The 144,179-nt window shown below is 36.7% G+C and overlaps 1 protein-coding gene across 1 annotated transcript; it reads right to left on the reverse strand.

The window, feature by feature from the left end:
• Positions 1 to 1,011: 1,011 nt before the first annotated feature.
• AHR (aryl hydrocarbon receptor) lies at positions 1,012 to 57,161 on the reverse strand. The gene is made up of 11 exons (XM_064575194.1): positions 56,460 to 57,161; positions 44,796 to 44,983; positions 28,617 to 28,720; positions 25,628 to 25,717; positions 22,399 to 22,522; positions 21,516 to 21,646; positions 19,913 to 20,115; positions 19,084 to 19,193; positions 18,520 to 18,661; positions 8,731 to 9,958; positions 1,012 to 5,751 (listed from the first exon to the last, which is right to left on the reverse strand). Exons 1-11 carry the CDS (start codon positions 56,522 to 56,524, stop codon positions 5,605 to 5,607), a joined length of 2,532 nt encoding a protein of 843 aa, XP_064431264.1. The 5' UTR covers positions 56,525 to 57,161; the 3' UTR covers positions 1,012 to 5,604.
• Positions 57,162 to 144,179: the final 87,018 nt, after the last annotated feature.

Consider the following 144,179-nt stretch of genomic DNA (forward strand, 5'->3'; position numbering starts at 1 on the left):
TTGGTGTCATGTGCAAGATTTATCTCCAACTGAGAAGAGATTCTTTAGCTATCACAGGGAAAGGAATGGCAGGTATTTATTGAGTACTTACCATGTGGCAATCAACAAACCGTGTGTGTGTGTGTGTGTGTGTGTTTAATAGGAAAATGATTTTTAAATCAAGTATTTTGGAACAATTTTAGATTTACATTAGAGATGCAAAAATCCAGAGTTCCTTTATTCCCTTCATCCCAACCTGAATGTCTCTAACACTAATGTCTCCCGCCACCACGGGACATTGGTGAAACTAGGAAATTAGTTCATAGTTGTGTACCACTGTTAAACTTTATTGGGATTTCTGTCTGCAGTTGTTGCCTTTTTTTGTGCAGTTGGGCCCTTGTTTGCAGCTTTGTCCTTTTGCTGGGGCAGGATGCAGTCCCAGACGCCATACTGTATTTAGTTGCCATGCCTCCTTAAGTCTCCTTTGGTCTGTGACGGTGTCTCCATCTCTGCTTTTTTGACCTTTACATTTTAAAGAATACTCCAAGGAGTCTTGTGGAATGTCTCTCAGTTTGCGTCTTTTCTGATATTCTCTCACAATTAGACTGGGATTATGTGTTTCTGAAGATACCATAGAGCGGGAGTGTGCTTGTCATAGCATCATTTAGGAAGAACAGGCTACAATGACTTACCATTGGTGACATCAACCTCCATCACTATGTTAAAGCAGTGCTTGCCAGATTTCTATAAACTCATTATCCACCCCCCTTCCTACTCTGTTCTTGGGGAGCAAGTTGCTGAGTTTAGCCCCTACTCAGCAGGAGGAGGTATTAAACTCCATCGACTGGAAAGTATAATATCTACAAATACTTGTGCTTCTTCATGAGGAAGATTTACCCCTTCTTGCTCATTTATGTATTTAATCACTTATATATAATAAGAGGATGGACTCATGGATGTTTATTCTTTGGGTTTTAACCCAATGCTATTATTTATTTTGTTGCTCAAATTGTTCCAGTTTTGGCCATTGGCAACTAAATACTTTTACATAAATTATTTATTGAATCCTCCAACAATCCAGTGAGGCAGGTATTACCATTACCCTTATTTTGTAGAAACTCTGACTCAGAGAGTAACAAACCTTCCCAGTGATTCCTATCACACATGTGGAAAGCCAGGAATGAGAGTCCAGGGTCTGTGTGCTTAGCTTTGCTACATTTTCAGAGGAAAAGGATGTTCCACAAATGTCAATCAGTAATGAGGTGTCTTTTTATCTCACCCCCTTTTTTAGAGGTGAGATAACAGACTTTGAAGCAATTCATAAAGGCAGGAGTAGCAGAATGGATGTGCTTCCAAAGGTATAGTATATAGAGAAAAAAAAAATCACAAATGGTCAGAACTAAGCCTGTTGCCAGATGGGAAGGGGGGAGAGTAGCTAACAAAGGAAAGAGCGGGAGTGATAGGAGGTTGCAGGAGAATTAATAACACGGAAACTAAGGGAGGAAAAAAGTGCATTGAGGGTTGAACTTGGCTGCGGGGCCACAGCAAATCAGCTTACAGCAAGGAGGGAATTAAGTGAACTTCCACAAAGCAGTGTAATGGAAGGGTGGAAAATAAAACCAAATTTCAGATCAAAAATTGTTTTAGAGAAAGGAGATAAAGAATTTAATAATAAAAGGTGGCAGGGCCAAGTGATTATTTCCAGGATGGAGGGAGAACCTGCACCCAGGGAAGTTTATGGAGAGGGGGAGACAAGACTGGACGGGGAAATGTGCACAAGACTTGGAAAGGAAGGGCATTCTTCTTGGAGTTAGGGGAACCTCTCCTCACATACTAGAGGTGAACCTCAGAGATCAAGGACAGTGATGTGTTTGAGCTGAAGGTGCGGACATCTTGAGGATGTGTTAGGGTGTTTGATGATTTCAATTTTATTAGTAAAACTGCCAGCAAAGTCATCTGCAGACACTGGGGGAAAAATTAGTGACGTATTTATTATCCCGTGAGTAGCTAACACTACTGGGTCCGTGTCTGGTAGGCTTGGTGAAAGAGGGCAAGTTGAAGTCATTCCTGCTAGTAGAAGCCATTTGAGTGAAAGCAAAGATCAGAAATATGATTATCTGGATTTGTACTGGATGTTTTCCAGTCAAATGGTTAAAATTCAGTATTTTATGTAACTCTTAGGTAACAGACTCAGTCTTTCTAAAGTGTTCAGAATTAAGTATGGCACTAAATTGTTAGATTTAGGTATCGAGATGTTGACAAAAATCCCTAATAATTATAAAGGCTGAACATAAGACTAATATAAGAAAAATGTTATTAGAATGAAAACTTCATTTTTCGGGACACCTGGGTGGCTCAGTCGGTTAAGCATCTGCCTTCAGCTCAGGTCATGATCCCAGGGTCCTGGGATCGAGTCCCACATCGGGCTCCCGGCTCAGTGGGAGCCTGCTTCTCTCTCTCCTCCCTGCTCATGCTCTCTTCTCACTATCTCTGTCTCGCTCTCAAATAAATAAATAAAATCTTTAAAAAAAAAAAAAAGAAAACTTCATTTTTCTCAGACTTTTTTCTTCAAATAATTCTAACTGCAGAATTCTTGGTGAATGTTTTAATAGTCAGGAATTTGACACCGAAGGCTTATCATTTGTATCTGTTAGAGGATATAGGCTTGAGCCATACTTATTCTAATCTAAGCACATGATGAGTTGTTTTATTTATTTTTATTTTTTTAAAAGATTTTATTTATTTATTTGAGAGAGAGAGAGAGAGAGAGAGAGCACATGAGAGGGAGGAGGGTCGCAGGGAGCCTGATGCGGGACTCGATCCTGGGACTCCAGGATCATGACCTGAGCCGAAGGCAGTCGCTTAACCAAATGAGCCACCCAGGCACCCACATGATGAGTTGTTTTAAAAATTTGTCAAATATTCTTGAAATATTAAAATGGAATTTTAAAATTTAATCTGAGATATTAACACCATTACATCTATAACACTAATACAAAATTTAAAAGAACATTCTATTTCAGAAGCACTTTATGAAGTTATTTGAAGGGTGTTTTTATAAAAAATATAAATTCAGGTAAAGGCTAAAATATCCAGGGGCAGAACTTTATAAGAAGTTTATGAATTACTGTTTAATGTGTCCTTAAATATTATAGATTGCCTTCATCTAACACAGTTATAATACTATACTAAACATGTTCATTTCCTCTATACGGACCAGAAAGAATTTACATTAAAACATATTATTTACACTTAGTGATTATTTTATTACCATATATTATTGTATACAATTTTGATAAGGATAAATCATATTTTAAACAAAAATGTATGCATGGCATAATAGGTAAGCAGTAACATTTTGAAGAAAAGAGAAAAGCCATGAAAACATCTACCTAAGATTTGGTAATACTGAGAAACACGAGATGGTACAGCATAGTGATGACTGAAAGGTTCCTACTACATTGAAACACTGGTAAATCTTCAGACACGAGAAGAACAAACTGGTATAGAAGTTCAAATTAGACACATCCATATCCTCAGAAGTGCACATCATGTAAAAATGAATCCCTCGTTACAGCGGGGACACACACAGCATCCTTTGGCCCTTAGCAATACAGACAAATGTATATTTGGTTTAATGTGATTTTGTTGTTATTAGATACATTTTAGTTATTTTATATAGATAAAAATATACAGTATTGCTTTAAAATTTTGTAACTGTATAAGTGCATAACTGTCATCCTATTCACAATGTAAAATAAGCCTATTTATCTGCTAAATAATTCACTCAAAAACGTGGAAAAAGACTAACAAAAATGGTTACATGAAGACTTTTAATGAAAGGCTTAAATGTAAAAAAATGGAATATTAATGCAGACCCTGCTCTAAATCTTCAGTGTTACCTCGTGCTGAAAACAAATTATGAAATGGTTTAGATGAATCTATTTTTTCAACATTTAAATTGATGCTACAGATTGAAAATTTTGACTGAAAATGCATATAACTGACATATTTTGTCTGAAGCCTTTTATATACATTGATTTACTAAAAAATGAAAAATATTGTATTTTAATACTACATCTCTGTTTGAGATTCCATCATGTTTTTATATACTACATGCAATCTGTGTCTGCCCTTCAGATGTCACATTTAAGTAAAAGGGTTTTTTTTTTTTTAAATCACCCGAGGATGGTAAACTTAGTAGAGTGATTAATTTGCTGTACTGATAATAAAGGTCATTATATCATATAAACAACATAATGTTTGAAGTTAAGAGAACTGCATGGTTGTCTTAATACCAAGGTAAAAGCAGTTGCATTCATTGTATGATTTCTTAAAAAGATGCACTGATAAAATATGTAAGACCCAAATTAGGTGCATATATAGGGTATAGACTTTTTAAATGAAAGATTGAAAATATTTTACAAATAATTTTGTTCATTATAAACTATAATTGCACCATTCATTTCACTCATAACAATACTTCGCATCAAACATTGCTATATTCCATCTTAACACTCCTCAAATATGAGAAAAATAGTTTCCACTGTATTAAGAAGTGAAATTTATAAAGTCAACACATTATACCTTAAAGCTCATTCTAGATCTAAAATAGTTTTTAAAGAATTTATACACATTGAAATGGGTGATTAAAGAGCTAGAAATAAAGCTACTTCTCCTCATTGCAAGTTAATAAACATGGTTGCATTCAAGCAGATTTTTCCACATTGCAACATTCAGTGATCACGGAGATTTTAGTAAAGGTAAATGGTAGTATCTCTCTTTCTTCTGAAAACACTGTTGAAATTTTAGTGCTGTGGTCTTAATGTTTATATGATGATCAAAAAATAATTCAGAAACACATTTTACTCTCAAAATTTTTCAACATAAGGCACAGAGCAACATTTAGAGTCTAGAAGCAACTGGATTATATAATAAATATCTTCTCAATCATTATTTGCCCTTTTCCTGAAGAGAGTGGGTGAGTAGTGCAGTTAAAACATGCTTGGAATAATAAAAATGACTGAATTTAAGAAATACAAATAATATTTGTGCGTAGAATGTTATTAATTAAAAAAGGTATATTTTCTATCAAATATACATCCTACAGTGTTAGAGGTATAAAAAATTGTGAGGCACTTATATTAACAATGAAGGAGGAAAGCACTGAGATTATCTTTTATAAAAGCACCACACCACTTATTTTAATATCGGAGATAAAAGCCGAAGCCAAAAATAAAAGGAGTTTAATTCTGTATTTGGCGTATTGACAATGTAGAAGTTTAAAACTCAAAAGTATTTTTTTTTTTTTCGGACAGAAATTTAAAAGTGTCCTAAAGTTCCCCTAAATAAGTTTTGTATATTCCCTGGTACTCAGAATCACGTGAAATAGAGATGGACTCTCACCCTCTGGGGCGGCACATTTTCTATTTTAATGATTTTAGGATATGTTATTTTTGATAATTTTTTTTAACTCTTAAAAACATTGGTTTGGAGAAATAGCACAAACAACAACACACAACAATGCCTCCATGGAAACTTGCTGATGACCAACACTGACAGTTTTTATTCTGTAATCTTCTGCAAACTCATCCGAAAACCAAGGTGCATAAAACGGGGTTGGAATTATAGGAATCCACTGGATGTCAAATCAGGGAAAGGTCTGGCTTCTGATGGGTGATGAAGGGCCTGAAGATGTGTGGTAGTCTGAGTGTTATCTATATTATTTAATTCAGCAGGATAGGTTTCATTTAAAACTCCTCCATTCTGAAACTGCAAACAAAATAGCAATGTGATTAATTAGATCTTTCAAGTATCTTAAGCCACTAAATGATATATTAAAATGCAGTTTTAAAATATTTGCCTTCATATTGTTAAACTTCAAATTCTTTACTGTTGCTACATTTTAAATGTTCCATGAAGACCCACTGAGCACATATTGTGTGTTATATTTATAACCTTTGGTTTCTCCATTAGATGGTACATCTAATGTGTGATACATTGGTCTCAGCTCAGATTTGGCACTCCATACATTAGAAGAGTATTTGATGAACAAATTGCCTTTGGTTTGGATAGGAACTGATGTCTCAGAGAGTACCAGCTATGAATCACAGTTATATTTATCCATCATAGGTTTGCTTTGGCCAGATTTCATCTCAGTCAAGTTCTGGGTACCAATGAAGTGACTGCATTCAAAATTAACACGCTGGACTACAGACCTAGGACTTTTCCATAAGAGGTCAGTTCTGATAGAGATGTCTTAATATTCCTAAAATATTACAGAGATGGACAGGATTTCCTAAATGATTTTTTTGTTATATGCTTTTAATCTGTAATTGGGACCATTTTAATAGTACTTGAGTTACCAAATATCCTCTTACAATAAAATTAGTCTAAGTAGTCTGTAATGCTGCTAAAAAAAAAGGCAGATACACAGTTCTGTAGGGCTTTATAGATTATAGAACCTTTGCATTTTAGTATATAGTGAAAGTTGTGGAAACTTTCAAATAGGTTGAAATCATACCTTCAGTTGCTTCAAATAAAACCAATGTAACGTTAGACTTAATGTTAACATTAGACTTAAAAGATCCTCCAAAACACATATTAAATATATAGTAAAAGTCACATAATCTAGGGCTTCAATGAACGGCAGCCACATGGAGTCTTCAAGTGGAAGTTGGTGTTACTCAGAGAATGGTAGGCTTTGACCAAATGATGCCTATCAGTCATAACATGACGCATGCCAGCAATTCTCTTTAAATATATTGTCAAAAGAATGCTGTACGATGGAAATATAATGTGAACCACATAGGAAATTTTAAATACTTCCCTCGGGGAATATATAGATAGGTCTACAGACTTCCTATTACCTTACTATTCATAAAGAAGTAATCCAAAGTAAAGGGGGAAAATGAAGAACTTGTGGTAATGCAATTTTAAACTATGATTAACTAAATTTTAAACTCAATGATTAACTTGTCAACAGTTTACTCAAGTTACCTATCTATGCCACATCACAGCAATGTTTTGAGGTAGACTGTCACTGAAAACTAAATTTCGAGATAGTTGAAGAATGTTGGGAATGAGGATAGACTGGATATATATCAGAGGAAAAACTTCCACTGCTATTTCCTGCCGCAAAGCTCATCTACAGACAAACCAAATGTATGAAAAATGTCATAAAAAACAATTACAAATATGAACTTGAACCGTTTTTGCTAATCTATAACTTTAATATACAGTAAATAGAGACCAATGAACTTAATTTAGATCAGGATTTTCTTCAAAAGCCTACTTAATTATACTTTAAAGTGAACTAAATACTTTCTAATGAAAAGCACGAATGTAAACATACATTCCCAAGGAGCCATAGAGAGCAGCTATCACCCTTGTTAACTTTTTTTTTAAGTGATTACTTTTAGATTTAAAGTGTGGTTGCTGGTAGAAAGATTTTGATGACCTATTTAAAAAACAAAAATACAGAGGTGTCTGGGTGGCTGAGTCAGTAGAGTATGTGACTCTTGATCTTGGTGTTGTGAGGTCAAGCCCCATGTTGGGTATGGAGCTTACTTAAAAAATAAGTAAAAATTTAAAAAACAAAATACAGTGTCAAGTTTGACCACATGAAAGAAAACCAGTAAGTCAGGCTTTTTAAAAATGTGCCAGAAGAAAAAAGGATAAACTGAGGATCTGGCAGATAACATGGGGGTATTGCCAGAGAATACTGAGGAAACTAGCACTGAATTCAGGGATCACCAAGGACAAAAGTCATTTGGAGAAAGCACAACCATATTGACTATAACCCATATAAAAAGACTGAATCTCAGGAAACAAACTGAGGGTTGCTGGAGTGGTGGGGGGTGGGAGGGATGGGGTGGCTGGGTGATGGATACTGGGGAGGGTATGTGCTATGGTGAGTGCTGTGAATTGTGTAAGACTGTTGAATCACAGACCTGTACCTCTGAAATAAATAATACGTTATATGTTTAAAAAAAAAAAAGATAGCAGGAGGGAAGAATGAAGGGGGAAATTGAAGGGGAAGGTGACCATGAGAGACTATGGACTCTGAGAAACAAACTGAGGGTTCTAGAGGGGAGGGGGGTGGGGGGATTGGTTAGCCTGGTGATGGGTATTAGGGAGGGCATGTTCTGCATGGAGAACTGGGTGTTACGCACAAACAATGAATCATGGAACACTACATCAAAAACTAGTGATGTAATGTATAGTGATTAACATAACATAATAAAATTTAAAAAATCTCAAAAAAAGAATTCAGGTTTTTTTTTTTGTTTGTTTGTTTTTTAAGAGAGAGAGAGAAAGAATCTTAAGCAGGCTCCACACCCAGCATGGAGCCCAACGCCAGGCTCAGTCTCAAGACCTGAGATCATGACCTGAGTCAAAATCAAGAGTTGGAACTGGGTCACCCAGGTACCCCTAAAGAAATTACTTTTCAAAATGCAAATATATTTTGGAACTCTGAATTTTTTAGAGAAACCCAAGGATCTATTCTAAACAATGTACTTTTCACTAATTTCACCTGGTAACTTATGGACAGACTCGTGTTGCCTTAGCCCTTGACTTGTTTCTCCTTTACAACTCAAGTAAAAAAAATCTATTAGTAACATACTAATACTAGAAAAGTCCTGGCTTATAAAAAAGTAGTCACAGACATAAAAAGTTTATAACTCATGTATATTTATAATGTGAGAAGATTCACTGCAACGTTTATTCAGAGTCCGATAAAACCCTTACCTTGTTTAAAAATGCCTGTGGTGCTGTCGCTGGATCGTAGGGCATGGGGGCCACACTGCTGGGCGGTGGCTCCGGCTGGCACTGGTACAGGGACATGGCCCTGGCATAACAGGCCTGAGGACTTACTGTGGTTGACTCTGGAGTCAGTCCATGGGTTTGGTTTTCAGGAACTTGTAAACATGTGACAAAATCTTCTAAATTATTCGTAGGGTATGGGGATGGTTCAAAATTCCCTATGGGAAAGCCTAACTGTGTCCCGTTGGAATGCTGTGGTAACACAGGCTGATGACAGGGAATAAAGGTCTGTGTGTATGGCACAGGATTGCTCTCAGGTGTGTAGGGAAACGCTTCGCTGGTGCCAGGGACGTCTGAAAAGACACTATACTGCTGCAGATCTTGCTGAGGACAACTCCGAGGTACGGATGGGTGAGGGTTCCAGTTGGCAAACATGCTGTTAACTTGCATGTGCTGCATTTTCTGACACAGCTGTGCCCGCTCCACGGCCCCGTGCTCTGGGCGGTGCTGCGGCTGTTCGAACTGCAGGGGCTCCTGCACCACACAGCTCGAGGCCAGAGCCAGGGACTGTGGCTGCGGGTAGTCTGAACACCCGACGGTGGGCTTGCTTAAGGAACCTTGGACGTAGGTCAGGATTTCATCTGTTAGGTCAATATCTCGGAAGTCATCCTCAACCGAAAAGTCAGTTCTGAAAAATTCCTCATTCTGTTGCATGTGTTTGATATCTTCAAAATCAATGCCTAGCTGTTTCATAATGCCATACAAGTCACTATTTCTGTTGTCTGGAAAGAGCCCTGTTGGACCTCCAGAGAGTGTTGGGTTCATTTCCCGAGAATGATCTATTTCCTCATGTTTCAGGATACCGTCACTTCCCATTGGTGCGATATTGTCTTGCCAATTACTGCATTCATTCACAGGTTCATTAAAAAGATTTCTTTCAAACGGGGTGCTACCTGAGGCGGGATAGAGATAAATAGATTCATCCTGTTGCATGATGGCAGCCAGGAGGGAACTGGGATTGAGAGAATCCTTATTGAGAGCTGATTTGGTAGCAGAATCTATCCCACTTGTACCATTTTTAGTCCTTATTGGTAAGGGATCCATCACGGGAGGAAAAGGACTGGTTATCTCATATAACACAGCTTCTCCAGTAGTAAACATAAATGGCAACTTCATATTTCGCTTTCGTAAATGTTCTGTTCCTTCTTCATCTCTAAAATTGGGGACAAAAAAGTTTGCATATGTTAGGAAGAGTTGTAGCATAAACATTTTAAAAGAAAAAATTTAAAAGAAAAACAGCAAGCAAAAGACATTGTAATTGAGTTTGATAGAGAGCACAAACTTAATTTTGACATTTTCCTAATGACAAATGCTATAAAATTTTTTAGACAAATTGAGGTGATTTAGAATTTGCCCCAAAACTTAGTACAATCATTATCCATTCATCCATCGATGGACATCTTGGCTCTTTCCACAGTTTGGCTATTGTGGACATTGCTGCTATAAACATCGGGGTGCACATACCCCTTCAGATCCCTACATTTGTATCGTTGGGGTAAATACCCAGTAGTGCAATTGCTGGATCGTATGGTAGCTCTAGTTTCAACTTTTTGAGGAACCTCCACACTGTTTTCCAGAGTGGCTGCACCAGCTTGCATTCCCACCAACAGTGTAGGAGGGTTCCCCTTTCTCCACATCCCCGCCAACATCTGTCATTTCCTGACTTGTTACTTTTAGCCATTCTGACTGCTGTGAGGTGGTATCTCATTGAGGTTTTGATTTGGATTTCCTTGATGCCGAGTGATGCTGAGCACTTTTTCATGTGTCTGTTGGCCATTTGGATGTCTGGAAAAATATCTGTTCATGTCTTCTGCCCATTTGTTGATTGGATTCTTTGTTCTTTGGGTGTTGAGTTTGATAAGTTCTTTATAGATTTTGGATACTAGCCCTTTATCTGATATGTCATTTGCAAATATCTTCTCCCATTCTGTCGGTTGTCTTTTGGTTTTGTGGACTGTTTCTTTTGTTGTGCAAAAGCTTTTTATCTTGATGAGGTCCCAATAGTTCATTTTTGCCCTTGCTTCCCTTGCCTTTGGCGATGTGTCTAGGAAGAAGTTGCTGCGGCTGAGGTCGAAGAGGTTGCTGCCTGTGTTCTCCTTTAGGATTTTGATGGACTCCTGTCTCACATTGAGGTCTTTCAACCATTTGGAGTCTATTTTTGTGTGTGGTGTAAGGAAATGGTCCAGTTTCATTCTGCTGCATGTGGCTGTCCAATTTCCCCAACACCATTTGTTGAAGAGACTGTCTTTTTTCCATTGGACATTGTTTCCTGTTTTGTCGAAGATGAGTTGACCATAGAGTTGAGGGTCCATTTCTGGGCTCTCTATTCTGTTCCCTTGATCTATGTGTCTGTTTTTGTGCCAGTACCATACTGTCTTGATGATGACAGCTTTGTAATAGAGCTGGAAGTCTGGAATTGTGATGCCACCAGCTTTGCTTTTTTAACATTCCTCTGGCTATTTGGGGGTCTTTTCTGGTTCCACACAAATTTTAGGATGATTTGTTCCATTTCTTTGAAAAAAGTGGATGGTATTTTGATAGGGATTGCATTGAATGTGTAGATTGCTCTAGGTAGCATTGACATCTTCACAATATTTGTTCTTGTGGTATATATATATGATGGAATATTATGCAGCCATCAAAAGGAATGAGATCTTGCCATTTGCAATGATGTGGATGGAACTGGAGGGTGTTATGCTGAGCGAAATAAGTCAATCAGAGAAAGACATACATCATATGACCTCACTGATATAAGGAATTCTTAATCTCAGTAACAAACTGAGGGTTGCTGGAGTAGTGGTAGGGGGAGGGATGGGGTGGCTGGGTGATAGACATTGGGGAGGGTATGTGCTATGGTGAGCTCTGTGATTAAGACTGAATCACAGACCTGTACCTCTGAAACAAGTAATACATATGTTAAAAAAAAGAAGAAGGTGGGGAAGATGAACCATGAGAGACTATGGATTCTGAAAAACAAACTGAGGGTTCTGGGGGGATGGGTTAACCTGGTGATGGGTATTGAGGGCACGTTCTGCATGGAGCACTGGGTGTTATATGCAAAGAATGAATTATGGAACACTACATCAAAAACTAATGATGTAATGTATGGTGATTAACATAATAAAAAATTAAAAAACCAAAAAACCTTTTATTTGGATCTTTATTCCACTCAGATCCAAATATTTTTCCTGCAGGATGTCAGGGATGTAAACTGAGTGTGGAAATGATGACTGTACTAAGAATTTAGGAATTAACCATCCCAGCCAGGGTGCCCCCCCCACCCCCATGCAGAGCAAGCCAGGATTCTGTGCCCACTTCAGCAGCAGTCACTCTGCAAAAGGTGCCAGAGACATGCAGTCTACACAGGAGATGTTCCTACAGGTTATTCCTTCACAATTGGGCAAGGTAGCTGTTTACCTAATTAGAAAGTCAAAAATGAGAAGACAGAGGAATATGCTCAAATAAAAAGTAGGGCAGGGCACCTGGGTGGCTCAGTTGGTTAAGCGACTGCCTTCGGCTTGGGTCATGATCCCAGGGTCCTGGGATCGAGTCCCATGTCAGGCTCCCGGCTCAGTGGGGAGCCTGCTTCTCCCTCTGACCCTCTCCTCTCTCATGCTGTTTCTCTCTCGCTTGCTCTCTAATAAATAAATAAATAAAATCTTTAAAAAAAAATAAAAAATAAAAAAAAAAAAGTAGGGCAAAACCAAACTAAATAGTCTACCTGATAAAGACTTCAAAGTAATGCTCACCAGACTTGGGAGAAGAATGGACGAACTCAGTGAGAAGTTCAACAAAGAGATAAGAGTCGAATACAATAACTAAAATGAAAAATAGAGATCAGCAACAGAAGATGGGGAAGAATAGATCACAGATTTGGAAGACAGGGCAATGGAAAGCACCCAAATCGAACAGCAAAAAAGAAAAAGAGGATAAATTAAGGGCCTTCTGTGACCACATCAAGCACACAAATGTTCACATTATAGGGATCCCAGTAGGAGAAGAGAGAGAGGGAAAGGGGCAGAAAACATATATGAAGAAATAATAGCTGAAAAATTCCCTAAACTGGGGGAGGAAACAGGCATTAAGGAGAGTCTCAAATACAATGAACCCAAGGAGCTCCACACCAAGACACATCAAAGTTAAAAGCAGCAAGAGTAGCAGCAGCAACTTATATACAAAGGAAACCCCATAAAGGCTGTCAGCTGCTTTTTCAGCACAAACTCTGCAGGCCAGAAGGGAGCATCATGAGCTATTCAAAATGCCTAAAGGAAAAAACCTACAACCAAGAATACTCTACTCAAAATTGGAGAGGAAGAGTTTCCCAATCAAAAGTTAAGGAGAATTCATCATGACTAAGCAAGCCTTACAAGAAATGTTAAAGGGAGTGCTTTAAGCAAAAGAAAACAGAGCATAACCAGAAGAAAATTATGAAAGGAAAAAATTTCACTGACAAACCTATAGTAGAGGTTGATCAATCAATCGTTTGTAAATGACTGATTTAACTTTGTTGATTTTACTATTGTTTTTTATCTATAAAATTAGGGAATCAAAAGATGTAAAATATATCAAATACATTAGAGATGGAAGGGATAGTAAAAACAGTGCTTAGACAACGTGTTCAAACTTAAGCAACCATCAACTTAATATAGACTGCTATACACTCGGGATGTTATATATGAACCTGAAGGTCACCACAAACTAAAAATGTATAATAGATACACATACACAAAAAAAAGAGAAAGGAATCCAAGTGTAACACTAAAGAAAGCAATCAAGGGAAGAGAACAAGAAAATAAGGAACAGGGAATAACTACAGAAACAATCAGAAAACAATGAACAAATGGCAGTAACTACATCCCTATTGATAACTGAATGGCCTAGATACTCCAGTCAAAAGATACAGGGTGACTGAAGGGATAAAAAAACAAGATCCTTCAATGTGCTGCCTACAGGAGATTAGCTTCAGACCTAAAGACAAATTCAGACTAAAAGTGAAGGGATGGAAAAACAAAAACCAAAAAACAAACAGCTGGGGTAACAATACTTATCAGACAAAACAGATTTTAAAACAAAGACTATAACAAGAGATAAGGAAGGGCATTACATAATGATAAAGGGATCAATCCAACAAATAGATATAATAATTGTGAACATCTATGCACCTAGCATAAGAGCACTAAATTATATAAAGTAAATACTGATAGATCTACAGGGAGAAATTGTCAATAATACAATAGTAGTAGGACTTTATTTTTTTTTCAAAGATTTTTATTTATTTTTTGACAGAGAGAGAGAGAGACAGCGAGAGAGGGAACACAAGCAGGGGGAGTGGAAGAGGGAGAAGCAGGCTTCCCCGCCGAGCAAGGAACCCGATGCGGGACTCGATCCCAGGACCCTGGGATCATGACCTGAGCCGAAGGCAGACGCTAAACGGCTGAGCCACCCAGGCGCCCCAGTAGTAGGACTTTAGCACTGTACTTACATCAGTGGATAGATCAAGCAGAAAATCAATGAGGAAACTGTGGCTTTGTATGATATCTTAGACCAGATGGACTTATTATATACACACAGCATTCCATCCAAAAGAAGCAGAATACAAACATGAAACATTCTCTAAGATCATGTTAGGTCACAAAACAAGTTTCAATAAATTTAAGACTGAAATCAAGCATTTTTTTTTCTTTATAAATCTAGAAATCAACTATAAGGAAAAAACTAGAAAAAAGCCACAAACACAGGGAGGCTAAACACCATGGTATTAAACAACCAGTGGGTCAACAAAGAAATCAAAAAGGAAATGGGAAATTACCGGGAGACAAATGAAAATGGAAACACATTGGTGTACAATTTGGGACATAGCAAAAGTAGTTCTAAGAAGTTTATGCTGATATAGGCCTATCTCAAGAAACCAGTCTCAATCTAACCTTTCACTTAAAGCAACTAGAAAAAGAACCAATGAAACCCCAAGTTAGTAGAAGGAAGGAAATTAATAGAGTTTAGAGCAGACATAAATGAAATAGAGATTATAAAAATAACAAGAAGGATCATTGAAAATTGATAAACCTTTAGCCAGGAAGAAGAAACAAAGTCAGAAATAAGAGTAACAGCCAACACTACAGAAATACATATGATTTAAGAGACTAGTAAGAAAAATTAGATGCCAACAAATTAGAAAACAAAAGCAAAAATGAACTATTGGGACTACACCAAAACAAAAAGCTTTTGCACAGTGAAGAAAACCACCAACAAAAGGAAAAGGCAGCCTACTGAATTCGAGAAGATATTTGCAAATGATATATCCAATAAGGGGTTAATATTCAAAATATATAAAGAATTCATACAACTCAACATCAGAAACAACCTGATTAAAAAGAGGACATGAACAGACATTTTCCTAAGGAAAATTTACAGATGGCTAATAGACACATGAAAAGATTATCAACATAACTCATCATCAGGGAAATGCAAATCAAAACTACAATGACATATCACCTCACACCTGTCAGAATGGCTAAAATCAACAACACCAGAAATAACAAGTGTTGAGGCTGTGGAAAAAAGGGAACCCTTGTGTACTGTTGATGGGACTGTAAACTGATACAGCCACTGTGGAAAACAGTATGGAGGTGCCTCAGAAAATTAAAAACAGAAGTATCATACAACTCAGTAATTCCACTGCTGGGTATTTACCCAAAGAAAATGAAAACACTAATTTGAAAGATACATGCCCCCCGATTTTTACTGCAGCATTATTTGTAATAACCAAATTCTGGAAGCAACCTAGTGTGCATCAATAGATGAAAGGATAAGGAAGATACGGTATATTGCTCAGCCATAAAAAAGAATGAAATTTTGCCATTTGTGACAACATGGATGGACCTAGAGGGTATTATGCTAAGTGAAATAAGTCAGAGAAAGATAAATGTATGAGTTCACTTATGTGGAGTCTAGAAAACAAAACACACACACACAGATACAGACTCAAATACAGAGAATAAACTGGTAGTTGCCAGAGGGAAAGGGGTAGGAGGATGGGTGAAATAGATGAATGGGATTAAAAGGTATAAACTCCCAGGTATAATAAATCATGGAGATGAAAAGTACAACATAGGGAATATAGTCAATAATACTGTAATAACTTTATATGCTGTCAGGTGGTAACTACACTTACAGTGAGCATTGCACAATGCATATCATTGTTGAATCACTATGTTGTACACCTGAAACTAACATAACATTGTATGTTAATTATACTTAAAAAATTTTTAGAAATCTGAGTGGGAAGGGTCATAAAAACCCCCAGAATCTCTAAAGGAAAATAGTGGCATAACTGACATAAAAATTTAAAAGCTTGCATGGCAAAAGAATTCACAAATCAAGTCAAGGCATGGAGAAAATATGTCGTATTTATAATTTCATATATATACTACTATAGTGTGTGTATAAATATATACAATATCCATATTAAGTAAACAGCTCCAATGAGGACCAAGAGAGAGCCAACCAACACAGTAGAAAACAGGCAAATGATTTGAACTGAAAATTCACAGAAGGAAAATGCCCCAGAAAGATATAAAAAGATGTCCTGTCTCATTAGTAATGAGAAAATGCAACAAATAACCTCTTAACAACAGAATAAGCAAATACAAAAATCAAATAATAAAAATATGAACAGCACAAACTAGACCACTGGATGTATGAAGAATACCATACATGCAATAGAACATATATTCTTAATGAAAGCACGTGGGATGTTTTACTAACACTGACCATATGTTAGATCATAAATAAGCTACCACAGATTTCAAAGAACTGAAATCACTCAGAAAATGTTTTCTAACTTCAGTGGAATTGGCCTAAAATTCAGTAACAAAAACACGAGAAAATACCCATCGTATAAAGTACATACCACTATAACTCTAAACAAATCATGAATAGAAAAAACAAGACCTATCAAAACATTAGGGCTGTAGTTGAAGGGAAATTAATAGCTTAAAGAAAAGGTTGGAAATATAGCAATTTATACCCAAAGAGAGTAGAAGGAAAGAAATAATAAGCAGACATAAATGAAGTAGAAAACAAACATTAAATACGAAAAATCAACAAAAGTTGGATCCTTGAGAAGACTAAAAACTAATGGCCTTCTAGCAATATTAAGAGAGAAGGCACAAATTTCTAGTATCAGGAAATATTTCTTAATCACTATAGATCTTACAAAGTAAAAAGAAAATAGAGCACAAAAGAGAAAAATCATCATCATGTCAATGAATCCAGAGGAAGTATTTGGCAAAACTCCATACCCATTCATGATGATAATATTTAGTAAACTAGAGAGAAGGGAAACTTCTAAATTAAATATATATATGTATAAATAGCAAAAGAAAACACTACCACAAACATTATACTCAACAGTAAAACATTAAAGGGTTTCCCTCTTAGGCTTGGAAGAGGACAAAAATGAAACCTGGTATCATTATTTCCTTTACATTTTACTGAGGGCCTAACCAGTGCAATAAAGGAATTTTAAGAAATAATAAATGTCTAAAGATTAAAAAGAAAAAAAAATCACATACATGGTATGTGTTAGAAAATTTGGAATAATCCAGACAAATTATAAGAAAAAGTAGATTTTAGTAAGGTCACTGAAAACAAGCCAATATTAAAAAAAATCAACAATTAGCAATTGCTATATACACACATCAAATATCTAGAAGTAAAATTAAGAAAAATACATAAGACTCAGGTAAGAAAAATACAACCCCTTACTGAAACAAAGACATAGGTACATACTCATGTACCCATATGCCTATATACATACATATATTCACCATGTTCACAGGTTGGAAGAATATTATAAAGATGTTAATTCTCCCCAAATAAGCTATAGTTTCAATGTAATGCCATTCAAAATCCCAACAGATACTCCGATGGAAATTGACAACTGATTCCTAAAATATATATGGAAATATAAAGGGCAAAGAACAGAGATGACAATCTTGAAGGAGAACAACAAAAAGTCCTCAACAAACATGATGGAGAGCATACATTCAGAGATCAAGATCTACTATAAAGACAGAATGAAGACCATGTGCTGTTGGTGTGAAAACAGACAACCAGACTCATGGAACCCAGAAACAGAACCACAGACAGAACCCCCTAATTAAAATGCAGTGTAGGGGGGGGGGAAGATGTCCTTTTCAATAAATGTTACTAGTCACCTGGATATACATATAAAGGAAAATATCCATGTTGATCCTTACCTCAAGGCACATACAAATATCAGCTCTCTAGAGTGGAGAAGATATCTGCAATATGGTATTTGACAAAACACTCACAGAATATATAAGAAACTTAAAAACCACTGCTTGCTTAGAAAGCATATACTAAACACAGCATTCTTCTATATTTCTTTTATTTTACAGATGGCACTAGCTTTTCATCCTTCCTTCATATACCAGAGTAAAACCCTGGCGTTTTCATTGTTTATTCTATTTCTGTAATTCTATATATTTAGTCATTCAATAATGTTTGTCAATTCTATCTTCTCAATGTCCTTCACTTTGCCTTCTTTTTATACAGATTGTCTTTTCAGTTTTTACTTCCAGAGAAAATTCTCATAGAATTTACTTGGAAGTTTTCACATAAGAGGATTTATAAACCATAGTGTTATTAGAAATAAAATGAAGACATGAAACATTTTGTCTGCGTACTTACGTTAGAGGTCTCTGAGTTGCAATGATATAATCTGGTCTTCCATTTTTATACACTAAGCGTGCATTAGACTGAACCCAGGTCCATCGATTTTCTTTGGTAAGAAGTCTGAATACTATCATGCCACTCTCTCCAGTCTTAATCACTAAAATCAAATACAAAAATTATCAAACCCCAAATCAACATATTAAAGAAAGTCTCTGAAACACAGCCCGTCTAACATACTTTTGGATGTGTTTCATTTATCACCAGAGGTGGTAAATGTCTTGACAACTTTTAAACACAGTATGTTAAAAAAATGTATGGAAATAGTTCTTCAGAGTTGATTTTTTTTCTATTTCAGACTAAATTTATTATTTAGTAGGTTAAAGGGAAGATTAGGTCAGAAACTCCTGGTAACACATTAAACTATAGAGAGAGTATCCAGTTTGGGGAAAACACAAAGATAAAACTTATTTTATCTTATTAAAACTAACTTATTGCCTTAAACACATTATGTGATATTCTGAAATATGTACTAGAACATATGCCATTTTCCAGGCATGTGTATAAGGAAATATAACTTACTCCGGATATGGTACTCAGCACAATAAAGCATATCAGCAGCATGAATAAATTGATATCCTGATCCTCTCATGCACAACTCTGCTTCACTATAGCCTAAAACAAGTTTTCCTCTGTTTAAAAAAAAAAGGTAAAATAAGAAATTGGTTATATGCCATTTTCTGCACTGTTTTCCTTGACATTCAGAATTTTACATTAGCAGGTAGAAACAATTAACCACATTCATGTAACTGCTTTCTTTTGTTTATGGCTGTTAATGTCAGTTTTAGATGGTTTTCTTCTCCTGAATAAAGAACACGAAAATTAGCATGGTTAAAGAGGAATCTAACAGAATAGATTATGTAAATAAAACAAAATCTTTAATAAAAATGTACAATGCTTATACTCCACTTTGAGGGGCAAAGTTTTTCAAACCTGTCTGCAATCCCATATTAGAAGAAAAACAATGATACATTTTGATAGGATATGAATGCTAATATCACAGTCTACTTCAGAATTTTCTGAAAGTTACTAAACTTCTAGGGCTAAAAATCAAATAAAGTTTGTATGTTATAAAAATGTAAAACAAACCAACAATAAATGTCATCAGGATACTGAATCTTAATAATATAAGCAATTCATCTTTATGATACACAAATTGTGACAAGTATTGTAAAAAATTATAAGATGATCTGTGAGCCTGATGAAATTATTTTAAAAGGCTATACTGACAGAGTATGAAGTAACAGCTCACATAATAATAAACATTATAAGCTACACTCTATGTTTTACGTGCAGAGAGATTTACTGCAACAAACATTTAATGAAATAAAACTGCAAAAGTTTTACTTACTTGGCATCACAAGCAGTGGGTGTAAAGTCTAGTTTGTGTTTGGTTCTGAAGATGAAATTTTTGGTTCGGATCTCCAGGATGGATGGTGGCTGAAGGGGAGTCGCTATGGCAAACAAAGCCAACTGAGGTGGTAGTACTGATCCATCTTTCCCTTTCTTGTTCTGTCCATGAAGATACTTTAACCTGCCTTGGAAATTCATTGCCTTAAAAAACCAAAACCGGTTCATTAAAATTAACACTTTAAAACTGTTCATTTCAAAAGGCCTAATCATGGCCATTTCCACTCTTGGTAATTCCATAAAAGTTCCTGAGGCTGACTAATGCTATTTTCATGCCTTTCTCCACAGGAAGCCCATTACAACAATCCCCAAAGGTCCTACGAACACTATCTTAAAAGGGCTGACAAGGGAATTGTCACAACAAAATTACCTGTGTCACTTTCTGAGCTCACAAGTGCCCTGTCATTCACACCTGGCATACTAGTCCCCCCTCCCCTTGGCATTCAGTACCTACACTTCCTCAATGAATGAACAGTGATAAACTCATTAAGTACACATTAATTTTCAAATTCAGATAAGCTATAGTCCATAGCTCACTGTCTGTTTCATAACTCATGGTAATCTTTTATATAGAGATAAAATGCAATTTTATTAAAACGCTACAATGAATAATAAAATTCATGTAAAGAATGTAGAACTCTATTAACAGTAAAGGGCACTTTTAGAAGACAGAGGAAACAAAGATAATTTAAATGTGAACATGATCAATTTAATTGCTTAAAAGTGTATTAAACAGGCTGAGGGATGATTCTGATCTCAATATATGATAGCAACACAAAGAAGACAAGACCCAATGATATAAATTCCATCTCAGAAATACGTATTAACTGAACATCAGTACTAGGAAGACTATCTCAAAGCACAATTCTACCTCTGGGTCAGCAAAATTATCTTCAGAAATAAACACATCAACAAAAATCAGTTTGCTAATATTTAAGATTTTATTATCTATTTCAAACTCCTGATAATTCACAAAGGTATTGTGGATCATGCTTTCCGTTCTTTTCTTCTGTACCCAGCGGAATGCACTATCTTAAGGACAAAGACCGCTACCACCTCAAGTAGCCTGCTAGAGCTGCACGTTCAGCCTGCCCAACGACAGCTCACACCACGTGACAATTCTGCAATCACGAATATACAACCATTTTTCTAGGTGGCAGTTACTGTAGCTATGTAGAAAACACCATGATAATTTTTCTGTCTGGCAAGGATTAAATCTGAAGAGGGTAAGCATTCTGTTGCTAAATAGGGCTACAAAGTTCTTAGTCGTATACATTTAAAAAGTCCTAAAAATAGGCAAAATACAAGGTTCTATGTTAGTTCACTCAGTCTTTGTTACTACATCCTACAAGACTGAGATTTTGAGTTATGGAAGATACTGGAAATCTGAAAAAAGTTATCTTTACTTCCCATTATGAAATTATTTTAATAAAGGAGTTTTAAAAATCACACTTAAATCTAACCAAAGAAAATGGTTTCAGTTTTCTTTTTTGCTTTCTGAAAATTAATAATAATTGCCAGTATCATAAGATTTTGCACCTTACCAGAAAACCAGATGAATTATCCAGGAGACATCTGAGTCGGCACACAAAGCTCCTTTCCATAAAGGAAGAGTTTTCTGGAGGAAGCTGGTCTGGGGTATAACAGCCTACTGCCTGTGGCAGGACATTAGCTTCTGTAGAAATAATAGCAACATAAATTTATGTGTCATTTTGCTGTATAATCAAGTGTTTGGATAGCTGAAATTTGTGTTAATTTCTGAACTGGATTCTATTCTGAATACAAAAAAGGAATGATCATTTTCAGAAGAGTAGCTTATGAAAAGAAACTAAAATGTACAGAGTATCACTTTTACTACATACTTTATTCAGTTTTGTTTTTATATCTGTTGTCAACAATATCCATATTTTCTAATACTTTTTATCTTAATACTTTCATAGACTTCTAAAAGCATTGTATGTATGTTAATTACACTTCAATAAAAAATAAAAAATAAATTTAAAAAATAACATAAAAAAGCATTGCACTGAGACAAGTTTTTATATACTTGCATATTCCAGTTTGCTTTTTTATTTGGTCCATTTTACAGACAGAACAATTTTACATTTTACAGACAGAACATACTTGAGTCTCAACCTTACATATTTCTTCCAATCTCTCTCAATAGTCTAAGTGATTTTTATAAAATATATTGCTGAAAGGGGCACCTGGATGATTCAATCCCGTTAAGCATCTGATTCTTGATTTCCACTCAGGTTGTGGTCTCAGGGTGTAAGATCAAGCCCTGTGTCTAACTCCATACTCAGCAGGGAGTCTGCTTTTCTTTCTCTCTCTCTCTCTTCCTCTGCCCCTTCCCCCACTGACATACTCTCTCTAAAAAAGTAAATAAATTTTTTAAAATCACCACACTATCATTTGCATTCTTACCATCAATTCTTTGTCCAGAGTCTGTACACTGTGAAGGGTTTAATGTCCAGTGTAGCTGACGCTGAAATTCACCTCGGTCTTCAGTATGAATAAGTTCATATACGCTCTGATGTATGATGTCAGACTAAAGAAAAAGGATACAAGGAAACTTTTTTAAAGTACTGATTAAAAAAATGTGGCTCACTGAATTAATTTCAAAATGTAGCTAGATTACTGGGTGCTTGTCAGTGGTGATGAATGCACATCAGATGGTCACAAAGCTCTCCAGTCATCCTGATAGGAAAAGCCAGAGAGAGGGGAGCACTGTAACTGCTCAGCCAAAAGTTATCTGCCATCACTTTCTTACCTGAATGCTTTTCAGTCAAGTAGGTCACCTCCTCACTCCTTAATTGCAACACATTAAATTCTGCTCATTTTTATCCATTTATTGATTTTTTTAAATTTAAATTCATTATGTAACATATAGTACATTAGTTTCAGATGTAGAGTTCAATAATTCATCAGCTGCAATATAACACCCAGTGCTCATCACATCACATGCCCTCTTAAATGCCCATCACCCAATTGCCCCAGCCCTCCATCTACCTCCCCTCAAGCAACCCTCAGTTTGTTTCCTGGAGTTGAGAGTCTCTCATGGTTTGTCTCCCTCTCTGATGACTTCCCATTCAGGTTTCCCTCCCTTCCCCTATGATCCTCTGCATGGTTTCTTATATTCCACAATGAGTGAAACCATATGATAATTGTCTTTCTCTGATTGACTTATTTCGCTCAGCATGATACTCTCCAGTTCCATCCATGTCGATGTAAATCTAAGTATTCATCCTTTCTGATGTCTGAGTAATATTCCATTGTACGCATGCATGTGTGTGTGTGTCTATCACATCTTCTTTATTGATTTATCTTTCGATGGACATCTGGGCTCTTTCCACGGTTTAGCTATTATGGACATTGCTGCTATAGACATTGGGGTGCATATGCCCCTTCGGATCACTACATTTGTATCTTTGGGGTAAATACCTAGTAGTGCAATTGCTGGGTCATAGGGTAGCTCTATTTTTAACTTATTTTAAATCCTATTTCTTTCACAAAACCATGTCTGAAAATCCAGTCATCTTAGACTTCTCTGAAGCTTAAAAGTATTATGTATTTCTTTCACTATCCTCTAATGATTTTCTTTATATTAAATTTTTACTTCTGGTACACTCCCGAAGAGTAAGGGATTATGCCTTGACCAGCTTAGAATCCCTCCTCCACTTCTTGCCTCTCAGCAAGTCAGACTTTGTGGCAGGGCCAGGTTCCACTATCTACCTAGTTTAGCTATCTAGACTTAAATTTCCCTGTGAATTTAATCTAGCATTAAACCATCTTGATGCCATCCATTACCCAACTGCCACAGTTCTCATCTAAAACACAGACTGCAGCATACACATTCCCTAACAAAAACTCTTGCAGGTTTCTATTGTATATATGACATAAACTTCAGACTATATAACACTGCAGACACTGCTATTCAAACCAGCAGCCTTGGCATCACCTGTGAGCTTGTTAGAAATGCAAACTCATAGGCCCCACTCTGACCTACTGAATCAGAGTATCTGGAACTGAGGCCCAAAGATTTTAGAGTTTTACAAGTGAGTCTTAGACACATTAGAATTTAGGAAATACTGATACATAAGAATAGCTAGTATTCATGATCCAGCAATTGCACTACTGGGTATTTACCCCAAAGATACAAATGCAGGGACCCGAAGGGGTACGTGCACCCCGATGTTTATAGCAGCAATGTCCACAATGCCCAAACTGTGGACAGAGCCAAGATGTCCATCGACAGATGATGGATAAAGAAGATGTGGTATATATATATATATATATATATATATATATATATACACACACACACACACACACACACACACACACAATGGAATATTATGCAGCCATCAAAAGGAATGAGATCTTGCCATTTGCAATGATGTGGATAGAACTGGAGGGTGTTATGCTGAGGGAAATAAGTCAATCAGAGAAAGACATGTATCATATGACCTCACTGATATGAGGAATTCTTAATCTCAGGAAACAAACTGAGGGTTGCCGCCGTGGGGGGTGGGGTGGGAGGGATGGGGTGACTGGGTGATAGACACTGGGGAGGGTATGGGCTCTGGTAAGCACTGTGAATTGTGCAAGACTGTTGCATCTCAGATCTGTACCTCTGAAACAAATAATGCAATATATGTTAAGAAAAAAAAAAAAAAAGGAAGATAGCAGGAGGGGAAGAATGAAGGGGGGGAAATCGGAGGGGGAGATGAACCATGAGAGACGATGGACTCTGAAAAACAAACTGAGGGTTCTAGAGGGGAGGGGGGTGGGAGGATGGGTTAGCCTGGTGATGGGTATTAAAGAGGGCACGTTCTGCATGGAGCACTGGGTGTTATGCACAAACAGTGAATCATGGAACACTACATCTAAAACTAATGATGTAATGTTTGGTGATTAACATAACAATAAAAAATTTAAAAAAATAGAATAGCTAGTATTCAAGTGTACTTACAAAACTGTTCTTAAATTAAATGTTCTTGTCCTTCAAATATGACAAATACCTTACCACTCCATTTATGCACCATTTATTCAATAACATTAAACAAACTAAACATGTTCATCTCTTAAAGCATTTCCAGTCTACTGTTTACAGTACTTGTATCTTTTCTTTCCTGTGTTCCCGCCACAACTGTCCACCTGTCTAAATCTTATGCTTTCTTTAGGTTAGCTTAAATACCATTTCCTTCAGGAAAGCTTCCATAATCAGCTTGTGTCCGAATTAAAGGTATGAGCCATGATATTTTTGCCTATACCTTTACATATCACTTCATTCATTTCATAGTTGCCATATGCCCTCTGGTATCCGTAACCAATGTGACAGCAAATATTCTCTTGTCTGCCCGCCCCTCTCCCCCGATCCAAATCCTATCTGCCCCCAACGTGAACATTTCTTATATATAAAAAAACACAATCTCCATGAATCTCATGAACATATAAGAAAATTGTAATGTAGTAAATTACTAATTATATAAAAATTATTAGCTACAAATATATAATTTTATTCTATAGCATATTTTAATTGACATTTTATATATACAAATTATCATTTATATCCCTAAAACATATGACAAATAAAAAGTAATTTTCTCAAAAAAAAATTTTTTTTTACATGGCCTGAGAAAAATATACTTACCTGCTGAAACCCTAGGTAATCTTGTATGGTAGAAGAAGCATAAAAGACCAAAGCATCTGTGGTGACAACCAGCACAAAGCCATTGAGAGCCTACAAGGAAAAAAATTACAAAATTAGTAATGTGACTAAATCACAATATTGCCACTCATAAATACTGACTTCAGTTAAGGCTGTTAGTTTTATTGCTGAAAAATCTTCTCTTTAAAATGGTTAAAATGCTTACATCTCAGACACAGACATTCCATCTACTGTGCAATGAGAGGAATCTATGCATACCTTTTGATTTAGATAAGGAAAAGCTTACAGCTCAACTTAATGCTCAGTCACAGCAACTTTAATACAAAATTGGTTCTTCTTCATGCTTTGGATTTTCAGAGATTATAGCTATGTGTACCTGGTAAGTCCCCCCAGGATGAATGGTGGTGGCACCCACCGGGAACTTAAATGTTTAATAATTAACACCTTCACAATTAAGTAGTCTTAAATTTCAGTTGGCAGTAACAGTTACACCCATTTTTATATTTTCTCCTTCTGAAAATATCTTCTTTGTAGAGAAGAGTATCCACTGATCATATGCATTTTATTTTGTAGAGTGTGATGCTTGTTCAAACAGTCAAATGAATTTAGTACTTTCCAATAAGCTCATTGGAAATAAGCTCATAAGCCAGAAAAACACAAAAATAATTTAAGGTACAATATCACACACTTTTAGACAAATGTTAATTGTCAGAAATTAACTGAAAGCCTTTAAAAAGAATATGTGCATACCAATTTTATGTATATCTCAAATGATCTTAAATACTATATGGTACAAGGTTATTACTTATACTGAATTATTATTAAATGAACAGAAAGAATATGCTAATTACATATTAATGAAAGAGATTATCATTTTTTAGTCTTAATCACAAAGATCTGCCCTACTTATCTGAAAGTCATGATGAGGTTCACTTACTATTTAATATAAGAGAAATAAACTGCAATTGATAGTGTTATTTATAGTTTCAACTGCTGTTAACTCAAAAACGAAGCTACGGATTCTACTAGGCACAGTAGTAAACAGCATGGGCAGAACATGATTAAATAAATGATAATGACTGAAATTAATAATGGATAATGAAAAGATACAGAAAGTCTTTTTATTTTCATTTTTATTCTTTATATAATAGTCATAAATTTAAGCTAAGCTTGAAGGTAATTATTTTAAATTTTTCTTAATAAAACACTTCAACATTTTATGTATCTCCTTTGTTAAAACTAAAGGAAATGATTTGTCATTAAAAGTTTCATGGCAAGTAGTATACTGTATCTCTGGAAACATTCTCTAAGTCTTAGGGATACTCAGTTGATAATCACATGTTGAAAGTATGAAGTTAGATGCCATTATGGCAACTGTATGTAATGAAATATGCCATTTTCATATATCTAAAGTGCTTCTGGCCATCTCCTCCAGAAGAGATCCCTCCAACCATGGTCCTAGCAAATCATATAATATGCGATGCTTCCTATTGGAAACTAGTTTACAAGTGATATCCAATATAATTCAAAACAGATGCATTTATTTTAAATACCTAAATGTTTCCAATTTTCAGATAATTAAAAAGTGACACTAGTCTTGCATTAGTATTATTTTATTCTCTATCCTTTACATAGAATATGTTTACAATTTGCCTAAATATTCTAGGACGGAAAAAATCATTGGCCCATAATTTAAACTGCATTATCAAATGTTAAGCATTCCATATTTGTTTATTTTCACTTGAAATAAAGGACTTCCTTATTACTTTACTCCATAACCCAAGGTGTGTGTTTAATCACATAAAGCAGCAATTATAAAAATGTTTTCCTATGACCTGAATAAGGAGCCTTTATGTTTCAAGCTATTATATACATAAAAATCCTCAGTCAGGGATAAGAAGAGGACTCCTGCTTGAATATATTTAACTTGCTTAACCCAATGGGGGCAAAAGTTAATTTTCACAATTACAAAAATAATAAAAAATGTTATAAATTGTTGGGTTGCACATAAGGATTTTCAGAATGAATTAATGGAGTTACTAAAAGTTGCAGCTACTTTCTACATGATGGCAAATTAAGTTCTTCACTCCGTTCACTGGGTGGAACTGAAAATGAATACGTAATAGTAATAGCACATATCACACCACACATCTTCATTCTATCTGTTTTTCAACAAAATAAATGCCTGAGAATTTTAGTTAAGAATCAAGCATCGTATTAGTTCCAAGAAATAGAGCAAAAAAAAGAAAAAATATATTTTTAAAAATTAAAAAAAATTAAAATATTCTCTGAGTTCTAAAACAAAAATCAGGGCTTCTAGTTGTTGAGATAATCTTTAGCATGTTGATAAGACACACCCCATAGCTAAGAGACAATACAGTTACAAAATACATTGAAAAATAAAATTCAGGTTAAGAACAATTTTGAACGATTAAGTAAAGACAATTAACTGTTTTAATAAAGCTATATTCCTGGAAAAGCATATATAAATTCAATGTCTTAAATGAGAACCTTTAAAATAATCTAGGAGTTCTTGCTAAAGAAATACAACAGGGAGGGGTGCCTGGGTGGCTCAGTCGACTGTTAAGCATCTGCCTTCGGCTCAGGTCATGATCCCAGGGTCCTGGGATCGAGTCCCGCATCAGGCTCCCTGCTCGGCGGGAAGCCTGCTTCTCCCTTTCCCACTCCCTCTGCTTGTGTTCCCTCTCTCACTGTGTCTCTCTCTGTCAAATAAATAAATAAAATCTTTAAAAGAAGAAATACAACAGGGAAATTACTAAGTAGACTTCCAATCTACTTGATACAATTACATTTTTTCATATACTAGCATTACATCACTATTGCAGTTCAGATGAAAGTGACATGAAACACTGGGTGAGTTCTAAATAAACTGGAGTAACTAAAAGACTGATCCATTAATCTTTCATTTACCATGTCTTTATTATGAGAAACTCTATTTACTAAAATTTACCTGTAGTAAGAGTTCTCCTTCTTGCAGATGCAGGTCTTCTCTGAATTTTGTTCTACAGTTTTCCTGGACTTCATTCCTGTCAGCTGGGGAGGACTGTAAGGAAACTGGAGAAAAGGGAAAAAGCAATGATATAGTAAGTAGTTTCTCAAGTAAGTGATTTCAAAGGGCTATCATGGAAAATCTCTATGTACATCACAAAGACACAGTCTAAAATATTGTTATCTACTGGTTAAGTAAATAATCCTTTGTCAATGAGTGGTTTCCAAATCAGTGGACAGACTGCGAAAAATAATTACAAATAATTTATTTAAAAATAACAAAATAATTTATTAAAAATCAGTTGTGATGAGCTCATTATGATTTTTGGCATATAACTTAAGAGTTTTAAAGAATTGCATGGTGCTGCTATACAAACTCTTCCCACTCCTATTCATTTACTTATGAGAATAAGGTTCATCAGAACATAACCTATAAAAAGGATTTTAGTATCTATCTATCTATCTATCTATCTATCTATCTATCTATCTATCTATCTATCTATATCTAAACAGTGAACTTGTAGTGGTGAGGAGAAAGAATCAACCATCAGCCTTATTAAGAAATATATTTCCATTCAGTTCAGAATCCTCCTGTCTAGTTTTAGAGTAAAAAGCAATTAGTATTGTTACTAGAGTCTTGTTAAATTTTTTTTTTTTTAAGATTTTATTTATTTGAGAGAGAGAGAAACAGCATGAGCGGGGAGAGGGTCAGAGGGAGAAGCAGGCTCCCCGCTGAGCCGGGAGCCCAATGTGGGACTCGATCCCAGGACTCCGGGACCATGACCTGAGCCGAAGGCAATCACTTAACCAACTGAGCCACCCAGGCGCCCGAGTCTTGTTAAATTTATAAATCAACTCATGGAGATTTTTTTTCCAGTGTTAGTACCACTTTATTTTTTTTTAAGGTGGATTTATCTTTTTTGTTTTTATTTTTATTTATTTAATTAACATATACTATATTCCTGGTTTCAGAGGTAGAGGTCAGTGATTCATCAGTCTTATATAATATCCAGTGCTCATTACATCACATGCCCTCCTTAATGTCCATCATCCAGTTACCCCATCCCCCTGCCCCCCTCTCCTCCAGCAACCTTCAGTTTGTTTCCTATGATTAAGAGAGTCTCTTATGGTTTGTCTCCCTCTCTAGTTTCATCTTGTTTTATTTTTTCCTCTCTTCCCCTATGATCCTCTGTTTTGTTTCTTAAATTTCACTTATCAGTGAGATCATATGATATTGTCTTTCTTTGATTGACTTATTTTTTTTTTTTAAAGATTTTATTTATTTGAGAGAGAGAGAGCACATGAGAGGGGTGAGGTCAGAGGGAGAAGCAGACTCCCTGCTGAGCAGGGAGCCCGATGCGGGACTCGATCCAGGGACTCCAGGATCATGACCTGAGCCGAAGGCAGTCGCTTAACCAACTGAGCCACCCAGGCGCCCACTTTGATTGACTTATTTCGCTTGGCCTAATACCCTCTAGTTCCATCCATGTGATTGCAAATGGCAAGATTTCATTTTTTTTTTTTTAAGATTTTATTTATTTATTTGACAGAGAGCTAGAGAGAGAGAACAAGTAGGCAGAGAGAGAGGGAGAAGCAGGCTCCCTGCCGAGCAGGGAGCCCGATGAGGGGCTCGATCCCAGGACTCTGGGATCACGACCTGAGCCGAAGGCAGCTGCTTAACCAACTGAGCCACCCAGGCGCCCCCCTTTTTTTTTTGATGGCTGCAACTCATGGAGAACTAACATATTTATGATTTTGAATCATTCTATCCTTCTGTTCAAATCTATATTTTTTGTCCCACTATAGTATTTTAAAGTTGTTCGCAAAACAGATTTGCACATTAATTTTTATGTTTATTCCTATGTATTCCATCTTCAAAAGTGGCTCCTCCTTCATTATTATCTTCTAACTCCTTGTGGATTATGTATATAAGGAGAAGTCTGATACCATGGCGGGATGCTTACTTCTGGAGGTAGCACGTTGCAATGCTTTCTCTCCTCCCCTCCATCTCTCTTCTTCATCACACACGTGTGTGTGCGTGTGTGTGTGTGTGTGTGTGTAGTCTGGGAGGCAATACAACCGAAGCGTAATAATAGCTACTGTGTACTTACTTAGAATTTTTCCAAAACACTCCCAAATATCATTTCCTTTAATCTTAGTAAGTGACAGAATTAAGTTCACATCTTAGTTCTGCCATTTACTAAATGTGTAGGCTCTCTGAGTGTATGTCCCAATATGTCAACTGTTAACTGAAAACAAACAACAAAAACCATCTTGCCAGGTTATTGTGAAGAATAATGAGAATATATGTGAAGTTCCTGGCATACAGCAGCTCAGCAGTAGTTCAATAAATGGTAACTTTAATTATTACCAGTGTTTCCCAGATCCTATAGACTATCTTGTTATAAAGTATAACCTTTTCAATACAATTACAATATATTTCCATTTTTCTTATCTATTTCTGACCTTTAATATTTAAATAAGAGAAATCATTAAACAAAATGGACTTTGATATTCTTTTTAAGACTATTTCATTAGATTTTTTATTGTGCCAAAGATCATCTGGCTCGGTGAAAAACGAGATTTATTAATAACCAGATTTACTCTCAGTTTGAGCAAAGCCTCACATATAACACATGTTCATGCTGAAATCTATTTTCTGGTAAATCAATGCATGTGTCACACTGCAATCTTATGCCAAGTTCTTGCCTTTGCAGAACCTGAAACACACCGCTTTTAAAGAAGAAGCCAAAAGTTTGGCCTCTGAATGTAACAATTTCAAAAGGCCAGAGAACATATTTCCTTAGGCCAAAAAAATAGTTTGAGGTACATAAATTGGTCTAACAGTTAATCAAGATCAAAGGAAATGCTTAATATTTCTCATTGAAAAGGAGAAGAGAAAAAGGTCTTTTTTCCCTTCCTATTCTGCTGCTGCTTGCTTTCAAATGGCCAAATTTGCTTGAATGCACTAAAACCTCATAATGTCAGGGTTAACTACACTCTGTTACTTTCCCAAAAGCTCCAGTATGGGGCACCATTTAAGAGTTAAAGCAAAGGGCGCCTGGGTGGCTCAGTTGGTTAAGCAACTGCCTTCGGCTCAGGTCATGATCCTGGAGTCCCGGGATCGAGTCCCGCATCGGGCTCCCTGCTCGGCAGGGAGTCTGCTTCTCCCTCTGATCCTCCTCCCTCTCATGCTCTCTGTCTCTCATTCTCTCTGTCTCAAATAAATAAATAAAATCTTTAAAAAAAAAAAAAGAGTTATGGCTATTTGCTTTAAGATTTACCATTAAAAAGAAAACAACAAAACCAAAAACCCTCACATTGCAGAAAGAAGCAAAGTAATTGTAAAAATGGATAGATGTTACTAGTATCAAATTTTAAAATGTCTAAATTATCTTATTAGGAATCTTTTAAAATTAATTTTTCATGAATAGAATTGATGTCAGTTCCAACTAGAGTTACTGGACCACTGAGACTATTCATCTCAGAGTAATTTACGATTTGTTTTTGGCCTTGTATTGGGGATACTGGCCAACACAATTACACATCAGACAGAATCTGCCTTGAGTTGGGAATATAAGTTAGGAAATAAAGAACTAGAAAAGAAAGTCAAAACATTAAATAGCACAATGGGATTTCATTAAAGTCTTGAAGGAACTTGAAAGAAAAAACAAGGAGAACAAACTCTTTTTTAAACAACAACGCTTACAATTCTAAATGTTGGGAGGTTAACTATTTAATAGTGTAAGTAGGAAAAGTGACAAGTGCATATTAAGGAAGGATCACTGGAGAGTTCTTCCAAAAATATTTCTGTTGCTCTTATGTTCAAGGTTAATAAATAGTAAAGGATTTAAGTAAATACTGTGCAAAGATGAGTCCAGGAAAGATGAATTCCCTTAGCATTCTCACCTTAAAAAATACACCAATGTGACTTTTTAGAAATCTTATTTTATGTCAGGGCCTTTTGACCCAAACTGCAATTTTTGCCCCTCCACAAAGTTTTGCCTCTATTTCTTGACCTCCTACCACCTTTCCCTTCTTCTTCTTGGTTTTTTTTTTTAAAGATTTATTTATTTGACAGAGAGAGACACAGCGAGAGAGGGAACACAAGCAGGAGGAGTGGGAGAGGGAGAAGCAGGCTTCCCACTGAGCAGGGAGCCCGATGCGGGGCTCGATCCCAGGACCCTGAGATCATGACCTGAGCCAAAATCAAGAGTCAGATGATTAACAACTGAGCCACCCAGGCGTCCCGACCTCTCCCTTGGTAAAACCACCTTAATACTAGTCACTTTCATGTATACATTTCTTGCCTTGATTAGAAAGCAACAGAAGAGGAAGATGACATGGGGTACTGTTACCAGTGTCCTTCCTACCAAGTAAGTGGCCTGAAATGATTTCCTTAATAATATGTGATACTTACTGAGCACACACTGTATGCCAACAACTTTCCATATATTAGATCTTATTAATTTTTATAATAATATCCTACGAGACTGGTATTGTTTTGTCCTTTCAATGAAGCTGAGACTTAGGTTAAGAAATGGCCTCCAGGGCGCCTGGGTGGCTCAGTCGGTTAAGCGACTGCCTTCGGCTCAGGTCATGATCCTGGAGTCCCTGGATCGAGTCCCGCATCGGGCTCCCTGCTCGGCAGGGAGTCTGCTTCTCCCTCTAACCCTCCCCCCTCTCATGTGCTTGCTCTCTCTCATTCTCTCTCTCTCAAATAAATAAATAAAAAAAATCTTTAAAAAAAAAAATTAAAAAAAAAAAAAAAGAAAAAAAGAAATGGCCTCCAGGTCAGAGAGTCTGAAGTAGTGGAGCCTAGATTAAACCCAGGTAGCCTAACCCTACGTGTTCACGCTATGATTAACCAACTGCTGGACTCCTGCCCTATGCCAAACACACTTGACCTGTAGTGTCTTCATCTGTATGTGAGGACACTGATACCTCTGGAGACACATTCTTGTTAGGGCTAAAATCAGATGTACAGTACCTCAGTAATGCCTGGAAGCCACAATTTGCAGCCCAGGATAGAGATAGATAATGGGCTAAATGCTGAGTTGATATACCTTCAAACCTTTTTGAAAAGCTGACACTAAAAACAAGAATCTATTAGGACTGCTATGATGTCTATACAACATAGATTTGAGAGTACTTCACAACTTTAAGTTGTTATAAAAATTACATGCATAATCAGATGCACAGGACACTTTAAACATTGCATCACTGGAACTAAATTCATGACATTTTCTAGAAACAAAATGTAATATTTGAAAGTAAGTCATAGCCAATTCCGCTACTTGTGAATCATTTGCTGAAATAAACATTTGTTAAAATCTTCCTCATCTGCAAGAACACCACACCTTCCAAAATACAACAACCTGACTTTAAACAGTCTGTGGAATATTAAGATAATAAAGTATTGAAATATTTCAACTATTTCCTCATTGAGAGATCAATGAAGCAATTATACAAGAATTTAATCTAATTGATGAAGGAATCTAGAATGTAAATATTATCAGAGCATTATCAAATGGTCATTTTACCAACTGATTCAAATCTTACTCCCACAAGTATTTAACCATATCCATTTCCTATATGACAGTTTCCTTCCTTATACATCTAAGCTTGGATTTCCACTTCTCCCTACAAGCCAAATATTTCCTCTTTGAAAAACATGCTCTGAACTGTTCAACAGAGAAATTCCTGAAGGAGAAATACTGGCATGGGGTAAACTATATTTTGTATGTTACTATAGTTCTCGATTAAACAGAAAGATGACAATATCTTGCCAGGAAAAAGCATAACACTTTTAAATCTCTTTGTGTTGATGTAAATTCAATTTATTTTATAATAATATTTATCATCCCCTTTATTACTTCTGCCAGAAAAAGTTAAATTCCATTGCCACGGTGATATAAGCATAAAAGCAAAGCTATCACTATAAAATTTACCCACATAAACTTCTATAAATTAGAAAGAGTTAAGTAATGCAGTATTTCTCAAATACAAGGAAAACAGTCCTAGCTTAGTCCAGGATAAATTAGTATTTACAAATAAATTCCAAATAACATATTAAGTGTACCTAATGAGAGCTTCTTCTACATACTTTGGGGTAAGAGAGAGATATTTCATTTCAACACAAAGTTTTCATTTGTTTGTAAATCAAGTGTTCTTTTGAGGGGAAGAAGGAAGAAACTGAAATTAAAGAAAACTATACTACATTCTAAGTTTCTAGGACACAAAGATTAGGTCTACACAGTTTACCCAATAGTTTCTGATGATATTGACAGATTTTTTTTTTCCTACCTAGAAATTTCTAATCACCAAGGCAGAATGAAGGTAAATTCAGTTTTTAAAAATGCAAATATTAGTTTATACCTTTATGAATGAATGTAGGTTGCATAACTGGTAGTTTACGTTCTTTTTAGCAAATCTGAAAAGCATCATTTTAAAGCTGATTAAGTCCTTAAAAGTTAGACTTATTCCTGCTCTCAATTAAGCGGAAACCAACTTCCGAAGATGTTTAACATTTTCCCAGTTTTACATTTCATTATGCACAATTCTACTGTAACTGTGATAGGTCATTGAATTAACAGAACCAACAAGAGCAGTTTACCTGTTCAGTGGGGAATGAGTTGCATTGAGCTTTCCACATATACAAGAGTGGAATTCAAACTGCCTTCTGTAGCAGACTTTAATCAAGTAGAGCAATGATTCTCAAAATTTCACAGACATTAGAATCATAGGAAGGCTATGGCTATTAAAACACATTGCTGCACTTCACTCTCTAAAATTTCTGATTTAGGAGATGTAGGACGGGGCCTTCCAGTTTGCATTGCTAACAACTTCCCAAGTGATGTGGAGGACCAGGTGCCATATTTTAAGAACCAGTGACTTTGGAAATTTACGATTTTGGAAATAGCTTACAAGTGTTCCAGATCTCACTGCCTTATTATTTTCTAAAATTATCATTTCTCTGCTTAAAGAGTGCTCTTATTAATATGAGTGTCTTCAGGAAATTACTCAATGCCGATTTTATAAAGATCAAAAGGGAAGCACATAATTTAAGACCAAAACAAAAAATTAAAAATTCTGTATGTATGTTACAGCAAGTAGCACACTGCCCAGAGTTTATATCCTCACCAAAGTAAGGCATGTCATCTCTACCTGAACAAATTGTCTAGATGTGTGTGCCACTTCAGAAAAAGGAAACAATATGGGGAAATACATTATTATGTATTATGTAAAAGGCTAAAAAGTTAACTAGCAAATTTCCATCTCTAAATCAAAATACAGAATTAACTCAAGAGATTGTCAGATGGTATGAATACCAGGTCTGAAAGGCCTCTATGCATATTCCACAGTGACCACAAGATCATCCATTAAAACACGTAAAATATCAGTATTCCGCAAGAAGTAATTATACTTTATGTGACAAATTTAATTATAAAATTGACTTTTCACATCTCATTTTTTAGGATAAATCCACCACAAACTTAAAGCATGGGGCACACAAGCATTCTTACTGTCCATGCTGAGAGGATGAAGACCCTGGGCAACAGTGAGGTTAAAGGTCGTATCAAAGGTCACAGGATTAACCTCTATGTCTCCAGTGCTTTTGTTACAGGACAATCTCCCTCCGTCATGCTAAGATAAAGAGAAGGAATGCTGCCTCCGTAACATAGAGACCAGACATATGACACTAGACACTATCAACAATCCAGCTGACAAAAGAGTATCTGTAAAACTGACCGTAAAAGGCACCCCACATTGTATGAGAAAATTTAAGGCTAGAAGAAACCAGAATAATTCAATACAATTTTAGGCTAAATTGATTCAATGTGACTACTTATTTCCCTTCTCAACTGCCCACTGGAAACACTTGAATGGTTTTCTGGCTTCTATGGACAATCAAGGACCATAACACTACTCCTGTAGCATTATGATTTTTTTGTATGGACTTTAATTTCACTTTAGTTTATATTTTCTTGTGCAATTTTCTTTTGACTCTCTAATTTAAGAACTTGAAACACCAAATGAAGGCATCTTTATGCAAACTATCACCTCAGCACAATTTTATATTCTGTATACACACAGATTTGCTTTCCTCTACCTCCTGCTCATCCTTAAAACATCTCATCTCTGGTATTTTTTCTCTTATTCTATATGTTCTCCTCTGGAATATTTTATTCACTTTCATGATTTAGAATATTATTCCCACTATATTACAATGACTCCAAAATCTAAATCTCCAGCTATGAATAAATGAATTGGAGTTACTGATTAAAAATGGTTGATCAAAAAGTAGAAAAACTATAAGAGCATGATTTAAAAATAAGACAAACATGATTACTAAGTAAAATGATTAGTGGTAACATAACTGACTGCATTTTATTACAGGCTTTAAAGTGATTAATTTTCTACTCTATGTGAATACAGTTTCTAAAGCACTATAACAGAAAGATGTTGTAGATTTCCATTAACCAGATCAAAAAGCCACACAAAAAATCAAACAAATTAACTATATGGGGGGAAAGGAAAAAATGCTAAAAGTTGGCTGGCTTTAATATTACCACAATGGTAATCCTCCTTTTAAAAAAAGGAAGCTAAAGGCATCAATTTATGATCACCTGGAACTGTTCATGATCAAGCGATTAAGGATCACAGAGATATATATAACACTAGGTAATGATCAAAGAGAAAATCCATTAAAAAGCAGTAAATTTTAAGAAGGAAAAAAGGAAAACATAATATAAAGGATATAATGAGTGCAGGTTCAGTCTGAATCTTTGATATATACTTGTCATTGTGTTTTTTGAAAATACTTGTCAAAGCAAATGAATACTCAGTGATGGAAGTATTCTATATAAAATATCATAAAATATTACATTTATTCATAGCATCTGGGGCGCCTGGGTAGCTCAGTTTGTTTAGCATCTGACTCTTGATTTCAGCTCAGGTCATGATCTCAGGGTCGTGAGACCAAGCCTGCATCCAGCTCTATGCTGAGCGTATAGTCTGCCTGAGATTCTCTCTCTCCCTCTCTCTCTGCCCCTCCACTGCTGCTCATGCTCTCTCTAAAAAAAAAAAAAAAAAAAAAATTCATAGTATCTAATGAATCTTTTAAGTTAGACTATTTGAAGAAAAGAGAAATTAAAGTCCTTATCCAAAGAGATCATATTATTAAATGTAAGAGTCAGGATTTAAATGCTACTTCAACTAGACTCAATAAGAATATTCTACTATTCTTTTTATTCATCCATGTTTTAATTTGCATAGATTTGATGGATAAAGTCATGCATTAAAATTTAAAAGAATCTTTAGGGCGCTGGGTGGCTCAGTTGGTTAAGCGACTGCCTTCGGCTCAGGTCATGGTCCCGGAGTCCCACATCAGGGTCCCGGCTGGGCGGGGAGCCTACTTCTCCCTCTGACCCTCTCCCCTCTCATGCTGTTTCTCTCTCTCTCTCTCTCAAATAAATAAATAAATAAAATCTTTAAAAAAATAAAATTTAAAAGAATCTTTAAATTTTATAGCTTTATTTATGGAAGCTATTATGAATATTATAATTAGTTACATGTTTTAGAATATGAATTCTGGAAAAAAAATAGGTCAATTATAAAAAAAAGTAGGTAATACCAGAGATAAAAGAAACTCAATACTATATGATGTGCTCATCTTTTAGGCAAACAAATCTACCATAGACATTTCTAGAATTAAGAAATCACATTTGCTGTGATACCGTGATACTGAAATTTTTGTAAACTACTTGGTATACAGTAACTTAAAAATTATAGCAATGCAGATAAAATTAGCGTACAAATCCCATGAATGAAAAGCACACATACAAACCCACTAAACTTTATAAAGCTTCAACCCTCAAAGGGCTTTTTTTTTTTTTTAAAGATTTTATTTATTTATTTGAGAGAGAGAATGAGAGAGAGCACATGAGAGGGGGGAGGGTCAGGCCGAGCAGGGAGCCTGATGCAGGACTCGATCCCGGGACTCCAGGATCATGACCTGAGCCGAAGGCAGTCGCTTAACCAACTGAGCCACCCAGGCGCCCAAGGGCTTTTTATTTAATTCATTTCTCTGCTTGTTCAAGCTCATTCTTTGCATATATGTTTCTCAAGGTAGTGTTCTGGGTTACACGGACACCAAAACAGGATTGAAATCCAGAGAAACACACAAGCTGAAGATTAATAAACACAATAGCTCTCTTCCGAAAACCTAAATGAACTGGAAATGAACTGTTAAATAACTAAAAAAGGAAGATCAAGAAAAGAACACAGATAATTTTTTAATTTAAAATAAAGTAAACAAAGATCCATGGTAAACAATGAGGTCAAATAAATGTTAGCTCATCACATCATGTAAATTAACTGCTGTCATCATCCCCTCAGAGCATTTTTAGACTTTGTGAATTTAGAACATTCCAATATGTCAATATTACTACACTTTATAAAATGGTGATTGTTTTAAGTATGTGTAATGGTTCAAGAATCAGATTTTCCCCTATGTTACTTAGTTCTTTTTTAATTTTATTTATTTATTTGAGAGAGAGAAAGCACGAGAGAGAGCATGAGAGGGAAGAAGGTCAGTGGGAGAAGCAGGCTCCTTGACGAGCAGGGAGCCCGACGCGGGACTCGATCCTGGGACTCTGGGATCATGACCTGAGCCAAAGGCAGACGCTTAACCGACTGAGCCACCCAGGCGCCCTATGTTACTTAGTTCTTGAACTAACCAGAAACTGTTCCCTCTAACAGCTGCATAATGCAGGAGTTGGGAATTAGAAACTCAGATCCCCAAATTCACTTCTGTCAGGCTTCCTAAAACCTAGACAAAATCATCTCTTTCTTGTTTCTAAGTTTTCCTTTCCACAGATTAAATTTATAGATCTCAATTATAAAGATGTCACAAAGAATAACCCATGGCTTAGATATAATGGAGGAAGTAAAAGACCTCACAGTTAATAATTATATTTTAGTGGTGTAATATGTACTATGAATATTTTATTGAAATAACAAATACTACATGCCCCTGATCCCCACTATTGCCTCACTGAAAGAAAACTTTTCTGCCTCTTCTACTTCATTAGATAATCGTGTCTCAGCAGAGATATGAATTAATCATACCCATGTTTTTAAATTTGGGGATGCTGTCCAAAAGTAAAATAATTTAAACACAACACTTACATAATGATGTGTGTTTTAAAAAGTGGCAACAAGGGGCACCTGGGTAGCTCAGTCGTTAAGTGTCTGCCTTCGGCTCAGGTCATGATCCCAGGATCCTGGGATCGAGCCCTGCATTGGGCTCCCTGCTCAGCGGGAAGCCTGCTTCTTCCTCTCCCACTCCCCCTGCTTGTGTTCCCTCTCTCGCTGTGTCTCTCTCTGTCAAATAAATAAATAAAATCTTAAAAATAAAATAAATAAAATAAAAAGTGATAATGAAATCTAACTCAAGTTTTTTTATATGCTGCAATTACTCTTACTAAGAATAAAACATTACTATACAGATTCCGATTGGTCAACAAGCCCAATGTCCGCTGTTTGACCTGGGACTAAGAGACACAATACGGTAGGAAACAAGCCTTTCCCTTCATATCAACCAATTTCAGAGGCTGGGCTGTAACCACCCAAATCCTACTCTCCCAGAATAAACTATTATTGATCATAGTGATTAAGTTATTTAAACTTGTTAGTTATTTTCCCTCTCAGAGGTAACATGGTATTTGAGTTTAATACCCATTTTGTGCAAAAAACAAAAGAAAACAAAACCTATTTTGTGACTTTAATGCTCCACTTTTCTTTTTAATTAACAAAGGAAGGTTTAATATTAATATTCTAGAATTTGGTGAAGAAGTCTGAACATAATGTTAAAGATTTTAGGTGTTCAGTCTGTATTTCCAGAACCTAAGTCCACACTGACTTGTCAGATCACAGCTCCATTTGGTCATTTAACTGTCCTCAAGTCTGGACTGATCTAATCTGTCTTGAGAGGCAAAAATCGCACTTTACCATGTTTAATCACCAACATTAGAAAACATCAATTTTGGATTTGGGGTATTTATTTTCTAAAACACTAAAGACTCTACAGAGAAACTTCAAAGATACATAATTTTGAGAAGTCTTCAGGGGAAAAGAGAAGGTAACACAGAAGAGCAATATTACTGTGGAAAATGAATAGAATTTAAACAGCTTTTACTATTTTAATTAGTCTCTCATTAATATATTGCGGTTATTAATCCTTAAAACATGTCTACATGTGTGCATTGTGCAGAAACTAATAATAAAGTATCAACTTATTCTGGAATTTTTAATCTATCAAATCTACAAAGGGAGTGATTTTTTAAAAAATACTGAGTCTATGTGCACATTCCATCTATGCTGATGAAAATTTTAAGAGTACCAAGATTGCCAGACTGCTGGGAGGTACAAAAGGAGCATCCAACAAAGAAGAAAACAACCAGTGAACCACGAACAAGATAATACCCGTAAAGAGAAGGCAAAGGAGCAAAGAGATAGCTAACGAATGCAAAGGGCAGTACTGATTTGAGAACGGTACAGTTGATACTAATTTGTCCTAAAAAGATGTATGTAGCTTTCACATTTGCATCATTAAATACTTGAACATGTTTCACTGTATGAGCCAGCCAATCAGAGGCCATGTACAAAATTTTACTGCGATAATTCCATAAAATATTTCTCACATCTGTTTATTTATAGATAGAAAATAAGATAACTGATGGAACCAACAGCTATATTTGGCTACTAACAGATTATCTGGAAAAAGCAAAATATTAACAACTTTAAGTTCTAGAACTGTATTTTGAAATACATAATCTAGAATTTCAACATGAATTTTACGTTGTTTTTGAGATATGTTAGTGAAATTGAGGTAATAAATTTTTATTGACTGCCTACTATGGGTCAGACATTGTTCTAAGTGTTTAAGATACAGCAGTACACATAATATCCTCAAGGAGTTTCCACTGTAGTTATTAGCGAAATAGGCAGTATATAGTACTTTTAAGTGTGTTAGAAAAACTAAAGCATTATAATATAAAAATGAAAATTTTATAATGATTACTTCATCTGTGGCATACACAGAGTACAAAGTGAAAAATAATTCCTTGAAAATTCTCTTTATTATCTAGAATATATACAGGTCAAGAGTTTTCAAGGATTAAACAGCCAAAGATTCTCTCAATTATTTCTTCAGTTCAAACCACAACTAGTATCTAACAAAACTTCAAATCTTCTTACTTCCCTTGAAAATGCTAAGTACTGCATTAATAATACTGAATAGGTACATTTTTAAAGGATTTCTCATACTATATTTGTCACAGTTGCTGAGACACTATTAGAGCTATGGAGAGCAGAAATCTTTTCCTCCCTCTTTTTCTTTTTGGTGAATTCAGCACCTGCACTGTGTTTAGAATAAAGTGCAATCTTGAATTACAAGATTTATTATAAAATAATTTTAATCTAATACGGTCAAAGAAACTGCTTCTAACTATACCATAACTGAAAAATAACTAAGTCCTGTTCAAATACTTCAAAGTTATATTTCAGAATGTTCTGATTACTTAGAAAGGGGTAAATAATAGTGTACTTAAATCTTAAGTGCTCTTTTCAGACAATCGTAGCAGTAGTCATGGCTCCAGAGTTTAAGAAGATCCACCCAACCTGGATTATTTAAACTCGCAATAAATAGATGTATTTTCTTGGAAAAATATCTATTGTTACAGTAAAACTTGAGTTTCCTTTCTAACAAGATTGTATGATTACTCGTTTATATTGTTCTTTCCGCAGGAATTCACACACCCCCTGTTTGCATCCTGTTATTCACTTAGAGCTTCCCTTCACTTCGCTATACTGTTTCCCTAATAGCGGGAGAGTGGTTTTAACTGCACATAAAAATCCTTGTCAGTCAACATGCTCCAAGTCTCCTCATTTGCAGCACTTGGTATTTGTTCAGGTCTCAGGAATTACCTTGAAAAATTTATTGTCTCTGTCCTTTCAAAATTTTGCATTGCCTTCCTAGATCATGGAGGTCTGGAGAAGACTACGGGATCTTTTCTACTATTTCCCTCACCTTCCATCTAATTCTGTTCCTGTATTGAACAACCTAAGAAACTACTTAGGGTATGCACTCCCACTGAAACCTAAGCAAAACATTTATAGTCTTCCTAAAATTTTGTACATTTGGATTTGTCTTTCTGAAGGCAAAGAAAAAACAATTTTAAGTTATTCAGGCATAATCAAACCCAAGTTAAATCACTGCCTCCGACTCACCAAGGATGCATATGGAAAATACAGGTTCCTTGGTTCTACATAGAAATGACACAGAATCAGCAAAAGAGGAACATGCCCTAGAATGTGCTAAATTTTCCCGGGTCCATAGTCTCTCATGATTCATCTCCCTCTCTGATTTCTCCGCCTTCAGATTTCCCTCCCTTCCCCTATGGAAGGTCAAGCAGTGAGCACTGCATGTGAACAAATGCTGAGGATTGGGACAGCATTCCACAAAGCCGGAGTGGCCTCAAGGTTACAGTCTACAATAGGGGCTCCCAAACGGCCACATGCATCTAACCCCACCACTCAACCAGAGTTTGATTCTGCAGGTCTAGGGTGGGGCCCAAGAGCTGGCATTTCTAACCAGTTACCAGGTGACACTATTGCCACTTATTTGGGGACTATACTTTGAGAACCACAGATCGGAGGAAAGTCTTCAGGACTGCACTATATAAATGAGTCCTAGAAAAGAGAAGTAACTGAGGTATGGTTAGGAAAAACGACATAGGGCATCTAGAACCTGGGGTTCTAGTTCCAGCTCTATCACAAAATGACTGTTTAGTTGATAAACATACACACACACCACTGAATACCACACAACCCATCTCTAAGATGAAGGATCTGGTGTAGATGAAAACTGAAAACTCAAAGACTTGATAGATCAGAAAAAATTTAAGTGTCACTCTGAACCCTGAACCATATAATCTTCCCTGAAATGATCATCCTCATATGAGTGTATATTGCCCAAATCACAACTGTTAAACTACATAGCTTTTATCCAAGATGAAGAACATACACAGCAAGCAAAGAAAAAAAAAATGCCCAGACTAAACAATCAAACCATTTAAATATAAACCTAAAGGGAAATAACTGTTTTGTGAAATTCTAAACACAAATGATAAATTCAAGTATCTGTAAATATGTCTAGGGCAGCAGTTATCAGCATCATCTGAGAGCTTGTGAGAGACGCAAAATTTCCGGCTACCACCTAAACCTACTGAATAAGAACCTTCATCTTAACAAGATCCCTATGTGATCTGTAAGCACCTTAAAGTTTGAATAGCACTGACATAGGCCACTGAGGTTTTATCGTTAATTCTTTACTGCTGTTTGTAAAATAACATGATATATTTAAAAGACTGAACATTTCCGGGAAAAAAATCTATTTCTGACATATAAACAGATAAAAGAAGAAACTGAGTAATTATTTCACATGAGAAGATACACTGAAACATTATCTTCAAACAAAAACTTCCATTTAAAATACTTTACTACTATGAAATAACATATGGTTAAAAGATAACATCACCTAGCTCAAATCACTAACTTCAGGGCTGAGTAAAACAAGGTACAGGGATGCTAAGTGGTTTGGTTAAAATCGAATAGTTTGCCATGGCACAATGGAGAGTGAAATCCAATGCTACTGACTCCTACAATAAAATACCCTTTCTGGTAGAAAAAAAATTTAAGTACATTTTCCTGGAGTAAATTACACAGTTAACATAAAGTAGAAGTGCACATAATTTTTAAAGAATGAAATATCTACACAATCATATTGAAGGAAATCAGCAAAATATGTTATAGTATACGCGTTTTATTCCATTAAAAAAAAGAAAAAGAGAAACTTTCGAATTTTGAAATCGAATTGGAAGAAGTAGAACTGGAAACGGACTACTTAATATGGGCATAATGTTCAAAAAGACGATTTTCAAAGGATGACACCACATGTCATTTAAGTGGCAGCATCTTTTTGATGACTGATTCTGGAACATTAGTTTTTAGAAATACCAAAAGTTTGGCTTTGTTACTTAAATTTTACTATACATTAATAAGCGAAACTTCTTACCATCAAAGAAGCTCTTGGCTCTTAGGTAACTGACACTGAGCCTAAGAACTGAAAGTTTGTCCAGCTTATTAATAACATCTTGTGGAAAAGGCAGCAGACTAGCCAAACGGTCCAACTCTGTATTAAGTCGGTCTCTATGTCGCTTGGAAGGATTTGACTTGATTCCATCAGCTGGGATTGGCTTGACACTGAAAAACAAACAAAATACCACAAAATACTTTAAAATACATAAAGCAAAAATTTTATTGCTGTAGCTCCTCAAATATTTCTCTAATAAAACAAACACTTAAAATCTACTTCAAGTTAACATAAATCCTTTCAAAATGCTCCTTTCGTATCTTAATTAAGAAAAACAAGGGAGTGGGTAAAATTCTTCATCATGTTTTACTAAAAGCTTATGGATCCATCTTAAGAAAATGCTGAGTACATCTTATGCACCTCTTACTTCCTTTACTTCATACATCTGTGGTATCATGATTCCCAATAACAAATCCTAGTGGATTTTTCTTCAAACCCAGCCATTGTTAGGGAAAGGAAAAAAAAAAAAAAAGAAATTGCAATAAATAATGTGAAAATTATGCTTCTTTTGCTATCTTCTACAAGAAGCATCTTGGAATCATTTATGATGTAGATAGATAAGAGCTACCCTAAATAAAAAGCTTATCTTTATCACCCCCAGCTTCCTCTAGTTAACACTTTCATCCTGTCAGTGGTAAGTATTCAAAGCCCTTCTGGTACCTCCAGATGATCGTTCAGTATCTAATGGGGTCCTCCAATATTTAAAAAAAAAAAAAAAAAAAGACTTTGGTTATTTATACTTGGTGATTGACAGATACCAGAGGTTAACTGTGATTACTGGCAAATTTTGCTTTTAGGAACAGTCAATAATTCTACTTAATTATTAGCTTTCATAGTTAATGTCTCAATTACAAAATTCAATGAAACCCCAACATTTAGCATGATTTTCATATGAGAGAAAAGATAGTTATGGTTAGGAGTAGAACTTGAGCTTAGAAATGAGAAACTGGGTAACTTCACACAAAGGATTTTCACAGCAGAAATCCATTATTTAAAGTGAATTTACAGATCACCAGACACCCCATAATGAAATATAGAGAAGATATTATAAAGCAAAGTAGGCCATGCTTCTGTACCTTTCCATTTGCCAGAAAAATAAAAACTTATGCAGAGTATTCTTAAAACAAAGAGTCCCCCCCCAATTTTATTGAGAAGACAAAGACATTTTCGACAATTCAAATTATAGTATCTTAAAAGTAGAAATTGGCTTGAGTATAGTGCTATTAATTTGATTTAATCAAAATATTTCTAGATACTTTGTTTTCAATGTTATATGTGGAGAAGTAATACTTTTATAAAAATTAACAAGTCAATATAAAATTTAAATGTTTATATATTGTCCCTAACAAGTAATTTCTAAAACTTGTCTATTTCTATTTTTATTACAGTTCATGTTATTTTTACAAAAATAAGAGTTAATAAATTGGTAAAGTATATGGCGTATATACAAAACAAATCAGGTACTTTCTCCAGACTGTATAACTGCATACTTAACAGAAATTGGTGACTATTTCTCTAGATCTTTTCCCCTAATCATACTGCATTTATAATCAAATTCATCTTAAATTTCTTCAATTAATCAACTGAATTCAAATATTACCTATAATGCATGCCTACCTCATTGAATAATTCTCTACTGATTAATCACTTGTTAATACAAATATTTACTTGCACTTATCATGTCCTGGGTAGTCTAGGAAAACATTCTTCTCCTACATATTCAATAGTGTTATAGGAGCAAAGTATGTGAGCAAAGGTTTGAAAAAAGATTTTTATAGATAAGGTGGTATCTGAGACGGGCCTTTTATTTTTTTATTTTATCTTTTTTTGAGACGGGTCTTTTAAGATGAAGGGGATTTCAGGAGGAGGCTGGACTGAGAAACAATGAACTGTGGTTAAGTCCCCTGTGTGGAGTGGGAAGCATAGAGAAAAAGAGCGAAGGGGGAAGCTGGTTAGGCCACATTCTTGCAACAAACAGTGACCACCTACCATGGGCCAATCACAGCCCACTCGGCAGTGAACAATACATACTGAAGTTCCTGTTCTCATGAAGCTTACATTTCAGTGGGAAGACATATAAATAAATAAATGAGTGAATAAACGTAAGGCTCTGGGGGCTGGTAAGTGTTAAGAAGAAAAATAATAAGCAAGATAAGGAACTAAGGAGTGACAAAGGTGCTGGTTTTGATAGCCAGGAAGAGTCTCTGATGTTATGTTTCAGCACTGACCTAAATACGACGGAAGAGTGAGCCATGTGGGTGTCTGAGGAAAAAAATGTTAAGACGAAGGAAACAGTAAATTTCCCCACAGAAATGGTATAAAGTTAGGCTTCGGTATCTGGTAAATCTTTCCGCTGGGATTTACATGACCAGTCTTGTGTTTTACTAAGCTGACTCTGGCTATGGAGAGGATGAGATGTAGGGCAGCTCTCACTGAATGTAGCACTTCTTTCTGAAATACAAATCTATGTCACTCCTCTGACTCAAACCTTTCAGTGGCTCTGCACAGTCCATGTTCCTTAACCTAGCAAGCAAAATGCTTCAGGATCTTTTATGACCCCCTAACTGCTCCTCTGGCCTCATTCCTCCAACCAAACCCTTCCCTGTCCATTATACTCCAAAGGGAAGAAATTACTTCGTTACCAATATATACTTTGTTGCTTTCATACATGTTACTCTCCAGAATCCTCCTGTTCTGTTGCATCAGCTTCAAAGCCCAGCTCAATTAGATCCCTTTTCTAAAGTCCTCCCTGCCCTACTCACAATGGATTCCTCCTCTACTACTTCTGTACCTTATGCATCGTGTATGCAAATGTCTTATACAACCATTCCATTAAGGAATATCCTGTGCACATAGCATTACTAATAAGTTGAAACTGAAATCTTGCACTCTTGGTAGCTTTCCAGTAATGATTATAAAACATCGGGGAGAAGACAGTAACACAAACACTGAGGCAAAACTAACTCATAGGACACCGAGAAATAACAGTCACGGTAGGAAAAAGAGCACTCAAGATATTCCTCCATGTGGTACTGCTGCCTATTTTGTGCTGGCTCCCCGCAGTACTCAACCCTGAGCGACAGCAAACCATTTCTTTGCACAACGTCAAACTGCCCACAGCTCTCATGTGTTATTATGCACATTATGGGAGATTTAGCATGAGATCAAATTTCCTAAGTTACATAACCGGTATTACATATACTTGTTTGTTGCTCTTATTACTATGTAACTTTGATCATTTTTGTATCTGTTGGGGACTTTCAATTAACGTTTGCTGATCAGAAATGTTCAGAAAAAAAGTTATCAGAGCCTGACCAAAGGCAGTCATAGTACACATAGTAAGTCTTGGCATGATATGTTTAAACATAGCACTTTGTGCCTATCACCAAGTTTGCTATATACCAAGACTCAAATGTTTGCTGATGGGACACAGGAAGTATGGAAGAGGAAAACACTGAGTGAGGGAGAGGTTGCTAATGACTGAAATTTGTAGCTTGAGGTAGCAACTCTATTTCCTAATGGATGGTACATCAAACAAGGAGAGAGACACATGAGGACAGACCTTGATGATAGCAAATTTAGGTATAAGGCTGAGGATAAGGCACAGGCAAAGACAACAGAGGAGGAATTATAAGAAGACAGGAAAAGAACCAGGGCAGAATATTTTAAAGGTTACAGAACAAAATCAAATGCACAGAAAAATTAAGTAAGGTCAGAGCTGAGAAGTATCCACTTGGAATGGCATTTCAAATCCACTGTTAAAGCTAAAGTAACAGACATGACATGCTTTTTCACTGATTTTTTAAGAAATATTCAGAACTATTTTGTGAAAATATTTCATCCTTATCTATACATTTTAAAGATGCACATAATAAATACAGAGTAAACATACATCAATTATACTCAACTTGCATTATGCTAGTACTTTTACTTTTGTATTGCCTTTAAATCCATGCCAAAATATACTGCCAGCCATCTATTTAAATGAAAAGCCACATTTGAAATATAAACAAACATCCCTGTAAGATTAGATTTGGGAGATCTGAAGTTAGATATCTCTTGAAATAGAGAGACCACTGATGTTGATAAAGCAAAGGAGCAATTTATTGTTTTTTTTTAAACCTTACCTCAGAAACCTTGTCCCAACCTGCAAATCAAAATTGTTGTGAAATCAAGACTGGCTGACTCCCTGCCATGCTTCGGTTTTAGAAGCCCTGCATGTTGTAAGTACTGTTGTTAATAAGCCCAGCAGCATGTCCAATGCCAGTAGGAGCACGATCTTTTTTAAAATTTTGTTTTGTTTTGTTATGTTAATCACCATACATTACATCATTAGTTTTTGATGTATAGTGATCCACGATCCATTGTTTTCGTATAACACCCAGTGCTCCATGCAGTAGTACCCTCCTTAATACCCATCACCAGGCTCACCCATCCCCCACCCCCTCCCCTCTGAAACCCTCAGTTTATGAGCACTATCTTTAAAGCCTTTTTCATAGAATGTCTTAGAGGCATCACTTGGGCCCAGTGTTGAAAGCAAAATTAAAATTTTAACCTGGTTTAGTCATAAAAATTACCTTAACTGTAAATGTTCGTTTTTATATGACATTTATCATAAAACCTCAAACGACACGCAAAGATATAGTAATCCTACGAGATTAAAGCAACATTTTCTAACAGAGATTACCTATCGCAGTACTGAGTCTGCTCTATCAGCGTTTTCCTCTCAGTGATTTAATCTACTCCCAAATGTTTCATTCCACTTACTAATAAATTGTTTATCTTTATTTCCAGTGCCTGTACCTGAATGTCCTCTCATTCCTATTTTCCTTCTTTCCATGTGATATGGTACTACTCTTCACTCTAGCCAACAGCTAGGAAATTGAAATATTCTTCAATATATCTCTGTAGCATAGTGACTATACTCAAGCCATTCATTCATCATTTCCATCCATGGCTTCAGTGTGTACTTATTTATCTCTGAATGTAAATGTTGAATGTGTAAAGTCACAAATTGTAGGATTAATGTAATGTTGGAGAGGTTATCTGTAACACAAATGAAGGCAAATTTCATTGGCAGGAGGAATACAGGTGAATATATTACTTCCCTAGATAAGGGGAAAAACATCTATAAAACCTTCAGACAATTCTAGCTAGAAGCCACTTTTAATGAGTCAGATTTCTTCAATCACTCTCTTGCTGTCACTCTATAGCTGTGATAAGTCCTTTCTTCTCCTTCTTTTTGCTATACGGAGGGAGAGGCAATGAGGTACAGTTTACAGTCTCTAGGACTTTAAAGGTGAAAACCTTTAACATGAAATATGCCCTAGAAATCATTGTTACTTCCAAACCCCTGAAAAAAGTCATTAAAAATATTCCCCTTTACCTCTTCTTCTATTAATACACTTTTTAAAAATTTCCCTTGGAACCCACATAAAATGTATCTACCATACCAAAATCACTAAAATGAAAATTTTAAGTGGTAGGCAATTGTTAAATTAGTAAATAATGCTCAAATACCTGTGTGCATGATACTAGGAAGATCTTGTTGCTACAGGGGCAAATAAAAGACTGACCTAACCTTAAAGAACATATCTTTTTTACCAGGAGGAGATGCATTATAACAAGGCAAAATCAAACACACTATATCAGACAATAATCCAGTTGCCATAAAAGTGATGCCCAAGAGTTGAGGAAAGTAAGAGCAGGTAGAGTAATGAGGGCAGGTTTCATGAAGATGTAACATGTAAATCAGATTTTAAAAGACATGTAAGTCACTTCCATTTTCATGACCGCAAAGCATATAGCCCTCTACAAAGACCCTTCTCTTCAAATAAGTCATGCCAGACAAGGAAAACAAGAGACAGAAACAGTCTGTCTCCAATAAACCTAAAAGAGAGCTAAACCCAGATAATAATAAGATGAAAAATAGGTAGCAACAAAATCAATGATAACATAGAACAGGAAGAAGGAAAAGGTAATCATAGCATATTACTTAGCTCAGCAGTAAACAATATTTACAGTTAAAAAATAATCAAACACCAAAAGTGTATTTAATCTAAAATAGTGATAAAATTATATTGGGAGGGTGAAGAAAGGTGAGGGTGAAGAAGAGATGAAAAAACACTAATAACTATCACAATAAAACAAACAGATAATATCTAATATGCTAAATAGAAGAAAGCATTATACACAAATTATGACACATCTGTATGACATGATGACTTTCTTAACTGTGCATGTGTTATTTAATAGGAATACTTTTCCAAAAAAATTCAATCAAAAAAGGGGAAAAAAAGCCAACAAACAACTGAAAAATATAAGACAAAGCAAAACAATATGTAAAGGATACCTCAAGAAGAAAAATCTGCAGGGCGCCTGGGTGGCTCAGTCGGTTAAGCGACTGCCTTCGGCTCAGGTCATGATCCTGGAGTCCCGGGATCGAGTCCTGCATTGGGCTCCCTGCGCAGCAGGGGGTCTGCTTCTCCCTCTGCCCTCTTCCCTCTCGTGCTGTCTCTCATTCTCTCTCTCTCAAATAAATAAATAAAATCTTAAATAAATAAATAAATAAATAAATAAATAAATAAATAAATAAATAAATAAATAAATAAATAAGAAAAATCTGCAGATACACTATTACTACTTCTAGGACTACAACAACACACACATACACACTCACAACCCCAACACTGATGTTCAATTACCTACCCCTCCTCTCTCTTTTGCCTATGCAACTGGCAATTCACATTTTAAAGCAAAAATGCAAGAACACAAGCACTCTCGGGGCGCCTGGGTGGCTCAGTCGTTAAGTGTCTGCCTTCGGCTCAGGTCATGATCCCAGGGTCCTGGGATCGAGCCCCGCATCGGGCTCCCTGCTCCGCGGGAAGCCTGTTTCTCCCTCTCCCCCTGCTTGTGATCCTGCTCTTACTGTGTCTCTCTCTGTCAAATAAATAAATAAAAATCTTTAAAAAAAAAAAAAAGAACACAGGCACTCTCACATACTACCAATAGGAATAAATTTTCTGTAGAGTAATTTGAACCATGTTTCAGAGCATAATATCTGGCTCCACCTTGAAAGTATACATACATACCTCTGGACTTCCAAATTCCACTTACAGGAATTCTTCCTAAGGAAACAACTAAGATTTGCATAGAATCTCATGTATCTCAAGGGTGTTCTCTGAAATACTAGATAGAGTATTAAACGGTTGGAAATAACAGAATTTACCCCCCAAAATAAAAACAGTTAAATAGATTATGGCATATTCACATAATGGAATACTATGCAGCCACTGAAAACAATATTTTAAAGGAAGGGAGGGAGGTAGTAAATCAGGAAGATTGTAGGAAAAGACTAAGAGGAAAGAGCATGAATGCAAGTGTGGAGTTAAACACAAGTCTGGGAAATGGTAAATCATTTACTTCAGAACACTATTTAAGTAGACACAGTGGACATTCAGAAAATCCCTAAAATAGAGGTGTACCATATGTATCACTAAACTTATTCACCTGAGCAATATTGTGAAGTTGTTAATATAAGATTTGGAGCCATGAGACCTGAAATCTGATACTCAAACCCAGGTTTTTCATTTACTACCTGACAATGCTGAGTCTGAACCTCAGATCTCCATCTATAAAACATAGTAACACCTTTCATACTACCATTATACAAATAATGTATATAAAACACTGTGCACACAAATATCACAGTAAGTACTAACGAACAGTAGCTTTTTGATAATTAAACCACTGTGCAAAAAAAAATCCATTTTAAAAGAAGTGTGGTAGTTGGAAGACACTACTGTTAAGAGATTTGCAGGGTATTTATTTCTAAGCAACTGTCCTAATTATATACAATGCTAAGCACGTACTATGTAAGTTTGCCAATGGAGTAGCACGTTTCAGCCCTAACCCTACTGAGAACATAATCATATACTGCCTCTTACAGGAGAACTGATTGTTCTGTGATAGTGTGAGCTACAATTATTTAAAGAATAGACTGTTTCTGTTTCATTTATATCATTAACAACCTTTACAGTTTATAAAAAGCTTTTGTTCTGTTAGTTTTAGTTGTGAAAGTGGCAGTGTAGGTGTTGACTGTCCTGCTTTATTGGTCAATCACTTGCTCAGATCTACAAAAGCAAAGAAACCAGACCTCATCCCTTAGCTTAGACCTAATGCTCTTTCAATTCATTTCTCACTTTTTCCTCTTTTTTGCCATTTATTTTTCATAAATGCTGATAAGTGAACACTTTCACTTACTCATTTCATAGTTCCAATATGCAAGAGTCTTTACAGTCACTATGTACAAACTAAGTTAAACTACTGAAAGAAAAATGATGGTGAAGCAATAATTATGTAATTCAAAAGTCTTATCCTTTTATTTTAAAAGCTATTTAGAATGGTATCATAGTACATTTACATAAAACATTTTTAGTAAAACAATACATAATTTTATTCTACTAGTATTATATAAATGAGGTTCACCGGACTTAAATAGAGCAGCAATTTAGCAAATATAGCAAGAAACACCACTCTTTTACATAGCATTATTAGTATGTTAATAAAGGAAACAGGATCATCTAAAACTGAGAAGTTATTACCAGTTCTGACATTTCATGATGGCTATCTTGACCACCATTACTGTGATTATCATTTTTAAGCAGATATTATTTACTCAACACCTATTACTTACCAACAATCAGTAATAATTTTCTGGAAATATAGTAAATCAAAGTGCCACTAAAACTTTCTCTGTACTAATAAAATTTTAAAAACTATAAAAATATATACAAAGTTAATATCATTAGGAAAAAAAGATTCTGTTTAATTCAGTAGTGTGCTTTTCACCTACCTTCATGAGGCAAATTAAGCAAATTAAGCAAAGTTAAGCAAATGAAAATACTTTCACCTCCAAAGAAAATAAAACAGGAACAAAATTTAAGTTAAAAAAAATTGTTTGTCTTCCAAGCAGGGTTATTATATATACAGCAACACCTTAAGGAAAGTTACAAAAGAATCCATTGTTAAGGGTATCTTTTGAAAATTCCTTTAGGAACATGGATCTGGTGCAAGGTTGGTTTGGATGCTTTAATTTCCTAACTTAATTACTCCAAAAAGAAAGGAAATATTTACTGAGCATCTACTATGTACAAGACACTTTAGTGGGATTAAATTTAACATTTTTAAGTTGTTATTTCCTACCAATTAGATAATTTTCAATGTTAGACTTGCCACTAGGGGGAGTTTATCTTGTTTAATAAATTTAATTGAAGATGGACTGGAAGAGCTTCAGGTTAAAGTTATCACCTACTTGATTCCAAAATTTTATGGAACTGTATATTAAAATGTCTTAGTAACAGTCCTATAATTACAATAGAACATTTTTTCTTTAAAATAAAATGACTCTCACTTAAGGGATTAAAATTAAATAGATCTCAATAGCATTTTCAGCTCAGACTGGATGTATTTTTCTGACAATGCTGGCATATTTTAGACCTCATTAGCTAAAACTAGTAACTAAAAATTCATATTAAACTTAATATTAGGTCTAATGGCCACATTCCTAAAATGAACTTTGATTAGCTGCATTATAAAGTAAACCATTTTTCATTCAGGTAAAAACTTATAATCAAAATCACGTGATTCTATAAATGCCAGTACTAGGCTTTTCTTAGGGAGCAATGTAGTGACATTTTAAGGTATTTACATGACAAGAAGCAATGCATGATGCTCAACAAAGATCTGATAAACATCTATCCTAACCAGAATAAAATGAAGGTGAATGTGGAAAATGCTTTAATTATACTATATTATGAGAGATTATTAAATACAAATATACTAAAAAGTTTTAGGAAGTATATTAAAATGCTAAGATAAAATAATGAAAGGTACATCTTATATAAATAAAAATGTAATATATTTAAAGGGAAGATCTTTAGTAAAATGTTAATTAAAGCCAAAGTTGTTAAACTTTATAATGAATACAATACTAAGGCTTTTGATTTTTCTAAAAAAAGTCATCCAGATCCTTTGTTACAACAATTACTAAAATCTAAAAATTCATCAGGGAGATGTTTAAGTTTTCTAACCATACACATAAAACCCATGATATCTCTCTTTTATACTATGCTATGTGTACTGTTGTATTAATAAATACACAGAACAGGCAATTGGGATACCTCTCAGTTTTAAATAACCATCAAGGACAAGGTTAAGTCAGGCAAATACATTTTTATATAAGAAACCACTCCACAAAATGCATGTCACAGAACTGCCAAGACAGAAAACTGCTGACTAGACAGTATTCCTAATGTCAGCCACACTGCAGGATAAGACTTCCAAATTTTAATCAGTATATTTATAAGTTAATATCCTCTGTTAATGCCAACTCTAAATCTGAAGAACTATGACAAGTGAAATTCCAAAAGAAAATTAAAACTCCAGAATAATGAAACATAATGAAAATGAGAAATCCAGTTAGTGGTTCCAAACCCAAATTTTAAACTGTTATTTTTCTGATCTGGATTAATGACTTAAATTAAGTTTTAAGCAAAATGCACACTTCTAATTTGTGCTGGGTAAACGTTTGTGTTCTTAAAATGGTTTATGAAAATTTGAAAAATGTTAAATAACTCAAAGATCATCATTAGTAATAAACACATGAGTACAGCCAACTCACAGCAGTCAATCTGTGTCAAGCACAGATTTTTTTTTTTCTGAAACATTTTGAAGTATATACCATCTTACACAAATATCTCACCAAAACAAACAAAATACCTAAGTTTCGAGTCACTCTATTAGAATTGACGAAACTTTGAAGTAGGGGGAAAAGGTAATTAAAGAAAGATGCTAAGAATGCAAACGTCTGTTTCAATAATTCCAGCTTCAAATCTTTCAATTCACAGACCCCAAAACCACCTCAAAAGTGTAAGGAAGTTCCCCAAAAGGGTGGCTTAACATACAAATCCCCCATTGTACCCTGTCCACCACACTCATTCATCCCCGCTACCACCTCTCTATATTTTACCTATATGAACACGTTGAGCGCTACAAAATTACTGCCAAGTAAGTAAATAGGAGCGCAGCCGAAAGCCGGTTGCAGGGACCACAAAATAACTTCACAGGAACTCAGAGCCTTTCTTGCAGACGGCACGTGTTTAGCTCTTTAAAACATCTGGCCCTACCAAGGAATGAGAATAGGAACTGTCCTTTAACCTAACCCATGAGGATATTAGAAGTGGAAGGGGATTTCAAGGCGGTTTTACGTTAACTAATCCACCAGCCCCACAGGGCAGGCTAGACCTGTCAACAACCTAAGACCACAGAAAAGAGAACAGAGGTGCAGAAGGATGGGGGTGCGAGAGGGTGCCTGTGCGCCGGGGACTAGGAGGGGGGGGGGACGCAATTTTTTAAATGCAATAATTAAAAATGGAAAAATCCAAGGCCTGGGTCTCTCCACTGGCCTCCAAATCTCGATTCCACAGGCTGTGTCGGGAATGAACCTAATCTCTGGACGGCGAGGATTTGGGGGCAGGGTAGGGCCACCTCCCGCACCCGAGCAGGGGACGCGCTCCGGACACTCACATTTTCTGCACCGGCTTCCGCCGCTTGCGACTGGCGTAGGTGATGTGGGCGCTGCTACTGTTCATGGTGCCCAGCGGCGGCGGCTCCTCCCCGGGAGCGGGAGCGGACTGCCCGGTGCCCGGGACCCGGCAGCGACCGGGACGACCGCAGCGGCAGGCGCCGGCTTCCACGAAGACACGCCCGCTCCACCTGCGTCCTCCCCGGGCGGTGGCGAAGCCGCTGCGCGCCCCGAGCCGGGGCTCCTGCAGCCTCACGCGTCCAGGTGCGCTGCCCCGGCCCCGAACTGAGGGGCGAGGGGCGGAGACCCGTGAGCGAAGCGGCGCAGGTGCCCTCTACACCGGCGGAGGCGGCGCAGCGCTGTCCGCAGGTGAGGCGGCCCGGTGGAGGAGGAGCCTGGGCTGCCTGTTTGGAATCCTGGCCTGGGTCGCGCGCTGTGGCGCCGCGCCCCGTGACCGTCGCCTCGGCCCCTTGGGTAAGGGAGGCGCCGCCGCGCTGCTCCTGGGGCTTCCCCTATCCCGGGTGCTTCCCGCCTGCAGAACTCGGACTCCGGCCGCACTCGGACTCCGGCCGCACCAGCTTCCGCTCGGCTACGCGCCTGCCTCTGGTCTGAGACAGTGGTCCTGGTCACGTTCTCCGGACCGAGCGTCGAGTGGACTCTCCCTGCAATGCCTCTCGCCGTGCCACACACCGGCTGAAGAGCAGAAGCTCCCCCGACCCCTCTCCGGCTCCGCCCAGCATATCGTAGCCCCGCCCCGTCCTACTTGGCCCCGCCCCTCCATTCCAGTCCCTTGAGGGCCCCACCCTCCCTGCGCGTGATGACGGAAGACGTAACGACGCCCCCCCCCCCCCCCCGCCTTGCCTGCCAGTAGCCATCTTCTTGAGGTCAAGGGGAGGGTTCTGTGGAAACATTTCCAATCCAGAAAAGAGGTGTGAGGACAGATTACGTAGTAGACAAACTCTTTGTAGCTAGAGTAGCTCAAGGACAGACATGCCAAATAGTGAGCTTGACTACACCTATGTGAGAGTGACTCAGCTAACTTTTGGCTAAGAATTACAGTAAGCTGGCAGATAACCAATGGGACTCTAAATATTTTCCTAGAGGGGAAGGCTTCATTCAGGAGGCCACATACGAGTTGAGCTTGAAGGCCAAGAGTTTCCTTGGCTTTTTTTTTTTTTTGTCTCCATACTAGATGATATAATATCTATTCCCCAGCCAGAATAACTTCGTTACTCTATAGTCAGATTTCAGTGGGATGGAAAGGAAGCAAGGAAGAAGGAAATCACGGAGCATTTGCAGATAAGTAGTCTGGTACGATTGGAGAGAAGAGCTGGAAGTGAAGTTCAGGAATTCTAGGATCAAACCACAAAGACTTTTGATGAAGAGTCTAGATTTTATCCCGTAGTCGATGGAAGCGTTTTAAAGGTGTTCAGCAGGAAAGTGACAGTGTGGTGTCTCGGAAAAGTCACTCTGGGAGGAAAGTGCAAACTGGATTACAGGAGAGTAAGCCTGGATGCAGGGAGAGTAGTAAGAGAGTTGTTAAAATAGTCCAGGTCGAAGTTCAGGGAAGTGGCAGTAGGACAGAGAGAATAAAGAACAAATAGATGAAACATCTTCAACTCCCCTTCCACTTCTATCTAATTATTACAGCAAATGCTATTACATTTTATTCTTTGCAAATCCCTAATTCATCTCCCTCCACCTTATTCTTCAATAATTACAGAAATAGAAACTCCAATGACATACTATTTGGGATTCTTAAACTGATGTTATCCTCTCCATACATCAGTTCATCAAGAGATATTTTGAGGGTAACAGGAATTTGTGTCAGGAATTGTGCTAGTACTGGGGAAATAATGGTAAACAAAACCAGAAATGTACCAAATGTCCAAGAATATTGTAATATTGTAATCTGTTAGGTAAATTTGACCTACTCATTAAGGCTTTCCCAAAAAATGGTAATTGAGTTGAGGTCTGAAGGAGAAACAGGGTTACCTAGGAGAAAATAGGGGAAGAGCATACCAAGCCAGTGAAACAGTACAAGCAACATCCCTTTAGTGGGAAGGAAACAAGCTCGGGGCATCAATGGTGAAATTTGTGTTTAAAAAATATCATTGTATCTCGGGTGTAGAACAGATTAAAGAGGGAGGAGCAGAGTGGAATGGATGGAGATAATACTCCTCGGAAAGACTAGACTACCCCGGAGATGACAGTTATTGATACTACAGTGGAGATATTGGTGGAGATGAAGAAAATTGAATAGATTCCATAGATATTTGGGAAGTCTTGGAGGATAGAGTGGACATATGACAGTGAGGGAAGAGAATGTATCAGAAACTTAATAATAGTTTTCTGGACTATGTATCTGGCTCTGTGATGTGGCATGTACTTTTGGGAAATTATTAATTTAGCATGGATCTCTTATGTTTGAGGTACCTCTGAGACATCTAAGGGAAAATGTCAGGTAGGCCATAGAATACACAAGTTTGTAACTCAAAGAAGTCATATGAGCTGGAGACATAAATGTAGAAGTCATTTGCATTTAGCTGACAGAGTATGGAGATTTTAGGATACAAATATATGCTAGGAAAGAAGGACTAGTCCCCAAAGAATTTCAATATATAGTATCTAATAGCTAAATAGAAGATGATGGACCTAAAAAACCAATTGTAAAAGAGTCACTTGAATGATAACAGGAAAATAAGCCGATCATCATGTCATGGAGAACAAAGTGGAAAAATGTCAGGAGTGGTTCACAGTACTGAATGATGTTGATATGTTCACATAAGATGAAAACTGAAAATGTCTGTTGGCATCTCAACATGGAGTCATTTGTGACTTTAGTGAACGTATGTCGGTAGTGAACATTATGTTGGTGGACACAGAACTGGATTCACGATGAAAAAATGGCATAAGAAGACAATTTTTTTTTTTTAGGTTTGGCTGTGAAAGGGAAAGACCTAGTATGGTAGCTAGGAGGGGAGTAAAGGGTTAAATTCTGTGTGTGTGTGTGTGTGTGTGTGTGTACATGCACATGTTTTAATGGGTGATAAACAATTGAGAGAGAGGAGATTGGGATTGACTGTGTAAGAAATACAAGGAGCAGTGAAGGAACAATAAATGTTAAAAATAGTAAAGACAGAAAGGAATGAGTGCCACAGCAGAACAGGGGAATTAGGAGTATATAGTAGACTAGGTAATAGCAAAAATAGCTTCTCTAGTGCTTGACTCTTCATAGCAGTCCACAGCTTTATTAGGGAGTTATAAGAAAGGCAGACTCTCTGGCTGTCCTTACTGAGTCAGAATCTGAATTTAACAAGATATTTCAGGTAACTCAAGAGTACATAAAGTTTGAGGAGCACTACTCCACAGAAGCTGGGGGAGAAGGAGGACAGTGGGTGAGATGTAGCAGGCTGGTAATTTTTTATCAGAAAGATGAGGGAGATGTGATGAGGTGGGTATTCTAGCAGGATCTACAAAGAAACCAGGTGTGTTTTGTGGTTGATGGTTTTTGTTTTAATTTTACAAGTCTAGGAAGTAAAAGTAATCTGGAAAATAGCAACAGGGAAGTAGGTGGACATCGACCCTATATCCTGGATGTGTGATGAGAGGCACCATTTGGGAGATGATAGCCTCAAGGAGAGCTAGCTTTCAGTTTAAGGCAAAAGAGGGACCAAGTTCCCAAAGATGACAATGCACACAGGGGACTTTGATGTCTCTATCTTTCCTTCTCTTTTATTTCTTCATCTCTGTATTCCTGTCCATCACCATTCTATCTAAAATGTATGAAGTGTAAACAAATAGTTTCCTCCTAGGATAGGAACTTCAGGGGTAAAAAATGCATATTGAAACTTTATTTATTTATTGTGTAACTTAAAACTCCTTTTAGAAAAGAGATATACAAAATGCACTAAATCCCATGAACCAATATTAATTTAGTGTTTTTACAAAATGTCTACCCTTTTAAAAGGTGTTAGTTGTTGGTATAATCATTCTCTATCTGATTTTGTCCTACTTCCACACCCTAATTTTCTGCTTGACTTCAGGACTTTTTTTCATTATCCAGAAATCCTGTGATGCTATACATATCACAGTCTTAGTTTAGTAACTGATCTTTGTATAATAGATCATAAGAATAAGATTTTCAGAATTTATTTCACTTTAATAGTAACACCATTCACTTCCTTGACAATTTTTGCTTAGTATGTCAATGAAATCAGTCTTTGTAGTATAATCCCATTAAAAAAAAAAAAAGAGTTGCCATTTTCTAGAAACTATCACTTTCTACTTCTAACATGACCAGTGTTGGACATGGTTCTCAAAGTGTGGTTTGTGGCCATCAGTCAGATTTTAAAATTTTCTGTGATCAGTTTTTATGTAATAACATGATTTCTTTCTTATAACAAATAATTTGCCTATAAGAATTTATGAATATTTTACAACTTATGCAAAGCAACATTAGCCTTTTATTTAGTTTATGTGAGATTGCGTTCTGAGGTTTCAGATGTAGCTATAGGTCTGTGAGTTCCTTTTTCCTGCTAAGTACTATGAGAAAAAGAACTAAGTTTTAGGAATGCTATTATAAATAGCAGCTGTTTTAGAATAAAGGAAAATAACTAAATTGAACGCTAACCCTATTCTGTCACAGTACACGTATTCATTCATTTCGCCAACACAATGACATCGGTTGGACACCGTGCAAACCACTAGCTCCATGTAGTTCAGAACTTCAGCATGAAATTGTACTTCTTCCATTCGATGACATCATATCTTTGTGATGCTGGGTTTTTGTAAGTTGTAGTTATAAAACACGAGGACCTCGAGAAAATGACTGTGGACTAGGAAATGAGGGTAGTGGTTTCCAATGCAATTCCAAGTTTGAGAATTTGTAACATGCCCAATAGATGTGCACATCTCATTAAGAATGAAATAAAAATTTTAAAAAAATGTATGTGCATTATTTTTTTTTAATGGCTACTAAAGGCTAGGATAGACATATACAATAAGTTTGGACCTAACTACTTAATAAATGGGATTGTAAGGTATTTTCTTTTACCCTGTGATGTTGTGAAAAAATTACTGACACACTAAGAATACCATGAACTGGGAAAGTGAGAATCTGTAACAGAGCTAAACCCTTCACTTAACAGAGGAGAAACCTCAGGCCCAGAGAGATAAAGTTATGGTCTGTTTATCATAGCCTAGACTGCAAGTCTTACGACATCTATTCCAATATAAAATATTTATTAAATGTGAACTGGTTTGATTCATTTCTTAAAAATAATCCGTTTATAAATCACTTGTTTTGACTCTAACACGAAAGAGCATACATAAATATCTACTGGCTATTTCTAAATGCTTAATGCCTTCTCTCCTTGCTTCGATATTCCACAACAATGTCATAGGCAGAAGCCAAAAACAGAAAGTAATTAACAGGTGTTGAAGAATTCTTTGAAATACATTTTGGGCCAGTGCTCATCTTAACACTAACAAGAAAACTACAGTAAAATGTAGGAATAATTTGTCATGAGTCAAAATTATTTTTGTTTACTTAGGGATAATGTTTTATTGTAAGAAACATTAAGAGTTTTAGCACGTGAAAGAACATTCTTAAAACATTCACATGTATTCCATTTATTTATCTTTAACATGCATTCCATTTAGATTTTGACTTTTGCTTGTTGGAACTTTATAAATGTGAAATTTGATTACAAGATAGGTTATGAAGAAGTTTTATGTTTCACATACTAAGATTCATATCTGATCTACGAAACATTTATTAAACAATACAAATGTATAAACATTTTTTGTTTAAAGCCATTTAATTTTACAGATAAATATATTTGGGATTCTTATAATGATACATATTTTATGCATTTTAAATGATCATATAGAAGAAGTAAAGATCAAATACTTTTATATTAAAGAGATATTTTTTAAAATTATATTAAACATGCTAAGGAAAACTTAAGGAAATGTAAATTACTGTGCCATTCTGATCTAAAATCTATAATTTAGACCTGCTTAACTTTAAAGACTAGCACATTCTTATGCATATTAAAAAGAAAAAAAACAATGTTTTCTTTCTTGAAAATGTTTAACTTGGATTTACTCATCTGTAGACAGTGGTTCTCAACTTTTATTGTACACTGTAATCACCTGGATGTCTAGGATTTCTTTATAAAGATCTTGATTTCATGCTGTAGGTTATGGCCTGGGCATCAAGATTTTTAGGGATAATAGTTGTATTCTCAGGAAATGCATGCTGTAATATATAAGTGTGAAATATCCTGGTGTCTGTAACTTATCCAAGACTGGTCTAGCAAAAAAAAAAAAAAATTACACACACACATACATATAAACAGATATGCATATTCATACATACGCATATACAACTGTGAAGGGTATGTAGCTATTTGTTGTATTATACTTTCAACTTTTCCATATGTTCAAAATTTTCACAATAAGAAGATAAAGAAAACAAATAACCTTTTACCCTCAAGTTTAGAATTCAGAAACAAAATAATTATTTGAAGCCTAATAACTGCTTCAGTGAGAGATGAAGCCAGGAGTGATATATTAATCACCCAGCTCTCGCTAAGATAAAGCTTTAGATCTTGCTCTAACCCTTGATATCCCAGGAAACAGATGAAAGATAAGTGAAAAAAGACTCACATGAAATTTCTGCACTTCAGTGTGAGAACAAACCTAGAAGCCTAAAATCCCCATTTTGTAGCATCTGTGGGCTAAGGAAAATAAGTGTTAGTAGTTGTGCATTTCAAGAATTTAGCTGGTTTATGCTAACTACGAAATTATTCATTTTACTGTATCCGTTAGTCAGTTATACATACGAAAAAACTAATAGTTTCATTTGTATTCTAATCCTAGTCTATTCTATTCTAAATTTCTAATACCTTACAAATATTGTTTTACTTATTCTTATGCTATAAATCTGAAAATTTTTAATCCATTTTCTTGCATATACTCCCTGAATTGTATAAGACTTTATAATGCATCAATAGTCAGGATTTATATCATTAAGGCTTATATGCTAAAATAATAGGTTTCTTTTTTTTTGTTGGGAAGCACTTTTTTTTTAATTTTATTTTATTCTGTTATGTTAATCACCATACATTACATCACTAGTTTTTGATGTAGTGTTCCATGATTCATTGTTTGCATATAACACCCAGTGCTCCATTCAGTACGTGCCCTCTTTAATACCCACCACCAGGCTAACCCATCCCCCCACCCCCTCCCCTCTAGAACCCTCAGTTTGTTTCTCAGAGTCCATAGTCTCTCATGGTTTGTCTCCCCGTCTGATTCCCCCCCTTCATTTTCCCCTTCTTACTACCTTCTTCTTTTTTTTTTTTTTAACATATAATGTATTATTTGTTTCAGAGGTACAGGTCTGTGATTAACAATCTTACACAATTCACAGCGCTCACCATAGCACATACCCTCCCCAATGTCTATCACCCAGCCGCCCCATCCCTCCCACCCCCCACCTTAAAATAATAGGTTTTAAAAAAATCTTTGGGGAAAAATGTTAACTTGCACACCAAGCTAAATCTTTTCACATTAATGCTAGCAGAACAAGAATGATAAGGATTTTAGGACCATTCTCAGTCAAACCCTGTACCAAGCATAGTAAAAATCTGCCATTACCTGATTGGTAAGTTGATCATGATAAAGGAGATCTGGTTACATAATTAATCAAGGGGATGTAGCTGAGGGTGGAGTGTCCGGTGTAACACCAGGTTCTCCACCCTTCCCTCCTAAGGCAGGGTGGAAGAATTTCCCTTGTAAAACTTTAAACTTTAGTTGAGTTTCTTTCCTGCCTGAACATAGATTGACTTCCCATATGCCTTTACAGAGGCAAGGAGTCCTGGTGGAAATATATTGGAAGGATTCAGTTCATTCCCAGTTTTGAACAGATCTCCTAAATTCTTACAGTCCCTGCTTTGGGTTGAATCCTTTCTGATTATCTGAGTCAATAAATAGAGAATCATGTAAAGCAAATGTGTTTCTAAAAAAGAGCATGGATATCAAATAATTGTTTTGGAATTTGTTAGTATTTAAAGAAATGCCAACTAGATTATTTTATAACATAAACAATCCTTATCTTCAGAAACCAGGATTTTCAAATATTTAATTTATTAGATATTGTGTTTTTCCATATTACTTAAAATAAAATTTCATGAGTGCTCAGATTTCTGCCAACTTTTCACACGATTCTTTGAAGCAAATCACCACCACCACCATCACCAAAAAAATAAAGTCAACACACACCTATATTAGTAAAAACAGTAATCTGAATCCTGGCAAAGTGCTTTCACTGTAGAAAGAAAGTAGATGAAAGATATAAAATGCAAACTTTGACTTTTTAGTTATTCTTGAATATTTCGGAATTACATGTTAACTTTGCAAGAACTGAATTTTTTATGTAGTAACATGAATTTAATCCCTTCTTTTCATTTTTAACATAGTATTGTTAGGTCCAAACAGACATATATCTAGTAATTTATACCCTTTTAATGTATAGGTAAGGAATTTCTGTACTTAGATCATTAAATGTGCAAATAAAAATATGTTTCCAAAGTTCCTATAAAAAGCATTTGGAATGAAAGTTACAATTTAATTGATATTAATGAGATATTACTGATGCATTATAAAATTTTCCATTTATCCAAATATTTTATTTACATGTTCTCTATTTTTGATTTTAATACTGAAGTATAAACTTAGGAAGATTTCTTTAAAAGGATTTTCATTCTTCTGTTTTTCTTTTATGTATGATTAAAATTCAAGAGGATTTGACATCCCAGATCTTTTCTTTTTAAATGTTTTTCTTATATGGTCAGGAAAAAACACAAATTAAAATAAAGATAAGGTACAAATATTGCCATACTGACAGGTTTTACCCCTCAGAAAGAAAGCCACTAATGCAGTCTCTAAGAATGTCCTTTCCCCCATTTTAATAAGGAGGTTTGTGTTGTTCTGACATTAAATGGATTAAGCAGCAAGCCTGCTGAGAAAAATACTCAAAGGTATTAAACCCTTGCAGTGTTGGTTTAACTGTAAGTACTGTAAAATAAGATTAAGTCTGAGTTTGGAAGAAGAACGAGATTTGACATAAGACTAAAAGGTAACAATATTCACAGATGCCTGAATTAATGCTTCAGTGAAAAATAAAATTAGCACAAGATTTGAAAATATGTCTCCTTTGGCAAATGTCTTCAGAGAGTAATCAGTGCTGTAGACTGATGTAGTGGAAAGAGCACTGGGCAAGTTGCCAAAATCTTTGAATTCAAGTTTGTTGCTCTAACACTCGCTAGTTCTGTGACCTTGGATGAGAAATTTCTAGTCTTTGAATCACAGTATTGTGGATGTGGCCAACTGGCAACTATTCTCCACTTTATATAGTGTGCATTTCTGGACTGCGGAGTCCCCAGATTCCCATGCAATCAAAGTTGCAGATGAAAATTAGGTTCAGCCAATTAGAATGCACTTGTTGAGATTTGGAAGGCAGAAGTCAAGTGAAGGTCATTTTCCTGCTGCTCGCTTTGTTTTCTGCCAATAAGCGAGATTGTGAAGACACAATTTTTGTATGATAGGTTCCAGCATCCCAGTTCTTGTTTCCTGGGATTTGAGAGGCTGTTGCGGTGGCCGCGGTGGTGGTTTCTTGATTCCTTATTGGTAGTTACAGTGGTGTGTTTCTGAACTCAATAAATTCTGAGGTGACATCTGGATTCTTCACCTATCTGACTGAAGTAGGAGTAGAAGTTCCCCTAATAGGTCAGTTCTGCAGTGTTCTAGAAATGTTCGTTGATGTCCAGCCTAGAGCCTCTCTCTCTAGCCTTTCCAATTACTTTGTAAGCTTTTAATTCCCTCCATTAAATTTCTGTCTACTTTAAGTAACTGGACCTTATTCTGTTTCCTGAACTGAACCCTAGTTAATACACACGTAAGCAAATCTCATTCATACTGTGCGGGTGGTTGAGAAGACCAAACCTTACCACCTAAGTCTAGTCAATACTGTCTCCTCTTTTTTGAAAGATGGGTAGACATGATATGACCAACAGCTGTTAAAATTGTCTCATGGTATTTTCCTGTCATTAATTTTACTCAGATAATATTGGTCTAAACACATTTTGTGAAGTATTGGTCCTGTTTGGCAAATAACACAGAGAGAAGCAATTGTGTATTGAATAGGTTGCTAGATATTATAAATCTCTAGTTCCTAAGAATGTCCCTGAGTTTGAATGATGCCTTTTTTATAACTGAAATGAATAGTTTTCACTTCAATTTTCTATTTTCCTATTAATGTTATATTTTTCTGATGGTAATCATTTGAAGTACTATGGCTAATTCCATAAGTGGAAATGTACTGACAGACATCGCTCTGAGTCTGTCAAGATTTTGAGCAGATTTGAAAAAATTTTGCTCTGTGTTCTCATACTTTCTAAAGGAATAAAATAAAATATAAGTAAAATCCTTTTTAGCACTTTTTTTCAGAAACATTTGTTGCTGTATATGTGGAGCCAAGACACATTTTACCGCTAAACCTGCTCAAATGCCCAGCCGCCGTTAAGGCATCAATTCTCTTCAAATCCATTTCTGGACTTGCCTTCACTGCTCTCCAGTTTCAGCCTGGCTCCTAACTCTTGTCTCCATCTCTATTTGTATCTTTTTTTGTACCCTTTAGACTTGCAATGAGTTTTTTATTTTGCCTCTTCTAAAAGGACTTATTCCACTGGCTCTTTTTTTTTCCTTGATACTTTCTTAGAATATATACATTATATATATATCTCATGATATATACAGAGAGAGTCTTGTTATATTGGTCTTATTATATTGATCTTGGTCTCCTCAGGACTTAAGTTCGTTTGGACCTCATTGTGATAAAGACCCTGTAGTTCTCAATAGGAAATCAAAGAACAAGAGAAGTATACTGAGTACTCATGACTTTCTTAGATAATTTTAAATATTGGACAGAATAATCTAGATTGAATCTTCTAGGGCTCTGTGAATAAAGCTTATTTATTTCCACATATAACCCTTGTTTAAGCTTACTTATTTCCATCATATAACTCTATATCCATGATTAAACCTATCATTTCTTTAAAAGCCAATTCTAACCTTAATTAGTTCCTAAGTTTTAAATTTATCTAAGAAATCCCCATTTCATCTTAAATACTACCATGAATTTTGTTCTGAATACATACTCCACTTCCCTTCTCAAGAACCTATAATTTCTCCTTTTCCATCAAATCAATTTTAAATAGCCATCTTAAGAAACCTCATCAACTCATATAACTTTACTTTCTTATCTAATTGTATCTTCCCCATTCCCTAACACATGCCCTCCACTTCAATCAGACCAATTTTCTTATGATTTCCTGAATATGACAAATTTATGCTTCTCTCCTCAGCATCACATTTAGTTGGAAAACCTCTTTCCACTTACTCAAACTGAACCCATTAATTTCATAAAGCACTGTCTTGTGCCAAGGGTTCTTCATATTAGCTTATATTGTATCTTGCATTACTTATGATTTTTGTTGTTAATAAGCCATATTTCCCACATGATTGAAGAATGTGCTGGTGAAATGTTAAGTACTTCATCAATACGTATTTAATTGAGTTGAATTTATACACTCACTATAACATAGCCTGGATGTTATTTTTTAAGATTTTATTAATTTATTTTAGAGAGAGAGAGAGAAGGGAAGGGGCAGAAGGAGAGAGAATCTGAAGCAGATTCCACACTTATGTGGAGCCTGACACGGAGCTCGATCCCACGACTATGAGATTGTGACCTGAGCTGAAACAAAGAGTCCAACGGTTAACCGACTGAGCCACCCAGGTGCCCCTAGCCTGGACATTTTATTGATGTTAAACATCCTAAAAATTACATTCATGATTTTTTATCTTGGTTTAGTCACTTGCAAGTTTTCTCAGCTGTAGTGCCTCTTATTTTCAGACGTCAGTAACAAGTTGGTATATTACTTGTAATTCAAGATGATCTGTGAGATAGTTTATAGGCTCAAGCCAGATAATTTCATTAATTGTACAGTATAATATTCATTCAATAGTTATAAAGGATGCATTCATTCAACAAATATTCAAGTATCTGCTGTGCACTGAGCAATGGGGATAGCATAAAGAATAAGACACAGTCCTTGCCTTGCTTTCAGAAAATGTCCTGGGCATGCAGGGCAAACAGAGTGAACAGAATGTCACCATGGAGTGTGATGAGCTTGAAGATTATGGTAAGTACAATGTACTCTGAAAGCACATAAAAAGGACACCTAACCTCAGGCATTCTGAAATGACAAGCTAAGCCCTGAAGAGTAGGCATTATCCCAGCAAACAGGGCTTGAGGAAGGCAGGGGAAACCCGGGCCAAGGTCTAAAGGCCAGGAAAGAAAGAAATTCTTGCTTGGCATGTGAAGTTTAAAGATACTGGAAAAATTACTTAATGAAATTTTTCTGCTGGTATATTTAGTTCTGATTCAGATTTCATATGATTCTAGCTCATTTCTTAAAACTTAACAAAATTACCTCAAACCAAAAGAACATGCTGGGAATAATACATTTTTTAAAATAATATTTCATAAACAATTAGTATTCCTAAAATGTTTGCAAGGGAAAATTCTTTCCCTTCTGTTTCAGGTCACATTTCTAAAGAGCTTTTACGGAGGGAGTGTTCTCAGGAGAAGGGAATGTGGGAAGTAGGATAGGGTAGGAGAAGGAGCTAAGTGGGCATGTGAAACACCTGGAGCCCAGCTTTAGCTTGCTCCTACGGGCAACTCTGGGGCAAGAATTGCATCCAGAGTTGGTCCCACCTTGAGGCAAGAGGTCTGGCTTGTGTTAACGAAGAGGGAAGGAAGGATAACCCCCTGGATGCAGAATGCAATGACTTCCATAGCACAGAGGGAAATGTTAAGGAAAAAGGGGAAGCAGTGAGCCTGGTCAGCCAACACTCAGAGCATCTGGGGGATGGGTGCAGCTGGGTGCAGTAGTTGGGGAATTGGGTGGGGAACTTACAGGACACTCTAAACCATAGTTATTCCATTTTAGGGATTTTGAATTCCAACTAAAAATACTTATTCAAACGTCTGCAATATTTTCATGCATCGTGAAACTTAACTGGCTTTGTTGATTTTTAGAAATGTAAGTCATTTAGAGAATAAAGAAGTTACATACTATGCATTTAGCCTATGACACATCTGTATGACATGATGAATTTGGTCTTAGTGAGATTACAGTCATTTCTTCTAAGTTTTATTATATACTAGAGAACTGCACAGACATTAGCCATTAGTTTGGAAAATAACAGTCACATTGTGATGCTGTTTTATTGTTTTGTTTTGTTTTGTTTTAGGCAAAGCCTCCATTTCTTTCCTTTAGTTTTTCTTCCTATGATTTGTCTTTCTTTTTCTTAGTTCTTCTATTTTTCCCTTTTTCTTTCATTCCTCTCTCTCTCCCTCCCTCTCCCGCCTTCTTTTTCTCTCTCCCTACCTTCTATCCTTCCTCCTTTTTTTCCTTTCTTTTCCTACTGTTGTGAACTGCCTATCACAGGATAACTAAAGCTCAACTTGGAACTCAGAAGAAAAAAAAATTGTTTCAGGAAATTGGATGTGCTTGTTTTTGTTTGTTTGTTGTTTTCATTTTTAATTCACTTAAAACTGTGAATCATTTCATGACTGTGGTCTTCTCTGAATTTTAATGTTTGGCATTTACTTCCAAAGTATGGCCCAATAAACTGGATAACATTTATTCTGTTTCTTTGTCATTAAACTTTGGTGAATTTAGAGAATGTTCTTTGAAATGACATTCTTATGAAAGAAGTTCTTTAGGGACCCCACAGCTTGGGAGCAAGGATTTCCTAAAACTGCTGTACTTAGCTAGGTTATTTATCTATTTTTGCATGAAGTCAACTTGTCATCAAAACAAAATTAACATTGCATTATTTTTTGGTCAAGGACACATTGAACATTTAGTGCAGCATGCACAACTTTCAGGAAGATAGAACTGTAAACAATTAGTTGCATTCACTTCTTATGACATAAGGTGACTTTCACAATGTGAAATGCTACTGTTTAAAATTAAATGCTCACCACTACATATTACACCCAGACAAAGATTATAGGCTGACATAATTTAGTTCTAATCATTTAAAATGTTTTTTTTTTTTTGCCTCCAGATAGTGGTTCTGTTGATGATGATATGAAACTCTGACATAATTGTGATTGCATTGCATTTTTTTAAGTATCTGTTGTGTAGATATTTAGGTAGCAACCAAAATACTAATTACAATGGCAATTCAGTAATTGGTTCACTCAGTTGTTGGATGGGGTGCTGTGTCTATCCCAAGGCCAATGACTTGTCTTAGTTATTGTGGTGATACTTATGAGAAGCACAAACATCTTGGTGCATTCATATTAGCACAAACTGCACTAGTCAGGTTAATGTGGATAAAGTGATCCATCATCTTCCTTTCAATATGTAAACTGTAAGAATTAGTTGATGAAGTTTTAACACATTTGCATTTACTTTCCATATAGCTTACATAAATTGCATATTATTTATGTAAAATTTTCAATTCTCAAAAATGAATAACGTCTATTGTTTCCATTCAGTCCTTTTTTAAAAAAAATGAAAATTAGTGTTTATCAAATATAGGCCCTGTGCATTTTATATACTTTCTTTCACTTAATCTTACAACAACCCTATGAAACAGGTGCTTTTTTAAAAAAAAAGAAATAAAATTCCATACCATAAAATTCACCATTTTAAAAGTGTACAACTGAGTGTTTTTCAGTGTATTCATGAGGTTATGAAACCATCAATATTATCTAATTCTGAGACATTTTCATCACTCCCCCGCCCCCCCAAAAAAACCTGTAGTAATTCATTGTCACTCTCTATTCCCATCCTACCAGCTCTTAGAAAACCACTAATCTACTTTACGTCTCTAGGGCTTTGTCTGTTCTGGATATTTCCTATAAATGAAACCATACAATATACGGTCTTTTGGATTAGCTATTTTCACTTCCCATAATGTTTTCAAGGTTCACCCATGTAGCAGTATGTATCTGTATTTCTTTCTTTTTTATGGCTGAATGACATATCGCTGTGTTGATAGATCACATTTTGTCTACCCATTCATCAGTTGATGGACAATTGGATTGTTTCCACTTTTTGGCTATTTTGAATAATGCTACGATGAACATTCATGTCCAAGTTTTTGTGTGGACATATGTTTTCATTTCTCTTGGGTGTACATCTAGAAGTACAATTGCTGGACATATGGTGACTTTACATTCAACTTTTTGAGGAACTGCCAAACTGTTTCCCAAGTGGCTGCAATATGTTCCATTGTCATCAGCAAGGTCTGAGGCTTCCACTGTCTCCATACCCATGTCACACTTGTTCTTATTATTTTTTATGATAGCTATCTTAGTAGCCAGTTGGTTATGGTTTTGATTTTCATTTCTCTAATAACTAATGATGTTGTGCATCTTTTCATGTGTTTATTGGGCATTTGTCTATCTTGTTTGGAGAAATACCTATTCAAATCCTTTGCCCATTTTCAATTAGGTTATTTTATTGTGTTGTAAGAATTAAATATTGTGACTTCTAGGCTCTTATCAGGTATATGAGTTGCAAATATTCTCTTGTATTCTGTGGCTTATCTTTTTTTTCTTGATAGTGACTTTTGATGCACAAAGCTTTTAATTTTGATGAAGTCCAATTAATGTATTTTTTTCTTTTTGCTGCTTGTCCTCTTGGTATCACATCTAAGAAATCATAACCAGATCCAAGTCAGAAAGATTTGCCTGTACATTTTCTTTTGAGAGTTTTACAGTGTTAGCTATTACATTTGAAATTTGATCCACTTTAATTTTTGTACATAATGTTATTACATTTGAAATTTGATCCACTTTGAGTTAATTTTTGTACATAATGTGAAGCAACTTCATTCTTTTGCATCTGGGTATCCAGGCATTCCAGCACTTTTGTTGAAAAGACTAGGGGCACCTGGGTGGCTCAGTCAGTTAAGTGGCCAATTCTTGATTTCGGCTCAGGCCATTTTCTCAGGGTCCTGAGACCGAGCTCCGTGGCAAGCACCACACTGGGCATGGAGCCGGCTTAAGATTCTTTCTCCCTCTCCCCCGCCGCCTCTCCTCTCTTTCTCTCTCTAAAAAGAAGAAAGACTGTTCTTTCAGCTATTGAATTGTGTGAGCACCTTCCCTCCAATATTAATCATTACCTTCTTCCTTTTAAACAGACTTTCATAGGCTTTTTTATATCACTTCCAAGTCTTCTCTTATTTTTTAGAAAGTGGGGGAGGGGCAGAGGGAGAGGGAGAGAGAGAATCTTAGGGAGACTCCATGCCTAGCACAGAGCCTGACATCGGGCTCCATCTCACCACCGTGAGATCATAACCTAAGCTGAAAGCAAGAGCCTGTCGCTTAACCAACTGAGTCATCCAGGTGTCCCTTCTCTTATATTTTATTTTGGCATTTATTTTCTTGTGCAAAATAATTCTTATACCAAGTAACCAAGTTAGAAAATATCACCTTATTGATATATTCTTATAACAATTTTCCCTTCAGATTTGTGTCAGCTTCTCAAAAGTTGAAGACAAACTTCAAGAGGATATGTAATATAAATTTTAAAAATTTATGTTTTGGAGCATATCCATAATATTTAAAATCATTTAAATGTTAATGTGTATAGGAAAATGGCCATATCAAAGGTATGTACTGTTGAAGTTTCCTCTCTAATAGAGATGCTCAACCTCAAAGGCAGATAAAGACTGTATACCTATCATTATACAACCATGTTTTGAATACCTGCCATTACACTGATTGAATATAATTCATGATTGACTACCTGCCATTATCGCTGATACTAGAAAAACTGAAAAAGCTTTTCTCCTCTAGGACCTACCTAGGAATGGAGAAAGATCAGTAAACACCTGGTAACATATTCCAGCCTTATGGTAGGGGCATAGAGTTATAGGAGAACAGGGAGCAACTAATTTTGCCTCTGGGAGTTACTTAAGTGACACAAATTGAATAGATCTTGAAAATAAACTCTTCTAAGAAGAGGAACAGGCAAATGATTTCCAGCCTACTGGATGACATATACAAGACAAAGAAGTTTGAGAGGGGAACATGAGGTATCGAGAAAAGAATCAGGAGTTTTGTGTGACCAGGTGCTAGAATGTATATGGGAAATATGCTGGCACCTGAGGAGTGAGAGGTAGACTGAGTCCAGATTATAAACTGGGTTCAACAGTATGGACTTGATCCTCTAGGCCACAGGAAATCATGAGAGTTTTTAAGTAGGAGGTGATCCAGTATTTATCATAGTTTATATGTTATTGTAGTGACCTGCTTCCAACTCTAACCTGCTATTATAAGAGATACAGTATAACACAGTAATCAAAAATTTGGACCCCAGAAACACAAATGCCAATTCAAATTCAAAGGACAGAGGGAAAGGAATCCAGAAGATCCCAGGACTGCGTGCTGTGCCTTGGCATAGACCTCTCTGTACTCCTCAACCGTACAGTTATGCAATTTTAAGTAGGTTACATAATCTCACTGAAACTCTGTTTCCTTTTCTGTAAACCTCACAGATTTGTTGTGAGAATTTAGTAATACAGGTAAAATATTTAGCACAGCTCCTGGACCATATTACATGCTCAGTAAATGATAGTTATATAAAAATGTCTTTGAAGGCTGTCTTGTCTTTCCAATGCCAATGCGGTTAGTAGGCCATCAATAAGAATTTTAGAATGACATAATGAGTGAAGGGTTTAGTCCAGCAGCATTTGGAAATACAAGTCTAGAGCATAAGAGTGAGTTTGGGCATTACTGTTATTGACTAGAAATCAGGGTATCACCCAAACATAAAGAGGGAATGAAGCTCTGCTAGTTGTAGAGCTTCAAAAGAGAGAGTGAAAAAGAAAGAGAGAATATTTTCATAGTTTAGGAGCATGCAACCTTTGTACAATTAAGAAAACTCTGCTCTTTCCAAGGAGAATATGCACATACATAGAATGTTTTGTATGGAGTTTTAGGGGTTCATGGACACCATAAACTCATTCCAAAAACCCCTGATTTAAGGAAATAATAAAGAAAAAAGTATAAGACTTGATAAAAAGAACAAAATCCCTAATAGAATATATATAAACTTAGACTCTATCTATGGTGACTATTGAAGAATCGAGGATCTTTGCTGGTCATATGGACTAGGAAATCAAGAACAATAATTGTTCAGCATTAGGATCAGATCCTTATTTATTCATATAAACAAGTTCAAACCAAATATCTGGCAATCTTAAATTTGGCAAGGAAAAGCCTCTTCTAGTGCAACAACTTTATGTTAAACATTTTATGGATTTCTTCCAAGTACATTAGTCAAATACTGAGAGTAGACATCAGGCAAAGTATACTCTATCCATATTGTTTTTCAAATGCATGTTTCTCATCACCACTGAAATGGCAAGCCCATAGAATGCCCAGAGAATGATGTTTTCTGTGGGAAAATAATATTTAGACATAGTGGTACATGTAGATATAGTGGTAGAACAATCTTCCTAAAATATATATGTTTGTTTCTAATTTAAACACATTTTCCATGTTTTGTAGTCTCAATCTCTTTATCTCTTAAAAAAAAGAAATAAAGGTTAAAAGGTCTTTAGAATTATATTTCTAACTAGGTCCTATTGATGAAGTGAGTATTCTTATTGATTAACTAGATTCTCCTCATCTCTTTGAACCAGAATGCTTTAGTACTTAACAAGTTTAATCCATTGTGGGAATTATTCATCTTATTTTAACTGGTAGTAATCATGAGGATTAATTATAAGACCTGATTTTTGTTCCATGCTTTATAAACAACTAAAACTAATTAGTCTATTTTTGTGTATTTTAATAATTATGCAATCATTTATTAAAAACCTAGTGTCCCAGGAAATATGTTAAGTACTAAGAAAACAAAGATAAATATGAGACTTTTCCTTTCTTCAAAAGCTTACTCTTAATCTATCTGAAGAGTCAACATATACATACTTATAATTCAGAGGAGAATGAATTTAGCTTCCTCGGAGTTGGGGTGGGTGGGATCATGCCATGGAAATCACAAAGAAATGGTGACACTGAGAAAAAATTTCGCAGATGAAATATGAATTTACCTGAGAGGTATGAAAGGGGAAAAGAATTCCAGGTAAAGAGAACAGCATGTTCAAAGGCAGGGTGGCATAAATAAGCATAGTGTGTTTCTTGAATTACAAAGAGTTCAGAGATGTTATAATGTAAAAAGTGGGAGAGAGAATAAATGGGCTGTCAAATATCCTGCATCTTATGAAAAAATTCCCATGAGTTTGTAAGCAGGTGCTTCAAAGCCAGAACTAATTAATCAACCTTCTGAAGTTGTATCTTGATCATGTGTAAGTTTGCTGTGATTAATTTTGTGATGTTTGTCTTGAGCTTATGGTCTAGAAGGGGCAGGCTTAATAAAAACAAAACAAAACTTTACTTATTCTGGGGAAATCATCAGCAAATGAAACTGAAAAAATTTGCTGGGAACAGAGCATAAAGAGTTTTACAATCTGTGGCAAGCTTTCCTGTGCCTAAGAAGTCCATGTTTGTTTGTTTTTTTTAATAAGGCTATTTTTTAGAGCAGTTTTAGTTCACAGGTCCATAGATTTTTCATTGAGTTATTATTAATGAATAAATGTTGTACAAACTTTATTTGGAAAAATAACTAGTAGCAATTTGGAAATTAACAGGAGGAAAATGAGACCAGTTAGGAAGTTATTATAATACAGAAATAAAGACCTGACCTATAGGCATGAGAAAGGAAAGAACAGGATGGATTTGACAAGTATTTCATAGTTAAATAGTATTTGATAAATGATAGATGTGGAGGGATAAGTTTTCTAGAATAACTTCCATGTTTCCTTCTTAGTCATTGGGCAGATAGTGATGCCTTCAATAAGACAGGGAATTAAAGAGTGTATGGTGGGAGGCAGATGATTTTGGTGTAGGACATCCTGAGTAAAAACTGCAGGTTGGACATAAAAATAAAGATATCTGACAGGCAATCAGAAAATGTTTCTGAAGGCTAAGGAAAGAGAAATATGCCAGAGATATATACTTGGGGTCATTAGACTATAGCTCGCATATTTTGCAGAAGAGATGCACTGAAGAAGCCAACTGGTCACCTAGACAAAAATTTAAAGAGTGGTTTTACTTTGCATTCACCATTGCAGATCACTGTTTGATTTTTAACAATGAATAACTAGAAAATTTGTTATTGCTTTACAGTTTTTTAGACCCGCAGGAATAAATAATTTATATAAATGATATAATTGCATCCTGTCTTCAAGGAATATTTTTCCCTATTAAAGTCTCCATTGTAAGCAAATATTTTTTTTATGAAAAAATCACTTTTTTAATGTTCAGAAAGACTTACTTATAAGTTGAGTGTGTTATTTTAATTCATAGCACTTAGAAAAAGCTAGATATTTTGGAGATATAAATTTGGCTGGATGATTCAGCCACAGAATTTTCAGAGATGATGCCTTCTGTACGGATTATACCTAAGTTGGGAATGGCTAGTGAAATCCTAGCTCAGGGTGCGAATGAACACCACCACAGAGCCCAGACCCTTGGAGAAGTCCTAGGGCTGTTATTTGGAATTGACTTTGTCTTTGGACCCTAACAAAGCATTTGATGTTCTGAGATGCAGAGGGGACAGGTAAGGTTTTGGCCCTGTCACAGTGGTTGAGGTCAGGGTCACAGTGTCAGGTTGAGGCCAGGGTCACAGTGTCAGGCTCTTAGTGGTGCACGTGGTTTTGGCAAGGTTGCCACAAATTCAACACGGGAAAGACATGGGGCTTGTGTATGTGTGTGGTGGGAAGGAGGCATCAATTCACCCTACAGTATGTTCAGGAACAATGTCTTCTGATGCCCGTCCTCAATTCCCTTTCTGGGTGGGGCTTGGTCACACTGAATACAAAAATTCAGTGACAGTCCCTCAGAGTCCCAAGAATCAACCCCTTCACATTCCCACCCCCATTAAAAACACTATGCATGTCATCATACTCTGCAAAGTGAACAGGAGGACAGAGGGAAGGGAATCCAGAAGATCCCAGGACTGCATGCTGTGCCTTGGCATAGACCACTGGGCTGTGTGAGAGCTGACAACATAGCCTGAGGGCGCCTAGGCAGGGGCTGCTGTCAAGTCCTGGGGTTTTCCATGGTAAAGTGGGTGGACAGTGCACTGGAGAGACAGGACTGGGTAAACATACAACTTCCTCCTCCTACAGGAGACTATCAGGGTGGCCTGAGGCTGGGCCCCTGGTGCTCTCTCACTTTCTCGAGGGCCCGTGTCAGGCTTTGGCTCATCTGGGTTCATACCTCATCCATACAGCAGCTCCAGCAGCTCTGAGGTATTTAGAAGTAAATATCCTTTCCAGGAAGGGCTGACACTGTAAACAAGGTCCAGGGAAGCCGGGGCAGCTTCTGGGCTTGCCATAAGTATTATAATTTTTCTTTCCTTTCTTTGGCAATACTTATATACTTTATTCATTCATATACACTTGGATAGCCTGCCAGTTGCGAACTCAGCTTTGTGGGGTAGGGATGCCAACTCTACCAAACCTGGAATCGGTATGATAAGCATGTCGTTTTTTAAAAAATTGCACAGTGAGCACTACATTCTAGGAAAGTGCTTACAATGTACAACAACAAAAATAAGAACCTGTGGTTCTCATTACATTTTTAGACAAAACGTAAGAGAGATAAATTTGGATGATTTAAGGCTCACTGTCCAATGTGATTAACAAGTGGTCTTCTGTAAACATTTGGGTTTCATTAGAACATATTTTGGAAAGAATGACCTATCTGGAGGTGCACCATTCCCACCCTACTGCCAAGAACATCTCATTACTGAAGTGCTCAGGTCTTCACACTTCAGTATTTCCTCCTCCAGGGGGGCACTGGAACTGCCTTGGACCAACCTACGTGAGCTGGCTGTACACCCCACTTCCCAATTTCGTGTTCAGTTATGTCATATTGATAGCTCGAAATCAACCATAGCGAGTGTATTTATATCATAGAAATCAGCAAGCATTACAAACTAGAGCTCTCCTGCCCCCAGAGCTGTTAACCAATTGCCAACATCTTTCTTCCCCTCTTTCTCTCTCTCTCTCTTTCTCTACCCCATCACTTCTTGATTCTGGAAATATGGCACAAAGTAGCAAATTTTTATCTCTGTTCCCCTCCCTGACCAAATACTTTCTCTAGATTCATTTTTTCCCCTTAGATAGTACTCTTACCAGTTAGATTATAGTGATGCCTTACTCTTCCTGCTTTTGACTTGGGAGAAATTCTTTTATTGAGTGAGTTCTGCAGATTTCCCTCATCTTTTTTTTTCTCTCTCTTTTTTGTTTTTTTTTGAGTGAGGATACAGAACCTTTTTTCTTTTCATCTACTGTTCCCATGAAAAAGGAGAACCATCTGAGCAACACTCCTGGCTTCCTGCTCGGCCTCTTAAAAAACAAACAAACAAAAAAAACTGTTTAAATTCAATTAATTAACATAGTGTATTATTAATTTCAGAGGTAGAGGTCACTGACTCATGAGTCTTATATAACACCCAATACTCATTATATCCCATGCCCTCCTTAATGTCCATCACCCAATTACCCCATCCCCCCACCCACTCCCCTCCAACAGCCTTCAGTTTGTTTCCTATGATTAAGAGTTTCTTATGGTTTGTCTCCTTCTCTGATTTCATCTTGTTTTATTTTTCACTCCCTTCCCCTATGCTCCTCTGTTTTCTTTCTTAAATTCCACATAGGAGTGAAATCATATGCTATGCTCTGCCTCTTTCTCTTAGTGGAAAGATGGAAAATGAGTTCTATGACAACATAGCATCTATTGACCCACGTTTCTCAAACAGGCCAAGTACTAGGAAACTTTACTCTTTTTTCCTTACTCTCTGCCCTGGACCAATGAGAGGAAGCATTTCTGGGACAGTCTGTTCTATATACCCAATCTTGAGCATCTTGGGATGTCCCAAAACCAAACTAGGGTAGAGGGTTGGAGGGAATTGACTTGGCAAACTGTTTTGCTGCAGATGTAAAGCCATGTTCTCCAACTGGTTTATCAAGCACATAATTGACATTTTGATATTTATTTGTCTGTCTCCTACATCTTCATTCTCAATTAGTTCTGAACACAGGAAGGAAAGAATTTAAAATTTTAAGTAATCCCTTAAAAGTCCAACAACTTTTTCATACATTGAGACTTCTCAAATATCACTTCCCCAGTGTGAAGATTTCCCTAGGTAAACCAGCCAAATCTTTTCTCTCTTCCTATTCAACTATTAAAGCACTTATTTTGAGTCACTTACCTAGCACTTATCATATACTACTCTATTCATGCATGCATCTTATCCCCTAAGTAGAAATGCATGCAATGTTCCCTCTCATGCCTCTAGAAGGATACATGAGTAATTAGTAAGATGGTTATGTCAAAAGAGGCTAAAGAACAGTGTGGGGAGACTTATTTTCAGTATGCCTTCTGAAGATTCTGGAGTTTGTATCACACATTATCTTTTCAAAAATAAATACATTAAGAGAATAAATCCTCAAACTAATAAAAATAATATAAAATAAAACTATTGCAATTAATTTTGTAAGTCTATAAGATCTTGTTTGATCACTAGAAACCACATACCTATATCCTATCAGTCCAGATCCATTTGAAATTGTCTTATGAGACCACACTTTAATTGTTATGCCTTGGACTTTTACTGGGAAACAATTTTAGAAACAAACATATGCTGTATGTGCCTCTCTATTTTTCTGAAGAACTGCTATTTTTTTCAGTAGTCTATACTTTGAAAATTACTCCCAGAACTCTCAACCAGAAAAAAAAATTCTCCTTTTGAACAATATGATTGCTCAAGTTACATGAGCCATTTATCACATTAAAATTTTAAAAAATAAGTTATACAGACTGCAGTCAACCTAAAACCTGTGCCTTATCACAATATGGAAAACAGATGAACATGGAGCTGCTCTGATTGACTCACAGTTAAAAGGCCCAGGTCTTAACTATGTGCCTTTAACCTTCCTCAAGGAGTACTAATTTGGTAGTCATTGTTGCAAAAAACAATGAAAGTGAAGTAATCATCATGTTTCTTTTTTTCCTTCCCACTTCTTGTGAAGTGGGAAGCTCAGAACCAAGGTGTGTGTCTTTTCATGTACATTTCCTAGTGTGAGATCTCTTAATACACCATTTCTCCTCTCTCCTTTGTTTTCTGTAATTATTTCAAGTTAGTTTATCTGTGCTTAGAGTGAAAATACCTCAAATCCATTAGGTTGATTGGATATACATTAATCTGGTTATTTATTGTCTCACCTTGAAGGAAATAGACTGAATTAGTTTTTCTAAGAGTTAGAGGCTTTCTCATCCTCCATAGCAGGTTTCCATAAAGCACATGCTAGGCGGTAACTAGGTCAGGATTTAGGGCAAACAGTCCTCTATATATCTCCAATAGTCTCAGTTGGACTCTGAGATCCAAATGAAAATATAATAATGTGATGGATTATATAGTTAAAATACAAAATTGCTCGTGAATTCTGTATCTGTGGAACAAAAATGAATTGGTAATTGTGTGCCTTTAAAAAAAATACATTTTGAGGAAAACATTTGCCCACACCACTTACTATACTCAAAGCCGACAGATGACTCATATAACCTGAAGCTCATAAAACCGACAACAGATATACCTATTTAAGACTATGGATTGTGACTCCCAGATAGCTGGAGAATGATTTAGTGCAACAGTTGCTAAATACAGTAGCTGCCTTTTCCATATCAACATTACAACAATTGGCAGTAACTGGGTTCACAGTGAAGCATGAACTCAGGTAATCGGCAATGTCATGTCCCAAAGCGAGATTTGTTAAGGGCTCCTAAGTGATATTAGAGCAAATAAATGCCAACCTGAAAATTCATCTGTATGACAACCAACTCTGGAACTTTCCAATTCTCTATAAATTTATAATAGGTACTGATTTGAAGGGAGAATAAAAGTAGAATATAAAAAAATCTCCCCAGCTTTAATGAAAATTAAACATTTTTTGTTTTTGGGAACCTAACATTTGCTAGATACCATATTAAGACGTTCAAGGTTTACAGGATGAGCAGGATGTTTAGATAATACGTAGACCTTCTATTGGAAGAATAAGAAAAAAAATAAGAGGAAAAAAAAAGCAGAATGCCAGAACTCAGGCACTATTTTAGCATTTTTTCTTCATCCTCTCCCTACTATGATTCTGGGGCTCTGAGAACATGCCTAAGGATCAGACCCATGGTCCTTCTCCCAATTTCAACTCTCCTCAGCTGAAGTTACTGTTATTTAAGTACTCATTAAAGCACAGATGCTAAATTCTGACCTTTTTAACCCATTTTAGGAAATAGAAGCAGAAGGCCATATACTTAACCAGACTTAAAAGGAGTTCTCCCTTATAACTAGTTCAGGTATGCTTCAGGAACCATTCCTTACTCCCTGGCTTTCTGCTGTGGGACACAGAAAACCCTGAAGCACTGTAAACCAGTCAATTCAAGAACTAAAATTCAAGAAACTTAGGTGCCCCAAATTAGATTTATCATGATCCTTGATTCATCACTGCTTCCATCATTGGACCATGCAATTTAGCTGATAGAAAACAGGATTAGTCATTCCTCTGGCAGAGCAATGGTGTCATGGAAACAGGGGATGGTCCCCGTGGGTCCGCACACTGCCTTTTTATTTTTTTATTTTATTTTATTTTTTTTGATGAAGTGTTCCATGAATCATTGTTTGCGTATAACACCCAGTGCTCCATGCAGAACGTGCCCTCTTTAATACCCATCACCAGGCTAACCCATCCCCCCACTCCCCTCCCCTCTAGAACCCTCAGTTTGTTTCTGAGTCTATAGTCTCTCATGGTTTGTCTCCCCCTCCGATTTCCCCCCTTCATTCTTCCCCTCCTGCTATCTTTTTTTTTAAAAAAACATATAATGTATTATTTGTTTCAGAGGTACACATCTGTGATTCAACAGTCTTACACAATTCACAGCGCTCACCATAGCACATACCCTCCCCAATGTCTATCACCCAGACACCCCATCCCTCACACACTCCCTTCTACAAATGTGAATTTAGACTAGTGTAACCAACTGTCCCTTTGTGTCTGGCACTGTCCCATTAGCACTGAAAGTTCTGTGTCAGGTGAAACTAAGTCCCTGGCAAACCAGGAAAGCTGGGCACTCTAAATCCTACCCTAAATCATACCATGAATGGCCTCAAATAATTCATTTTTCTTTAAACTTAGCCAAATCCTATAGCTAACATGTAATCACAGTATTATTGGTTTCTCAGTATGTGCCACATTCTAACGATTTGTGGAAGATACTATTATTAACTCCATTTTACTAATGAAGAAACGAGGCATTGAGGATTTAAGATACTGGTCCAGGTCTCCCAACTAAGATAGATTTCTGTACTCACATCTTAAAGTACTTCTAGGGCCTAGAAACAAATTAAATAACACATCAGTATATCCTTAGTGTGCCTAGTTTATTCACTAGCCAAACAAACAGGTACACTGTGGATTGCACTGTTAGATTGAAATAGAATGTGCATTTCCAAGGTTAACAGAGTATTCAGCATGGGTCACATTCTAAAGAAAATGACCATATTTAAATTTTCATTATTTGTATACTATAGCCCATTTTTAAATTGTAATAAGTAGTGTTTTTGCCAGCTATCTCATAGAGCAAGGAAACAGAAGGTTATTGGAAATATAATATTCTGGGTTTTAACATTAATCTTTGCTTATTTTAGGATCTAGAGCTCTAGAAGGAAGCATCATTTCTATGACATTGGGACTAGTTTGTTCTGATTTCATAGCTTGAAGCTTGTTTGCTTTTGCTCAGATAAAAGACCATTATCTTTTATCTTTGTGTTTATGCACATACTGAGACAGCTTGCCATCCTGTACTCCTTCAAGGGGTGATTTGTTCCTCACTCATCTGTCTGAGGAGGAGACTGTAGGCTCCCTCAGGGAAAGGATCCTATTTATTGTGTTCGGTATGTTATCAGCATCTAGCACACAGTCTGGTTCAGACTGGACACTCAGTAAATATGTTTTCAATAAAAGAATGGCCTGAGAAATTGACTAAATGGACAAACCTATAGAAGCTTTAGAAACTTTGAGTCAGAAATGAAAAATATGGCTGCTGAGAATTGAGGGGAAAAAAGAAGAATTTTAAGCGGTCGAAATAAAAGTGAACGTAGTAAAACGGTGTTGTAGCATAAAATTAATGTCATTTTATTATGGCAGTTAACATTTATTGGGTGCTTACTAGGTGCCAAACACTGTTCTAAGTACTTTTTAAAACGTTTAATCCTCATAACAAATCTGTGAAGCAGCTGTTATTATTGGCCGCAATTTTACCTCTGAGGAAATGAGCCTTTGAGAGTTTAACTTTATTTTGATCTCACGGCCAACAGGTAGTGCAACTGAGGTGGTTATATTAATACCACATACTTCCACAGAGCTCTGGACTTCCCTTATCCCGATACTCCTCAAATTTCTTCATAACTGCCTATTTGGTATCTGTCTTCCCCACTCTATGAAGGCAGAGTCCGGTCTATCAAACTTTAGCATTTTATTCTCAGAACCAAAGTACCAGAAGCCCAGTAGTGGCTCAACAATAGTTGTCAAATGAATGAAACTGTCGTTGAAGAACCGACAAACTTAGGAAACTGTAGGACTTAAAAATTGTAGAGAAAAATCATAGATTAGTAACATTCTTCAAGGGTTACCATAGAGATGCCTATTCCCTGAGACGGTTACCCACACTTTGGCTTTTAAAAAAGGTCGCAGCTGGAAATTCTACAGAATGATACATCTATACGGCAGAGAGGCTGGCCTCCCTAAGTAGAAGCACCAAGGCTATGTTGGAAGCTGTGCAGCATGAAGGGAAGTAACTGGCAAAATCTTGAAATGATAAAACTAGAGATTATGAATGAATAGTTCTTACAAGTGAGGATGGCCTTGGCATCAGGACATTATTAGATAAACTATCATTGTGGGGGGATGTTTTTCTCCTCCTTCTCTATTTCCCACGGAGTTGCTCCCAATGCAAATAAGAACAAAGGATAGGCTGATTTCTGCTATAGCGATCCTACCCATTTTGTAATAGAGAAGTTAAGTGCATGGTGTTTAAATTAGAGAGAAGCCGGGCGCCTGGGTGGCTCAGATGGTTAAGCGTCTGCCTTCGGCTCAGGTCATGATCCCAGCGTCCTGGGATCGAGTCCCGCATTGGGCTCCTTGCTCCTTGGGAGCCTGCTTCTCCCTCTGCCTCTCTCTCTCTCTCTCTCTGTCTCTCATGAATAAATAAATAAAATCTTAAAAAAAAAATTAAAGAGAAGCCAGGTTAAAGACAGGTGAAGACTGGCAGTTCTACCAAGTGGAACTGTTTAACGTATTCAGGCACACTTAATACACATAATTCAGTGAAAACTGACACAGAGGTTTTTTTTTTTTAAATTTTTTTATTCTTATGTTAATTCCCATACATTACATCATTAGTTCTAGATGAAGTGTTCCATGATTCATTGTTTGTGCACAACACCCAGTGCTCCATGCAGAATATGCCCTCCTCAATACCCACCACCAGGCTAACCCATCCTCCCACCCCCCTCCCCTCTAGAACCCTCAGTTTGTTTTTCAGAGTCCATCGTCTCTCATGGTTCGTCTACCCCTCCGATTTCCCCCACTTCATTCTTCCCCTCCCGCTACCTTCTTCTTCTTCTTTTTTTTTTTTCTTAACATATATTGCATTATTGATTTCAGAGGTACAGATCTGAGATTCAACAGTCCTGCACAATTCACAGCGCTTACCAGAGCACATACCCTCCCCAGTGTCTATCACCCAGTCACCCCATCCCTCCCACCCCACCCCCCACTCCAACAACCCTCAGTTTGATTCCTGCGATTAAGAATTCCTCATATCAGTGAGATCATTTGATACATGTCTTTCTCTTTTTGACTTATTTCACTCAACATAATACCCTCCAGTTCCATCCACGTTGTTGCAAATGGCAAGATCTCATTCCTTTTGATGGCTGCATAATATTCCATTGTATATATATACCACATCTTCTTTATCCATTCATCTGTCGATGGACATCTTGGCTCTTTCCACAGTTTGGCTATTGTAGACATTGCTGCTATAAACATCGGGGTGCACGTACCCTGAGGGGTTTTTTTTGTACAGACAATTTAAAAGTCAGTTTGTCTGGAAGAAGATTAACCAGGGGGTGATGGTGGGGAGATGGATGGATGGATTCAGGTGATGACAGCAAGCAAAGAAATGAAAGCAGTCACTAAGAAAACACAATAAATTATCAGGGCAACTTCCTAATTCTTCAAATAGGTTTTTAAAGTGGGAGCAAAAATAACTATTTTTGAAGTGCAAAAGCTGAGACTTCTTTAGTTTTATGTTTTTTAATGGTGTATTGGAAAGGGCTACAATTTAGTTAGGGGAGTGATGAGTTTGGTTTTAGATATGTTAAATTAGGAGATGGCAGGATCAAAGAGAAGAATAACTGGAATCATGAGATTAGAATGCTCATTAGAGACCAAGATTTGCGGGTCATCGCGTGGACGTGATCTGAGGCCATCCAGTAGGTAAACTCGTCTCAATAGGAGAGTGAGAAAACCAGTGAGCCTCAGGAATACCCAGAGAAAAAGGACCTAAGGATGAAGTGTAATTAGAGGGGTGGTCAGGAAGTTTGTTGTTTTAGGACGATGGAATTCAAGTGATGAAAGGGTTTTCAGAAGGACAATAGTCAAACTTGTTTAATATGACAAAGGAATCAAGAAGGAGAAGATTAAGAAAGGACATCTGCATTTGTCTAGAAGCAAAGTTCCTGAAACACAGAATATTTATGGGTTTATGGAAAGCAACCAAAAAAAAACAAATGAAGGGGTGAGGGGTAGAGGGAGAGGGTACCGCACACACTACTCCGGTAAAGGCTTTGGGTATAAAAGGAAGGAAAGCAGTATAATGGTGGGAAATGTTAGGGGCATTAGGTTAACAAAATAAAAGGGCACTGATATAATAAAGACGAATCTAATCTTCCTGAATTCTAAGCTACTCCCTCAAAGTAAATTAGTAGCCTTGGGAGGCTCATTAATTCTACAAGGGCACCAGGGTATTGTTCGCTGCATTGTACTGCAGTGCCTGACAAAGCCCAGAGGTTATTATTCATAGCTTTAGGGAAAGCACTTCCTGTCACAATGGAGAGCCTCCCCAGGAAATAAAGATACCATTATAAGAAACAGCGGCAGCAGTGTCTGCTTTTCTAAAAGGAAGATAAATTTGCAGATAACTGTCAAATCCTTTGGCAAACAGTTAATGTACCACGATCAGATTTTAAACCCCTGGACTCCTCCTGTATCATCTTCCTATCTCAGTTTCTTCACCTGTAAAAGGAGTTTGGAGTTGATAATCTATTTAAAAAAAAAAACCCCACAAACTTTTAGCTTTCAAATTCTATGTTCTTTGATTCTTTTCCTTCTCAGACACAGTTCCCTGTAAAGAGAAAAAGGGTATCCATAATACAAAATGCCAAGGCATAATGAAAAACGAACACAGGGAGCTTCTCTCTTCTTTGTCTCTTCTTTCTTCTTTATCTCTTCAACCTTATCAGAGGTTACCCCCTTGGACTTAAAAACTGCCTATTGAAAATTTCATGCATTATGGATCTTATGAATGCTAAAAGGTATGAACATTTCTACAAATGTCATTGACTTTTTATACGTCTTACCTATCATGTGGCTCCTAAGATTCTTTTCTTTTTTTAAGATTTTATTTGAGAGTGAGAGAGAGCAAGAGAGAGCGCGAACAGGGGTAGGGGCAAAGGGAGAGGGAGAAGCAGGCTCCACACTGAGCGTGAAGCCCGACTCGGGGCTCAATCCCAGGACCCTGAGATCATGACTTGAGCTGAAGGTATACGCTTAACTGACTGAGCACCCCTAGGATTCTTGTAAATAGTATTACTATCAGCCATAATATCAGAAAAATTGTAATAAAACTTACCATTGTGATGTTAATTTCTTTGACATAATTAAATTTTGAAAACCAAGTGTGCATTATTAAAATAGATTTTCTCCTCTGTAGGATTCTGACTTTCAGATTTACTTGGAAGAGTGGGAGAATTCACTGGCCCCCATCCCTATATTGCACAAACTTTTAAGGATGCATATTATAAATGTTTGAGCCTAAAATATGCAGTGTTTCAACTCAAAACACATTTGTTGAAAGCCTATCACTGTGAGATTTTGGAGAAAACAAAAGGAAGTTGGGGTAGTTATCTATAGGAGCTAAGTATCTAATGGGAAAGAATGGCCATATTTATAATTTTCATCCAGATGCCAACTTACAGCTTAAAATGTGCTTTCACCATCATTCTCATTTGACCCTGACAGCTGCCCTGGAAGGTGAGCATCCGTCTTAGTTTCCTATCTTACAGATGATGGCATCATAGAAAAGAAAGGCAAAGGGATTTGCCCCAAGTCAATGACATTAGTGAGTGATGGACTGAGACCTGAATCTTCCCTTCCAAAATATCAAGGTCTACTATCTATGGAAGCAGTTGGATGCAAGAAATGTTTGGACACCTACAGTTAGACTAGATGTATTGGGGGTGAAGCAGAAGGGGAGCATTATTGGAGGAGATAATGCCTGAAAGCTAGGTAGGAATCATCTACTGAAGGAGTTTACATCTCAATCCTAAGAAGTTAGGTGTTATTTATGTACTGGGAGCTAATTGAAGGCTTTTAAGCAAGGGAAAGACAAGGTCAGATCTACGTTTAGGAAAAGAGCCTGATGGCCACAGGTAGTCTGCTGAGGGGCATGAGAGCATGGAAATCAGGGGGGCAGCTCTTACCACTTGATCCAGGAGGGGGACAAGGAGGGCCATGACCAGCTCGGAGGCATAGTATTGAAAAGGAGGGTAAGGATTTTACACATGGTTTCTGTAACAGGATACATACCTAACTTCGGATTTAGGGATGTTATCAGGCCTAGGTTCAGGCTGCATGTCATAGTACCCACTTTCCAGTCTCTAAAAAAAATATTTAATCTTTCAAAATATTTCCTGTCCAAGGTAGGGGATTTATTGATCACTTTCTGTTACTAGCATCTCCCTAATGATTTCAAGTAATTCATTTGGTCAGCAAGCTTTAGTAAGACTGCATTCCTTATTTTTTTTCTTCCTGACAATCTTCCTTAGCTCTCTCTATACCAGGTCAGTGTATGAAACCAGCTTTTTGGTTAGATTTCTTTCATTTCAGTCTCATCACTGTTTATGGGTTCCTTCAAAGCAGAATTGATATTTGAGAATCCACATCCATTTGATATCCTCTATCCATATCAGTACAACATTCCAAACAATCCATTCCAGGGCACTTGGTGGCTCAGTCAGTTAAGCGTCCAATTCTTGATTTCTGCTCAGGTCATGATCTCAAAGTCATGAGATTGAGCCCTGCATCGGGCTCTGTGCTGGGAGTGGAGCCTGCTTAAGATTCTCTCTCTCCCTCTGCCCCTCCCCACACCCTCACCCCACCCATGCTCTCATGCATGCTCTGTCTCTAAACAAACAAATATTCCATTCCAGAGTTTGTAATAAGGAGGCACACTGCACTAGGCATAGTAACCCTCTCGTGTCTCCAACACTATAACCAATGTCTACACCTTACTACATTGTGGACCACAAAATAAATTTAGATTTTCCTTAAATACATGAATTAGAGTTGCTTAAATCTCCACTGGTTGAATGTAGGGAATGAGCCCCCCAACCCTGATACCCCAGCCCCAAGTATTCCTCCAACCCTTAAGGATATATTTATATGTACTAAAACACCAGATCCTTCATTCCCTCCACCCAGATCTTTCTCCCAGTGAAATTGTACTTCACTGATCACAGCTACCCTCACTCTGATCTTGAATGGTACTCTCCTTTTGGCTTTCTGTGAAGATGGACAGAATGGTCCTCTTCTGATTCTCTACACCTGACCTGGACTGCAATGTTGAACAAAAAGGATCAGAGATAATAGGAGAGAAAAAATGTATACTTTATAACTGTAGCTTCTAAAGAGCCTCGCTCAGATAGGCATCAGGTCTAGACTCCTCTACAGACAGAGCTCACCCCGCTTCTAGGAAGGCCTCGGATGAATTTCACTAACGACTGAAACAAATCCCAACCGACAGATGTTGAGAATAGGAACAGGGACAGAGTGTGTGAATTTATCTTTCAAGAAGTTTGGCTTTCACCCTATCACTTCTAGAGCATCCAAGGGTCTCCTATGTTTCTGTTGTGTGCCTAAGCATGCCTCACCCTAAAAGTCTGCTCAGGAGCTTCAGAAAACTTTGTCAGTGAAAGCCCAGACAGAGACCAATAACTAAGCAAAAGTAAGGAAACTGAGAGGGAGTTTTCTCCCTTCTTGGCTCCAGAGAATGTGGCCCAAGAGAGTTGTGTCATTATCATGAACTTCTCTTGTTTAGTTTTGTTTCTTTTTGTGTGTGTGGGGGGGGGGAGGGTTGGTGTACTGGTTTTCTACTGCTGCTGTATCAAATTACCACAACCTCAATAGCTTAAACAATACAAAAGTATTATGTTATAGTTCTATAGGTTAAAAGTGCAGCATAGGTTTCACTGGCTGAAACTCAAGGCATCAATAGGGCTGCATTCACTGCTGAAGCTTCTGGAGGCTGCTCACATTCTTTAGTTCATGGCCTCCTTCCTCCATCATTAAAGCCAGCAATGGAGGGCGCCTGAGTGGCTCAGTTGGTTAAGCGACTGCCTTCGGCTCAGGTCATGATCCTGGAGTCCCGGGATCGAGTCCCGCATCGGGCTCCCTGCTCGGCAGGGAGTCTGCTTCTCCCTCTGACCCTCCTCCCTCTCATGCTCTCTGTCTCTCATTCTCTCTGTCTCAAATAAATAAATAAAATATTAAAAAAAAAAAAAAGCCAGCAATGGAGGGTCAAACTCTTTAGAAGTATGATCTTTCTGCCTCTTCTCTCAACGTTTCTCTCTTTTTGACTTACAGCCGGGAAAGTTTCTCTGCCAAGGACTAGGAGGAGACTGGGCCCACCCAAATAACCCAAAATAATCTCCCCATTTTAAAAACCAGGTGAGAAGTAACCTTAATTCCATCTGCAACCTTAATTTCCCTTCTGCCTTGTAACATATATTCATAACTTTTAGAAATTAGGACTAGGACATCTTTGGGAGGTCATTGTTCTGTCTACTATGGTTGGTTAAAGACAAGCTAAGAATCAGGAAGACATAGGCATTATAGTGAAAACCAGACCAAAAATAAAACCTCACAAAAAAACAAAAAGGCAATAGGTTCTTAAGCCCATTAATCCAATGGAAAGTTGAGAGGATGTTAAAGAGGAGAGGGTTTCTCCCAAATGAGAATATATGTTCATTTATTTTTCAGTATTTTATTTAAGTATAGTTCAGGAAAAATAATGTGCCTTAACTGTCCACAGTTTCTGGTGCTTTTGTGTGTTTCCTGGGGCAGGCCAGATGAGCTTGTTCCTGTCTTTATACCTTGTCTGCTCAAGAGTTACTCTGGTGGGAGAGTAAAGGTTGGCCTTAGCCAGTTGTGGGCCAAGTTAACAGCACTGCTTACTCCTCACCAGGACAGAGCTCTCCCTAGCATTATGCGTGGTGGAACACTTTCCACAGTCACCACAACCATTCAGGTTGGAGATTTGTCTACTCCCTGTTGCTTCATGCATGTGAAAAATAGAACATAAGCTATGGGATTTGTAGGTGGGAGGCTAATGCGATGGGCACAAGGGGTTGCTTCCTGGGGGCGGAGGGCTCCAGAGCATGACAGCAGTGATGGCTGAATAACTAGGTAATCGAAGCCCTAGTGGAGCACCCAAGTTGTGAGAGGTGAAGCTGTACTCAGGTGTGGGCCTTGGCACAGTGACTGGTACCGGGTCCTCTGCTCTGCCCGTTATCTTGGGTGCTGCTTGCCACTCATTCAAGTTTTCCATAAAGGGGATTCCAATGCCTCATGTTTGGTAGGCCTAAACTCACAATGACCCGGCAGGTGATGCTGTGTGAACTCAGGTGAGTCAGGACAGAAGCAGGCCCTAGCACCCAAGAAAGATCCTGGAGATCATTCATCAGGTAGTGGCTTGGTAGTAAGGAGGGCTACTATTTCTAGAAGGGAACAGGGCAGGGGCGCCTGGGTGGCTCAGTCGTTAAGCATCTGCCTTCGGCTCAGGTCATGATCCCAGGGTCCTGGGATCAAGTCCCACATCGGGCTCCCTGCTCCGCGGGAAGCCTGCTTCTCCCTCTCCCACTCCCCCTGCATGTGTTCCCTCTCGCTGTCTCTCTCTCTGTCAAAAAAAAAAAAAAAAAAAATCTAGAAGGGAACAGGGCAAATAAATCAGAGAGGAAGCTATATACCAACCAGTACAGAAATATTTATAACTTAACAACTGATAAGGGGCCTATCATCTGAAGAGTAGCCCCAATTTGGGTTCAGCCAAAGCACTGGGTAGTTTTCTTTTCAATTCTCAAAACCAAAAAGGTACTCTCATACTCCTCCCTAGGCAAACAGGAACTTCTCAACATATTTATCCTTCTAAAGGATGCCACCCTTGGTGATTCTAAAAGAACATTCTGTTTTTATACCAGGAAGAGTTACCCCTTTTCTCAATAAAGAAAAAAAATATACAAATCATTTTTGGTGGGCTGTACCCTCACTCTACATCCTTCTATATTATGCTTATCAAAACATTTCATAAGAGGTTTACAGGAGTCACAATATATTTACCAGTTGATTTCAACATTTTAAAACCTTTTAAAGATTGGGGGGCGCCTGGGTGGCTCAGTCGTTAAGTGTCTGCCTTCGGCTCAGGTCATGATCCCAGGGTCTTGGGATTGAGCCCCGCATCGGGCTCCCTGCTCCGTGGGAAGCCTGCTTCTCCCTCTGTCACTCCCCTTGCTTGTGTTCCCTCACTCGCTATGTCTCTCTCTGTCAAATAAATAAATAAAATCTTTAAAAAATAAAAAAAATAAAAAAAATAAAACCTTTTAAAGATTGGGGCCCAAAGGAATATTTGTGATAAAATTAACATCCAGTTTTCCAAACTGCCATTTTAATTGCTATGGCCATCACAAGCAGATTTATTCATGCTAAAGTGATTGATATTCCCAAAGATACTCTCCCAAGTAATATCTTTCAATTAAACTTGATTTTCCTATAAAACAAAAAATCTGTTAACAGTAACATTTATATGATCATTCATAGCTATAGTCGTATCTGCTAGTTGGTAAAATAGGAGAACACTGTGAAAATCAGTGAATAATTTCTAGAAGCTGTTAAGAAATCCGTAGGGGAGAGACTGAGGAGAAAAAAGAGTTGGGTATGAACATTAGAGGTGCATATTTTGCAATGGCTTTCCTGTAAGTCAGGATTCATTCATTTAATAGATTTTTACTGAAGCTACTAAGACAAGCTGGAAATACAAATAGGACAGGAAGCGATTATTCTACAGATATGAGGTTTCCTGATGAGCAGTTGTTGATACAAGTGATAATAAATGGAAATGGTGGGAATGGAAAGATTTAGCAGAGGAAATGACTAGTCAAGATTTTGTGGGTTTAAGAATATAATATTTGTATTTACACAGAATCATTTTACACCTACATCCTCTTTGTAACGACACATAATCTTATGCCACTGCTGGTCCATCAATCATTAAGAGTGAAATGTCTAGACTGGACTGATATTCTCAAGGTTCTTGGCAGAATGACTCACTTGGGTATGAAACCACATACACACAAAACAATCACACTTTAAAGCCCAAGATGACAGTCTGGCATTTCTCGACATTTACAATGTTAGAAGTGAGTAACCACAGAATGGCAAGTTTCTATACATGGTAATCTGATAAAAATACTCAAGGAAGATGCACAGAAATGAAAATGAGTTTATGTCTGTACCCTTCTAGTCCTTTCCCACTGATATGACTGGTGCTTGTGGTCAAAATAGTGTCTACCACTTTTTCAATGATTAAATCACACCCCTAAATTTTGGTTCACTTCCTCTGAATCTTGCAGTGTATAACCTCAAATTGAATTTTTTTGTCAAAAATGCACCTCTAGTTCAGTGCTTAAAAACAACCAGAATAGAACTACCAACTCTACTGAAAGTTCAGAAAAGTGAAACATATATTACTCTACACATTTACAGAGTCTGTCTCACACTTGAAAACTCAACAGGTCAACAGAATCAAACACCATCAGGAAAATAAAAGGAATCTTTTTGAAGTTTGCAGATAACACCAAGCAGTGTCTTTGAAGAGGTAGGGTAGATGACAGTGTTAGTGCATTTGGTTTAGAACTTACACAAACTCAATTAGGTTTTATCCTTAAGATGCAGAAATTAATATGAACAAATTAGTAAGTAAATGTAAACATTGTGGCTTTAGAACATTAGGAAACTAGGAAATGTAACAATAGTTACCAAGAAAGAAAAAAATATAAACATGGAAAAAATACTTTTTAAAAAGGAAATTTTAGAGTACTGAAAATACTCTGTGATATTATAATGATAATATAGGTCATTATATATTTGTCAAACCCTTAGAATGTACAACACCAAGACTGGATCCTAAAGTAAACTATGGACTGTGATGTGTCAGTGGAGGTTCATCCTTGGTAGAAAATGCACCATTCTGGTGAATGATCCTTGTAATGGGGGAGACTATACACGTGTGGGAGCAGGGAATATTTGGAAAATTTCTGGATATCTCTTTCTGTTTTTATGTAAAGCTAAAACTGCTTTAAAATAAAGTCTTTTTTTTTTTTTTTTAAGAAAGGGCATTAGAAATTCAGATATGAAACAAACTTCAATTTTCTCTTCAGGAAAATTTCATAGAGCACAGAAGTATCATCCAAATATTTTCCTGTTAGAGAAAGAATAGTGTCATAAGAGAGTAAAGATAACAAATATAGTATTTTGAGTAATGTAATATGCTCACGTGTTTGCATTTCCCTGTGAAGAGTTGTTTTCTTAGGCAGACTTGGGAACCTGGGGGAGATTATGAGAGCCGCCTCAGGGAGGATTTCCTAGATTCCTTCATTTCTCCCTTTAAAGTTTCTAGAACCTGGCCTGCCAGATGGATCATACAGTTTTGAAATAAAAAGGTTCTAGCCAGAAAGAAAGAGGAAGCAAGAAAATCTTACCCTTGCAGTCCCAAGGGTTGATGGGAAGAGAAAAGGAGGGGCAGGTAGAGGAAGGAGAGACACAGGAAAGGAGAGAACCCTTTCCAGGTTCAAGTCCTAATAGGAAAATTGTGTGACATGAGAGGAGATGCCCCCAAAGTCTCTCATTAATCTGGGCTGGATGTAGCAGGTGAACTTGGTGGCAGAGAGACGATGTGAGTCTGGCTTCCTCTTACATCAGTTTCTTCAGTGTCACAGATAGGAGCTCCAGTGCCTGTGTTCCCTGAGGAGGACATGTGTGAGTAAGGTGAGAGTTAGGCTGGGGGCTGCACCAGGGAGCTCAGAAGTCAAGGCTCAGTAGCTGAGTAATCAAGTGCCTACGAAGATTACAGTGGGGCTGAGTCAGCAGGAAGATGACTGTGCCCTGACCCAATCCAGGGTGTTCAGACCCGAGTTTCACTAGCTCACACTTCCATAGTAGATGCCTGAACACTCCTCAGATGCTCTGGGAGCCCTTCCATTGCCACGTGGCTGAGGCAGCAAACCAAACCAAACCAGCTACCACACATCAGAGGCCAGAGAGGTTCCAGAGGGGACCCCTTCCCACAGCCTCTACAATGGTCAAATAAACCACACACTCCCAAACTGCGGAAACCCTGTGAGGAAAAGCTCAGAAGAGAGCCTGATCTAAGATACTGTTCATCTTACCAGAGATTGATATTAGAGTGGATTTAGTTTTGGGATGAGACTAAATTGTTTCTTTTTCTTGTAGCTCTTCCTACCTTGTGGGTGCATATGATGAAGACCATCTCATTGTTACCGAGAAATAAGGAGGCTATGATTTCTTTTCAAATCTGGAGAATGTGAATAAATTTACAACTCCATTATAACCACCTTGTGATTATTTACTTCTTCAGAGCTTTCTAATATTTTCCTGGAGGCCTAGATTATCCTTGTCCATTTTTCAAATAAGAATCTTCTTCCTTGGCTCCCATGACATTGACCTTCTTTGTCTTTTCCTGTGCTGCTCAGGATGTCTTGTTTCACCTGTCTTTATCTGCAGATCTTTAAACTCAGCCACTTCTCAAGGCTCATGTTTCAATGTTACATATTGATCCATTCTGTTTGATGTTCTGTTTCATGGGAAATAGTTCCATATATAGCATGGAAGAAAGTATTTTAGAAATAATTGTGCTATGACCAATTTCTTCTATCATCTATAATTTTGTATTGGATAATTGTTTCACCATTGTCTTTAAATGAGTTCATGTATATATGCTTGATCTATACTGACCATATCTCAGTCTTTCAACAACAGGGACTGTCATCAACAGAATATTATGCTATGTTTTATATGCCATAGGTATTTATTAGAAAACTAAACTGCTTTGGTTATAATGAGTAGACCAAGGAGACATCTAAGAGAAGTCAAGAAACATTTTTGTTTTAAAATAAAAGAAGCAAAACAAATGGTTAGCAACTGATTCCAAAGTAAAGCAATAAATGCATGCTTCTTAAAGAGAATATGCCGACAGACACCTGTCTCCACTCAAGTTGCATATGACTTCATGAAGTAGTCAAGTCCAATTTTAAGTTTCTATGCCCACCTTTTTTCTTTCTTTCTTTTTTTTTTTTAAAGATTTTATTTATTTATTTGACAGAGAGAGACACAGTGAGAGAGGGAACACAAGCAGGGGGAGTGGGAGAGGGAGAAGCAGGCTTCTTGCTGAGCAGGGAGCCTGATGCAGGACTCGATCCTAGGACCCTGGGATCATGACCTGAGCCGAAGGCAGACGCCCAACGACTGAGCCCTCCAGGTGCCCCTCACCTTTTTTCTTTCAAATGGATAAAACATTTGAGAAAAAAATTACAATGAAACAACACCTTTCAAAATCCAGTGAGCAAGAAAATCAATTTTAATTAATTCAACTCAAAGAGTTTCAACATAACCAACATTGACTGGGCATGTGCTATATGACTGAGAAGTACAAAGGGGAAGAAAGCATTATCCTCGCCTCAAAGCACTTTAAGTTTAGTGGGGGAACTAGGCAGAACCTGAGGCTATACAGAGGTACAAAAAAGGGGAAACTTTTATTTTTATGCAATGGGGAAGGTTTCTATAAGAAAATGGCCAGTGGGTTGGAGTCTGCAGATGGCCAGACCTTGAGAAATATTCTGAGCAGAGAGAATCATATGTGCAAAGGCATTTCCACAAAACTTGTTTCCTGCCTCTTTGCTTTTATGAATAATAATATTAAAGTAATCCTTTCAATTGTAATACAAATGTATCAAGATGGTCTACCAACATGTGTGTATTTATAGTAAAAATACAATCCCAGTACAAAATTAAAGAAAGTTTCCATCATTATAACATATTTCTTTAATGAGGTAAAATTAACATATAATTGACCACCCTGAAGTGTACCATTTAGCGGCACTCAGTGCATTCACAGCACTTGCAACCATCAGCTCTGTTTCTCATTTCAAAGCCATTAGAGGAAAGATTAAAACTATCTGAATGATCGTATACTTCATAAAGTTTAAACTCATTATCATTCCCTCTCGCCTAATAATTGATCCAAGCTAAAGAAAGTTACAATTTTGTTAGAAATTAAATTAGCGTTTTTATCTAAATTAAATCTGCATTTTTAGGACTCTATACCTTCAAATTGTTTCACACAATTCAACAATTCAATTTTTAGTTTGTTTTTTTGAAGAGTTTATTTATTTATTTATTTGAGAGAGAGTGTATGCACCTGGGCACATATATGAGCAGGAGTGGGGGGGGGGGTGGCGCGCAGAGGGAGAGAATCTTCAAGCAAACTGCCAACTAAGAGCTGAACCCCGCTAGCGTTCGATCGTGGGACCCTAAGATCATGACCTGAGCTGAAGGCAGACACTTAACCAACTGAGCTACCCAGGTACCCCAATTCTCAGTTTTTAATACTGTTTTTAGGTATTATGTCCATATATCTTAGGTTATAAGGTGCACATTATTTATGGCATATACATATAATGGAATATCATTCAGCCTTAAAAGGGAAAGACTTCAGACATATGGTATAACACTGTTGAACCTTGAGGATATTACACTAAGTGAAATAAGCCAGGCACAAAGGGATGAATATTGTCTGATTCCACATATATGAGGTACTTAGAGTAGTCAAATTCATAGAGATGGACAATAAAAGGGTGGTTGCCAGGGTCTGGGAGGAAGGGGGAGAGGAGTTTTTGTTTCATGGGTACAGAGTTTCAGTTTGGGAAGATAAAAAAGTTCTAGAGATGCATGATGGTGATGGTTGTACAATAATATAAATGTACTTAATGCGACTGAATTGTACATATAAAAATGGTTGAAATGGCCAATTCTGTATTATGTATATTTTACCACAATTTAGAAAATTAAAGTTAAAAAGAGATTATCTAGATGATCTGAGATAAGTTACCCCACTAAGAAGCACTGAATAAATAGACATTCCTCCTGCCATGAGAAAAGACTAGGGTAAATGTCCTTATTGTGCTATGGACATAGCATCTTCATCATTATATTTACAGCTCCAGGTCATTCCAAGCACAGAAAAATCCATGCAGCTTATTTAATCATCAGGAACACGTTATGTTTGTGATGAGGGTTGGCTCACATGGAGAAATCCAGCTTCTCTTATGAGAGTTAAGCCTTCCATTTACTGGGACCTCCTGTTTTAAGACTGTCCTCATGAGCAAGAGATCAGTACATCCTAACCTGCTTTATCTTTCTTTGCCAGTGTGGGGAAAAAAAAAAATGAATGTAACAAAAACGTTTGAAAACAAAGAACATTTCTTGCGGCATCTTCTAACTCAGAAAATTATTCTGAATGTGCACCACTCCTGAGGAAGAGAACTAAACTCTTTCTGCTTTTAAAAATGAAAGCCACAATAAACATTTATGTACCCGACACATTCCATATGTTATCTTAATGACTTCTATTCCTGTTAGATTATGGTTATTGGAATACAGATACTCTTAAGAACTATCTTATAAATTTGGGCATTTATAATGTAGCTGGGCATGTGGAGAATTAACTAATTTAGAAGACATCCATTAGTAATTCAAGAAACCGAAGACATACAATAAGATAAAATAAAATAGTCTTTTAAACATTATGTTTACATTACAGTTGCTCAAAGGAAAAATTATTTTTGTCATTGGTTTTTATTTGTAAAATGGATATTTTCAAATAGTGTGCCATATTACAGGTACACAAATTACCTGAGTCAGGAATATTTTTTTAAACAGGTGTCTACTTTAAATTAGCTTTAAATATTTTTTTTAGAGTTTTTGGGAAAGATGGTGTGTTGAGCCTAAGTCCAGTAGAAAACTGTCTCAAATAAAAATATAAGATTCGATGAAAGTATCTTTTTTGTTGGTGGTGGCGGTGGTAAAAATTGGGGAAGAAATAATGCCTTGTGTCAGGAGAAGCTCAGCTGTTCATACATTTTACTCTGTGGAATTTCTGTCTGTTCTTGGGTTTCCCAGCATTGCCACACCAGGATGCTTCTCTATACTGGCGAAGAAGATCCGAGGGGAATATTTCCAAGCTGTCCTTTACCCCACCTTTGCCTTTCCAAATTAGGCCTCTGTCAGAATTTCCCCTTTTCCAGTAAGGTCACACGACTTTCTTTGGAAGGGACCGTAGATCGGTCTTTTATGCCTTCCTTTGGTCTGATTCCTCTTGCTTTATCTAGAGAAGCCTGAGTCATTTCCCTAGACATACAAGGTAAGAACCTGGAATATCATTGCTCCCTTACCTTTGACTCTGACTAAGGGAATAAGCTCCCTGTTCTTTCAAGGGGAAAAAAAAAAAATCTTCCACCTGCATTTTACCCCTTGTGATTATGGCATTTCTTTCTCTGCATCATAAGACTAACTGAAAGACTGGTTCCTATTACTCATTGCCTAGTCATACCATGCTGCTGAAATCTACCAGCCCACCTCACCCATGATCTCTTAATTTCTAGAATAAATGAAGACTTTGGGATGCTTATCTTACGTGATGTCTCAGCATCATTTGATGATACTATGGGCAAATCATTCCTCCTTGAACTCTTCCCTCCTTTGGCTTTTTTTTTTTTTTTTTTTGATACCATGTCTTGTTTTTGTCCTCTATTTGCCCTTCTGTTCACGAACTTTTCTTCTATCCATCCCATAAATGTTGATGTACCTAAGGTTGCTTTCCTCACCTCTTTACTCTTACACATAGTGGATTTTCTCTCCCCATTTCTGTAGCTTCTTGTAGCACCAATATGCTTTTGACACAAATCTGCATTTTTAGCTTGGGTTTCTCCCCAATACCACCAAATCCACAGGCTCAGGTCCTTCCTGAGGATCTCCAGTTAAAGTCCCCAAAGCCCCTCATACTCAAACTTTTCAAATCTGAACTACCCCTCTCTTTTCTCACATCTTCTTTCCCACCTTACATTCCAAGTCAGGAGTTAGGAGTTACTGTAAATGAGCTAAAGATGAGAAAGTCAGTAGAAGTTACTTATACGTAAAAAAAAATGAGTTTTTTTTGTCACAAGCATGCATTGTTTCTATAACAAACTAAACATGTCCTTCATAAACTCATATTTCTCAGCTCTCAATTTCATATCCAGATAAAATAAGACCTTAAATTTTTCATTTGATTTCCTGCCTGCAAGTTCCAGATTAGGGTAATTGATTTATATGTTTTTCTAAGCAGTAAGCATTTTGCATTTCAATGAGGCTATGATAGGAAATAATTCAATAAATACGGTCTATGCATGAGTTTTCCTATCTGTGTGTTGACAATAAACTGAAGTCATGGTCAGGCACTGACACATGGATGTTGGTAGAAAGTTTAGATATAAATCAGTCTCAGGAAAAGGTTTTTATGCTTGAATTTTAAGTAGCAGAGCTTTATGTCTGGAAAGTATTTTGTTTAACAGAGACAGCACCAAATACAATCAAGCGAAATGTGCATGTTTATTTATGCTCACAGTGCTGAATAGGTCGTGACTGTTTTATGTCTTATATACCTTTTTCTTCACATGTTAGGCAAATGTTTACCAGAATGTGAACAGCACATCAGGCGATGTTTTGACCTGTGAAAAGCATTACTTCATTCTGTAAGGTCTCAAGTATAAGTTTTAAACTATGAGTTTACCCTTGGCCTGTGAAACCAGTGAATTGTTCAGAATCTTCATCCTAAATGTCTTCCTACAGAGCCTGAGCAGGCACTGGAAAGGGAAGATCAGATTAATAAACAATTCAAGAATGGCACATTAATGTTAAGGTCTCTCATCATCACATTTTCATTTTTGTATGCATTTGTGTTTTGGAAGCGATCTTTAGACTCTGAAAATATGGTCTGGGTGTGAACAGTGTATATGTGCAGCAAGGAATGTGGAAAAAATTCTCACCAAACAAGTGTAGCAGTTTTATCCAGAATTAGCTAAAGGGCACAACACTGTAAAAGAGAAAATGAACCACTCCTGTGCTGTCACCAAGGACATGTGAGGAAAATGGCTCCAGGCAATAGCCGGACAGTCCTTTTGAACTTGAGAAGCTCAGGGATTTGGCAGTGAGGAGGATCTCGTTTGTCCTGCTAGTTCTAAAGAACTACTTATTCTCAAATAATTCCAGTAAGTAAGGCACAAAGAAAAAAATTAATCAAATTTTTTAATATCTCTCTTTATATTATTTTATATTACAACACATCCAAAATACATTGTTTTTTAAATAGATCTTGATATGTGCTATATCTTCCTATTTAAAATAGATTATCTTTATAACCTAGTACTGCAAATAAGGCAATATAGGCTATAGAGTTAAAGTTGTTTTGAAAAATGATATATCTGTTGTCATAAGAAATTAAGGCAGGGAAATTTAACATGGTCGCAACACTCTTATCTTATTTTTATCTTTGCATTCCTACCAGCAATGTATGGGTTATTCCACATCCTCACCAGCATTTAATATTATCAGTAATTTTTATTTTAGCCATTTTAACTTGTGCAGAAGTAACTCACTATGGTTTTAATTTGCATTTCCCCAGTGGTTAATGATGTTGAACATTTTTTCATGTGTTTCTTTGCTTTCCAAATATTCTCTCTGCCTAAGTGTCTGGTAGTTTTTTTTTTTTTTTTTTTTTTTTTTTTTAACGATGTTTTAATAGGGTTGTTTTCTTACTGTGGTATTTTGAGAGTTCCTTTTTTTTTTTTTTTAATTCTGGGGCAAGTCCTTGTCAAATATGTGATTTTCAAATATTTTTCTCTCTGTTGGGAGCTTGTCCTTTCATTCTCTTAGATAACTGATTTGTGACAAAGATTCAAAGGCAATGTACTAGAGAAAAGACCATTTTCTCAACAAATAGTCCTGGAATAAATGGACATCCATATGGAAAAATGAACTTAGATTCCTATCTCATCCCATACACAAAAATTTACTCCAAAGACATCACAGACCTAACTGCTAAACTAAAACTATAAATATCTTGAAGACAACAATGAAGAAAATGTGTGTGATCTCACATTAGGCAAAGATTTCTTAGATGAGACACTAAAAGCATACTCCCTAAAAGAAAACTGACAAACTGGATCGGATCAAAATTTTACAAGTCTGCTCTTCTAAAGACAAACAGTATTTAAAAAAATGAAAGTACGAGAAGCTGAGAAGAGAAGGAATCAGCGAAGGAGTCTACAAACAAATGGCTAATGCAATAGGAAAACTCAGAACAGTGTCCTGGAAATGAAGTAAAGAGATGGTGTTAAGAAGGAAGGAGCCATCCACTGGGCCAAATCTGCTAAGGGAGAGTGACTATTTTAGTTTGAATCAAGAAGTAACAGGGACAAATGTCCCCAGATTCTACCAGCTCTGGTCAGTTTTTGTCCTAGTCATGACTCAGCCAATCCACCAAGCCATCACTGGCCCGTTATCTGGTGAGATGGACTTATGCTTCGTGCTGTCAGCTTTGTGTCTGATACACGAGGGGCTGAATTCAGGCTTATGGGCACTTTAAGTTCAGTCATTACTTTATCTGCATTCACTCATTCACTCCACTCAGTAACTCACTCAGGAGTTACTGAGAGCCTTTTCTGTGGTCAACATTGAGCACATACTGATGATGGGTATACACTAGTGATTTAAAGCAGGCCCAGTATCTGATATGACAGAATTTATAGAATGGAGGAGATGACAAGCATGAATCAAAGAGTCACACTGGGTGAAACTATGATGTTTCTTTCCACTACACAGTAACAATGACAAGTTGATTATTGATCCTACTATTACGAGGCATTATTAATTGTAGCATTATGAGGACTATGTTTGGAATAACTGTTTGGCCATCAGTGGTTTGCTTGTATCAGTTAGTACCTCATACTGTAAATGTGATCCTGGGTACGGATGTTTTAACTCATCTTTATGTTTCTAACAGATTTCTTTATACTTCTCCAAACTAAAGTTGCCATCCACCTTAATTCCATTCTCATACCTAAATATCTCCCCTCTTTCTACTTGATTCCTTTTTATTTTATTTTTTAAAGATTTTATTTATTTATTGGACAGAGAGAGATGCAGCAAGAGAGGGAACACAAGCAGGGGAAGTGGGAGAGGGAGAAGGAGGCTTCCCGCTGAACAGGGAGCCCAATGTGGGGCTTGATCCCAGGACTCAGGGATCATGACCTGAGCCGAAGGCAGACGCTTAACGACTGAGCCACACAGGCACCCCATCTACTTGATTCCTTTTTAAAATGAATAAGCCAAATATAAATATAAGGACTAGAACACTAATCATGATTAACTGGGATGAATCTGAAACATATGTAGAATACAAATAGTCATAGGTTTTGTCACTTGGGAAGTTGATTATTAAAAAAAATATTGGCAATAGAGGTGGAAAATAAAGATACATTATAAAAAATAACATCCTATTTCTGCAAGTATACCCTCATAGAGGTATCTTTTTATTACTAGAAATTGCATTTTTTACTGTGAACGTTTTCTGCAGATGAAAGAGAATATATAACATAGAGTTTAAGAACACAGATTCTGCAACTAGATGCTTAGGCTTCTAGATTGTCTACCTTCCAATTATGTCGACATGAACAAGTTAACCTCTCTAGGCCTCAGTTTTCTTATCTATATAGAACATGTAATATTTGTGCTTACTTTAAAAGTTATTATGAAGATTAAATCAGTTAATACATATAGAGCATTAGAAGAGTTGCTAGCAGATGATAGTAAGTTCATTATATATAGAGAGAGACAGAGAGAAAGAGAGAGAGAGAGAGATGAGGCTCTGGGGTTAGACAAGTAGGTTCAAGGCCTGATTTTACCACTTAGTATTTGTATTACCTTGGGTAGTTAATTAACCTCTTCGTGCCTATTAGCAAAAACAAGACTCATAATAATAGCATTCATTCCTCATGGAGTTGCCATGAAAGAGTGCATATGAAGCAATTAGCTCATGCAATTAATACTAGCTCTTCTTTTAGGATTGATGGTGATGTATTTCCAAAAATGTAGATGGAACCATGTAAATGGAACACATTTATGATCTATTCCAAAATAAAATAAGAAAAATAAGAAAAAAGGGGAGGGGGGAAGAAAAATATATCCTAAATTTGCCTGGATTCTAGCAACTCTGAGTCTGGTCACTCAGAGACTTTTCCACAGACAGTAACTTAAATCTACGTTAAAAAGAACGTAGAAAAAAGTTACCTGGATGTTTTTAAAGTTATGGGAGTGAATGGCTTGTCATTATTAATTGGAGATCTATTCTGTGATTTACTTGCTGTGAAGAAGATCAATTTATCAATGAAAGAAAGCTAACTCCTTCACCACTTCTGACAGAGTGGCTGTAAGTAATAACTGCCTACGAACAGGTGGTCCAGACAGTTATTCAGTGAACATAAGTATGGAGATAGAAAAAAATACACTTTTTTGATGCTCTGGGGTGAGCTTGTAAGAGAACTGTAGATAACCCAGAAACCACTGCAGCCTCCATACCAACTGGCAGGCAGCCATAGGAAAATAGCAAAGACTGGGGCCATTGAGCATTTCCAGGCCTGGGTTGCAAGTAGCTACAGGCACCATCAACAGCAACCGCCACAACAATCAAAGGACAATCTACATGCACGAAGAGCATGGCAAGGGCTGTATGACCACATTCATCTTTCCTGTGACACCTGCTTGTGTAGATGATATTCATCATCCATAGTACCACCTTTTCAACTGACACAACACTATCTTCCTGGAGAGACTTAAACATTTTTTAAACAAAGTAATTAAACTACTTTCCCTTTGTAAACCCAATTTCATTATGCCAAGGAAAGAAATACAGGCTTTTTCATATTTTATCTTCCATGGTGATTTTTTTTTGACATCTATTATAAAAGAACAAGTGGAGGGAAAATCAGATGGGCTAAAATTTTATTTTAATTTTAAAGTCATTTTTGAAAAATATGACCTCTATTAGTAAGTTGACAGTAGAAAAATATGAGGAAGTATTTAAGTTAAGGAAGTTAAGACTTTTTAATTCACACTTAGAAGTTTCCTGAGATACCATAGCAACCTCTCTTCTCAAAATAAGGTTAATTTTACCCTGATAAGAGGATGTGATTGTGCTTAAGATAATTTGCTTTCACACTGAAAATTCCCCTGAAGATAAAGAAGATCAAGTACTCTGACTTGGACCAAGTGAGGACAAAAACTATATTTGGATTTTGATCTTCAGTCATTGCCTTGACTATAATTTAAGTGAGCAAAATGTTTTATGTAAGTGGAATAAAAAACCTCTTTAACTTAATGTTCCATAATATTTACTAATTAAGACTCAAAGACAGAAGTTTCTGTTTTTTGTATAAGAAAGTAACAGTCGATACAAATATATAACTTTTAGTAAAAATTCTTACATATCTCTTTCCTTACAATTCTTAGTATTTCATTGTCAGGGCTTTATTATTTGCCAGATGATGGCTATTACTTCTTACGAGAATTTACTCTTTTTTTTTTTTTTAAGATTTTATTTATTTATTTGACAGAGAGAGACACAGTGAGAGAGGGAACACAAGCAGGAGGAGTGGGAGAGGGAGAAGCGGACTTCCCGCCGAGCGGGGAGCCCAATGCGGGGCTCAACCCCAGGACCCTGGGATCATGACCTGAGCCGAAGGCAGACGCTTAACGACTGAGCCACCCAGGCGCCCCTACGAGAATTTACTCTTAAAATTAAGTCTTTTTTTTTTTTTTTTTTTTAGTTTATAATGACCGTTAAAGGTTACAAATTAAACCTGCTTAATTCTTATAAGCCAGCACACAACCATATAGCCAAGGATTAAGTAGAGAGCTGAGTAATTTTCTAATTAAAATCAGTAAATGTAGTCACAATCTACTTCTACTACCGGGGGCCCAAAACATTCTTTATAGGCATGGTAAGTTATCTGCAAAGTATTCTCTTTCTCTTTCTTTATTTAGGGACAACATCACATCAACAACTCCAGTGTCACATTTACCTTATCAATTCTTTTATAATGCACAAGGATCAGTAAATTCCCAGTGGGAAATAACCAGACCAATGTAGCTTTATAGCTAAGGTTAAAAAGTCAGCATCCAAGTAAAATACGAAGATTTCTGGACTCTCACAAACTTCTGAACTTCCGCAGCCTGCCAAAGTTAGTTAAATTTTAATTGAAGTGTAAATATTATTTATCTTAAAATGAAAAGGAGAATTAATCACAAATTGTTGAAAGCAGGTAGAAAGTATCCTATGTAATGTTTTGTTAGATATATATCAATGGGGAACAAATACTGTTCTGCCTGATAACTTCAAATACCCCATGACTTTTACTTCCTAATGGTATTATGCAGTGGTCTAACAGGTAGTTCTTAAAACTTGGTGGTGAAAAGGTCATGGCGCTAACAAGATTAGATTCATAGCCAATCATCTTCAAAAATGTGTATGAAGAGTAAGGGAAACAGAAAGTCTGTGCGCTGCAAAAAAAAAAAAAAAAAAAAAAAAGAGTTTCTAGCTCTCTAAAACCCTGTGAGCTGAAAGGTGATAATCAAAGCATCAAAAAATAAAATGTCTGCAAAACTGGGTTTTCTGTGAAATACTTACATTAGTCAGTTACATTAGCAGAATCCTGTGTTAAGGTGGTGTAAGAGAGGATATGAGTGTGCACAATGGTTTTGTTAGAAACAGCATAACCTACCAGAATTATGAATCCCACGGTTGAATTTCACACCATCTAACCAATTCTTCCTTTCCCAAGCACTGAGAAATATTTCCTATCAGTCCAATAGACTTCCTTACTGATTTAGGGCTTTGTATTCATTCAGCGCATTGGGATGGAACCATTAATCTAAAAAATAAAATAAAATAAAATAAATGAAACAGATGGTACTGGACTTTCAGCATATTTAGAAACAGCCCTTTTCTAAAGCCTAGAAATGAAAATAAAAATAATAATGTCATCTTGCTTAGTGCTACCCTTTGAATTCAATTCCAGTCTCAAGTGCCTCTTGTTCTTCTATTTCTCAAAGAGTGTTAAGTCTTTTTGGAAGAACAGAGACCATTAAATGTATAATATTTGTTCCAGGTAGCAAGTTAAGCGTTCATATTCATAGATATTGTGTATTATTCAATCTCTAGTTATTGTGTGACTGCTCTAGTCCACAGTGCTTTTCTATTTTCATGGAATAAGTATTCTATCACTCTTGAGTATCAGAGGAATAAAAAGTTTTCCTAATCTGTAGCATATTAAATAAGTGAAGCAAATGAAAGTTATAATAACAGAGACTGAAAAAAGTATGTTTAGAATTGATTCAAAATAAGAGCATAACATATCAAAATTTGTGGTACGTAGACAAAACTGTACTCAGAGGAAAATTTATCATCTTAAATGTATTTATTAAAAAATTAGATTTAAAATAAAAGAACCAAGCAATCATTCCAATAATCTAAAACAAGAACAAAAATAAATCCAAGAAAGGAATCAAGTAAGGTAAATATAACAATTAATAAATAAAGCAAATTAAAATAATTGATGAATTGACATGGTTCAAAAATAAAAAAAATAATTCATTAAAAGGTCATATGAAATGGATAAACCTTTGAAAATTTCGATTAAGAAATATAAGGCACAGATTTAAAAAATAAGATTATATAAGATCGTATCTACAAGATTTAAAAATTACTAAAATTGGCAAAAGGAGACCTGGAAAACTTAAGAAGACAAAAAAGTGGTAACAGACATTGAAATGGTAATGAAATAATGACTTGACCTCTACTAGTCCTCACCAACAGCTCCAGATCCAGGTTATTTTATGAGCAAGTATTAACAAATCTTTGCAAAACAGGACATTTCTGTTTTGAAAAGGCAGACTATAGATTCAAAATAATAAAATGGTAATACATTAAATCCAACAATGTACTGTAAAAAAATACAGCATGACCAAGTAGGGCTTTATCTTGGGAATGCAAAAATAGCTTCACATTCAATGGAATGCAGTATATTAATATATTAAAGGAGGAAAAACCATTTGATCATCTTACTTGATTTTGAAAATGCATTCTAAATGAATTCAAGATGTTTATAACAATTTTTAAAAGCTTTGGTAAAATAAAAAATATGTCAAGTAATTTCAACTTTATAAAAGGATCTACCAAAGTCCTGCGTCAAGCATTATCCTCAGTGATAAACTATTAGAAGCAGGCCCATATGGACAAGAAGAAGAAAAGTGTTCAGCCTTCAAATTGAGGTCCCAGCCAATGTAATAAAACAAGGAAAACAAATATTGGAAAGGAAGTTATAAAACTGTGACAATATACAGATAATATCAACATTTGTGTGGAAATCTCAATGGGATAAATAAGGGAATTTAATCAAGATGGCCAAATACAAACTCATCATATAATAACCTTCAGCTTTTATTCATATCTGTAGGCCAATTAGAAATTAAAATAGAACAAGAGGTCTATTTATAATAGTAATAATCACATTAAATACTTAGGAATAATCCTAACAAGACTTCACTGGAAGGTATAAAAGACAACCTAAATAAATGGGGAAAAAATACTTTGTTCATAAATGAGAAGTTTTAATATTTTAATGATGTCCGTTCTCTCTAAAATAATATATTAGTTTAGTACAATACTAGTAAAAAAAATAATTTTTTTGTGGAAATTTTAAAACCTGTTCTAAAATCCACAAAGAAGAGTGAATATTTAAAAATACTCATAGTAGGGCGCCTGGGTGGCTCAGTCGTTAAGCGACTGCCTTCGGCTCAGGTCATGATCCCAGGGTCCTGGGATCAAGTCCCACATCGGGCTCCCTGCTCGGCAAGAAGCCTGCTTCTCCCTCTCCCATTCCCCCTGCTTGTGTTACTGCTTTCGCTATCTCTCTCTGTGAAATAAATAAATAAAATCTTAAAAAAAAAAATACTCATAATAAGTACTCATTTGGACAGCACATATACTAAAATTAGAATGACACAGAGAGGATGAGCCTGGCCTCTGTGCAAAAATAACCAAGATAAATCTATAAAAGAAAATGAAGGAATGGCCTTGCCTATCACATATGAAACATAGAATTCTAGTAATAAAAACATTATATTAGTGGGACAAGAATTGATAAGTAGATCAGTGGGATAAGAGTCTAAAAAATAGATAAAAGCATATGCTAATTTAAAAATGATTAAAGTGGCATATGAGATAAATGGGGTAAGAGGTAGTTTTTTTTTTTAAGATTTATTTTAGAGAGAGAAAAAGAGAGAGAGAGACTGACCATGTGTGCATGTGAGGAGAGAGGGGCAGAGGGAGAGAATCTTCAAGCACACTCCTCACTGAGGGCGGAGCCCCACATGGAGCTTGATCTCATGACACATGAGACAATGATCAGAGCCCAAACCAAGAATTGGTAGTTTAACCAACTGAGCCACCCAGGAGCCCCAGGGGTACATTTTTTTAATATAAGTTCTTGGGGGGAATTATCTACTCATTTAGAAAGATACAGTTAGCTCAACTCTCATATTCATAAAGATAAATTTCAGATGATTATAATTGAAGCATAATATTATAAGAGTATTACACTATATTATATATTTTTTCATGTTGGGATCTTGAACGTATTCTTAAACAAAAAATTTCTAACAACAAAGAACTGGAAGTAAACTCAATATCTATGGATAGAGGGACTCCTAAACTGTGGAATGGAATATAAGGCAGCAGTTTAAAGGAAAGAGGCACTAATAAAGGAAAAAAATCAGGTTTTGGTCTCATGGTAGCTATATGATGATACAATTTTTATAAAAAAGAATGATCAAAACAATACTATACATTGTCTCTATAATTATCAATTTTTACACCTGCATAAAACAAAGTCTAAAGTACCCATATTAACTTGATGGCAATTGTTGGCTGTGTAGAGGGGGATTAAATTTAGGATTACTGTTATAGGTACATTAGCCTTGTAGATAATACTTAAATTTTAAATAAGGATGTATAAAAATAGATAAATTACAGGTAGATAAGTAAAAAAAATATTGTGGGAAAGGGCAATCAATCAATTTTACAATTTCAACAAAGGAAATGACAAATATAAAGATCAAATGTTATTAGAAATAGAAGAGCTGTCTGATTTGACAACTATGGGAAAGAATGAGTTTGTTTTACCAAGTTAGCTGAAATCCCACAGACTCAAGTAGTTTTAATTTATTCTACGTTTTATTATTTTTTTAAAGATTTTATTTATTTATTTGACAGAGAGAGAGACAGTGAGAGAGGGAACACAAGCAGGGGAGTGGGAGAGGGTGAAGCAGGCCTCCCTCTGAGCAAGGAGCCTGATGCGGGACTCAATCCCAGGACCCCGGGATCATGACCTGAGCTAAAGGCAGACGCTTAAAGACTGAGTCACCCAGTCACCCCTATTTTATTTTTTATTTATTTATTTGACAGAGAGAGAGTGAGAGAGGGAACACAAGCAGGGGGAGTGGGAGAGGGAGAAGCAGGCTTCCTGCTGAGCAGGGAGCCCAATGCGGGGCTCGATCCCAGGACCCTGAGATCATGACCTGAGCTGAAGGCAGACACTTAACGACTGAGCCACCCAGGCACCATTATTCTATGTTTTAGTAAAATAAAATGTTTTCAAAATATTTCAAGGGATAAATCATTTCATTTCAAATTAGTTATATAAGCATAATTTATAGTGCAAATCAAAATATTTAAACCGTGCTATTTCTGTGTTATTACAAGAGGCAAACTTTTTATCCAAATGTTCTTCTTTGCTTAAATGCATAATGTTAACCCAGGGCCCATATTATTTTAAGTGTATTTAGTGCCTAAATAAGTTCTAGGAATTTCTCTGCTCAAAATTAACCAATGTTGACCATGCGGGATTCAAAAGCAGTATTAACCCAAGGTCACTGAAATGGCCCTAAGAAAACAATTTTCCTAAAAGTAAACACATAGACCAATCTTGTGAATATTTTTAGAACTACATGCTCTTCTTTTTTTTTCACTGTTGCTGATCATTTTGTGGATGTTTTAGCTCTACCAGGAATCCTATTTTGATCGCCTCATGCCCAAAAAAGATAGAAATGAGGAAAAATAGAAAAGAAAATAAAAAGTAGTTATGACTCAGAGTTAAATTTTATTAAAATTAATGCCAGTAAAGATTTTTTGGAAGATAGCTAATCCTGCTGAGTTAGTGAGAGGGGTCTTCCTTCACATTGCTATTGGGAGAGCAATTTAACAGTGTGGGTCAAGAACCTTGACAGACATCCAAATAACTGCTCAAAGTGGATCTATGTCTAGGGATTTATCCAAAAAAAAAAAAAAAATAGCAGCCAGAAGAAGATTAATATCCTATGATATTCATTATACCATCATTTACAACATCATAGGCAAACTAAAATTCCAGCAACAGGGCCAAGCAATAGGGTACTTCTGGTTAAACAAACTGTACAACACATCTGTATAATAGATTATTATCTATTCAATAAGATGTTTTTGAAGATGAATTCATGACATGGGAAGATGTTTATGTTTAGTGAAAAAGACAAGATGCAGGATTCTATTTATAATAATGAATGAGCATCCATACGTATATATAAATACCTGCATATATCTGCCTACTACCTACTTACCTACTGACCTCTAATTGAAAGGAAAGAAATAATTGTCAAGTGACTTCCGAGATAAAACAATGTACTTTCACTTTCCCTACCCTATGTCAGTGCTTCAGTCTAATTTGGTTGACAGTAGGTATTGCAAAAGTGAAAAATCTCTTTATTGTGTAAAGTGAAAAATAAGACAACAATTAATAATAGCCCAATCATTTCTCCTCTAATTTCCCATCCCTCGTTCCCAGTGGAAGATTCTTTAAATCAGCATATTCTTCTTCAAGTGCGTGTGCAGGGGCTCCTCTTGTTCAAAGACTTCACTGCTGCTGTACTTTGATTTTCCATTTTTTTGCTTATTCTTAAGGGAAGTGGAGAAGGTGCGTGTACGTGAGCCCCTAAAGCACAACCTGACACTGTCTGACAGAAGGTGGTACTGAAGTCTGTGAGATGAAGGTCACCTTGAAAAGCAGATTGTTACCTCTCCGCTCTTCAGTCTGAAAGGTGGAGAGAGAGGAGAAGGAAGAAAATATGTTGACACTTAAGAAGAAACTGGGTCTCAAATGATGTGAATGACAAAGATATTCACTGCTATGTTCTTGTCATCGCCTGGGGCTCAGCTGGCACTGTGGCAGGGCCAGAAGGCTCATCACCAATGTCACTGCCACCACCGTCACCACCCACTCCAGCTTCTACTTATGAGAATGAGGGTAGTTTCTCAATGGTCCCTCTCCTTCAAGGCTACTACTTCCTAAGTGGGGCAGACCTGTATCTTTTTTCAGCTCAACTGCTTAGGGAGGTTAAGATTTGGCAATAGTAGAAATCCAAGTATTTCTCTGTCCCTATTGTTCTGACCACTGCATCATTTTTTTGTGATCAATTCTAACTTTTAAACCAAAATAAGCTTATTACCATGTGAACTGTGACTATCAGCAGGACCTCTGCTTCTGCTTCTCTTTTTTCTATGTGGAGCTGGCACCGACTTTATTTAACCTCATTTCAGAGGTTAAATAACCACAAACAGAACTTAAAAAAATAATCTGCTTTAGGGATAGATCAACATATGAGTAACATATAAATTTTTGAATTGTGGGTAAATATTATTATTTTTTTACATTTTTAAAAATTTTATTGTTATGTTAATCACCATACATTACATCATTAGTTTTTGATGTAGTGTTCCATGATTCATTGTTTGCATATAACACCCAGAGCTCCATGCAGTACATGCCCTCCTTAATACCCATCACTGGGCTAACCCATCACCCCCCTCCCTCACCTCTAGAACCCTTAGTTTGTTTCTCAGAGTCCATAGTCTCTCATGGTTCGTCTTCCCCCTGATTTCCCCCCCTTCATTCTTCCCTTCCTGCTTTCTTCTTTTTTTTTAAATTTAGTTTTCAAAGTTTTTTTATAATAAGTATTACTTTTATACTAAAAGAGAGAAAGAGATATGCATTGTGGGTCATATCTGACTTTTGTCTAAGCTATTCTAACTACATTTGAACCAAATCAAATTTACTGAAAGGAAAAACATACCTATGTAAGATGAGCAACAACAACAAAATACTGTTGGTAATTTACCTCTCTATGGTTATTTCTGTACTCTGTTTTTCACAATATAAATATCACCAAATTTTGTGCCTTCTGGTCTTCCAGGTTTTGGCTCAAACCTTGTGAAATTACTTAAGGTCCTCCTTCCATCTTCCTACTAATCTAGCAGATATCACCCTGTACATTTCTTCCATAACTCCCACCATCAAATCTGTAATTATTTTATTTGTTTACTTGCTTGTTTTCTGTCTCCTTACACCTGTAAGGTAGCTTCCTGTGGAGCACACAGGCTGCGTGTCCTTTTTTTAGAATACTGCCTCATATAAGAGAGTACTCAACTGATAGTTACAGACTCAATGATAAAATAAATTATATAACATTTTTATAGTTTATCTAGTTTTTATTTTATAACCAGACATCAGGATAGCTCCCCAAGATGACAATGAGGTGATTAATTCATACTCCAGTGATATCAAATAGCTATCAACTTTGCTTTTGTTTCACACATGAACCAATGAATAAAAAAGTAAGTTTTGGGTCACATTGTTTTCACATAATTTTAAATTTCTGCATGCAACACTATTTCCAGCTCCAGCTGGAATGGAACTGAAAGCACTGAAATATTATGAGAAAAGCTATTCCTGTACAATGTCCAATCTGATTTTGCAAACTAAGTATGTTTGGAAAAGTTGTGGAGAATATAAAAGAGATCTTAGATGCTAAGGCCACAAATATCTTGGGCCTCGTCTCAAAAACTGACCCCAGAAAGTCACTTAGTATTTCTGCCTTTCATATTGCACAAAATGCATTGCACGTGCTCTGTTTCAAAATAAATGATCAAAGTAGTGACAAAACAAACCATTACATATAGGGCTTTCAATGTGCCAGGCACTATTGTAAATGCTTTGTGTATATTATTAGCTCCTGTAATCTTCTGTACAACTGTATCAGGGATCATTATCATCCTTAATTTACTGATGTGGAAACTGAGGCACAGAGTAAGCACATGAGGCGGCAAGAAACCTCCACAGCAGCCCCTCTGAATTTTCTTCATCAAATGCTGTGCTTCACTTTATAAAGCAGTTTTTTTATTTTCCTCTCCACGGTGACTGTTGGCTGGCCCCGCGTCATGTGGCTCAGCGGAGCTGGGAATGAAACACAGCCTGGCATCAGAGCTTTGCTCCTTGCTCTCTCTGTCATAATGCGTCTCTAAAGACCTGTAATGGCAGAGATGAACTAGAGGAGCTCAGTCTGCTGTCATTTACACACAGGAACCAGTGGTATAGATGGGAAGGACATTGGAGTGGGATTTAAAAGTCTTGTGATGAAATTCTGAGCTCTGTTCCTGAACCTGTTACTCACATAGCTCTCGTTTCCTCAAACCCTCCACTGTTGTGTTTCATGAGCAGGAGCTAATTAAATGGGAGGTGTGTGCTGCACAGTTCCGGAAGCCTGAAAGAATGATTATTGTACTCTGAATTGTGGCTGCCTGTTTATAGACCTCTTTATTCCTTCTATAAATAATGAAGCTCATGAAATTATTTAAGCAAATGAGGGACATCAAATATGGAGTATGGCTGATCTTAGGTGGGAAATGGAATCTCTTCCTATGTCTTTTACCCTTCGATATTTAAGTTGATGAGTCTTTCAAGTGTGCTCAGGAACCAAACCCCGAGCAGGCTCTGTAGAGAGGAGGAGGAGGAAAGGGAATGATCACTGTTCTCACAAGTCATGGACAGCAAAGGAAATAAGACCAAAACCAAAGCAGATCATGATACATGCTGTGAGAAGGGAAAAAGATTCAGTGAATTCCAAGGAAGGAGTACTTTTGGGTTGGGAAATTAGAAAAGAAGACTTCCAATATATGAACATTAGCAGAAAAGTGGAACAACATATACAAAAAAAAAAATTAAATTCTGAGTCAAGTTGCGCCTTTCATCAAACATCTACTCTTTTCGAGGCACTGTGCTGAATGCAGAACCATGGCGAGGAAGACAGAGCTTAGAGTCTGGGGGAGGTGTTCTGAGTTCTCTCTGCAGAACAGCACAATGCCAGATGGACACCCATCCCTAATAACTGTACTCCATGGAGGTGGAGTAAAAAATGAAGTAAGTATAATGTCGTATGTGAATATTGATGAGGAAGCATTTAATTCTGCCTGTGGGAGACAGAGTCCAGGGAGCGCTACAAAAAGGGATGGTTGAGGAGTCTCAAATGAAGCTTAAGTAGGTAATTTCCAAGGAGACAGGAAGAGAAGGGAAAGATAGTTCAAGCAAATGACACAACATGACCACTGATTTTGGATGTTTCTCCAGTTGTGTTTTTAGAGAATCACAAAACTGGGGACATGTGGGGTGGAGGGGTAAACTCCCAGTTCTCTTGTTTTCTTTCAGAACATAGCTGCTCTCCCCTTTTGCTTTAAAATTTTTTTAACTACTTGGCTAGACACCACGATCTTCTATTTGAGCACTGATCACACCAGCAGCTAAACTGGCTTAGTTTCTCATGTCAGTCTGTGCTCCCCATGCCTAGAGGATGTCCCAGAAGGTTGGGGCTGGAAAAGGGGGGAAAGGATGCTTTTAAGCAAAGGAGGAGCAGTTCAAAGTGGCTGAAGGGGATAAGAGAGGAAAACAATGAATTAAGTTTTAAGGAGTTTGTATTAAAAAACATTTCAGGGCACCTGGGTGGCTCAATTGGTTGGGCCAATGCCTTTGGCTTGGGTCATGGTCCCGGAGTCCTGGGATCGAGTCCCACGTCAGGCTCCCGGCTCAGCGGGGAGCCTGCTTCTCCCTCTGACCCTCTCCCCTTTCATGCTGTTTCTCTCTCTCTCTCTCTCAAATAAATAAATAAATAAATAAAATCTTAAAAAAACCACATTTCAAACACAAAAGTACATAGTCTAACTCCTTTTTATTGTCTCTGTATTGTTTTGAAATAAATTTGAAACCACACATCATTTCATCCTTAAGTATTTTAATATGTATCTCTAAGGGCAAAAGGACTCATTGTAACAACAACAACAAAAAACCAAAGTAATTAACACGCCTATAAAATTTAACAATATGAACCAACTTTGGAACATTTTTGAGACTGAGGAGCTTATAAAACATCAAGTTTTGATGCACTGAGGAGATATCAGAGCTAGAAATGAAGGATGTTAGTGTCATCAACATGTGGGAGATGGAGAGGTTTAAGAAACAGGAGGCAAACAAGAGATGAACGAATGAAGGACAACATTTGAATAAAGGCCATAGACATGAGGAGTTTGAAGAACATGAGATCTGGAAGGGCTGGAGAATCAAGTAGTCTCTCCACCTATGGATACAATGAGACAGGCTGGGCCTGGAAAGAGGCTAGAACAGAAGCAGGCGGTGAGAATGGTGGTGGTAATTCATCTGAGGGAAATGGTAGGAGAGATTCAGTGGAGGCTGACTGGTATCAACACTCACCTCACAGGAAGGTAGGGAAATGAGATCTAGAGAGGGACTACAATTCAAGATTTCCAGGATTTGAATTTCATTCACTGTTTCAATAAATGTTGGTTGAACATGGAGACCACACGAGGAGCTAGGGATACAAAAATGACACCAGGCTTCCACTCACAAGTAGATGTAAGTCTACTGTGGGAGGCAGACAAGCAAAAATACCACAATAATTATAAATCGTTCAACGAACATTTATTGAACATCTTCTATAAGTCAGGTACCACCACGTAAGCTGCAAATACAAGGATAAATAAGCCAGGGTCCTCAAGAAACCACTGAACCATTAATGAGTTTTGACAAGATGCTGACATGAGAAAAAGCATTTTTAGGGGAAGTTATTTTTCTCTCTACACGAAGAATCAAGTAAAGGACAATGTGAGTCAAGAAGACAAAGTGTTAAACTGAAATAAGGTCATAGCAACAAAAATGAAGATGAAGGGATCATATAAGAGATGTATCAGTGGGGAAAAAAAATAGCAGGAGAAACTGAGTAACTGATGTCCAGAAGTCTCAGTTTGTGTGTGTGGGTGTGTGTGTGCGCGCGCGTGTGCACGTGCGCGCATTTCAGGTGTGAGCCACCTCAGTTCTCTTTTCAAGTGTCTGCAAATTTTCTCTATGACTAATGTTGAGCTGTATAGAGATCACCTTTCTTTGATACAGAGAAAAATTTAGTTTTCTTGCAGCAGTGTCCTGAAACATCTTGCTGGGGACATCAGTTTTCTTTGTAGAAGGGGAGCTTCCCCCACTGCTCATGCCTTGATGTGCTGGTCTGTTCCCCTGCAATGTGAGTGTTGTCTTAATTAAAAAAAGTGGTTTTTGGGTATCAGTATTAAGGTCCACTTGGAACCTTCAGAACATTTCTTAAATGATTGACCAAAGTAAACTCTTACGCTCTCTGCGTGTTCACTTGGAGTCAGCAAACATCACATAGTTAAAAACAATCAGTAAATTATTTCCAAGGATTGGAAACAGAAATCCTCAGATGATTCACTGATGATTCAGATTTCTGTGTATCGCTTCTACCCTACTTGTTGCCAAGGGAACTTGGGGCCTACTTCCTACCACACCACGGCTATAAAAAGTACCAGCAAAAGCCACAGGGGAGAAACTTCTCTACTCTTATTAAAAATGGCTAACAGACTAAATGTCAGTTACACAAAGGAGATTTGCATTTTACCTATGGAGGTCATATCCATAGGGCACAGAAATGCCATGTTTTTCTATTTACCAGCTGCTTTTGTTCTGCTGCTTTCTTCATGCAGGGTACTTTCTATAAGGAACTAAAGATGCCAACAGAAATTGTATTTTTCCCCATAAAATCCAGGCTGATGTGCTTTTGTAGTAATAGCCATAGTCTGTGAAATCTGTGTCAAGCAGGGTTAGAACCCACAGTCATACAGCCAGCCTGACTGCTTCTTTCGGTCATGAGGGCAAGAGAAGGACTGAGACAGGGAGAAGGAGATAGGTTGCCTACCACCTACAAGGTGCTGTATACCTTGTAGCCACGATCTGTGGATCTTTCTCTGACAATCACCATTATCAAGCAACATAAAAATATCCTTACAGTCAAATATTTATTAGAGAAAACCAGTGATGGTGGATACATTCTACTGCACATATCACCTAAATTTTCCCCTTTAATGTGTACTTTGAGTTCAGTTCTCATCTGGAAATAAGGCATGAAGGCTGCCTTTATGCAGAGTTGTCAGGAAGACATATGTGGAACATAAGTTAACAGCACAAACAAGCACACTCTATGCTTACAGAGGGCAGGGTCTCCCCTCCATTAGGAAGGGCTGGTGGGACAAGACAATTGAAAGCATCTGAAGAGTACTTCTTTCATTTGCATCAATGCTTGCTAGAAAATTTGCCAAGAAAGGAAACTTCCTCTTTTTCAGATGGACCCATTTTTTTTCTCTACACTTCCATAAGGCCAGAGAGAAGCTCCCAGTTATTCTTACATGAGCCCCACCTAAGGGGTATGGGACACCTAAGTGGGGTCTTTTTATGTTTAAATTTATACAGTATTAGAGCTCTTCTACTCTTTGAAGGGGCAATATGTTTGAATATAAGCTTGTAAATTTAAATTTGTTAAATGGGTGTTAAGTATTACTTGTAATAAACAGTGATTTTTTTTGAAAATGCAAACCTGATCATACCATATTGTCTCTCCTTAATATCTATCCTAAGTTTCCCATTTCTTAATGAATGAAATCAGAGCTCCTTTTTATGAGATGCAGAGCCCTTCATGGTCTCATCTGACATCCTTTGGTACTTGAACAACACAGAGCTATTTGTATCTCCCAAATCCTATTACTGCCCCACATCTCTGTGACCTGGACATGGACCTTGCTAAACCTGGCATGTCTTCCCTCTCTTCCTATATGATTAGTTCCTATTTATTCTCAGCACCATTCAAATATCAGTTGCTCTGCTGAGTCTTTCATGATTCAACTGCTATCAAATGCAATTCTTATGTAGAACCTCTGGCTTTGTCCATATTTTTAATATTGTACTTAAAATACTATATGTAATTATTTGTTTATGTGTGCATGTATTTTTTCTTCTGTTACACTGCCCAATTCTTGGCAGCCAGATCCATATTATTTTTTTGATCTTTGTATTTCCAGCACTTTGCACAGTGCCCAGTATACATTAAGTTGTTTGTAACTTTTGTTGAAATCTTCCATGTGGCAAACCTTATGATTATTGTTAGAGGAAAATTTATTTAAAATAAATTCATCACTAGAAAATATTAGTGATACTTTAAATAAACTTTGCATATCTGTGTTTTAGAACACCTTGTAGAAGAGAACCGGTGTCCAAAACTCCTTCAACTACCTTCTGAAACCAAAGGTATAAATAGGATCAAGAGTCTCCTAACCTAACAACCAAGATGTCCAGGATACAATAGAAAATCACTCATCATGCCAAGAACCAGGAGAACCATAATCTGAATGAGAAAAGACAATCAACTTATGCCAATATTAAGATAAATTAGGTGGTAGAAAGTCTGATAAGGATTTTAAAGCAGCTTCAAAAATCAATTTTACAAATCATCATGAAATAAATAAAAAAAAATAGAATATCTTAGCAAAGAAATAGAAGTTATGGAATAGGAAAAATATTTACAAATGATCTATCTGATAAGGGGTTAATATCCAAAATATATAAAGAACTCATACAACTCAACAGAAAAAAAAAATCCCCAAAATAATCCTATTTAAAAATTGGCAAAGGACCTGAATAGACATTTTTCTAAAGAAGACATATGAAGGGCCAACAGGTACATTAAAAGGTACTCAACATCACTTATCATCACTGAAATGCAAATCAAAAACATATTGAGATATCACCTCACAGAATGGCTATTATTAAAAAGACAAGAGACAAAGAGAACTTTTGGGCACAGTTGGTGGGAATGTAAATTGGTGCAGCCACCATGGAAAACAATATGGAGTTTCCTCAAAAAATTTAAAAAATAGAATTAGCACAGGACCCAGCAATCTCACTTCTGGATATATATCCAAAAGAAATGAAAACACTGCTAAAGAGTTATCCAGACCCCCGTGTTCATAGCAGAATTATTTGTAACAGCCAAGACAGGGAGAGAACCTAATGAATAGATAAATGAATAAAGAAGCTGTGATATATTATATATAATTTTATTATAATTACATTATATATATCAATGTTTATATATCAATACATTATTATATATGAAAAGATACAAATTAAAAAAAAAAAAAGAAAGGAACACAAAGAAATAGAAGTTATAGAAAAGACCTAGGCAAGCTCACAAAGTACCATTTCCAGACCAATTTCTGTGACTCTGGTTGTGTTTCAGTTCATCATCAATATTACACACAGTACTAACAGTTGTGAACTGGAATAACCCCAGAACACACAAGGATATGTAGTGACTCTTAAATGTCCTCAGCCATCATCAGTATTTTACCCACCTTCCACTTTCCCAATTTGACTCAGTACATTAAACTCTTCAGGAAAGGTCAGATTATAGTATTCTGAGAAATAAAAATAACATTTACCCATGCCCTGTTCTGGGATTACCCAACCCAACCTGACTTGTTATTATCAAAATTCATATCCACAATACTGGGGAACCAGTCATCTTTCTGTAAGAATTTCCCGGTTTAACTATCTCTAAGTCTACATCTAGTTTTTAGATGGTCTTATGAGGTCAACTGTTCTGAAGGGAAACTGAAGTCACAGCTGATGATCCAAACTACCTTTCAAGTTCAGAAACATGCCTTGAGTGAATCTGTCCTAACCCCAACTCTGCTTGCACTAGGTGAAGTGAATTTGATTCTCAGAACTTTTTAAATTCACATCTGTTACTTATCAAGCAGTCAAAACTGACAGGCAGACACCCAAGAATGTTAGCAAGATCTCCAAACACTGGCAAAGTCACCTTGCCCAGAAAGATCCTTGAGGGAAAAAAAAAAAAAAGAAAAAATTCAGCTAAATCTGGTTACAAATGGCCAAAGCAAAATGTAGAAATACTACTACCTGCATATTGGTATGTCAAGTCAAGAAAGGTCAACCAGGGGGGCGGAGCAAGATGGCGGAGGAGTAGGAGACCTGGATTTCGTCTGGTCTCAGGAATTCAGCTGGATAGGGATCAAACCATTCTGAACACCTACGAACTCAGCAGGAGATTGAAGAAAAGAATAGCAACAGCTCTCTGAACAGAAAAGCGAGCAGTTTCTGGAGGGTAGGACCTGTGGAGAAGTGAATCCGAGGCGATATTCGGGAGGATAGACAGCAGGGGAGGGGGCCTCTATCAGCCGCTACTGGCGAGTGATAGATCCGCGGAGCACAAAATCGGAACTTTTAGAAGTCTGTTCCACTGAGGGATGTCGCTCCAGTGGCTAAGGGGGGGTGGTGGAACCCTCGCTCAGACAATGTGTTCTGAGGACCCTTGGGGTCACAGGAAGACCAGGGGTGCCTGAGTGCGGCAGAGTTCCCAGGTATCGGAGCAGGGAAGCTGGCTGCAGAGACGGAGTTGAGGAGTGGGCTCTCAGCTTGGGGTTGCCATAAACCGTGACCCGCGGCACAGTTGGGCCACTGCTCTTCCAGCAGGGACCCAACAAGTGGCAGATGTGGGGAGACCCCCCTTCCTCCCCTGGGAGGAGCAGCGTGGGAGCACACCACAGGGATCTGCTGGGTTTGGAGAATACACACGGGGTCGTGAGCCAGAGATAGAAACGCTCGGTCACAGGCCGGGTGAAAACGGAGTGTGGCCGGAGACCGGGGAGACGAAAATGACTGCTTTTCTCTGGGGGCGCACTGAGGAGTGGGGTCCCTGAGTTCTCGGCTCCTCCGGGGCAGAGATTGGGAGGCCGCCATTTTCACTCTTGTCCTCCAAAGCTGAACTGAAAGCTTGCAGGGAACAAAAGCTACCGAGAGCAAACCCAAGCAGATTACTTAGCCCTGGCCGGCAAGGGCGGGGCAATTTCGCCTCCGGCAAAGACATTTGGGAACCACGGCAACAGGTCCCTCCCCCAGAAGATCAGCGAGACCAGACAGCCAAGACCAAGTTTACCGATCAATGAGAATGGCAGAACTCCAGCCCTAGGGGAATACTGCACATAGAATGCATGGCTTCCCCTCCCCCCCCGATTCTTTAGTCTTTCAAAGTTAATTTTTTTAACTTTTTTTTTTTAATTTTTCTTTTTACCATTTTCAAACAACATCTTATCAATCCCTTTTTTAAAAAGCTTTTTTATTTTTCATTTTTAGAGTCATATTCTATCCCTTCATAGTAGTTAACCTTATTTTTGGTATGTTGTTCTCTCTTTAAGATTTTGGGATAGTTTCTTCTAACAGATCAAAATATACCCTAAATCTCTAGTGTATGGCTTTGTTCTAGTCTCCTGCCTGATCACATTCTCTCCTTTTTTTTTTTTAAATCCTCTTCTTTTTCAACCAACTTCTTATCAATTCCTTTTATAAAATCTTTTATAATTTTCATCTTTAGAGTCATATTCCATCCCTTCATCATATTAACCCTTATTTTTGTACATACATAAGTTTTTCTTTCTTTAACATTTTGGGAGGCACTTTCTTCTAACAGACCAAAAGTGTATGGCCCTGATCTATGCACCAGCCTGATCATATTTGATCATATTCTGTTTTGTTTTGTTTTTTTATTTGTTTTTAACTTTTTCTTTTTCTTTTTCTTTTCTTTTTTCTTTCTTTCCTTTTCTCTTCCCCTGGTTTCAGGTCTTTTCTGATTTGTTTAGTGCATATTTTCTGGGGACATTGTTACCCTGTTAGCGTTTTGTTCTCTCATTCATCTATTCTCCTCTGGACAAAATGACAAGATGGAAAAAATCACCTCAAAAAGAAGAACAAGAGGCAGTACTGACTGCCAGGGACCTAATCAATACGGACATTAGTAAGATGTCAGAACTACAGTTCAGAATGATGATTTTAAAGATACTAGCTGGGCTTGAGAAAAGCATGGAAGTTATTAGAGAAACTCTTTCTGGAGAAATAAAAGAACTAAAATCTAACCAAGTCAAAATCAAAAAGGCTATTAACGAGGTACAATAAAAAATGGAGGCTCTAACTGCTAGGATAAAAGAGGCAGAAGAGAGGATTAGTGATATAGAAGACCAAATGATGGAGAATAAAGAAGCTGAGAAAAAGAGAGATAAACAACTACTGGATCATGAGGGCAGAATTCAAGAGATAAGTGATACCACAGACGAAACAACATTAGAATAATTGGGATCCCAGAAGAAGAAGAAAGAGAGAGAGGGCCAGAAGGTATAATGGGGCAAATCATAGCAGAGAACTTCCCTAATTTGGGGAAGGAAACAGGCATCAAAATCCAGGAGGCACAGAGAACTCCCTTCAAAATCAATAAAAATAGGTCAACACCCCGACATCTAATAGTAAAACTTCCAAGTCTCAGAGACAAAGAGAAAATCCTGAAAGCAGCTCAGGACAAGAGATCTGTAACCTACAATGGTAGGAACATTAGCCTGGCAACAGACCTATCCACAGAGACCTGGCAGGCCAGAAAGGACTGGCAGGATATATTCAGAGCACTAAATGAGAAAAATATGCAGCCAAGAATACTCTATCCAGCTAGCCTGTCATTGAAAATAGAAAGAGAGATAAAAAGCTTCCAGGACAAACAAAAACTAAAAGAATTTACAAACACAAAACCAGCCCTACAAGAGATATTGAAAGGGGTCCTCTAACCAAAGAGAGAGCCTAAAAGTAACAGAGACCAGAAAGGAACAGAGACAATATACAGTAACAGTCACCTTACAGGCAATACAATGGCACTAAATTCCTATCTTTCAGTAGTTACCCTGAATGTAAATGGGCTACATGCCCCAATCAAAAGACACAGGCTATCAGATTGGATAAAAAAATAAGACCCACTGATATGCTGTCTGCAAGAGACTCATTTTAGACCCAAAGACACCCCCAGATTGAAAGTGAGGGTGTGGAAAACCATTTACCATGCTAATGGACACCAAAAGAAAGTTGGGGTGGCAATCCTTCTATCAGACAAATTAGATTTTAAACCAAAGACTGTAATAAGAGATGAGGAAGGACATTATATCCTACTTAAAGGGTCTATCCAATAAGAAGATCTAACAATTGTAAATATCTATGCCCCTAACATAGGAGCAGCCAATTATATAAGCCAATTAATAACAAAAGCAAAGAAACACATCAACAACAATACAATAATAGTGGGGGACTTTAACACCCCCCTCACTGAAATGGACAGATCGTCTAAGCAAAAGATCAACAAGGAAATAAAGACTTTAAATGACACACTGGACCAAATGGACTTCACAGATATATTCAGAACATTCCATCCCAAAGCAACAGAATAGACATTCTTCTCTAGTGCCCATGGAACATTCTCCAGAATAGATCACATCCTAGGTCACAAATCAGGTCTCAACCGGTACCAAAAGACTGGGATCATTCCCTGCATATTTTCCGACCACAAGGCTTTGAAACTAGAAATCAATCACAAGAGGAAAGTTGGAAAGAACTGAAATACATGGAGGCTAAAGAGCATCCTATGAAAGAATGAATGGGTCAACCAGGAAATTAAAGAAGAATTAAAGAAATTCATGGAAACAAATGAAAATGAAAACACAACTATTCAAAATCTTTGGGATGCAGCAAAGGCAGCCCTAAGAGGAAAGTATATAGCAATACAAGCCTTTCTCAAGAAACAAGAAAGGTCTCAAATACACAACCTAACCCTACAACTAAACGAGCTGGAGAAAGAACAGCAAATAAAGCCTAAATCCAGCAGAAGAGAAATAATAAAGATCAAATCAGAAATCAATGAAATAGAAACCAAAAGAACAGTAGAACAGATCAACGAAACTAGGAGCTGGTTCTTTGAAAGAATTAACAAGATTGATAAACCCCTGGCCAGACTTATCAAAAAGAAAAGAGAAATGACCCAAATAAATAAAATCATGAATGAAAGCGGAGAGATCACAACCAACACCAAAGAAATACAAACAATTATAAGAACATATTATGAACAACTATATGCCAGCAAATTAGATAATCTGGAAGAAATGGATGCATTCCTAGAGATGTATCAACTGCCAAAACTGAACCAGGAAGAAAGAGAAAACCTGAACAGACCCATAACCACTAAGGAAATTGAAGCAGTCATCAAAAATCTCCCAAAAAACAAAAGCCCAGGGCCAGATGTCTTCCCAGGGGAATTCTGCCAAACATTTCAAGAAAAATTAATACCTATTAAAACCCTGATGTTTATAGCAGTTATGTCCACAATAGCCAAACTGTGGAAAGAGCCAAGATGTCCATCGACAGATGAATGGATAAAGAAGAAGTGGTATACATATACAATGGAATATTATGCAGCCATCAAAAGGAATGAAATCTTGCCATTTGCAACGATGTGGATGGAACTGGAGGGTAGTATGCTGAGCAAAATAAGTCAATCAGAGAAAGACATGTATCATATGACCTCACTGATATGAGGAATTCTTAATCTCAGGAAACAAACTGAAGGTTGCTGGAGTGGTCGGGGGGTGGGAGGGATGGGGTGGCTGGGTGATAGACATTGGGGAGGGTATGTGCTATGGTGAGCACTGTGAATTGTGTAAGACTGTTGAATCACAGACCTGTACCTCTGAAACAAATAATAGATTATATGTTTTAAAAAAAAGAAGAAGAAGAAGAAGATAGCAGGAGGGGAAGAATGGAGGGGGGGAAATCGGAGGGGAAGGTGACCATGAGAGACTATGGACTCTGAGGAACAAACTGAGGGTTCTAGAGGGGAGGGGGGTGGGGGGATGGGCTAGCCTGGTGGTGGGTATTAAAGAGGGCACGTTCTGCATGGAGCACCGGGTGTTATAGGCAAACAATGAATCATGGAGCACTACATCAAAAACTAATGATGTAATGTATGGTGATTAACAACATAATAATAAAAATAAAATAACATAAAAAATAGAAACTTTTAAGCCCTGGAAAAAAAAAAAGAAAGAAAGGTCAACCAGAGGGCTAAAGCAGTTGGAGATCGATGGAGTGGTGGGCAAGGGACCCCAAATAATGACCTTAAGTGTTGTTGCTGTCTCAATCTGATTTGTGGCCTGGCTTAAAGGCCAAAGCCAGAAGACAACTGAAAGGACAACATAATAAATAATTATTGCAAACAAGATTTTCAATCATAGCTTTGGTGGTGGAAAGCTGAAATGTTTACCTGTGAATAACTTAGTTTTAATTATTCTATGTCATTTCGTGTCACTGGAAGGGATATTTCTACTGTACTTCCAGTTTGCTCTGAAATAATGTGCTATGACATAAGATTCAAACTCAAATGTACTAAAGGTCAGACTTGTTCCATTTGCCCAAAGGAAAGATCATAATGAAAATTCCTAAAGGGGTTTTACTACGTCAACTGTAATTATATTTTAGTCACGTCAATATTTGTCAGCACAATTCTTCATACAAAGGTCAATGTAAAGTGTTTCATATTTGTGTTTTCCATCAAACTATTTTATTGGTATAAGTTTTAGCTTTGAAATTAAAAGGGAAGCACAATTCTCAAAGGTCAAAATATTTCTCATATGAATCACTTTTTGGTTCATGAATGTCTATGTCCAGTCATAAAATGGCCATTTATAACAATCTGCTATTTCCATGTTCCATCTCTTGTTAGAAGTATTTTGAAATATGACCATAGAATAATAATCCTTAAGTATAAATATGATTGGCCATATCATCAAGGATAAACATAAACTAGTTCATAGTATAATTAAATGATTTTTAAGTGGAAACATAAATTCAAAGATAAATGAATAAATTAGAAAAAAATAATATGGTATATAGCTATCAAAATAATTTTTTCACACATTATGAGAAAATTAAAATGTCCAACTATAAATATTGTTTTCTTCTATTCCAAGATCAACTAGTTTAAAAACATTTAATATCTGGAATAGACAAGTTAAAATACCATTTCATGATATTGCTCGGACCAAATACTTAAGCAAACATCCAATATTTGATGTAAGAGGATACTTGCCTTATTTTACATGTGATATTTTTGAGTAAGATGTTTCTTTTTCTTTGAAACAGTATATGCTTTAAATGGTCAGAGACTATGTGAATTTATGTTCCTAATCAAGCTTTTTAAGCATTTATTTCAGTTGGAACTCTTTACATTTAAGCTACTTTGTTTGATTAAGTTCAATGCGAGGAAACCTCTTATTTGTTCTTTCTCCATAAAAGGACTAGTCTTTGATAAACAGTTTTGTCTCTTATCCTGGCCTATGATCATAAGTGTTTACTGGGAAGGATAAAGTCTCTGACGTTTTCATGTAGAGATGGTTTTTAAAGAGTGCAAACTGTACTCTGCCTAGTACATCACGTAGCATCAATAAAAGGTAGAAGAACAATTTACTTTGATGGTTTCAGTTATAACCCTTCTGCATTCCCTTTATTCTTTCATGTTTTCACTGTTTTCATTACTCTACTATGCAGCCTGCTAGTAGCTGAAGAATACTAATAACCAAATGTGATTGTATTTATGGGGATTTTCCATCCTCAGAGGACACTTAAATTTTAGCATAATTTTAAAATGAGTCCTGAGGAGATTTATTTCTAATATCTGAAGGCAGCTGTTTGTAAAATTTGAATCTCAGATATTACAAATTTCAACTTTTTAATTTTATCTAAGTATGTCTTAGAAATAGTAAACATTCCAAAAAAAAGTTTACTGCCTAAATGTATTGTGTAGTCCTAAATACACAAGAACACTAAAGTTCTTAAAATTATTTCTAATCATACACCATTCTTTACAAATCTACTTGTAATAACATTATCTTCCTCTTGGATGATTAGTACTATCTTTAGTGAAAGGAGAACAAGCTTGTGATGTTGCAGAACTGAGTTCAGATCCTGATCCTACCTCTGCTGGCTATGTGATGTCGAACAAGTTACTTAGCGTCTCTGAATCTGTTTTTTTGTTAAGAATTATATACCAAATATATAAAATAACGGACAAATTGAGCATAGTAAGTGTTCGATAATAATGGAGAAATTGCCCCAAGGAAAGAAGTAGGGATAGTTTAGGGTTTACCTGCCTTTCTTGTTTCTATCAGCTCTTTACTCTCTGAGCACTATAGTGATGCTACCCCTTGGACAATACAGAGCTTTGGAGGATGCTGCTATTTTCTCACAGCAAGAGAAAAGGAAGAATTCAAAAGCTCCTCTGCAGCCTCTTTCCCCCAGCGTTACTCCAGCCTGCCTGTCAGCTTCACACGAAGCCACCCTTCTCTCTATCCACCCGGGTTTCTCAGTGTTGACCCGTTCTTCCTCTCCCTCCCTTACATCGAGTCTACAGTGCTGAGTCTGGGGAGGAAGGCAGTATCATCCGCAGTTTGTCTCTCCTGTTAGAAATGGCAAATTTCAAAATCTGCGTGGGGGTAACCTGATCCAGGGGCCTGTGCTGAGTCTATGCTTGAGCTAGGAAGCGTTTGAATTATGTATCATGGCCTACAGGGGGTGATCATTGATTTTTCTATCAAAATAAAACACCTATTGATTTTCAGGGTGTTCAGTGTGAATTTTAAAGATGTTTCAAATAATCACTCAAAATTCTTGGAAAACAAAACATCCGTTCAATTGTTGGATACAACTCTCCTCCTGGAGTGGGAGAGGAAAGATAGAACTATAGATAGATGTAAATACGAACACACACACATTATATAATGTAGTTATTTTTTAAACACCATGTAGCAACACTTTCTGTGAAACAGCTCACTAGAGATAACTTTGACCTGGAGGTGGGGGGAAAGCGGCAGTCAGGGAGGTAGGGTTAGGGTAATATTCGAGGAATGGAGGACTAGCTTCTTGGTGGTGGAATGCGTCAGTTCAATGGATGTGCATCACTGACCACTCCCACTGTCTTGACGGCCCTCGAACAGGGGAACATAAAGCACCCCACCCTCATACGAAGGGCTCTGCCCGCGGGATGAAAAAAGCACTGCCTGAATCTTCATTACTTTATCCTCTCTATTTCTTAGTATAATCGCTTTCCTCGTTTTCTGTATTACACGTCCACATAGGAGCTCAGCCTTTCTTTTTGGAGAAAGAATAGAGCTGGCTAAAATGACTAGATCCCAAGAGGTAAGTTTCCTTCTTACCTTTCCTGGTATGAAGCGGGCATTCCAGGAACACAAAAGACTTTACTCAACGTAGAAACCAAGAAGAGACACAAGACAGAAAATGACTGTTCTCTGTCATGTCTACTACATATTTGGTCAGATACACGTCCTTCAGTACAATAGGTCATAAAGAGATTGCAAAGCTGCAAAGCCACAAAGCCTAGACTGGACGACAAGTTGGCAGAGTTACTAGGAAAACAGCCTTGATGACATCTGCATCTCTTTCAAACACACTACAGCACATCAGGAAGACAAAACTTTCCACTCTTTCTACTTTCGTTTAAAACCGTTACATTTTACAAGGATTGAATATAATGAAAAAGAATGAACACCAGTAATAGCTCGCATTGAAAATACTTATAAAAACTTTTACGGAAACACTGCCATGGCATCCACATTATCACAGTCAGAATACTGAGGGTGAATTTAATACAATTCAATAGTAATACTAATAAGCTATAAAATAACTGCACTAAAGTATTCCCATTTGTCTTCACAGTTCATATTCTGATAGCAGCGGTTTCTGAAGAAAGGCATTCAGCTGAGAAATCCACAGATTTGCAAAACTTATGAGCCTGAAGGAATTACTGGAATAAATAAGTATACGAATGATGCTTTGTTAATCAAGTCTAAGTGATAAAGCTTAATGCATGATGAGCACTGGGTGTTATACGCAAATGATGAATTACTGAGCTCTACATCTGAAACAAAATCATAGGAAATCAATTGCTCTCAAATGATTTGGTTTTGGATATTGGATATTGATTATTGATTCTTTTCTGGTAGAAGTATCTAGTAATTTTCAATCTTTGGTATAATGGAAAGAGCATAGGAAGAAAAGTCAGAAAATGTTTAGTATCCTAGCTCCACAGCACACGTACTAAATGACTTGGGGGAGTGAGCACACTTTAATAACAACAGCTAACTTTCATTTAGTACTCTTTCTTTCTTTTTTTTTTTTTTTTTAAAGATTTTATTTATTTATTTGACAGAGAAAGACACAGCGAGAGAGGGAACACAAGCAGGGGGAGTGGGAGAGGGAGAAGCAGACTCCCTGCCAAGCAGGAAGCCCGATGCGGGTCTCGATCCAGGGACTCCAGGATCATGACCTGAGCCGAAGGCAGTTGCTTAACCAACTGAGCCACCCAGGCGCCCCATTTAGTACTCTTTCTATTTCAGGCTTGTGCTAGCATATGTGAGCATTCTCATCTAATCCTATAATATCTGTAGATCATATTCTGTATCCCCTACCCCCTTTTTGTAGATGGTAACACTGAGGCTGAGAGTTCATAGGCCTTGTCCAGCAGGACTGACTCATTGAGTGATAGAGACCCACTGTCTGTTTGCCTCCAGAATCCATGGGCTTAACTATTGTTTAAGTTGCTCATTTGAAAAATGGGGGCATTTAGGGAGTTAGACTACATGTTTTCTAAATTCCCCTCTAAGTCTAAAATTATCTTTTCTTTTGCTTCCTACCCCCCCTTTTTTTTTTTAAAGAAAAAGACTATTCCTCTGTTCACAGAATCAATAAGGGCTGAAGATGTCATTTAAACCTCCCAGTTATATTCATAATACTAAAAAATTAACAGCATTATTAAGATATAATTCATATAAAGTATACAATTCAATGGTTTTTAGAATATTCAGAGTTGTGCAATCATCACCACAATCCATTTAGAATATTTTTATCACCCCAAGAAATTCATTTCCCCTCCAACCCCTATTTGAAACCCAGTCCTAGGCAACCATGATCTATTTTCTGTCTCTGTGAATTTGCCTATTTTGGAAATTTCATATAAATGGAATCATACAATATATGGCCTCCTGTGACTACCTTTTTTTAACTTATCATAATATTTTCAAGGTTTAGCCATTCCACAGCTTAAATAAGTACTCTATCCTTTTTATGCTAAATCATATTTCATTTTATGGGTATACCCATTGTGTTTATCCACTCATTAGTTGATGGATAATTGGGCTGTTTGCAATTTTGGGCCTTTATGAATATTGTTGCTAAAAACATTAGTGTACATGGTTCATGTAAGCCTAGGTTTTCATTTCTCTTGTGTACATATCTATGAGAAATGCTGGGTCATGTGGTAACTCTATGTTTAACATCTTGAGGACCTGCCAGAGTATTTTCTAAAGCAGCTGAACTATTTTATATCCTCACCAATAGTTGGAGAGTTCCATTTTCTTCACATCTTCCCACCATTCATCACTGTCTTTTTGATTATAGCTACCTTAGTGGGTATAAAGTGGCATCTCACTGCAGTTTTGATTTGCATGTCCCTTATAGCTAATAACATTGAGCATCTTTTCTTATGCCTATCTGCCATTTGCATATCTTCTCTGAAGAAATCTCTATTCCTTTGACCATTTCTTGAGTTGTCTTTATTATTGAATAGGAAGCACTCTTCATATATTCCAGAGACTAGTCTCTTAAAAGGTATGATTGGCAAAAATTTTCTTCATTCTATGGGCTGTCTTTTCACTTTCTTGGTAGTGTCCTTTGAAAGACAAATAGTTTTTAATTATGAAGTCTAATTTATGTATTTTTCTTTTTTCTCATGTTTTTGGTGTCATATCTTAGTATTCATTGCCTAATCCAAAGTCATGAGGATTTACCACTTCATTTTAACAGTTTTATAATTTAGGTCTTACATTTAGGTGTTTGGTCCATTTTGAGTTAATTTTTGCAGAGGGTGTTAGGTAGAGGTCCAATTCATTCTTTTGTGTGTGGGTATACAGTTGTACTACCACCAACTTTTTGAAAAAACTATTCTTTCCTCACTGAATTATCTTAACATCCTTGTTGTCTACCTTGTTTTTGATCTCTAATTTTTCATGTCCACTTATTCACTTTGTTTCCCATTGCACTTACAATCGAATTATAAGTTCCTTGAGTTGAAGGACCATGTGTTATGCATGACCCACCCTCAATATCGCTGAGTACTGAGTCTGTAGTGGGCATTTAATAAACACCTCACTGATTGGTTGGTTGATAAAAGGAATTGAAGAGGTCATAGGGGTAAAAGAAATAAGCCAGGAGGTTATAGAGATAAACCTGTAAATTTCATTTTACATTAATGTGTCTCAATCAAGAATATCATGCTCTACCAACTGAGTCAGGCAGTTGCTCCAAGAAAAATCTACTTTAAATAATCCTAAAAAGTAAGGCACTTGGATTATAAGAAGGAGTGTTACTTAATCCAATAGTTCTCAAATTTGTTTTAGGACTTTTACAATTCTCAAAATTTAGTGAAGACCCCAAAGAACTTTTGTTTGTGTGTTGTTTATCAATTTTAATTCCTAATGCAGGAAATTTAAATAAAAAAATGAATTCCTTAAAAAAAAACATTACATTGATATAAGTTTAACATAACTTTTCTAAAACATTTAGAAGAATTGCATGATTTTATATTTTTGAAAACTTGCTTAATTTGGCTTAACATAAAACACCTGGATTCTCCTGATTCTGCATTCAATCTATTGCATCTCTTGTTTTGGTTGAAGTACATGAAAAAAATCTGGCCTCATGCAGATACGCAGTTAAGAAAGGGAAAAGCATTTCAACAGTCTTTTCAGGTAAGTGTGGAGAGTTTTCTTTCATACCACACTAAAACTCAAAAAGTGGCAATTTCCGAATGTATGGTTGCAATATGTAATCTGAAACCCTATCAGGGAACATTTTGTACTCTGACAATAAAATCCACTGGGCTGTTCTGCACATTGAATATATCTTTTATTTTTGCATTTATCACACATTGATCATTTAGATATAATGATTCACTGGGAAATGTAGATCGTCCAAATGTTGATGTGTTTCATTATGCAATATCAAACACACATTTAAAAAAAGAAAAAAAAAAAACACAAAAACCCGGGGCACCTGGGTGGCTCAGTGGTTAAGCAGCTGCCTTCGGCTCAGGTCATGATCCCAGGGTCCTGGGATTGAGTCCCAAGTCAGGCTCCCTGCTCAGTGGGGGGTCTGCTTCTCCCTCTCCCTCTGCCTGCCTCTCTGCCTACTTGTGCTCTATCTCTCTCTGTCAAATAAATAAATAAAATCTTTAAAAAAAATAATATTTGGAAATGCTTAGTTAACTAATATTTGGAAAACAATGCAAATTAATATTCTATTAAGAGTCTGCCTGGGTAGCTCAGTCGAGTAAGCGTCTGCCTTTGGCTCAGGTCATGATCCCAGGGTCCTGCTCAGCAGGGAGCCTGCTTCTCCCTCTCCCTCGGCCTGCTGCTCCCCCTGCTTGTGCTCCCTCTCTGTCAAATAAATAAATAAATAATAAATAAATAAATAAAATCTTTAAAAAAAGAAAATTCATTTCTAAATCATTAGATTCAAATATATTACTATGTTGGTAATATTTGCTGTTGTGGGAATTCCTTTATAAACATTTAATCTCCAAAATCCATTCAAGACATGGAGTCAACTTCTTTCATATACATTCTTATTTAAGCATTATGTATACAATTAATTACATTCTTATCCTATCCTCTCATGTGTGTCCATTAATTACATAGCCAATAGCATATTTTTTACTAATTATTCATCATATATTAAGCCAAACCACCTACAGACATGAGTCTGAATTAAAAGAAACTAATTGTAAAACGTTGTGTCTCTTTATTCACTGCAAACACATTTCTTCTAGATACTAAGTTCATGTTGTAAGCTTCAGAGAATTTGAGAAGTAGAAAAAGAAAAAGCACATTTCTGCCTGTCCTACAAACATGAAACATAAAAGAAAAAGTTCTGGTTTTCGTCCATTAAATGAATATTAAGTTAATCTAATCTAAGACTCATTTTTTTAGTTAAGGTTTATAAGCAAGTCTCTAAAAATGCAAATTGTATAATTATCTCTTGGATTTTTCCTGTCCTTTTGCTTCATCTTATTACTCTTGCAAGAAATATCATATATGTCTTTCAGAACATTAAATTTAGTGGAGATGTTTCTGAGTAAAGAAAACAAAGCTCCACCTAAGTGTTTAACAAAATTATGAAAAAAATTTGGAAAGAAGTTTCAGAAATTAAGGCTCTTCTTTCACTATTTGAACCAATGACTGTCAAATTTGAAACAATGGCTTTCATTTTCATGTAACATTTTTTTTTTTACAATTTGAAAGTATGCAAAAGTACAATTCTATAAAATTGTGTATGCAAATATAAATACAGGAAAATAACATGTATATATAGAAAAGGCCTAAGGCCCCAATCAGTCTATTTAGGCAATTCCTTTTGCTAAATAGACATTAAAATACATATGTATTTTGATTCTTCTAGATCTGAAGAGGCCAAATGAGGAAATTATGATGAAATACTTGACCTACATCAGGAAATACAAATAAAAATAAAGTCAATGATCTAATTGTTAGGAAACTCTGGTTAAGAGTTGGATTTGCATGTATCTCATTTCTTGGGTTATTAATTTAATTACCCTTTCAACTAGCTTAACCGTATCAAGTAGCCATCAAAGCATAGCAAGAAGCTGATGAAGCTCTTGTCCATGGTAAATGAATCTTTTAAACAGCAAACATTACAGTGGGATTTAGGAAAGATTAAACTCTCTCTACCTTGCCAAAGCAATAATTAAAATGAATGGAATCTGTTTATATAAACAGTTGTCATTTCTTCTTCAACAAGGAATTTTGCCATTTACCAGTATCAGAAAACTCATCTCCTAAGAGAAAACTGTGTTTTTCCACTTATCTAGTGTTTGTTTGTTTGCTTGTTTTGTTTTGTTTTAATTCAGGAAGAACTCCTTGAAGAGCAATCCAAAGGAATGTGTACTTTGAGGAAGTTTGGCAACACAATGCACTCTAGCCACTGCCCAAACTCATGAAAATATCAGGACAAGCCAGTTCAATACTTTTTCTAATTTTTGTTTCTTTTAGTATCTAAGATTAGGATTCTTATTTATTATCTTAAAAAAAGATTTTATTTATTTATTTGACAGAGAAAGACAGCGAGAGAGGGAACACAAGCAGGGGGGAGTGGGAGAGGGAGAAGCAGGCTTCCCACGGAGCAAGGAGCTCAATGTGGGGCTCGATCCCAGGACCCTGGGATCATGACCTGAGCCAAAGGCAGACGCTTAATGACTGAGCCACCCAGGAGCCCCACTTATTTATTATCTTCTTCTAGCATCTCTACACCAATCTTCAGATTTCAGAAGGCTAGTAAATAGGCTCCATCAAATCTTTGAAAGGTAAACCTCAATTTTTATCTAAATAACTACAAAGGTGTAGCATTAAGAAGTAAAAGGGGGCACGGGTGGCTCAGTTGGTTAAGCGACTGCCTTCGGCTCAGGTCATGATCCTGGAGTCCCGGGATCGAGTTCTGCATCGGGCTCCCTGCTCAGCGGGGAGTCTGCTTCTCCCTCTGACCCTCCCCCCTCTCATGTGCTCTCTCTCTCCTCTCATCCTCTCTCTCAAATAAAATAAAATCTTAAAAAAAAAAAAAAGAAGTAAAGGAATCTTAGTTTATTTCTGGTTAAAGTAGTGGACTTCTATCCAATTTAAATGGTCATCAGTAGAAACTAGTCTGAGAAGCTGAACATGCAAAAGTCATGAAAGCTTTCATTCTAGATGTTTTTTATGACTATAAGCTGTAGGGTAGAGTCTAAATGTTATGAGAAAGGAAAGAATATTGAGTCATATGTGAAATATAGATTATTGAATGATGAGGAAAAGTGCATAAGATATTACAGATCCCCAAACCATGTTCCAACTATATTTACTTCATCCTCAAACACTGGGTGGTAGAGCAAAACAAGCTTCGATAAAGTTGATGGTTTGCTTGAGAACCAAGACTAGTTAATTGAAAAGTTATGATAGTGTCCCGGTCCCCAAATTCTAGGTCAGTGTTTTTCCTCTTATTTTTCCAAGAGGGTTATGAAAATGTATGAACATAGGTGTCAGAGAAAATTACACAAATGGCCCTTACGCATGTGAAAAGCTGTTTGATTTCAATATAACAAAAGAAATTCACAGAGATATCATCTCAACCATCAAAAGTATAACAACAAACTGTGTGTGTGAGACTATAGGGAAAAAGGTACTCTCATATATTGTTGGTAGGATAAAAATATGGTATAACATTGTGGAGGAGAATTTGGCAAATTTAATCAAAGTACAGATGTACTGATACATTTAGACTTTGAACCAATCCCACTTTTTGGAATCTAGCTTATAAACACACCCACACATGTCCAAAATGACATATGAACAAAGTTTTTCATTTGGATATTATTTGTGTAACATAAGTTAGAAATAACTCAAATATTAACAATATGGAGTTGCCTGAATTGTAATAAATCCATACAATAGAGTAATATGCAACAATAAAAAGTAATGAGGACTATCTATGTACTGATAAGGAGAGATCTTTGGGATATATTCCTTAATGAAAAGCAAGGTACAGAATAGTATATATGGTATATCATCTTTTATATATGAAATGGGGAAATATATATGTTGCAAAAAGAACATTGGAAAGATGAACAAAAAGCTAATGAAAATAGTTAATTCAGAGATCAGGGAGGGGTAAGTTAAAGAGAAAGACCAGGAGAGGCATCTAGGCATACATTTTTTTTGTATAGTTTTGACTTTCATACCATGTAATGCATAGATCTTTCTGTTTTAAAGAGATAAAAGTGAAAAGGTAATCCTTAAAACTAGAAACAAACTTAAGTAATTACATATAACTATGTAGATGGATAACGTAATCACAAAGAAATGTTTTTTCCCAGTAACTTTAGCACATAGATCTTTAACTGTACATCTTCAGGGCTGTACTCCGTAGGGGGAGAAAAGAACAACCAAGACATTTTAAACTTCCTTTAGTAGTTTTATTGTTAGTGTTTTGGTAACTACTTTATTTATAAACTATTAAAAAGTTCTATCATTAAAGTCCCACCAAGGCAGGGAGGGGAAGTCATTTTTTTTAAAGGAATATAAATTAGAGCATCACCTACCAGAGGTAAAGGAAGAGCTGAGAAGCTATGGAGAGGGAGCAATAAGGCAACCCAGGTTTTAGACCCAGCAGGAAGATGCTCCAACTTTAGACTAGATGGACAAAAAAGAAAAGATGGAGTTCTAGAGTCCAGAAGACCAGGACTCCTGTTGGCAGCTATAACCGATGTGTGCCTGTCCTGGGGACCTGAAACCACAAAGCAGTCTTATTCAGAGATGTCTCCCAAAACAGGGAGAAAAGGGTAGAAATACTCTGGCTGCCCCCTTCGCCCTATTACCACCCCACCCCAAACCTCCCACCAGCGAGTACTACTGACTGGCATAGAAGCCTACAAATATCATGGAGTATGGGAAGAGTACGAAACAGATCTGGGGGCAACAGGCTAATGACGAGCACTGAAGCTAATAAGTATTATTAGTTTTATTAGAAATGAAGATTTTTGGGGCGCCTGGGTGGCTCAGTCGTTAAGCGTCTGCTTTTGGCTCAGGTCATGATCCCAGGGTCCTGGGATCGAGCCCCGCATTGGGCTCCCTGCTCCACGGGAAGCCTGCTTCTCCCTCTCCCACTCCCCCTGCTTGTGTTCCCTCTCTTGCTGTGTCTCTCTCTGTCAAATAAAATGTTAAAAAAAAAAAAAAGAAATGAAGATTTTCAGCATTAGGGAAAAATAAGTATAATTATTAAATCAAAGAAGTTATGTAAAATTGATGAATTGTTAGCAATCAATTCAAAATCTGAATATAAACCCATGATTTAAAAAATATATTTTCTTATGACCTCACTGATATGAGGAATTCTTAATCTCAGGAAACAAACTGAGGGTTGCTGGAGTGGTGGGGGGTGGGAGGGATGGCGTGGCTGGGTGGTAGACATTGGGGAGAGTATGTGCTATGGTGAGCACTGTGAATTGTGTAAGACTGTTGAATCACAGACCTGTACCTCTGAAACAAATAATACATTATATGTTAAAAAAAAAAAAAAAGAAGAAGAAGATAGGAGGGGAAGGATGAAGGGGGGGAAATCAGAGAGGGAGACGAACCATGAGAGACGATGGACTCTGAGAAACAAACTGAGGATTCAAGAGGGGAGGAGGGTGGAGGGATGGGTTAGCCTGGTGATGGGCATTAAAGAGGGCACGTTCTGCATGGAGCACTGGGTGTTATATGCAAACAATAAATCATGGAACACTACATCAAAAACTAATGATGTAATGTATAGTGATTAACATAATAATAAAAAATTAAAAAAATAAAATATATAAATATAAATAAAAACATAATAAAAAATATATTTTCTTGCTTCATCCATTGAAATGGCCTTAATATAGTTTCACTTCAATATCATTAAACTCATTTAGACTGAAATTTTGTTTTTAATAACGTTCCTCAGTAAAAGGAATCAGAACTCCCTGGAGAAGTGGCTCATTCTTAATCTGAAACACAAAAGGTATAGATTAGGCCTGGGATATTTTGAGCTCAAGATATGGAGAAAAGGGACACTTGTGTATTGTGGGTGGAAATGTAAACTGGTACAGACACTATGGAAAACAGTACAGAAGTTCCTCGAAATATTAAAAATAGAACTACCATACGATCCAGCAATCCTGTTTCTACATATATATATCTAAAGAAAGTTATTCATTATTCATAATAACCAAGACATGGAAACAACCTAAATATCCAAAGACTAATGAATGGATAAAGGAAGTGTGGAGATATATATAAACACACCACACACACACATATATATATGTATATAATGGAGCATTATTCAGCCATAGAAAGGAAATCCTCCATTTGGGACAACTTAGATGGACCTTCAGGATATTATGCTAAATGAAATAAGTCAGACAAAGAAAGACAAATTCACATATATGTGGAATCTAAAAAAAAAAAACAGAACTCATAGAAATAAAGACCACAATGGTGGATGCCAGGGGCTGAGGAATAGGATAAATGGGAAAATGTTAGTCAAAGATTACAAACTTTCAATTGTAGGGGCACCTGGGTGATGCAGTCAGTTAAGTGTCTGACTCTTGATTTCAGCTCAGATCACGATACCAGGGTCGTGAGATCGAGCCCTGTGCCAGGCTTGATGGGTCAGCACAGAGATGTCTTGAGACTCTCTCTTTCCTCTCCCTTTGCTGTCCCTGCCCCTCTCTCTCAAATAAATAAACAGATCTTAAAAAAAAAAAAAAAAAACCTTCAATTTTAAGATGAATACGTTCTAGGGATATAATGTACACCATAGTAACTATAGGTAACAATACGAATTGTACACTTAAAATTTGCTGAGCGTATAGATCTTAAGTGTTCTCTACACACACACACACATCACAGCAACTATGTGAAGTGGTGGATATGCTAACTAACCTTGTGTGGTAATCATTTTAAAATATATTCATTTATCAAATCATCATGCTATGTACCTTAAATTTACACAATGTTATTTGCCAATTATATCTCAATAAAACTGGAAACAAATCAAGTTAAAGGTTTTGAAACTAAGACAATTTTCAAAATTTAATGTAGTCATTTTAAAAGCAGAGAAAAGCTTGAAAGGGCTCCCATTAGCAATGTTTCATTGGACATCAGTAATTTGCTGGTTGGTTTAAAATTAATTTTACGAAAAATCTTCAATGCACAATTACACTAAGATAAGGGGAAGGCCAGCAAAATATATTTGTTGTCATTTGAGTTAGCTATTAAACCAAATCTTAGGAGATAGGCTTTGTCTCCTACTGTAACGTAACACCAGGCTCAATGCATTCCAGCCCACATGGTGAATTTAAATCTCATCAACTTTTGGAGTGAATTTCCAATTAATAAAAAATTTAAGGTTAGACTTAAAACATGCTAAGAAGAAGCTAGGAGATAAATCCAGAGATCTGTTATCTTCAAGGAATGACATGCAAACAATCTATATTGTCCTAGACTAACTGAGGCTTATGGGGCATGATAATCATTACAATGCTTAGTTTTAGATTGGATCTTGATTTTGCACAAAGCTGAGGAATATTGGAGATATTTGATTATGGCTGGGTATAAAATGAAATTAAGAAATTATTAATTTTGCTGGGTATAAAAATAGTTACAGTGACTATGTAAGAAAATATGTTTATTTTTAAGAACTGTACACCAAATTATTAGGGGTATATTGTGATATCTAGAATTCTTTTAAAAATACTTCTCTATAAAACAATTTTTTTCTTAAAGGGGATTTTGCTGATCTGACTCCAGCTTACTTTTCTAGTTTCATCCAGCCATATGGTAAAATAATAAATATCACCAGTATTTTTACTACCATTTTATTTATTTATTTATTTTTAAAGATTTTATTTATTTGACAGAGAGAGACACAGTGAGAGAGGGAACACAAGCAGGGGGAGTGGGAGAGGGAGAAGCAGGCTTCCTGCTGAGCAGGGAGGCCGAAGCAGGGTTCGATCCAAGGACCCCGGGACCATGACCTGAGCCGAAGGCAGACACTTAACGACTGAGCCACCCAGGCGCCACTTTACTACCATTTTTTTTTTTTTAAGATTTTATTTATTTGACAGAGAGAGCACAAGCAGAAGGAGAGAGAGGGAGAAGCAGGCTCCCTGCTGAGCAAGGAGCCTGATGTGGGACTCGATCCCAGGACCCTGGGATCATGACCCAGGCTGAAGGCAGCCGCTTAATGGACTGAGTCACCCAGGCGTCCCACTTTACTACCATTTTAAAAATAACTCTTTCACTCTTTCAGGATTAGTAAACTTATTTTAACATATGAGACAGTTTTGTTTCAGATCAAGAATATTTTTAACCTGAAGTTCTTGAATGGACTTCAGGGTGCTTGAGAAATGTGTGTGTGTGTGTGTGTGTGTGTGTGGTTCATGCACACTTATGGGAATATGTATTTATCTTGGATGAGTTTTATGGCTTTCATCAGGTTGTCAGAGGGACATGTGACCCAAAAAGTATTAGGAGTGTTAAGAGGTTTGTCAGTTTTATTTGTATAACTCACTACTCTGTAGCCTTTAAAAGAAAAATGCATAGCTACTCTGAGGGTCTTTAAAATAATTGCATCAAATTGAAATATATGTGAAGCTCATGGTTTTCCTTGTTGAACTTTTGGCCTCTTTACAGACGATGTTTCCATTTATATTTTTCCATTGCTTGCTGAGGATTAAGTAATTCCTGAGGGTTATCCTTTCATATACATTCACATATGTTATAAACTATGCCTAGTTTTTAGACAATGGGGAGATGACAGTTGATTAAAGGGTCCTGTCTTTGAGGCTTTAGAAAAGAAGGATCATTTAATCCTAAATCATTAGCTGGATCATGTATCTGGCATTAAAGCCTGAGTGTTTACTTGGTTTTAGATTAAAGTAAACTTCCATGGACATGCTAAAGGCTGGGCCACCAGAGGCAATTCCTATAGGGATAGGACTAATGTTATGGAGAGAAGGAAAGACATATGTGCAGGGCTGGCCCCATGGCATGCAGCCTGAACAGCTGCCTGGCGCTCCATACTGAAAAGGGCCTGGTACTTGGTTTAATGCTTGGCTGTCACTGCCTTGAAATTCTTAGCCATTTTTTGAACAAGGTTCCACATTTTCATTTTGCTCTGGGTCCCACATATTATGTAGCTAATCCTGTGTATGTGGCTTGGCCCTGGGCTTATCTGTGGAGCTGACTCTAGTTTGGTTCAACTTGTTTCTTGCTCAGCTACTGCTACCCCCAGTTTCCTTCCCGCAGATAAAGGCTGAGGCTGGGCTGCTCCAGTCACTACAGCAGTACAAATGCCATGAGCAAGCATGTATTGGGACTGGGGAATGTGAGATAGGGTAGGCAACAAGACCTCAGTTGAGAAAAGTTCATCTAAACATTAAATCACTAATGTCACAGCAACTTTATTCAATTTATATAATTTTCACTGACCATTTGCTGAATTTTTTGGTAGTGCCCATTCTTCTGTTGCCTCTGACATCCAGGTGTTAGAAGAGGGCACCTCATCTTTTGATAGAAATAGTCTCAGGGTTCCTCCATACACTCAAACTAAAAATGGTACTGAATGGTGCTCATTCTGGCAATTCTGCTATTTTCTCTCCAAAAATGGAAAAGCACTGCTGTTCTAAATACAGTTGAAAACCAACAGTGGCACCATTTTGACAAGTCGACATTTAAAGATTTGTCTCCATACCAACAATGTTATGGGGGGTTAGTTTGGTCTTGGGTTTTTTTGGCCACAAATTTGCAGTTTACCAGAGCTGCTTTGTAGAATTGTGTTGTAGACAGCCTGCTCAAGGAAGCTCAGCAGCACCCAGAGACTATCTTCACTGGTCTCTTATCTGATTCTAGTGTCTTTGTGATAAATTCTACTGAGTTTTTCAGCAGGGAAAGAGCTCATGATAAATTGGCTAGACATTTTTACTTTTATCTCCAAGGTGGACAAATAGTAGCAATAGCAATAATAATAATAGTAAGAGTAAATGCTAATTGTATACAATAATTATTATTATATAATATTATTATACTATAAAGGCTAATTACCATTCATGAGGCACTGTGCTAAATGTTTGATGTGCTCCATTTCATTCAATGCCCCCAGCAACCTGAGAAGTAAAATAACTAAATTATCCACTCTCTGTAAAAGAGTAAAGTGAGATTTAGCAAAATGAAGTGAAGTGCTCAAGGTTATGTGCCTAATAAATCATGGAGCAGAAATTTCAGCTTAGGCCAGAGGAATCCAGAGACCATGTTCTGAAGCACTGTAGTACCCTTCCGCCACCAGAGGAGCCATTTGAGATCCTATGTCATTAAGAATAGGGAGGTTCATGAGGGTTGGGGGAAGGGAAAAACTGGGTGATGGGCATTAAGGAGGGCACTTGATGTAATGAACAGTGGGTGTTATATGCAACTGATGAATCACTAAATTCTACCCCTGAAACTAATAATACACTATATGTCAACTACATTGAATTTAAATAAAGAATAAAAAAAAAAGGAAAACATTTCTATCTTCATGAAAGATGTTACTTGAAAAGGAAAAAAAAAAAAAAAAGGAATTGGGAGGTTCTGCCTTTTTCATCTGTCTGTGGAGTGAATGAAACAAACAACAAATCATTCCCTGAAAGTGATTCTATTGTTTTTATGTTTTAACTATTATTTTAAAAACACAACGATTGCTTCCATGCAATTCATGGAAACAAATGAAAATGAAAACACAACTGTTCAAAATCTTTGGGATGCAGCAAAGACAGTCCTAAGAGGAAAGTATATAGCAATATATGCTTTTCTCAAGAAACAAGAAAGGTCTCAAGTACACAACCTAACCCTACACCTAAAGGAGCTGGAGAAAGAACAGCAAATAAAGCCTAAATCCAGCAGGAGAAGAGAAATAATAAAGATCAGAGCAGAAATCAATGAAATAGAAACCAAAAGAACAGTAGAACAGATCAACGAAACTAGGAGCTGGCTCTTTGAAAGAATTAACAAGATTGATAAACCCCTGGCCAGACTTATCAAA

This window comes from Mirounga angustirostris, unplaced genomic scaffold, assembly GCF_029215605.1.
Source record: "Mirounga angustirostris isolate CCGP_5_RB_7025 unplaced genomic scaffold, mMirAng1.0.hap1 SCAF_12, whole genome shotgun sequence".
Lineage (NCBI taxonomy): Eukaryota > Metazoa > Chordata > Mammalia > Carnivora > Phocidae > Mirounga > Mirounga angustirostris.

What these genes read in the sequence shown, in the direction of transcription:
- AHR (XM_064575194.1), bottom strand. Translation starts at nt 56,524, where the DNA reads ATGAACAGTAGCAGCGCCCACATCACCTACGCCAGTCGCAAGCGGCGG. An exon ending in CTCTGGACAAAGAATTGATG is followed by an intron (nt 21,647 to 22,398) that starts GTAAGAATGCAA and finishes TTATTTCTACAG; the next exon opens with AAGCTAATGTCCTGCCACAG. An exon ending in TGCTGAGTACCATATCCGGA is followed by an intron (nt 18,662 to 19,083) that starts GTAAGTTATATT and finishes ATTTGATTTTAG; the next exon opens with TGATTAAGACTGGAGAGAGT.